This window comes from Dermacentor albipictus, chromosome 8 (assembly GCF_038994185.2).
Source record: "Dermacentor albipictus isolate Rhodes 1998 colony chromosome 8, USDA_Dalb.pri_finalv2, whole genome shotgun sequence".
Classification (NCBI taxonomy): domain Eukaryota; kingdom Metazoa; phylum Arthropoda; class Arachnida; order Ixodida; family Ixodidae; genus Dermacentor; species Dermacentor albipictus.
This window is the reverse complement of record NC_091828.1, coordinates 118,937,563-119,080,336: the sequence shown is the minus strand read 5'-3', so window position 1 is coordinate 119,080,336 and position 142,774 is coordinate 118,937,563. Positions and strand designations below refer to the sequence as shown.

Genomic DNA, 142,774 nt, shown 5'->3' with positions numbered 1-142,774 from the left:
GTCTTACCTGCTGAACGACTTAGTTTGGTTTCGACGCAGGGTCGAGGCTTGCGTTCGCGTGAGGCTTGCGTTTGGAGACGGGTAGATTCGCCTTTTTTGCTTGTAGTATAGTTTGTTATCTCGTGGTATGTCGTCGGTGTCTCCTCCATGGGATCCGAGTCTGAGGGGCACACCTCCCAGTTGATTAGACCTCGGGCTACCCACTGCGCCTCCTCGTTCCCTTGATTCCCCGAATGGTCAGGGACCCACACGAGTTCAACAGTATTTTCACTTGTAAAATCCCGTAGGACTCGCGCTGCACAGACGCCTACGCTGCCTCTCGAAAAGTTGGCGATTGCCGTTTTGGAGTCACTTATGATAGTTTGCTCAGAGTTATTCATGATGGCCAAAGCAATGACAGTCTCTGTCGCTTCCATGGTGGGCGCTGTTTTTATGGTCACGGCGTTGAGGATACTTCCCTCTCCAGTCACGAGGCTCACTACGTAAGTTTGGTGATTTTGCTTTGCTGCATCGACATAGACGGTGTGCTGGTTGCTTTGGTACCTTTCTTGAAGGGCCTTGGCTCTGGCAGACCACCTCTTGTCGTGTCTCCCAGGGAGCATGTTCTTGGGCAACGGTTTTATAATCAAACGGCGTTTGACCGCACCGAGTAATGTTGTTCTTCCTGCTGAATTCATAACGGGATTGGCTTGCCATAATTACCAACGGGCAATGGAACCCAATATGTCAAAACTGCAGAAATCAAACATTGGCTACCCAAAATCACATTCTTTGGGGGTGCGAGGGCTTACCCCTTCCCAGGTCGCTCCTGCCAGGTCCCTCACAACAGACGTGGGAGGAGCTACTAAGAATGCCAGATCAGAGACTACAAAAAGCCCTCGTTGCCTGGGCCGAAAGGGTCGCTCCTCGTGAGGAGCCATCCAAGGACTCGGGCCTGCCAGATCATAACTGAGCAGAATCTCAATAAAATTGTTACCACCACTTACCTGCAGAAGCTAGCGTACGTGGCGCTCAGCCGATGCACCGACATCAACCGGTTGTACTTGACCAACGTGAAAGGGTGATTGCCGATTCTACCACGAACAGGAGAATGTGGACCGGTAGCTGGCACATGAATTCACTAGACTTCGCAAACACCCTCTGAAGAATTTGACAAAGTCTTGCCTAAAAGGTGTTACATTCGATCCTGGAGAAGTTACGTTGGCATTTCTAAACGTCCGTTCTCTAAACAAGTCGTCTCCCGACATGATTTATGATGAGGTTCTCCAGAAAGTTCATGTCATCTGCCTCACGGAAACGTGGAATACCAACATGTCGCAAGTGAATGAATTCACTGTACTAGTGGCAACGTTTGCAACTGAGACCAGCTGGAAGATTAGAAATGCTCAAATGCTCAAAAAAAGCACGAGCACACACATTGGGAGAAGCCTGAAAAAATGAAAATAAGGTGAAACAATGATGAAAGAAAAGACTTACAATATAGACTGCTTGCGAATTTTGTCTGGCGTGGTGTAACATTTCCTGTAACACAGCTTCCTTGCAGCTTCGCCGTTCGACCAACCTCGTACTGGAAGGGGCATTGATTTTTGTTTTATGCGCTGTTCCTTTGGAAGAAGCGCCATCGACGGCAAGCTTACCGCTGTCGATGACACCTGACAATGAAAGTCTCATTGTTTGCGAGCGACGTATTGCTCCACGTTTATTTTTGCTTCACAGGTTAGCGAACGTCCTAGCAAACTTCGTGGAAGCTCGTGACACGAGTACTGAGTCGAAATAATTTTTTTTAGCGACGAACGCACGCCTCTATTTTTCATTTAGCCTAGATTTAACGTCGCTATAGGGCAAGAGCATTTGGGCTGCGCGTAGACACTCTACTGGCGCGCGCTCTTTTACATCCGAGGCATGAGCAAGCTCTGACTTTGCTTCTGCTGAGAAGAACCTGCGGGAACTGCCATTTCATCTAATTTATAGCTGCGATAGTAATTACACGAGTGCTCGAGGTGCATTTGCGACGTCGCCACCTTCGCAGTCACAGTAGTGCTGCCCCACTGGTGACGCGCGTGGCTTGTGTGCGTAGAGAGGACACAGAATAGTGGAGTGCGTTTATCTACAAAAGCGGCGAAGCTAAGTGGGCGCTCAATCGCATAGTTGGCGGAGCAAGGGAAGCGTTCTGCTTTCCGCTGCAGGCATGGGCATTGTGCAGACGCAGTATATAAGAACATTGGCTTTCCCACTGAGCTGCTATGTGCATGCTCTGGTCTGAGAAGAGCAGCTGTATAGGGTCGAGATCACGGATTAAGAATCGAGATCTGCCCGACACGTTTAGTGCTCGGTGCTTAAAAAAAATATTGGCAGTGGCTTAGCTCGGCTATGCCGGGATATACGTAGCGAAAGCTAAGGCATAGCATGGTTACCCTTGGTTATTCTTGATTGCAAGTCCAGGTTAGTCTCGTTGTCTAGCTATGTTGCGGCGTTTAGCCAATCATTCGGTGCGCTGTTCGTCTTTTTCCTGGGCATTTTGTTTCCCTTTATCTCGTTGCGATGTCTACTGCAGGCCTCCTCCTGCTTATCAAAATTGTCGCCGTCCATACTGCCGCCTCAACTGTGGTTGCGGCGCACACCAGCTCTCCTTTTCAATCCTCCGACATGTTATCAGGCATGCGACGCAGCTGGCGAAGCGAGCGGAGGCGAACGCAACGACGAGGAACGTGGTGTGACGCCATGTGCCTCCTCGGAGCATGGCCCCGGCGAAATCGCAGCTTCGCGGTCAGTAAAACTTTCACTTCAAAAGAATCAATGCGCACTTGTTCTGGAGCCCTGTCGCAGCACTGCATGCAGAGCGTTAGCCCTGAAGTTTACAGCACGTTGAGACAATCACTTGTTGAGCCGACACACTTGGCTTCAATCGCATTGCGCGATGCTCGCTCCTGACTTTTTCCTTCCTCCATGTAGTGGACCCTCCCCTAGAGCCCAGCGGCCGATTTCATCGCAGCGCTCAAACCGGCAGGTGTGAATAATTTGAAGCACTCTACCGGTTTCGGTATTGAGCGCGCAGTTTGAATGCTGGCTAGTACGCATTACGCCGGCTGCACCAATCGGTGCGGCATTTGTTTTATTGCGAGATCAATTACATGGAAACTCCAGGCGCATTTCTGCTGTCACCGTCGCCACCGTCGCCACCGTCGTGATGTTCAGTATAATGTCCAAGGGCAACAACATCGTCGACGTGCGCAATATGCTGCATGTGCAGGTGAATGTGTGCGAGGGTGGGCCGACGATGGCTGCTCAATCTCGCGCGCGATAGAGCAGGCCAGGGGGGGGGGGGAGGGGGAAGCGCGCCGTGTTCCGTCGCGCACGAGGCACTGCGGGTGGGGTGGGGGCTTCTACTTCGGCGGCCGCTACGTATGGCGTGGTCGTGCGGGCTCAATCTTGAAAGCGATCTGCGGCGGGGACGGAGTCCCCTGTGTGCCGTGTTTTCGCCAGCTCGTTTGCGTTGAAGCGAGAGGCGGCACGAAACAACCGCTTCGTGTTGTTCGTTCCTTCAAGTCTCGTGTTTCGTTTGCGGTAACTTCCCAAAATCACGAAGCACCATTCGCTCGCTGCTGCTGCCGTGTTTCCTCAATACAGCTCCATTTCGATGGGGTTGAAAGGCAAACGTTAAAGCACTTGAGCCCGTCAACCTTAATGTCCAATATGGCGTACCTCATAATGAGACTGCGCTTCTGGCTTGAAAAGCACCAGAATCCTACCTTCATTAAGGGAAAGCGATCGATGAGTGGTCTCTCAAGCACCGACCAAGCTCGATGTTGAGCTTAGGCAATCAGACGAGAACCTCGTGTATTGTTCGGCGAGTTATCACTCTTCACCGCTTCGCGTCTTTATTATCGCGTCTCTGCTTTCGCGGGTGAACGTGCTCGCGATATCAGATAACGCACAATTCTTGAACATCGCAGTATACTTTCCAGCAATATGAGCCCGCCGCGCACCAATGTCCTAGTTCCGCTTAGAGTAACAATTGCGGCACGCTTTCAAATTCACCTAATCGCCACGAGGACATCTGGGAAATTCAATGACTCATGTACATACAGTATGTTCCACGTCACTTGTGCCAAAATTAAAGGAATATGCTAGTGCCACGTAACTGGACAGAACTAAGGTTATGTTGTTTGCTGTCGCTTGAAGCAAGTCATATTACTCTTTGTATTTTGCCTAATTAGTTATTGTGAATTCATTAAACTCTTATATTATAATCCCAGCCAATTTCTCAATGAGAATATTGTAGGCGATGCTGCAATACTTACGATCCATTTTCAAATTACTCTACATTTTCTGCATAACTTTCCCCCTAGCGTTGAAGAAAGCCTGTAAAACACAAAAATGTGCCCCTGGACTAGTCGTGCGGCACTTTTCATCTGCTTCTGTGGGTTTCTTTCAGCACTGAAAAAAAAAACACTTTAAGTATCAAATTACAGCAACAGGAACATGGATCGGGAATTTTCCACCATGGGCTACAATTTTCGTATTGACAATTTGGCTTTGATTACGACATTTGAGAAGTAAATAATTAATAATAACGAATTACGTTATTAGGCGGAATGTACAAAACATAGTCTCACGTGCTGCGAGCGACGGCAAACGAACGTTTTCTGTGTTTTGTCCAGCTACGTGGCACTCGCTACATTTTTAAATTTTAGGCGCAACTTACGAAGGGCACACTGCATAAAGGCCGCTGCATACGCAAGTGGCCGTCACTAAATTCGAAGAATGCTGACCGTCCTTGTTTCTAGCGCCCCCGGTGAGCTCTGTGTTAGTTCAGAGGGCGTAAGTTCGCTCAACAAACTGTTTGCAGTTCTTGGCTGGGCGCCTTCGCGGCTTCGCCACCGTGTTCAACACGACATATGATGAATCTACTATCCCTAAAACCAGATCGAAGCAAAGCATCGAAACGTCACTGAGTTAGACAGGACCAGCAATTTCCCCACTTTCTACTGCAGTGCCTTGTGTTACGCTTCCACTTTACGATTTCCGATTTGTTTTCCCCAATAAGAATTTGTTGGGCTTCCCTAAAATATATTGGAGTGCCGCACCGAATGGGCGGGTCCATGTAGGGCACTGCTCGTGTTAGGTTTTGAAGGATGCTTTAGTTCTACAAATAGAAATCACCATTCGTGCTGCATATACAGAAGAAAATAGAGCGGTGATTGCGCAGTAAATCTTGCTTCGCCGATTCATTCTCCTAAGGTCTTCGCTTGTGGCACTACCAAACGCCACAATGATGAAGTGTGCTGGTAAGCTTTGGCCAAGCAGGGTGGTTGCGAAAGTCTGCCACACTGCATGTTGTACAAATGTCCTATGAAAGTGAAGGTGCTGGTGAGGCGGACAGTGCTGGGTGGCAATGGCTGTAGAATGTGACACCGTGCTATGAAGTTAGGAACAAGGCGTGCCTAACCAACAAGCGTTGAAGATTAGGAAAGCATTGGGGAAATTACGTTTGTTTAAAATGGAAGGGTCGAAATGGTAAGGTAAATGGAAATGAAAGTGAATAAGAAAATAAAAAAGATCTTGTCGCCGCTGTGAGCCATACCCAGACCTTCTGCAATGTGGGGGCGATGATTTAGTAAATGAGCTATGGAGACGGCTGTACCCCCATACACTTACTTGGGTATCTGTGCATGCGGACAATATACGAGTCCCTGGAACAGTGTTGTAGCTCCCATGACGGAGGGAGGATGTTCTACATTCGTTGCCATGAGAGCTACCCACTAGCTCAAAGGAAAACTTTTGCTTTTCTTGGCTGCATTGTTTTGTTCGGTTTATGTGGCAGCGTCAAAGTAAAAAACTAGCCCTTCAGTTTTCTGTCTTGTTTGCCCCCTACCCATTGCGGTTACTTAGTGGCTACGGTGTTGGGCTGCTAAGCACGAGGCCATGGGATCGATTCCCGGCCGCGGCGGCCGCATTTGGATGGCAGCGATATGCAAAAACACCCGTGTACTTAAATTTAGGTGCACGTTAAAGAACTCCAGGTAGTAGAAATTTCCGGAGTCCCCCACTATGGTGTGCCTCATAATCAGATCGTGGTTTTGGCACGTAAAACCGTTAATTTATTTATTTACTTAAATTTGTTTGGCCCATTAGGTTTACCTTAGTACATGAAAGAGGCTTGCTTCGACGAGAGAAATTGACGCGAAAAGCAATTGATACTTTAGAAGTAGTCTATAGATAGCAACAATTCAGCTCTGCGTGCCTACGTCGCAGATATGTCACAGTGGTTAAAATTAACTGAATGCACCTTCCCTATTGCTACTCTTGCATTATTTCCAACCGTGATGTCATAGATTTTGACGACGTCTGCTCGAGGCTTGTTAACTTTCTTATCGGTACAGATGTGCTTCGTTGTATTGTTCGTTCACTGACCTTCTATTTTCTTTTAGCACTTTAGAGGGACATTAAAGGGAAAAATTGATTTGAGCTGTGCTAGTAATTTACCGTACAATACTAAAATAGCTTTCCTTGCCAGGACAAGACACAGGGTAAGTTATAAAATATGCATCACGCATGTGCATTCCAAGGCTCTCTTGTAGTTCCAGTAATAGCTGGGCGTGGCGCCACACATTTTGACACTATGTGGTCAGGCCCAGTTGAGTCTTTGTGGGTAGAAGTGAATTACATTGCATTCTAAAATAGCCAAAAGCTGAGAGTATGAAGTTTCAAGAACTTTTGCTGAACCATAACTGCCCAAATGCGAAAAATTACCTTGTAATCCATGACGTCACATTGACGTACTCGTGTTGGAGTTTTTACACAAAACTGAACAATGAAGCTCTTACCCTAGTGTTCTCCTATAACACCAGCATATTACAGTGAAATAAACAAAACTAGAGTTCTTCGAAAATATTTAGTCAATAGAAACTAATCGAGTGTTTTGTTTCTTTTGAGCGCCGCTTTAACATTTGTCCCTTCCCATTTAACTTCGAATCCGCAGTACGTATTTATTATTTAAATACGACAAAATTCTGGCATTTTCTCGACAAAGAAACACCGTTCTTACAAAACGACTTCATTTATGCCGTTAGAATGTAGTGTCAGAAGTCTCAACAACAATGTACAAACCTGCAATAATGATGAAGCTTACCAGGTATAGGCATCAGGAGAACTTCACTTTGGCCTAGTTGGTAATTACTGCATATCATATTGACCGCGAATAAGACGGGGACAGAGGGAGAGAACAGCATACCGCCCGTGCTGTTTATGTGTTCTCTCCCTCTGTCCCCGTCTTATTTGCGGTCAATATGATATGCAGGTATAGACAGATAAGGAAATACTTAATAATAACTTCATTCTTATTTGACGTGTAGCCACGATTGGAAGCGGGACAAGCAGAAATGCGGCGCCGCATCCTCGCGTTGGAATCGGTTTAAAATAGCAGGCGGGATATGCATTCTTGTAATATCCGCTGATGTGAACGCTGATAAAAATTTTAATGACTTGTAAACAGTGCGACGTATGTATTCCTGCTGTGTCAATCAACCCTCCCATCCAGCTGCTAGGCATCTGTGGAAAGAGATTAACTGCCTCACATGCATGTATGATCCCAGTGCTCAGCGAGGAAAGCAGGAAGCTACCTCTACATCGTGATCGTGCAACATGGCTATGAAGGCTCTTCTGTTTGGTGTAGGGATGCTCGCTGTTCTACAAATCTGCTTTGCCGGTGAGATACCCCTCCACTTCTTTGCTCGTTTAAAAAGATATTTTCCATCATCTTTCAAAATTTCAGTTCTTTATTCTTTGACTCTAATGGGGTGCTTCGTGAGGAGCAGTGGGTTATTTGTGTTGGTAACGTTCTCTATGTTTCCATGACCTGTTCATGCTCGCGTTGGTCTTATAACCATATAAACACTTTCTCTCTTATTTCGTTCGCTTTTCCCTGTGACCTTCGAACTTGCTTCTATACTGCTTTCTTATACTCTCATAAAGCTTCTCTGTGAGTGTTCTGTTATTTCATTACGTATAGTGTAATTTTTCTTAGCCAAGAATGTGGTAGAGCCGGCCCTTTCGGTGTGCAATGTTCTCATTATCCTTAGCTAATAAAGAAGAATATGTTCGGTCCTAATTAAAGCCTTGCTCTTTCCTTGTCGTCTTACTTTACTATCGCCTACAGTATACTTATTGTTGGTGTACTTATCATTACATTATGCAGTCAAGTATTTCTGTGCATCTGCAACTTGCCCAGTTAATCCTTTCAGAGTTCAGAAAGCCAGCAAGCTGTGAATATTTGCCTTTTAATGGACTGAATGACTTCATTGTTTCTACAATTTTCGGTGCATGCAGCGTACTCAAGTGTTTTGAAATGCACCTCCGGCTAATTTTAGCTTTTCATTCACTTTCGTCTTTAAAGTTTCTTTTTGTGGGAAGCCTTGAATAGGCCACAGAATAGGGCGAACAAATTCAAGCAGAATTTTTCGTGCTAATGGTTATCTTGAAACCGATATCTGGATGACACTTCGTCAGGACTGGAAGAAAATTCGAGTTACGGAAAGGAAATCAGAACAGTGACCAAAGTAGTGTGATCATAGATGTTTCTCGTCTCGACTTTAACATGAAATCCTCGTTCATTAGGCTTTTTGCGAACAAAGCTTTCGTCTGGATGCCGAAACGTCTAGCCCGTTTGACTGCATCACTTTGGTCGGCGTTCTTAGAATCAGGATAAGTTTACTAAGCCCATTCGTGCATTCACTTGAATATGGCTTCTGGGGATAGAAATAAAAGCTGCATTTGCAGCATCTTGGCAAGACCCACGTGCCCGAGGTTTAGACTGATATAGTTCATGTTTTTCTTTCCATTATGTGTAATTACTATGATGCCGGCTAACTCGCTTAACCAATCTAGGTTTTCAGTGTTATACAAGAGTATAATTCAATGTGCCTTTATCTTTCGCAAGACAAATGTCCCAAGGACGAGTACCCGATGACCTGTCAGAACAGCATCTGTCTCGAGAAAACGTGCGGATACCCAGGGAGTGGACAAAAAATGTTGACGACGGACTTCGTCGACCGGTGCTTCTGCGGAGGTAACCTCTACCGAAGGGAGAGCGACGACAAGTGTGTGCCCAAGAAGGACTGCTGAACAAGTAGCGACACTGTTGTGGATTGCCGAGTTCTTGTTGTCAGTACACGGAATGATGCACAGTGCTAATAAAGAAGAAAAATGCACACATGAAAGCGCGTTATACTCGTTCAAGGTCATTATTACCTACCGCGTCTGTTGTAATTGAATACAAATGTTTTGAAGGGACATGATACGGATTCTCAGTTTCTCATTGCAACGGGAAGTATAGAGGTAATCGGTTATACTTACGAGAAAAATGGGCAAGCGACGCACATTATAGTTCGAAATTTCGATTTTCAGCCATTTTTGTTGCGAAATTGAGAGCGCTATTAAGTTAGTTAGTTGGAGAGCGCTATTGAGGTTTCAAGGACGACACGCACAAATACCAGGAAAAGTTGCTTATTTTCCGTCCAGAAGCCCAAAATATACCAAGAGTAAGCACGCTGAAAATAATCGAAATATTTCGCAAAAGCTTTTTGAGTAATAGGCCGCAGGTCTGAATGTGTAAGCAACAGTTAGTTGCCTTCATGGACCGGTGACGGAATACAGTGAGAGCAGTGTCGAAACCGCGAGGTTTACTAACCGTTGGAGAACCATTATGTAGAAAAAAATACCTCGGTTTTCCCTAAGGAGGAAGCGGAGGAAAAACATTTAATGAGAAAAAAAAAGACAAGCAAGTGGGTGAGTGAGCGAATAAACTTTTATTGGGTCCAGCAGAACGCTATAAAACGCGCAGCTGGGCTAATTCCACGACAGGACTACAAGTCTGAGCCTGCCAATCCGATCGCGGGCGTGCCAGACGGCCAGGTCTCTTAGCGCTTGTGCGGGGAAGCGCCTTCAGTGAGGGGCTGCTGCACCTCTTGCTGTCTCCCGGGCCCGCAGCTCCAGTTGCTGCTACCCGCCGTGGTTGCTCAGTGGCTATGGTGTTGGGCTGCTGAGCACAAGGTCGCGGGATCGAATCTCGGCCACGGCGGCCGCATTTCGATAGGGGCGAAATGCGAAAACTCCCGTGTACTTAGATTTAGGTGCACGTTAAAGAACCCTAGGTGGTCAAAATTTCCGGAGTCCTTCACTACGGCGTGCTTCATAATCAGAAAGTGGTTTTGGCACGTTAAACCCCATAATTTTTTTTCAGTTGCTGCTGGTCACGAAGGTCCGAGCTAGTCCGCACGGCCTTCCACTGCTCGGGCTGCCATGTTACCATGCCATCCAGGCGTTTCGGCGCCCTGCAATTAGAGAGAGCTTCTGTTTGACACCATGATCGTGCCCTTGGTGGTGCAGATCTTTAGAGAGGGCACTCATGGTTGGAGATGTTTTGAAGCTGAGCCGTTGAGAAGCGAGGCATCCAAGTGAGTTCCCTTGTTTAAGAACTGAAGTGACCTCACAATTAGCAGGGGTTAGATAAGTGATAGTGTTGTTAGGCATGCTATCTGCGGTACGCAAATTTCTAGCGTCGTGATTTTAAAGCACTGCGCACTCCTTTACTACTTTATATCACTAGCAATCATTACGCGCTAAGACTGATAGAAAGGAATAATTGAATGCTCTACCCTGCAAAACAACATACTCAATATGTAATTACCGTTTCATTTCACCCGCTGTACTAACGCCGTTAGATGTCTTTGATAGAAGCTGTTGCGTCAAATGTAATCTGATGTGTCTATGCATGACAATTGTATACATTACTGGATGCAACGATCGAAACGCTCGAAATAGTAGTCGGCACACTGCATCGCTTTTGTGAGACATTGTGCGTAACAGTACATATGCACATAACCGATAACTGTTCTACTGCATGACGTTCTCAATTTGAAAACTTGTTTTTTCTAAAGGCCTCATTGTTCAATTGAACTCAACTGTTAAGATACACTATTAAGGGGATCCTATTAGGCTCGACAAGCTCGTGTGCTTGTTCATTTGACATCTGAAGTAGCAGAAGCTTGATGTGGGTGAGTTGGTTATGCATACTTGATGAAATGAGCGCTACGAAGACGCGGACGAAAGAACAACATGTACGACAAACAAGGCGCTACTTCCAACTAAATGTTTTTTTAAGAAACAGAACTTTAAATAGATGCAACCAAGAATGGCCCATCGTGACATCACGACCTCCCTATCTCTTCAGAAAAGCTATCTCTTTTTCATTAAGCGTCACTGAAGGGCAACTAATGCACGTGCCCTCGGCCTTAGCAATGTAAAAAGCTTCCAATATCTCCCGTTCTAGTCTATCTCAAGACCATGCCAGAAACCTGGTGTCGCGAAGATTTAAAGTTCTGTTTCTTCAAAAAACATTTAGTTGGAAGTAGCGCCTTGTTTTTCGTACATGTTGTTCTTTCGTCCGCGTCTTCGTAGCGCTCATTTCATCAAGTTCACTTGACAACACGCTACCCATCCCGGTAGCCCAGTGGCGATGGCGATGCGCTGCTGAGCTCGAGGTCGCGGGTTCGATGTCAACGCATTTTGATGGGGGCGAAATGCAAAACCGGCCGAATACTTAGATTTAGGCGCAGGTTAAAAAACTCTAAATGGCCGTAATTATAATCCAGAATATTCCAGGAATGACAAGAATGTCATCCAGAATATCTTTAAAGTGCGTTGCCGTGATGCTTGGTATAAATTCCAATGGCAATAACACCGTCGCAGCGCGCAGTATGCTGCATGCGCGGGTGAATGCTTGCGGGGGTGAGCCGGCGGTGGCGGCTCGACCTCGCGCGGGCAGGGGAGGAAACCGGCGAGGAAGCGCGCCTATTTCCGTCGCGCATGAGGCACCGGGGCGAGGGGAGGGAGGGGAACGCGTTCTATTTCCGCGGCTGCTACGTATGGAGCGGGAGCGCGGGCCTGGATTAGAGTTACACGTACGTAAAGGTTTCACGTACGCAAACGTGAAAAGCCTACGTACCTTACGTGCACGCCATCTGAAACGCTTTTAGCTACACGTACGCGACGCACGCCAAAAGGGACCCCGTAGCTCAAATCGAAAAATGTGAACACGGCGGTAGCCAATTCAATCCTGTCGCCGTGTTTGGATGCGAGCCGTCTGCGCATGCGCGGCCCGCTATCGCTTGTTCGTGATCTTGCGGAACTCCCGCGCGAAGCTGTCTACGTGCGCAAGAAACGCACGTAAAGAACTGAATCTCGCGTACGTCCGTGAGACGCGCGTGCGCCTGCTACGTTCTACGCATGCGCACTGCTCACACGTAGAAGCTCTACGTACGCAAAGCCTCTCCGTATGTGTAACTAAAACTGCCTATTGAAAGCGATCTGCGATGGGGGCAGAGTCCCCTGCGCGCTGTGTTTACGCCGCCTCATTCGCGCTAAAACGAGAGGCAGCACGTAGGTCAATTCGCTCGCTGCTGCTTCCGTGCTTCCTCACTCCAGCCGCATTTCGATGGGATTGAAAGGCAAACGTTAAAGAACGTGAGCCGGTCAACGTTAATGGCCACTTCGGAGTACCTCATCATGAGATTGTGCTTCTGACACGAAAAGCTGCGGAATCCTGCCTTGTTTAAACAAAAGCGATCGATGAGTGGTCTCTCAAGCACCGACCAAGCACGATGCTCTTATGCTTAGCCAGTCAGAAGAGAGCGCGTGCCATGTTTCCGCGAGTAATCAGTACCTTCCGCTTCGCGTCTTTGTTATCGCATTGCTGCTTTCGCGGGTGAACGCAATCGCGATATCTGATAATGGGCAATGGTTCAACGTCGCAGTACTTTCTGGCAAGATAGGCCCGACGTGGATGCGTATGTAGCCGCGCCTGGCCGCGCTTCCAGTGACAATTGTACGTTTTAGAATTCCCCTAGTGGCCCCGAACTCATCCGGAGCATTCAGTGACTCGTATAATAGCACCGAAGTGCAAGTGGGCGTTATTAAATTAGAAGTAAGCCGATCGCACTTGTTGCTATTGCCACCGCTGAGCTGTATCTTAAAGATAGGGCGTATGTTTGGTTAATCAACTGTTTATAGTTGATTGCGATAGCCGCGGGCCATCGCAGCTCCGCGACAGTATTCAACATTACATATGGATGACAGTTTTAGTCTCGCGAATATCAGATGGAAGCAAAACATCGAAACGAAGCCAGAAGTAGCCAGTAGTTTTCGTACCGTCTACTGTTGTGTCTTGTGGCGGGCTTCCACCCTACAGTTCCGAGTTACCTTGACCGGTCACATGTATAAACGATTAAACCTATATTCTTTTTACGTTCCACAACATCGATCGGGTTATTAGGCACGCCGTAGTGACCCACCAGCTTTGATCCACCTGCGATACTGTGACGCGGACCTAAACGTAAGTGCAGAAGCGTTTTTTTTCTTCACTTCCTTTCACTCATGTGAAAGAGGCCGGTAATCGACCTCTATTGTCAGGCACACGTGCTAACAGTAGGCAGCATAGGTGTCACCGAGACCATGCGACTTGAGCTGTTCACTAAAGCGAATGACGCGGGTGGCTGGATTCGTGGCCCATTAGACGACGTTTGATGTTAGCGCAGCGTCACACACATACTAGAAAAGGGTAGAGTATGCGAAAGGTATAGGTGCCAGGCATGGGGGCGTTGGCAGCTGGTCTTACGAGGACGGCTAGGCGAGAACGGTGGCGCTGGGACCGACGACTACTAACGATTGACGGTGCCACGAGAAGGACAAGCAGAACGACGACGATGATGGTACGACGACGGCACAATGGCAACGCCAACAGCCTTCTATCGTCGCACTTCAGGGGACGAGTCTTGGTTGGTCCCTTTCGGGTGACTACGGCCAACGATGAAACAGAAGTTTCGTTCGTCTTCATAACACAGCAGCAGCCGCAGCAGCACGTTTTTCGGCGTTAGCACGTCGTCTGCTTTCTTTGTTATCCTGTGCCTTGTTCCACCAACTAGCCAGCGTTGCAGCATTAACGCAAATGGGTCGATTGAGAAAGTCGAGCTGACCCTGCCCGATGTGGCGTTGTTTATACGCATGACGCCAAGGCGGTCGGGCGACTCAATCTCCTTGCAGGAGGGCTTGACTAAGCGAACCTTACGTACAATCAACAGCAAAAGATGGTGGGATGCGCGAGCGCGTGGCAAAGCGACCCTCCTCCCCTTCTAGCCGTGACCCCTGGTGCCGAGACCGACGCCTGTACGCATGCGCGTCCCCCGGGACTACAAGCGTGTATGCTTCCACGCTTCCTCCTTGCGCGCCGGCAATGTCCGAATGTTGCCGAGACGTAGCCCTCTTTCACCGGGTGAGCAGTCCCTGCTCACCCCGGTGCTAGTCTGTAACTGTCTGTATAACACTGCCTCCTTCCACGTAAGCCCCGGGTGAGGTGGCGGCATAGTCTGTCTGTTCAGTCTGTACCACTTCACTATTTCGTTGAAGGTGGTCGTCTTGTCCTTGGAACTGCACCGCGACCAACACTCCGAGTCGACCGTGTTGCAGCTGCGCGGTTGGTTAGTCCTCGCACGGCTGAGTTGGTCGTCTCGTTGTGGTTCACGTTCCCGCGTTCCGACACGTCCCTGTCCATGTGGGCCGAAAACCACTAGATCACCACAGCACTTTTGCGTCCGATGTCTTCGGCCTTGCGCAGTATGCGCGCGGCCTCCCTACATACGCTACTCTTGGCGTAGTTCTTCACTGCCGTTCTAGAGTTACACAACACTGTAGTGCATCCGGGGTCGGAGACAGCCAAGGCGATGGCTATCTCTTCCGCTCGGTGCGCTTCTCGAGTCCGGACGCTCGCCGCGGTCTTCGTTGCACCCGTCGATGCCCCGACAACCACCGCCGAGTATACATCGCTGTTCCCTCGATACTCCGGCGCGTCCAAGTAGACGGTGCCTTCTTCTCTGGCGTGGAGGTCCACGAGGGCCCTGGCCCTCGCCAACCTGCGCTCCTTGTTGTGCTCGGGGTTCACGTTCCTCGGGATCGGGCATACCCTGAGGTTCCTGTTGATGCCATTCGGTATAGGTACAGTCGCCCAAATCTTTAACTGGTGTGCGGGAGCGGCGACTTTTCCGGGCGTCAGCGCCGTATGACGCGGCGAGGCTGGAAACAGCCTAGTAGACGATGGGCCCAGCTGAGCGCGCTTTGTCCGCATGTGCTTAGCCTCAGACTGTTTCCAGCCTCGCCCCGTCAAACGGCGCTGACGCACGGAAAAGTCGCCGCTCCCGCACACCAGTTAAAGATTTGGGCGACTGTACGTCTTTCTGCTGCTTGCCTTCCCTCGGCTCGAGGCCAAGGCCCCGCAGTATTTGTCTTTCGGTTCTCGTTTCAGAGAGACGCTCGAGTTGCGCCGTTCTCTGTGCTTCGGCTATTTCGTCCATCGTGTTGTGGACTCCCAGGGCCATGAATTTTTCGGTGCTCGTGCTTCCGAGGAGACCGAGTGCCACCAGAGTTCTGCCCGTCGAAGCCGCCACGGCGCATATCGCAAGAGGGCTACCTTTTGAATTCATTCAATTCAATTCAGTTTATTTGGGCATACATAGGTGGTACAGGATGTCCACGAGGCGCGGCAAAAGGAGGCAACAACGCCTCCTGACAGGGCCTTCACCTCGCGGCTACATTCGGATATCACCAGCGCGCAAAGCGGAAGCGTGGAAACATGAACGCTTGCAGTCTCGGAGGGACGCGCATGCGTGCAGGTGTCGGTCGCGACACCAGGGGTCTCCGCTAGAAGGGGAGGAGGGTCGCTTTGCCACGCGCGCGCGCATCCCGCAATATTTTGCTGTTGACTGCACGCGATTTCGATCCCGCAGGCTGACTCTAGCCGACTTTACCGGGTTCATGCAAGCGCAGCTATATATTTCCGCCAAGGAGGCGCACTGAAATGGACTAAATAGATTACCCTTGACAACATAATACGAGCTGTGGGGGTTAGTGGACCTTGAGTGGTAGAGAGAGAGATTACCCTTAACAACATAATACGAGCTGTGTGTGTTAGTGGACCTTGAGTGGTAGAGCGAGAGAGAGAGAGAGAAAACAAAGGAAAGGCAGAGAGGTTAACCAAATCCACTCAGACAGGGCAGGGCCCGTATATTCCGCTTTATGACGTCGCGCTGCTAAGGCAGACTGCCATAGAATATAGTGGGAAGGCTACCCAGTGAGCTGCGGTGATTTTGACGTCCGTGCTTTCGTGCCGGCGTGCTTGGTAATGGAAATTTCGGCCGTAGTAGCATTACGTCATAAAGCAGAGGGCGCAGGTCTTTTGATATCTAGATAGCGTTGGTTTAACCCGGTTGCAGCTGGTTTGTTACTCTGCACTGACAGAGGGGGAACCGCGCGGAAAAGGAACAAGGGTAAGGAACCTGTTCATAATGTACCGGTGCTGCTTAGACGAAATTTTAGTGTAATGTCATCCCAGCGTAAGGTATATTGTGCCTCATTAACAAATTAAACATTTCGTGTGCTCCAGGACCTCACAATATTCCTGCAAAGTTCCTTAAAACTGCTAAGGACGTGTCCAGTCGCATTTTGCAGATAATGTTTGCGCAGTCTCTTTCAGAAGGGTCAATTCCGCATGACTGGAAGGCTGTGAAATTAACCCCTGCTTTAAAAAAAATGATAACCGTTCTGACCCGTGAAATTATCGGCCTATTTCACTGACATGCGTTGCATGCAAACTAAGGGTACACATCATATATTCCCCCATCGCCAGTCATCTCGATTATAATTATTTCTTTTTCTGCAAGCAGCACGGCTTTCGCCCCAGGTCACCATGTGAAACCCAAACGCAATCATTCAAATTCACTACCGACCTTAACTTGAACTTGGATTATTTTTGTTTTCAGACTGATGTCATTCACATCGATTTTTAAAGGCATTCAATCACGTAGCTCATCGTCGTCTCATGGCTAAACTCAGTTGTCTTAATCTTCACCCGCTTAACTTATCATGGATAAAAAGCTTCTTTAATAGCACAATCTCAGTTCAGTAATCGGCGGTAAGCTTTCAACAGCAACACAAGTAATATCCGGTGTCCCTCTGGGATCAGTTCTTGGTCCTCTTTTTTTTTCATAAGCGACTTACCATCTGGAATAACGTCATCTATTTGCCTCTTTGCGGCCAATTGCGTTGTCTACTGTCGAATCTCTAACAGCAGTGATCAATCATTACTACAACGTCACTTACAATGGTGCACAAGCTGGTACTACAATGGTGCACAAGCTGGTTAATGGAGCCTAATGGTCAAAGTGCAAAAGTATGATTGTTTCACCCAAAAGAACTAATCTGAGCTTTCAGTATTCACTTAATTCTACAGCTTTATCACGTGCTAGCTCTTGCGGATCCCTAGGCGTGCTCATTAACATTGACATGGCTGGAGCATATCTCGAATATTGTAACTTTTACCTCAAGGACACTGGATACTTAAATAGATCACTACGTCTGTCCCCTCCAGAAATTAGGAAAATAGAACACGAAACCTTCGTTAGAAGCAAACTCGAATAAGCTTCTCCCATTTGAAGCCCCTACCAAGATTATTTAATTCTCTCGAGTCGGTCCAAAATCATGCTGCCCGAGTCATTTCATCAAACTACAATATACACGCCAGCGTAACACACATTAAATCGTCTCTTGAACCACCGCCTTTAGCAGTTAGACGCAGAATCTTACGGCTCAGTCTATTCCATAAATTATATTCCAACTTTTCTCACCTGCATGGAACAACGTTACTGCCACCCGCTCGAATTTCTTACCGCCTGTTCAAAACCAAGTGTTCTACAACTTCACGGTTCGACTCTTGCATTTCATAAACCATTCGTTCCAGCTGCCATTGAAGACTGGAATTGCCTTCCCGAAGCAATTGTTCTCGAGAAAGATCCAGAAAATTCAGGCAGTCTTTAACTAAGCTTTTTGTGAAATAAATTAATAATAATAATAATATTTGGGGTTTTACGTGCCAAAACCACTTTCTGATTATGAGGCACGCCGTAGTGGAGGACTCCGGAAATTTTGACCACCTGGGGTTCTTTAACGTGCACCTAAATCTAAGCACACGGGTGTTTTCGCATTTCGCCCCCATCGAAATGCGGCCGCCGTGGCCGGGATTCGATCCCGCGACCTCGTGCTCAGCAGCCCAACACCATAGCCACTGAGCAACCACGGCGGGTGGTGAAATAAATTGAACAACGCATTTTCTTGTTTTCTTGCCCCTTTCCGATGATTTTGGCGTCGTTGTATACTAGAAAATATTGTTTTAACTTATGCTCTGTGCACTACTTGGCCTTGTGTTTCGATGTTCGATTAAGGGTCAACCTCTTCTGTTCGATTGTTGTCTTATGCCCAATTATTTGCTCTTTCTCATCCCTGTGTTTCACCCTGTTTTTGCGTTTCCCTCTACATCCATTACCGTACTACATTATTGGCTAACGTAATAACAGAAGTCTTGTTTTCTCTTGTGCGCTCTGTACTTGTAACTTAGTTGGTTCTTTGAGGAAAAAAGCATTCGCTCCATTAAATGTAATTTCAACTTTGACCCTCCCACTTCGCCCCAATGTAATGACTCGTAGAGGGTGCTTAAGGGCAAATAAATGATGATGATGATGATGATGAAGAATAGTGATGCTAGGAGGAGGGCGCACACAATAGCGCTTACCTAGGAAACAACAGCAGAAGACAGAAAAGCACTCGAAGACGCGTACAAGAACTCAGTCACACAATGAATGTGGGATTTATGAAAGAAATTTGGAATACCGAATCATCATCATCATCATCATCATCATCATCATCACCAGCCTGGTTGTGCCCACTGCAGGGCAAAGGCCTCTCCCATACTTCCCCAGCAACCCCGGTCATGTGCTAATTGTGGCCATGTCGTCCCTGCAAACTTCTTAATCTCATCCGCCCACCTAACTTTCTGCCGCCCCCTGCTACGCTTCCCTTCCCTTGGAATCCAGACCGTAGTAACCCTTAATGACCATCGGTTATCTTCCCTCCTCATTACATGTCCTGCCCATGCCCATTTCTTTTTCTTTACTTCAACTAAGATGTCATTAACTTGTCATACCGAATCAGCGCTCATCTATTCCCTCGGGACTCGTGGCTCATACAAAATAGCCCTTCAAAGGTATTAAAGGCTGTGCCTATATCCACAGTGGGAGGTCAGCCAAGAATTACTCGGCTCGCACTAAATAAGGAAAATATTAATACATAAAACCTGTCTAACGGGGAAAGAACGTGTAATTGTCCGGTATTCATAGTGTGCCGGTCATATTGCAAGTAGCAAAAAGTGCTGAAACCATCGACGACGATTGTAGATGCCATCGAATAAAACAAACGAGTGAACGAACGAATGAACGAACGCTTTACTTGCCAAGTTCGACCGTCAACCGTCACAGATCTCTGGCCAACCACGAGAACAGCCGAATGAGCCCAAGAGAGCTATTTGTTTCAACACCTTTTCTTAGGAATGTAGGCGATGCGAATAGATTTACACTAAAATCCATCATCGCATTAAAGACATTTCGGTAATACCAGCGTAATGTGGAAGCTGAAAAAAAAAAGAAAGGTAGGCGAAGCATGTTTGGCTTTCTTCGTGCCATATATGAACTGAATTTTATGTTATTCTAGATAAATTATTTCCAAGGTTTGCATAAATATGAACGCATAATCAGAGGCTAGATTTGGGTCCAATTAAGAAGGTACAATAGGTATAGGTAGCGGTACCGAAAAGGCAACGAAAAATAAATTTGGCGACTATATATATACGTTGTGGCCATTTATAAGCCATTCTTTGTCATCTGTACGTGATCATCATCATATGAGGGGGGGGGGGTTTCGCTGCATCTTCGACTCGGAGTAAACGTCTGATAACTGCTGCGTCCCAATATATATATATATATATATATATATATATATATATATATATATATATATATATATATATATATATATATATATATAGTAGCGCGCATTGTCCAAGATGCTATCCCGCTGATTATCCCGCTATTATTTGCAGTGGTACAAAGACAAGGTAAGGTAAAAATCACGCGTTTTAATTGCACGAAACACGTGTTATGAAATAGCCACTCGAATGAGCGAGAACAAGATAGGCGGTGTTCAGTGGCCCTCAGTCGTGGCCTCCGTGGGAGGTTTCTCGGGCGCCTCCGCCTTGGAAGAGGCTTCAGGCGCCTCGGGAGGCTTAGCGGGCTCGGTCGCTGCCGCAGCAGCCTGCGGCGGGCTTTGGCTTGGGTTGGATTGCGGTGACTCGGCCATCGACGAGTGCTCCCTGGAGAAGATGTCCAGGGGCGGCGGCACCTGCGGAGAAAGAGAAGGGGGTGAACAGTGAGCGTATCTTTAGGAAGCCGTGGCTGCCACTCCGGACATTGTTGAATTCAGCCATATTTATTTATTTATTTATTTAAACATACCGCGGTCCAACATTTTGGTCCAAGCAGGAGGGGCAAAAGAAACATCAAGTAAACCGTAACAGCAAGAACAAGAAAACATGCATTCGTTGCTTCAAACACTCATCAGTACGCTAAAAGGAAAAGCCTGTCTGTGAAACAAAAACAATAAGAGAACAATACGTTTGAACACTAAACACCAAACAGGTAATTTTCCAGTGTCGTAGGAAAATTCTCAGCTGCAAAAATTTCCTGAGGCAGTGAGCTCCAGCCTTGCCCAATATTGTCAAATGTAAAACCCGGTTGGTTCTGATTGGCCCAAAAGACTGCTACGGCCTCTCCGATTGGAATAAATGGCCGCATAACAGAGTTTGGTTAACATGGCCGAGTTTGACGAATGTCAGGAATAGCACACGGTGCCAGAATTGTTGCCCTGTGAAAGCAGTCTGTAATCGATAGGGTGTTCAGTATGTTTCTGAAGTATATGTAAGACATGTAGTATATATCAATAAATTTCTTGTGGTCGACTGGTGATTTATAAGCTGTTTGCAGACCGAAGTCAGCAAAGGTTGCGAAGTCCCCGGTCAATGGATTCCATAAGCCAGTACATGCGTATGCCTATAAACGATCTCTTAAACGTTTAGACGAATGACTAGACTAGCTATGCTGCCCTGTCTAAAGAGTCTTTCGTGAGTGTTATGTGCAAGCGATGCACTGAAACATTGTTCAGTAAAGCCGACGCTTAGGCTACTCGCGAATATTCATCATTAATTGGCAACAGACGACGCTAGAGCAAGAACAGATAAAAAAAGGACGGGAACAACCCCCCCCCCCCCCCCCAACCTCCCCTTCAAGCGCTGCACTCCTTTCTCATAGAGAACTAATTTGCTCACGGCCAAGTCAGCACATTAGAATTCCAGTCAATCAAATAACAATCCAATTAAGCAACAAATGAAAAGAGATCAATGAATCAATCACCCATCATGAAAATCAATTATTCTTTGAATTTTCTTGTAGGGAAGCGACATTTTCCCTCGCCAAGAGAGATACCATAAGGCTCAGCCAGTCAATGATCAATGAATAGATGAATCAATTCATCTACCGGTCTGTTGTTTTTCCTCATAAAACACGGACTTTTGTCGTAGCCGAAATAGCACATCTTGAGCATAGTCAATAATTCGATGAACGAAGTCAATCAATCAATCAATCAATCAATCAATCAATCAATCAATCAATCAATCAATCAATCAATCAATCAATCAATCAATCAATCAATCAATCAATCAATCAATCAATCAATCAATCAATCAATCGGTGGAGCAATCAACCAGTCGGACCATCGATCGATCAATCAATCAATCAATCAATCAATCAATCAATCAATCAATCAATCAATCAATCAATCAATCAATCAATCAATCAATCAATCAATCGCAATTGATCAATCACCTTGGGCGTTTCGCGCACGTAGCGCGTCGAGCGGTTCGAGCGTTGCGAGCTCTTGGAGCTGCTCGACGGCCGCCGGATCAAGAGCGCGGCGACCGCGGGAACCGACGCGCTCTTGTCCTCCACCGCTTCGCCGCTGGCCGACGCTTGCGAAGGCGGCACCGAGCCACGCCTCGACGACGGCTTCGAGCCGGTCTTCGAGGCGGCGCCGCTCCTCCCTCCCTTGCCGTCCTCTTTCTCAGCCTTGCCGGTCTCCGGCGACTTTTTCGACTCGGAGTGGCGGCGCTTCTTGGACTTGCCCGTGAGAACGCTCGTCTGCCTGCGTGCAAACGAGCCACTTCTGTTCTAACTTCGTTGAGAGGAAGAAGTTACTTAAAGAAGGGAATTGCGCTAAAAAAGACACGGACGAGTCTATACACGGACGAGACCCTATGTTCATACGGTCTCCAACAACCTAAAGAATGTAGCCAATCGCTACGGTGTGCCGGTGGTATTTTCTACCCCGCGCAAGTTGGCCGCTTTGTGCCCCCGGATTGTCTCCGGCGAGGAATGCGTGCGAGACTGCACGAAACGTCACGCCACCCAGTTTGTCAGGTGTTCGGTCGGGGCTGTGTATTAAATTCCCCTGACATGTTGAAAAGTTTACATTGGCCAGACGGGCCGTTGTATAAATGAACGACTAAGGGAACATAAGCTTTCTATGGTTAACGAAAAAGGGTCAAATTTGCCCTTACATTGCGGCGCATGCCCTTTGGCTACGCCTGATAAAGCATGCCAGCCTTTGCTGGCTAGAACCAAAATCTTAAGGCGCAGTCGTAACCAGGTAGCACGTGAACTCGCAGAGGCTTTCTACATTGATAAGTCAGGTGATAAATGCGTAAGCGATTCTAGTATCAATTTGTATAAGAAAGAGAAAACGTTCTTGGCATGTGCGCTTAGGCAATGATTGAATGAAAATTTAGGTATATATATGTATGTGCTTTATGAATAACATCAGTCGCGAGTTTGCGCCCGTCCATGTCCTTACTCGTCCGTGTCTTTTTTAGCGCAATTCCCTTCTTTAAGTGTGTACGACCGACTCGCCCAACAACGTGCTCTCCTGAAGAGGAAGAAGTTCTTGGCAGAAATGGCACGAGACAAGACACGTAAGAGTCGACGACGACACCGGTCTCGTGGCCCACCTTTATGCGTCATCGTGTTGTGTACCATTACCAAGATGAACCAGAACTGCTATATTCACGAAAAATTCTGCTTTTCTTTTGCGGCATTGTATGAAAGATTGCCAAGCGTTCGAATTGTCGTGGTGGCGCAGACTTGATGGGACAGATATTTACTACATACCCGCGGAAAAATTTTCCGTGGCAGCGAAGGGAAAGCTACGGAGGCCAAGGGCAAAGTTTGCAGCGCTACGAAATATAGTCCCTAATTCGCACCAGCGTCTAACCTGGGCAATATGAAGCTAACACCTTACTTGCTACACCAGTTACAGGCGTAACCCTCTCTCCCTCCCACCCTAAGCTAGATATTCAATTTATATATGACTGTCGGTTTCTTCTCCGGCTTTCTGGCAAAAGTGAAACTCTCGCGCGTGGCAACCTACCCCGCTACGCGAATGCGAATCAAAACTGTTTCCTACAAAAAATTTACTACAGCGAATACTAGCTCTCGCCATCGTTCCGGTGCCAAACAAATGACGGTTTGTGCATGGATTCATATCATCTTCGCGCTTGTCGCTTTAAACGTTCTTTTTACGTTAAGTATTGGGCTTTATCATTGTGAATTTCCAAGCGCTCGTAGTTTTACAAATACACAAAGTCAACTGGCTCCCTCCGGCCGCATGCGTAGTCATTGCTCGCTGTGGCACGTATAGAGCAATATTTTGTTTTGAAAATGAGTAACTTGCAACGCCCCAAGGTTGTCTGAAGACGAAAAGACTGATTTTAGGCAAAGACATGTAGTGCAAATTATTCCCTTAGTGAATGAAACATAACAGTTGTTGCTTCCGCAGAGACTAGAGCCGTAGTTAGCAATTCTAGGGACATTCGAGGCACCGCTGGCGTGGCAGCTCCGTCCCGGTATTGGCGATGCTGCAAGCACAGCTCGGCCAAAGCACACGTATGCTTGAGAATGCAGACGTACAACTTGCAAAGGCCAAACTACAGCCACGCCTGCCGGTGGGCGGGAACCTCGCGCCGGCGCATCTGCGCATGCGCAGAAGTTTCGGGACAGATGATACGCGTCCTAGCGCGGCGCCAGCACCCACGCGTGTGGCTATACACCTACGGCGAGGCACAATCAACACACAGTTAGGCAGATTTATGTCATGCGAAAACGTGCTTGTTTTCTTTACGTTTTGCGCTGATATAACGACTCTTGAAATAAAACAGCCTTGTTTATGAATATTTCAGCATTTCAAAGCACTGTCAATAACCAAGTGCAAAGTAACTCAACTTCCTCAATTACGTAACTATGATTATCCCAGTCATGTTCCCACTGATACACGATACATCTGGTGTTGGTAAACTTATTGATAAACTCGACTACAATTCTTCACCTGGCTTCGACTCAATTAACACTTTAAGTTCTTAAAAAAAACACTTCTGCTAACAGTTTCATTATACTAAACAAAATTGTTCAATAGTCACTCCACACAGATTCTTTACCTCTTCAGTGGAAGGCTAGGAAGATGGTTCGGCTCCTCAAATCTGGTAACAACAACTTCTCAACTATTACCCCATCTCACTTACCAGTACTTGCTGCAAACTGCTGGAACACATTGTATTCAAGAACCTCGTTGATTTTCTTCAAGATAACATGTTTTTTTTCACCTACACAATATAGCTTTAAGAAATCATACTCATGTGAGACTCAACTCGTATCTTTCACTGATCAATTGCATTGAATTCTTGAACCTTCATCATGCACTGACTGAATTTTGTTAAACTTCTCAAAAGCATTCACTAAAGTCTGTGACAAACTGTCATCCACAAGCAAACCCATTTAAATATTGCGTGATGCTAATCTTTTAAGATGGATCGAATGTTTTATTTTTAATCGATCACAATGCGTTACTACTTACGGCTACAATTCTCCGATGTGCTCTGTTGCCTGCGGAGTGCCCTAAGGATCGGTTCTCGGCCCTTTGTTGTTCTTAATATATATTAACGACCTTCCTTTGCAAGTAACTTCTAACATTCATCTCTTTGCTGATGACTGCGTTATCTTTAGATGTAATACTACAGACTGTAATACTAACCGTATTCAATCCGACCTAGCTATAATATCTGCCTGGTGCAGTATATGGCTAATAGAATTAAATGTTAACAAGTGTAAAGCTATGCATGTATCTAGGACACCTAACTCCTCTCAGGTAAACTATTTAAATAACCTTCCTTTAGAATAGCTAAACGCGTACAAGTAATTGGGAATTCATGTCACATTTAACCTTATTTGGGCAACATACATTAATAATATAGTGAACAATGCTAACCACGCTCTTCGTTAATTAAAGCGAAACTTTTTTTATGGCTCCATAGTCTTTGAATTCGTTGCTTTAAGAAACATTATACGCCCGAAATTAGAATATGCCACATCAGCCTGGGACTCTGATAAAATAAGGTTGATTAACACATTTAATAACACAGCATTAGTTCAGAATAACACTGCTCATTTTTTCCTTCAGATTAAAACAGTACTGCCAGCTAACAGCCAGGAAAACTAGGCTTTCTCTTCCATCTCTTGCAGCTCGAGGTAAAATTTCCCGTTTATCGTTATTTTCCGATATTTTTCACCAAACAACGCTGCATGAAGCATTCATTCATACTCCACACTAGGCTTCCCATGCATCGATCATTCTTACAAGGTTCACGTCCCTTCTTGCAGCACAAATGGATTTTCCCATTCATTCGTTCCTCGGACGTCCCTAGAGTGGAACCACCTTCCCGCAAACATTGTATCCCTCCGCGATAGTTCCTTGCTTCGTGATGCCTTAGACAACATTACTTTCTAGAATGCGGTTTCATGTGCTTGTGTATCTTGTACTTTTTGTAATAGCTTCTTTTTTCTCCTACTCGTTGTATTCATACCGAATTATTCGTCAAATTGTGCGTTTTATGTTCTATTTTCTTCTCATGTAATACTGCTGATATTACCTGTTACCCACTACCCTCTGTAAAGCCTTCACAGGCCTTCGGTGCATAATAAATGAAATGAAATTAAAACGATGCCTGTTAAAACGAGTAGGACGAGACAGGTGAGCGTGCGCTCATCTGTCTCATCCTACTCTTGTACTTTCTTGTACGTTCGAACCGCCATTCCTCGTGAGACGCGGCTAACGCAAGGGGCACTGGAACGAGTGTTCGCGCGCCGGCAAGCATGCGTGTAGTTTGACCACAATGGCTTCCAAGGCGCTGCTTCCGCTGCACAGCAAAAGTTGATCCGCAAGCTGTGTCGTGCCAACATTTCGCTCCGACGTAGTCAACACCGTCTGAAGAGGTTCAAGGCAGCACCCGACCTTGCTATTGCTTTCAATGCTTGGCAGTTCACGTGAAATCGCCCCATTTGTTTTGTAGGAATCTACGAAACAATAAACGGCTAGCGAACAGTACCGGACTACATGGCGCAGTCGGGCATGCAGAGAATCCTCCCCTGCAGAGTCACCTTCGCTGACACAGAAACCGTCGTGAAGACTGGGTTGCGGGCTAGTTGACTGATAATTTTGAACGTTTTGCAGCGAGAAGAAGCGGCAGACGAACCAAGACGGTGGCGCACACGGCTGCTGAACTTTCAACTGAGGTTGCCCATGCGTCTTCTGCCTGACTGTTTATTTTGCTATGTCCGATATATACTGGGTGTTTTTTGGGACTATATAGAATCTTTAAAAAATCGCGCGTGGCAGATGCGCAATGCTAGTCTCTGAGCTGGATTAAACAAGGAGGCCGAAATTACTTGCACCAGATATTCAAATGCATAAAACTTTTTAAGTAATTAGATTACGGCACATACGGCAATTTATGAATTTTAGCCCGCGCGTTCGCAAGGCGTATCCACTTTTGAAACGAATTTTTGGCATGAAACACGTTGCGAGATAATCATTCCCCAAAGTGTGCGATGAGATGCGCTGGTAGCCCAGTTACATTTGAGCTTCAGGGCATAAACGGTGTTTTGTTTAAAAAGTAAGCGGGACAACATTGCATTTGTACAGATAGTTTCAGGATGTATATATTGAAAGCGGTGCCATTCTCAAGATTAGTTGCAAAGGACTATGCCTTGGAAACGCAATGGCTACAGTTAGGAAATTTTAATGTGTGCCTTAAATAAGTGCTGAAAACTTTTATTAGGGATTTTTCTTAATTTATTTATGCATTTACACTTATTGGGCAAGTAATGCCTGCCTTTTGTAGCAATCCTGTTCAAGGATAATTATTGTACTTTCTGCCAAAGACAGCTTCCTATAATTCTGTGTATTTTTCCAAAAAGAATCTAGTATATCGTGTACTTGGAAAAAAAAATTGGAGGGTGCTTAAGCTTTGCCTTTGAGTGTGGAACGCGATAACATTCAGAGATCCCTGGCTGCTGCTCACGCTTTCCGGCAACTGCAGCTTATGTAACCCTAAGGTTTACCGGGATACGTACCCGCCATGGTTGCTCAGTGGCCATGGTGTTGGGCTGCTGAGCACGAGACCGCGGGATCGAATCCCGGCCACGGTGGCCGCCTTTCGATGGAGGCGAAATGCGAGAACACCCGTATACTTAGATTTAGGTGCCTGTTAAAGAACCCCAAGTGGTCAAAATTTCCGGTGTCCTCCACTATGGCGAGCCTCATAATCAGAAAGTGGTTTTGGCACGTAAAACACCATAATTTAATTTACCGGGAAGTGCTTGCGGCGAAAGCTATGTACGAAGGCGTGCTTTCTGGTAGAAACGCGGTCTCTTGCTTGGGCCGATCCTGGAGGTTGTACACAGGCGTGCCAGAAACACAACATTGTTTACTGGTTTTTGTTAGTTTCGCACTTTCAACATTTAAGTCTGAAAAGATTTACATAAAAGCATGCGCTGTCGATGTTTTCTTTTACGACATTTGTTTGTGAGCTGCCACGGTCAAAATTTTGAGGAATAACTTTGATAAGAATGAGCGAAACGAGAACGAAGTAAAAGCTGCAGCCATCATTTCGACAAATGGACTCGTCTTCTTCAAGGCCACGTGTGCTGTCCTCGGCACAGTAAATGCAGTTGCGGTTCTATCTAAAGGAGACACGGTAAAGTCGCGTGGATGAGACAACGATGGAGTGTGTGTTAGCGACGAGGGTGTAGAATTGGAAAGAAAGGTGTGCTACTCAACATCGGTGGAGGAATGTAAGACAAGATAAGAGAAACTTTAGTGATAGAATGGTGTGGTAATATAACCCGTATATATCGTGTGTTCTATAGCAAGGCTTGACATATACCTATACCTAAATATATACGTAAATTTTCTCTAATAGACAACGCCTCCGACGCGACACCGGATTTTCTGCGACACGGCGCCCTTAACACTATCGCATTAAAACCTAGTTGAAAGTTCAGCGCGAGGGTGTGCCGCCTTCTGGTCTTGCGCGTGATTGTTTGGCGCTGCAAGAAGTTCAAAATAGAACAGATAGTAGTCTGAGATTATATAGTGCCGTGCAGAGATACGGCATCGTGTGCTACAACGCGATATGTGCAGGGCCATACTAGAAATTACCTGGAATCGCCGGGTGAAGATGCACAGGGCGCGGCCGACTGCTCCTTGGATTCGGGTTTGGCTTCGGGGCTTCGTTCCGACCCGCCTGGTGGTGAGGACAGGTTGGTTTCCGGGGCAGCCTTCGAGAAACACAAATTCATTGGAACGAGAACGGTTAGAATCGCGTTGAATGGAATTTTAACATTGTTCGCGATTTCTCTCGTGCCGCTCTTGAAGCGCTCGGCACACAGGGCACGGGAATTCGACGTCAGCTTTTGTCCACTTGTGGGCCTTCTAACTGTGCAGGCTCCTTTGCACGAAAGCGGGTTTAGAATGAACAATGCTTTTCTGAGGTATATATACACTGTCAAAACCAGATGCGCCGAAATTCGACGGGTCAAAACTGCATACAGTATGCTGTGATTGTTGATCTGACACCCACGCCTTTGTCTTGAAAAGGCTGATTGTAAGTCAATGGCGTGACAATTTCTAACCTAAACGTTTTGTTGTCAAGAGTGATTTAACAATACCTGCGAAGACGTGTCGTATATCAGGACATTAAGCCTTAACATTACGAAAAGAAAGGCAAACTCAACAAAGTGCACAAGCAGTAACAAGGACAAACCGTAAAGTTCAGCAACTGTGGACTACGTGGTATTCTTCAAACTATGCATATGCGATGACGATGGTGGCAGTTGTTCGGGGAGTACCTTGAAGAAAGAAATATGCCAGTGTTTATTTGAGAGCAGAGTACTATAGAAACATATTGAAATATTTTCAGCAAAGATTCGTGCATATCTGGGTGGCAAGAAACGTTTTCGATGTACGCGATTGCCACAACAGACAACTAGTCGCGACTGCTGATTCACAAGTGGCACTCATGTCAGTTTCTTTGGGAGTTCAAGATGTTACCGAATCTTATGCCGTGTTACGTTAGTCGCGCGCATCAAATTAACGCATCATTGTTGCATTTAATTGCACATGGTAGCATTAAATAAGGCAGTATATGTGCTTGAGTAAAGTGTATAGACATGTTGTTGTAGAAATTGCAAGACCGGGTCAGCTTGGCTTTACACCGATTCCTTTAGAGTGCGGCATGCAATACGCGATGCAGATCTTCAAGACAAAGCATTTGTTCTAATTTTGGCCAGCCCAGAATAAAATATTATTTTATAGCTATAAGAAGACATCTTCGAGCCCATATAATGAATGACATTGGGAAAACGTCTCTGCGACTTGATACTTCCTCACTTGGAGAAGAAAAAAAGCTAAGAACAGCACATATCAATTTGTATTAGTCCTTCTCCTGCGAAAAAATTATGAAAAACAGCAATGTACCTGGCATTAAACACTTTAGTAATCCTGGCTACGTTTTCCTGTGCGCAGGGGATTTTCTTTACGAGTGTCCAAGCATTATGCTCAGTCGCCATATTTTTTGACAGCTAAGGTAGGCTACGTCACATTGTACTTCAATGCTGTTCTCATGAAGCGGGCTCTTTTGCCGGCTTTGTCATAACTGCAACCCAACTTAACATAGCTGATATGCGCTGAGCTGTCTGTTTAGCCATCTGCGGCAAGTATTGGAACACCTACAATGCGTTCGCGGGAACATTGGGGGTTGAAGTGATCAGCAGTGAGCGAACTAGCGAAACTACAGCTTGCAGCCAATGGCTTGACAAGGGGACTTGCATTCGCTAAGCCATGAGGTACTGAAGTCCTCTTGTGGCAATTGTACCTGCAGGCTGTGGCTTCCTTGTTCGCCAACTGTTTATCAAGGCACAGAAGTGTTCTACGCCTGGCATGTTTATTGGGAACTAAAATGATCGAAAGGGCAGTGACACTCGGATGCAATAAAGCTAAAGGTTTTCGCTTAACAGTGCACTGAAATTGCATCGCCTGATTGGTTTAATTTTCCGTATTGAACGTAAGCGTTGCTTTAGCTGAAAAGGCTCTGCTGAAACGTTTTTACAACGAATGCCTATCTATTTCACGATTACTCATGTTTTGAGGAGTATGGCTGCGTGTATTAAACAATCATACTCAAACGAAAAAAAAGAAGAAGAAAGCTCGCGTTTACCAGCATTGCAACGCTAGCTTGAATACGCCGAAATGGACATTTTACCACAAAGCTAATCCCATAGCTTGCAAAGACCTGCACATATTGGTAAACCTGGCGGCGAAATCACCTCTGAGATCGGCGGCGCGGCGTGCTGCTTCAGATTGGAAATCTCGGACACCCATTATGCGTATTGAGTCGTACTGCTCTCACTGGGTGCCATTGCAACGTTGCACGCTAGTTAGCCGAGTAGGAAGGTTCATCCCACAGCCTGCCGTAGTCGCAGTCACATTAGAGAACTCGCAACAAGCCAAAGCGTGATGGAGCAAAGGCAAGAAGATCGGGCAGCTTTTGAAATACTTATTTGACTTATCGACTGACGTTTTCGGGTTTTCAACCTTGTACTACAGCCTAAGAGCAGAGACAGCGTTGGCAGTTTGTTCGCGGATGTGCACCTGCTCGCCATGCATTTAGGTACCTTTCGTGATTTCGTGTATCCGCACTCTAAAAACAATAGCATTTAGGAAAGTGCACATTTTGACAACTACATGAATATGTGCAAGCGGTGCGATTCAGCGTAAAAAACAACAAAGGCTACGTAGCTTGAAGGCTCGTATTGGCATTATTTAGAGGAAATTATTATTTATTGCAAAGTTTGTAGAGAACACATAAAATTGGCGTTGTTTCACCAAAACAGCGAAGAAGTGACATCAATAGCAAAGTGTTTGCTGACAAAATATCATATATTGCACTATCGCACTTCAACAAAAAGTCGATTGAAGTCTATAAAGCTCAATGAATTCAAGAAAACTTCAATAACGACTTTTCTGAGAGTTGGGATATACAAGAAGCGAGTCTCGTAATTTTATGAGCCGTATAGATTACAGAAAACATTTGTTCGCTTGCTAACTAAATAAGCGTGGTGTCACGCGTTCTAAACAACACGTGAACAGAGTTCACTAGAGGACTGCGAACACTTGCGCTCATAACGCTGGAGAGATGAAAGGTGCCGGCAGCGGGGAGGGCATGCGTGCATTTCGCAACGCGGACGTTACGTATTGCGGTTCGCTTCCCATCCTCAGCTATGTCGCGCCTTCGTAAGACCTCGACCTGCAACACTGGGCGCGTGGCTACGCAGCCCGCACGAAGCCACCAGCCTTCTCGGCCCGCTCTCGCATGTTCCCACTACGCCCCGGTACCCCACGTTACCGCCTCCAGGCCACGTGATCTGAAAGGCACGGCCGGCAAGGCGCGCAAGCGCCGTCGCACCCGGGACAACATGGCAGCGCTGACTGCAATGGCACTAATGTAGCTCGTGTGTCAGCATAAAAGCTCTGAACAAAAGCGTGAGAAGGGAGCGTTATTAAAAACTATAGTGTTTTAGTGGGCATGCACAGCGAATGCACCGGAATGCGCAGCACGCGAACTTTATTATAAAATTAAATATTTAAAAGCCGTTACTTTCAATTTCTTTGTCACAAGAGAACTATATATGCGGCACTGTATTTGTCATTAAGGGCTTTACAACCACGTTCGCGCAGCACTCTGACTTACAGTCGTGGTCGGCGCTTGGGAGTCGGCCAGCCGCGGCCCTTCCCCGACGCTCGGCCCCTGGTTGCCCTTGGTGGTGTCGTGCGCGTCCGCCCCGGGCACCTGCAGCACGCTTTCCTTGTGGCTGGCGCCCGTGCCCGACACCGAGTCGGCCATGCTGCCCGGCTTGGCGCACGGCTCGACCGTCATGGTCTCCTGGTCGCGCATCTGTCGGTCGCGACGCAACCGGCGCAGCAGCACCCACACGAGCACGGCGACCAGCGCGACGCAGATGGTGAACAGCGCGAAGGAGAGGAAGTTGTGGAACGTGCCGTCGTCCCAAGACGTCATGGTGGCAACCAGGCGCGGTGCGCGTTTCAAACGACCGTCTCGCGGAAGGCCCACGATGCGCAGATGACCCGGCTAATGGTAGTCTTCAACGCTCCGTGGAAGGGCAGGCTTCGCAGTGCCACGCGCACGGCTCGGGCACTTCTTCTTTCGTAGCCCTAATGATACGCACCCGCGCCCCTCTATGCGGCGCCCTTCGAATGCGGCTGATAACGACGACGACGATTCTTATACTGCGGCACATACCAGCAACGGGCGATTTAACAACGACCGAACTTTACTTTTAAAATGAAATTTAATGTATTAGGCAGAAGGCCATTTCGCGATGACTGTCCACGGTGATGCGATTAGCACTGAAGCTATATAGGGACACAATGTATTGGCCCCGTCGAAGCGCCTCACGTAGAGGCGTCTACTGCAGCGGGACTCCTCCTTCCGGCTTCCCTGCGAACACTCTAGCGCCATCTAGCAGCAGCGCCGCAAAGCCTGCGCGGGGACTCCGAAATGCATGGCGCCTCGGCGTGTGCGCTGAGAAACGCGTCGTGCGGCAGCTGGGCTCCTCCCTCACGGCTTTTGGGAACGCTGCGCAACCTAGTGGCGCTGCCGAAAAATCCACGCGTGGCCTCCGCAAACGATATTCGCAGCGCGTCGGTGCATACGAATGCTGACAATTGCTCCCTTTTTGCCCATAAACGCAGCCGCAAATCGTAAGCGACCGAAGTTGGCGAGATGCGCCAACTTAGGTCAAAATGAAAATTAGGCTAAAATAAAAATTTATTTCAATCAAAATCAAATGTTATTTTTATTCGTTAGTTACTGAAATGTTAGCTGTATTCGTGCAACAATATTACCTATAACCGGCAATTTAAAGGTGGTATGAGATTGGTGACTGTTCAGTATCCGCTGTATTAAGACTGGGAGAGGCACGAGCCTAAAGAGGTTGAAGAGCGGGCTGATGTCCGAGAAAATTGAAGTTTCACGTGGATGAGCCACCGGATCAAGACGGGAGGGAATTGCTACAGTACTACCTATAAAGAAACCTGACGCCACCATCCATGGAAGTTTCGCAGCGGACGCTGTGACTTGAATACATCTTGAATAATGGTTTGATTCTGTATATTAGAAGTAAACGAACATAACGAACATGTGAGTCTCACGAATAATTGTTGCACGTACACTAGTCGTTTCTCCAAATTTATTTGCTAACTAGTGACGCTCCTAACATTTTTATGTACTGACTCAAAACTGTGTTGAAACTAATTATGCTTCAATAACAAACCCTTTGAATGCCTTGCAATGGCAATGCCCTACAAACTGTTGCATTATACGGAATAGGTAACTGTGACAGGCTGAACAATTTTCCCAGACGGGTCTTCGGGTTGCTTTGGTTTTCCGGATAAGGCTCCACCGAAAGCCTCCACTTCCCGGCATTCCTATGTACACAGCAGCTTCGCAGCACCATCTACTGAATGTTTCGCAAATAACAAAATAGACTGATGCTTCAGAGTGACTCATACAGTTGTCTGGTCGGTATCGAGAAGACCCTATGGCATAAGATGTACAGTTGATGCATCACATCATTCTCTGCTCAATCTAACGCAGATTATAGTAGGTGGCATATAAAATTTATCCGTCGGAGCATTGTCTGTTGAATATAGAGCACAGGGTAGCTGATGACACAGGAGATTGATGGGTCATAGTGCTGTCGGCTCCATCTCAAGCGGGGCCTAGCAGACGGCATATAAAACTGATGCGTCAGTGTTTGCTCAATCTCGAGCATACTACAGCAGATGACGTATAAAATTGATGCGTCCGAGCATTGTCTGCTCAATCTCAAGCGAAGTCGAGCAGATGGCACATAAACTGATGCGCTTGAGCGTCGTTTGCTCACTGCCCAGCTTAACCACGCAACAGGTTGCTTTGAAGGAACATCGAAGGTCTTCCGGATTCATCCCGCAACGCAAAGCCTTGGTGAAAAGCTAATACGAGACTTCAAATATTTCAGATTTTACACTTACAAATGCTTTGATTTTGCTGAGATCTCACAGCAAGATCATATTTTGTGGCACGGATCGTTCAATGTAAGAGATTCGCATTGTTATTTGCATGGTTCGGCAGGGAAAAAAATAAAACTGCCTTCGTTTCCTTGTAGTCTTCTGCGGTGTCCACGCCGCACCTACCAGTGATTTATGAAAACCAGTGTCGAGTGGACAAACTTTCGAGTTGACGTCGAACTTTAGACTTGAGTGTCGAGTGGATGAATGGGGTGAGTCGGAAGAGCAACCCCGCAGGTTCGGCTTAGGTGCCGCTAGGTTGTGAAGCAGACCACATGCGATCATAAAACAAATCAGTAGAGTTCACCGATTTCTCCGCCTCTGAATTTATTTATTGCTACCATAGCACGCGGTCACAGCTTGTATCGCCGCTCTCTCAAGAACAGCCTCTGATATGGAATCGGCGCAGTGTCGTCTTCGTCTACTACAGTATTGCCTCCAGTGATCTCTGAGATACATGCGTAGACACCATGTCTTTCACAGTCGGATTGCGTCATAAAACATTGCATAAATTACCGAGCATAAATGCTGCTAGGTAGCTCAAAACATAAGCACCAGATTTTCCAAAGAACCACTGAGAGCTTCGTAGTGTTTCAGCATCTCTAGCACGCACTTTACTGCCCGAAAGGCTATACAGGCCGTGTAATATAAACGCGTCATGGGGTGGGTAACCTAGATTTCTAAACGGCAAAAAAAAGCGATACGTTCGTGCTGGTATAACTATCTCTTGACCATTCTTGAGAGAATGGCCCAGACAAACAGGGCATACCTACACGAAACAGTGATCAGTTGTTTCAGCTACAAGGACGAAGCGGTGATTTGTAAACTGGGGCCGAAAATAGCACATTTAGCCAACCATCGTTTCGGAAAAAGCAGCTGTGGAATGTAACCTAAAAAAAAATGTTCTCACCCCATCAATGCGAATTGATCTCGAGAACCACAACTATACCATATATCCTTATTGGACCATTGCCTTGCCTGAAATTTGAATGCATGTGTCTAAGTTACCTTCACTTCTTGTAGTGCTTAGTTTTTTCTGCTAGATTGTGTTTTTATTACCAAGTTGGTTTTGAGGAAAATAAAGAAAGGCTATGAGGTACCTCAGTGATTGACGCACCCATCGGCCTTCAATCAAGTTAGCAGACCCACAAAAGTAATTTTGTGCAGTTTCTCACGTGAGCCTTGGCCCGTGGGTGCATGCATTTGTTAATAGACGATGATGACCAAAAAAACAACAATGACCGCTACATCCCGTCTGCTAGTCTTCATTTTTGCTTATTTCCGCCCCGTTTTGCACACGCAAGGAAACATATTTGACAGGTAACGTCTAGGCAACTTAGAGTGAATTTTCAAAGTGATGAAATGTGTTTCTATGGGAGTGTCCTCTCTTAGAAACTGCCACAGAGATGCTTGCTCAGCCATCGAATCATTTATGTTTGCTTGGAGGCAACTTTGTTGTTATATTTCCGGCATTTTATTTTATTTTTCATTCCTCGTATTTCCACCCAATATTTATGTCGTTTTAAAGTCAGTATTGAGTGCCTCTTTCTATTTCCATCCGGATCTGGACCGATCCACCACAAAGGGTAGGAGCAATCACAAGAGACAAAACTGTTGAACAAAGAAGCATCGCCGCTAGGGTAGAAGCTCGTTGCCGAGGGACGGCATTGGGGCCGACGGTGCTTAATATCTTGTTTTACGTCGCCCGTTTGTTATGGCGAAGCTGATGATAGAGAAGTGGTCTGGTGACTGCGACGGGTATAAAATAAACCATGGAGGGACCCGGTAAGCGCATTAGCTAGCAGTATTGCTCTCTCGCACTACATTTATATGTGGTGATGCGAGATGAGATTATGCAAAAGCAGATAAAGCTGCCGAAAAAAGTTGCAGCATTTTCGCGCAATTGCACAGTACCGTTCATACAGTGGGCTTCAGTTTCAGGCCGATCGGACACAGGCCGTCGTCGAAACAAAGAATCTTTGTACGTCGGTTGCAAGAGCACCTGCAACAATGCGCAAGGAACGGTGTCTCGCCAGTGTTTAAAAATGACAACGTAATAATAACGAAAAAAGAAAACACATACCTAGAATTCAGCAGGCTGCTGCTTAAGGACAGGCTTCGAAACTCGTTTTCTCATAGTATATTGAAAGTCCGGCCCGCATTGTGATAGCCTAAATAATACTGCATATTATCAGCGTAGCTTTAAAGGCACCTGATGTATGGTTCGAGTTGACCCTGGATTTTATTTCCTCGCGAAATAGGTGTGGTAGGACGTTTTTCTTTTCATTTTATTTGCGTAGCAACGAATGCACATGTTGAGAAACTAGGAACAATGGAAAAAATCATAGCAATAATTTTAAGCGAAATGCCTCGAATAACAAGAAATTGTGGTGCGTATCCTGCTACGAATGGCAAAGTATTTTGAAATTGAAATTTATTGTATATATAAGTAGATTTAGGCATGAAATATCTACAGAAGGAGGTCTCATGGCCAAAGACTATGAAGGTGAGACCTCCTGTTAATACTTAAAATTGGAAACTAAGACTTGCTATTGCAGAAAACGGGAAATTGGCGCACGCAGGATTAAAGTAAGATTATTAATATGTAATAATACGTAATAAAAGAGGGTGAAAAAAGTCGTACAGATACAAGCAAAGGTACAAGAGTACAGTCGGCTTTGCCAACCTGCATAATGCGGGTTTTACAGAAAGATAACCTAAACTTCCTCGCAGCTCAAGCGTATAGATGTAGTACACATGTTTATTGTTGTGTTGATGGTACATACTAGTACAAATGACGAAAATAAATTTTAAACTATGTGTCCATACTTCAAGGAAATTCAGTTTTATTCAAGGAACCCTGGATGATGGATATCTTGAAGATCAGTGTAGAGTGAAAATGAATACGAAGAAAGCACTCTTTTGTCATAAATGCACAGCGAACGTAAAACTATATGCCAATCTCTGTTAAATAAGTGTCTGATGTTTGCTCACAAGATACTGCCTGCAATTGAAGTGATTATGGCTGCTAATGCTTTGTTAAAGAAACATCCAAGATTTTACGCTTTTACTTGCAAATTGTTTACAATGCTGGGGAATTTACTAAAAATAATATTGCTGCGTTCGTTCCTGGGCCTGTTGCAATTACCATCTTCATGTTTCACTAACAGTCAGATTGAAATTCTGTGAATTCGTACATTTTCGCCGATACTATTCCTGCCTGCATCTGACAGTCTTATGCACAAATACGGCCAATCTCGATTTCGTTTGCACTATGCTGTGTGACTATAGAAGAAGGTTCCTTTTCAAATGTGCGCTGAGAGCGAGTACAGATCACAGAAGACCTTCGGCTCCTCTGGACCCAGTTCTCCCAACTGTAACATCTAACTGCGACAGACAGACTAAAAGAAGTCTCGAATAAATCGACATTTATTTACATAATTGAAACTGAAGCATGTATTTTTTTGTAGTGTATATGCAAACAGCTCACTCCTCAGTTTCACACCACAGTGGCAGCAGAAAAGGTGCTGCTTTATTCAGAAATATAGATATTTGAACATGTTGGCGGGAACGTCAGAGGCTGGAAAACGAAGTTTTTTCTTTCAATTGTTGTTGAACACTGACGCCTTATTGCCGTCCACTTTAAAGGGAATGCTCTTATGCATGCTCTCACTGTGCGGGCGCTCTAGCTTCAAGGGGAGACTGAAGCGTTGCCAATGCACTGCACAGATGAGTAGAAAAAGAAATGTTTGCGCTACCATTCAGCCATTCATCTGTTGCTGAGTTGGGTGATTGTGCAATGACCCGAGCGAAAAATTTCAGGAAACCAAGGTTCTGTTTCGGTGTAGGAACCAAATAACTCGCGAACAAGTCCAAGCATACAATATTATAAAGACTCTGCCTTGTGAGTAAGACAAACACCTGTCACCTTGCACAACCCACAAGTTTAATTCATGAGTGGCATGATTCGATCTTGCATCCTCTATGTGCCCTTGTGTGTGTGTGTGTATACATTGTCGTCGATGTAATAAAATATTAGGCGGGGAGAGAGCCCCAGAATTCTCCGAGTCTTTGTCCTTCGTTCTTTTCACCTCGACAGAATTCGAAGATGGGCAAAATTCACCCGCGCACAACAGTGAAGGGTTCCATTTAACGCTGGACAGCAAAGTACAAAGTTTGCTTTAATTCACAGCATCAGACATTTTAGCGCGTCTCCAGGAGGTCGCGCGGTAGCTTTAAATACGAAAGTACGGGTTCTGCTCAACAAACCGCTGCGCGTGGAACGGATTCTGGTAGTACGGGTTCGCGCGGTAGGGGTCAAAGGTGGTCGGATGCTCCTGGCCGGAAAACTGGTGCGTCCATCTTGGATAGGTCAAGCCGTCGTGAAACTCCGCGTAGTCTGGGACGCCAAAAGAGTGAGCGAAAGGCCTACGATAGTCGTGTTCCCTAAAGCTATTCAGACGTGCGTGATAGTCTCCGTAGTCGATTCCGTATCGGCTCATGCGGGACTGACCGCCGTAGCGTGGGAACCCGTAGTCGCCGCCGAAGTGGGCACCGTCCAGAACGCTGTCCGTGGTTGTAGGCGCGCCTGATTGGACGTGGTCCATTCCTGCAGAAATTTGTGAAAACGAACACGTGGTGAGCAATTATTGGAAAAAAAAATGTCAAGGAAGTTGGAAATGCACCATTTTTTAAAATACTATTAGGCGCTTTTTAAGGAAAGGAGTTCAGAGTGGTAACAGGGCGGGGGGAGCGCTGGTCTTCGAATGATTTCACTTGAAAGGAAAGTTATAAAAGGTGTGTCTACACGGTTATGTTGATCAGACACTTATTGTCAATTATAAGTAAAGTGTACTTGTTGGAAAAGTCTCTGTTACGTTCTTAAGAAAAAAATAGGCAGTTTCGCTCATATAGGGAGATGCATTGAAAGCGATGGAAGCTTAAGCGTCTCGCTTAAGCTTCTCAGAGGGTGTTTCAACAATTCATCAGCTTACATGCTAGCGCGAGGCAGCACGTAAAGCGACTGCTGCTGTGCAGCAGAAACAGCACCCCGGCTGCTTCCTGTCATCTCAGAATGCTGGCACGATAAGGACACTGCTGCCACTAACGTTGTGCACGTCGCCGGCACCTCGATGGTGCACAGGGCGGGACTGAAAGAAAAATCGTCGGCGTTTGTAACTTCAAGTCTACGGTCCGTTCCGCTCAGACCAGCGTACGGTAAGAGGTGGTGTGCACTGTGGTGCACTTTCCCTGATGCACCGCGGTGTGGTTCCCACGCAGCTGCGCATCAGGAACGATAGTTCGTTTGTGCGCACAACGCTCGTGGCAAGCGGCGGAAGACGGAGCGCTCTCCTGGCTATCCTGGTGGAACTCTGACTGTCCTGGTGTAACGAATACGGAGGGACAACGCTGTCCTGGTGTAGCAGCCGAACGCACTGCTCTTCCTTTAAAAAAGAAAAACATTTATTACGTCAAGCTTGGGTTTTGTGCAAGCTTTTGAGTAACTATTGCTTATTTTCGCAAGAAACTAAAATATCGTTGTTCCAAAACCGCATTTGAAGCACGTTGCTATGTTTACGTAATGTCTGACAAGAAAAAATTGAGTACGGCAACCACTGTCTGCCTGTAGGCCTTATTCTGTGTTCACGCTGGCCGTGCATCAACCTACTTGGGTCGCAAGGAACAAGAGGACAATTGTCCAGCAATGAGGAATGAATTAAGAGTACCTGACAACAAGTGACAGGCGGGGGGGGGGTCTGTTCGTTTTACGTAGAAGATGGTTTTTGTAGTTTTAGAATAGGATTTTTGTTGCCTTCAATATAAAAGACAGCTGAAATGATTAGTTACAGTCGGAGCGGTGTTTAGAAGCGTTTGACACTGTAAGAGGTCATGTTTAGCCATGAGCATTATTGCAGAAAAGCTGCGTTCAGCTTCCCGACCGTCTTGTCTGAGGGTGACATCTGTTGCGGAGCATTCCTTCCCGCAGAGCTTCAGGTCAGTGCAGCCTCATTTGAACCATCAAACGTTCGCTTGTATTGTCACTGCTTTCATTTGTCTCAGTCAGTTGTGAAAGGAGCCTCAGAGCAAAAATTAGCAGCCCAGCAGCAGCCCATAAAGCAGACGCAAACTGATATCATACAGTGACGGCGCACATGCACTGTTGACATCGGCATATAGTCACAAATATGTACTTTTATCAGAGTATAGCTTGAGCAAAACTAGAGGCTAAATTTATATTTTACTGGTGACATTATACTTATTTGATTTAGTAGGCAATATAGATTGTAGGCTGCTTAAACATTCCTGATATATCCCGAGTCTAATTCCATATATAGATAGGCGGTGGACCATTCTAGTGACAGAATGGGGGCTAAGGGGAGGGAAGCGCAGTCGAGGACGACATAAAACTCGGTGGAGTGATATAATCAAGAAGCTTTCATGGCGCAAGCTTGAATCAGCTGGCGCAAGAGAGGAGTAATTGGAGATCTCAGTGAGAGACCTTCGTCCTGCAGTGGACATACAGATAGGCTCATGATAATGTTAACGATAATAGTGGCAAAACCACTGCAGTGCAGCCATTGATGACCCATGGTAGCGTAAGAAACACTGGAACATAAAGGATACGTAATACGCACACATGACCGGAAGAATACCAGTAGGACGTTCCAAACAATAGAAAACAACGAGGAAAATTTAGACATTTTGAATATTCGACAAACAATGTTAATACACAATTTTATTAAAATATAGCATGAGATAATTAGAGGCTAAATTTACATGTTGTGGGTGACATTATACTTATTTGAATTAGTAGGCAGTAGAGATTGCAGACTGCTGAAACATTCCTGACATATCCAGAGTCAAGTTCCATACGTGTAAGTCTTGCAGGAATTTATTATTTATTTGCAGGAATGGTGCTAGATTTGCGCAGAATTGACGGGTTATGCATGCGACGACTCTTTTCCACAGTATTCGTCTGTTGGCCTAGCCGTCACTGAGGGTCCCAATCGAGTCTAAACCTGACACGCCTCATGCTCGTCCGGCTTTGAGGCGTAATCAGGTGACGTGATTGATGGGCGTCTGCTGAGGGATCGGCAGTGAAGCCCTCCGGCAGTTTAGTCTCAGTTCTCTGGCCGAAACTGGCCGAAATTCAGTACGCTGAAGCTTAACAGCGCCCGATTTCTACATGTCTGCAACATCTTATGGAGTGATAGGATGACGTGCTTCAAGTCTTGCATGAGCGCAATACTCATGTGCGGTTAAAGATTAATTGGTATCAGTGTCATAATTACTCATCTAACTGCTATCTCAAGTCACTTAAAGAAATATATTGGCCTTTGTGGTAAGAGCGAATTTGGCTAAAGTAGTTAATTGTGGCATCCTTCCTAACTTTAATGAACGAGAAGAAAGGGGGCTAACCGAGGGGCCCGATTTTTATTAATCATATCATAACAACCCAACAAACAGACACCAAGGACAACATAGGGAAAATTATACTTACTAACTGAATTAAAGAAATGATAAATTAATGACGATTGAAGTGGGTGGAAAAATAACCGCAGGTGGGGAACGATCCCACGTCTTCTCATTACGCGTGCGATGCTCTAATTTCTTTAATTCAATTAGTAAGTACAAGTGATTTCCCCTATGTTGTCATTGGTGTATTTGTTTGTTGGCTCCTTATGATATGGTTCCTAAATTTAAGGAATTTGGAGCACTTTTCCTGAAACTTCCCCACATGCATTTTGCCTGATGTCTTAATTAAATAAAATTTTACAGAGATTCGACTGCTGTTGTAAAGTTGGCAGCTTATTTGTTTTTGTACACGATATATTAATGACGTGGTACCTATAATTGGTAACGCGAAGTTCAAGATGCACCGATGGCACCAGCACTTTTTTTCTGGAAATAACATACATATCCTTATATATATCTGTGATGGCACAGTACAAAAATTAGCAGTATGGTCATTATCTAATAGTATGAAAATGAATAAAAGCAAAACAAATGCGATAACTTTTAGATCAATGAACAAAGACATCTCTCCACACGTAGACATTGTCTTAAATGGCGGAAGCGCTGAAGTTGTTGATCATTTGAAATGTGTAGGCGTGGTGTTTTCCGCAAATATGTACTGGAATAGCCATGTAAGTCTTCCAATCGAAATGATTGCTCGCACCACAGATCACCTCAAACGTCTTCACTCCACATAGGAGAGAGCTGCCATTACCGGAAATTAAAACACCCTCATCCCAACAAACACATATTCAAAGGGCCGCATCAAAAACATTTCTCGGGTCGACTTTCTTACCGTCATCTTGATAGAGGCTCTCCTGATCGTCGCCCGTGTTTTTCTGGGGCAAAAAACTCCAGAGACGGTTGAGTAACGCAGACCGCAGCCAATCGCGGAAGGTGTGCGTGGCCCACGGGTTGACGGAAGGAAGCGAGCTGTGGGAGTTCCACGCGGCTTGCGCCAGTCCTGTGGCCAGCAGCAGCAACAAAAAGTGTGACGCTCCCATGACCGCCCGCCGTTAATGCAAACGTCGACTACTTAAAGGATTAGGAGCTTGTCGAACCCGTACCCTATATAAACGTACCCGGAGCTTACGCGAGTAGCGAGAATTCTCAGCGTCTCGATAATGTGTATCACGTATTACCCTACCTACCTCTCTCTGTAGTCGAGCAGCTGCTCCGATTGTCGAGGTGGTCGCGCTAGCATACACAATAGTTCAAATTGTCTGCGCCGTAAAGGACGATGATAACTCATTCTTCAAGGTCAGGTTCTTCTATCACACCGCTTACCGCTCGCTTCAGTTGCGTTGAAAGCCCTTAGCTTGCGGACAGCGGAAGGGATGAGTTGGTGAAGGACATTGTTAAGCTCGAAACATGCGCAAGGAAAAGTGGGTTTTGTGATGGACAATGAGTGCCGGGTTTTCGACGAGCCCGTTACGTTCCACGAGAAGTGACATGGCTATGATTCATGCGCGTTGGGTGGAACTATGGACTTCACGACGTAGGAGGAAGAAAAGCGCCTATCCTGCAGGCCGTTGAGCTTGCTTCAGGGTATACATCCCGGTTACGTTAGAGAATTTCCGCCGCACTAAGCAAGTTGAATCATTATGTACAAACCATAAGATGAGTAGGAGCCTCTGAAGCGATAGTCCCATCTGCCGACGCTTTGGCCGGCTTTTGTGACGTCATTTTCATTGGGTTTAATCAAAGCAACTTTGTTTTCCATTCTGTGTAAGGGCGCCAACGTACTTGCTCGCGCGGAAGTAATCAAGTTCCCATGTGGGTGGGTTAATCAACTTGTAGCTGAATCGAGAGTTCACGTGTACTGCACGATGTTGCTGTGCGCACTGGCACTTGACATTTCCTTTTTATTGGTTGTGCTCATGGTATATTGTCTTGCGTAGTTTACATACATGCTTTATTGCGATAGCAATTTTATGGCCACTCCAGGCGCATTTAGGCCGACGGTGTCGCCGGGATGTTCCATATGAGTAAAAGCGTACGTGTGAGGGAGAGCAGGCGAACGCGGTTCTTTCTCGAGTGCGCGAGCGAGGAAAGCGCCCAGGATGCGTGCCCTCTCCTGTCGCGTGCGAGGCGGGGTGGTTAGGCCAGGGAGGAGGGGCGTTCTTCTCCGGCGTCTGCTACGCTGCCTTGATGTCCTCCCCGCCCGCCCCTCCATACAGAGTGGAGACAACCGCGGCGTCTACTACCACGTTGACCACGCGAATTGCGAACGGAGTAGGGACGCGTCGCCGGCGCTCGTGTGTCTTGAAAGGGATCTGCGACGTGGCCAAAATGTGCGGCCGGGCGGGCCTCATCTTCAATGTGACCTGCGATGTTTGCAGAGTGCGCGTAGTGCCGGTAGCTTTGTATGCGCTGTGGTATCGACGCTCAGTTCGCGTTGAAGCGACAGATACATCAAGGTCAATTCGCTTGCTGCTGCCGCGATTCCTCACTCCAGAATTTTGACAGCGAGTTTCCGCGCTCATTGAGCGAGATGTGTTCCTGTTTACCTGTGCGCGCGGGACACCGTGCTGGTTAATTTAGTTAAACTACGTTGACGGGCTAGTCGGTTTGAATCGACGATATAATGTGTAGGCGCGACTGAACAAGGACGTAGAAAGAAGCACACACGCAAGGAAAGCGCTGTCATTGTGTGTCTATTTCTTTATGCGCACTCGTTGAGTCGCGCTTACACATTTTATCATTGTTAATTTTGTTAGTAAGCGAATGTTTACAAGTTTATACTGCCGATAAAACTAGTATCATTACTTCGTACAGCTATCTTCTAATTTGCTATCGCAATGAGTGCTTCGCGTTTCAGGCAGAACTGTGAATTTTTTTGCTAATAAATTTAATTGGGACAAGTGCTCATAGCATCTTTTTCAAGAATTTTCCGCTTGTGAGTGCAGTGAAAGAATGGAGCGGGTGGCATTTCAAAGGCACCAACATTTTCTCGTATTGAACTCGAAGAAATGAAAAGCGGGGCTCACATTTTTCTCCTTTGCAATTCAACGGATCCTGTAGCGGCGTTTTGACCGACGTCCCGCAGGTTTCGTTTTTACCTTGAAGTGTTACCAAAAGCTGGTAAAGCTGTTATTACACATTTGGCACCTTCGAATCCATCCGGGATCTACGGATGCAGCTACAATTCTGGCATGTTGAACGCAGGTGCACTGCCGGTGTACTTATTTCTTTTCGGGCCCACTCTCCGACTGCAGTAATCCGCCTCGCAAGCTTGAGCGGAAGCTTGAGGAACTGTCCTGAACCGACCACAGAGGCGGCTTCCTAAGCACCGGTATGAGTGCGACATATCGCGCAGAAAATTCGTACGTAGCAACGCAACGGGTGGTTATGCGACAACTGTGCAATTTAGTAATACTCATGCCCCCTACATCTTAGCTGTTGTTCCACTTACACAACCAAAGTCAAAAGGCGATCCCATGAGAAGTACGCATAACCATTTGAACAAACTAACATCACCACTGTCAAGTTCACACCGGAAGCGCTCGCTCTGAACACAAAGCTGTTCAAGTGCGCAAAAGGATTTTGAGCGACGTGAATGCATTAATACAACTTGAAAAGATTGCACCAGTGAGTTGTTGGAACATCTGGCGGTACAATCGCAGCAAAGATTCAATCGACGAGCAGCAGCGGAAACTTGAAAGCGAAGAACAAGGACCATTTGCGAAGACAGATGGGGCGCCGTAAAGGTGTGCACTATATGAAATAGCGACGTTGTTTAGTCCGAAGTAATATTACGTGTCGCCCTTTACGCATACTCCACGTGTTTCTTTCAGCTGGTCTTGTGAGATTTCCTCATCTTCTTGCATCTGTTCACACATGCAGCCGACTTATTAGCGACAGACTGCAAGAAGGGACACGAAAATAATTAAACACAGAACGTTCTTGAAGATAACAACTGGAAGTTAAATGAACGTTCAGAGAATTGCACGTGTCACAGACAACCGTTTATCATAAAAGAGTAAGAACACGCTCGAATATCGGGCGTTACATCACTAGTGCATCGTCGCGATACGCAGCGATTAAGTTGCATATCGGGTATTTCAATGGTGAATTGGTGGAGCGATAATGGACTTTTCGGGAGGGCGACACGCTCCCGGAAATAGACAGGCAATCAATGAAACATAAGGCGTTGTCGACATTGACGAAGTTTATGTGAATGCCCGTAGTATTCCCCATGGCGTAACAAAAATGGTATCTGGTGACCAAATTACCAAATAAACAGACTTGCCTGGTTTCAAGTATTCTATATTTGTGCATCATCAGGTGCTGTGGCGTTAAGGTATTTAAGTTACCTGGAAAGTTTGCACTGCGGCACTGATGCTGTGCTTTAATGCCGACTATGGCGTTGCGAGCGGGGGGGGGGGGGAATTTGGCCTTTTATGAAGGCGACCCCTGTCTCGACACTCTGTAACTTAATATTTTCCAAATAATTCGAATATCCTGAATGCCGAGACTACGCTTAAACCCCTGACAGTTGCCCAGAAATAACCGACAAAGCATACTTCTTTTTCATTTGATGAAGTGACAGAGAATTGACGCAGCGATGGCCGGTTTCAAAACTTTCGTGTTGTTTTGAGGCACACCGTGCGTGTAGCCAGGCGCTTCGAGCTATTATAATTATTAATTAGATGGCATAATTGTGTACTGTCAGTGGCAAATGTATGAGGACGCTACATGAAGGCGTACGCATGGATAAAATAGTCACAGGTCCGAGATTTGTCATGTTTCCAATCGCTGTTAGGCGTTGTGTTTTTTTTTCCCTGCCTGAAGCGTTGTTTTTCAGATGCAAACTACCTAGCTCGCTCATTTCTTGTTTTCCCTGTGTGATACACTGTAGACTCCTGTGTGCAATGTTTTCGTAGATACACTGCACTAAAGTAGGATTGATTATTTAGTATAACTCTGTACCTACAGTTTGCCGACTGACTTTTTGTAGCTCAACTCAGTAGAGTCATGCGGTCTGAGCCTATCTTCTCAATCGTTCCGCATTATTCTTACAAAGACATGCCATAAGGTTGCCTTGCAGAGAGCTAGAACAGCAGGCTGATTATGAGATGCCATTGTTTGCGAAAGCATGACGTCGGATGCGTCTGTGCAATCGAAGCATTACCGTGACCTTGATATGCACAAGAAGAGTTTCACACTAAAGATAGCTTGGAAGCGAGAAAGAGAGAGAGAGATGAAATTTTTTTTGAGGGAAAGCAGAGTGGTCGACTTGAGGTCCTAGCACAAATAGGCAAATTACCGTCCGCCCAATTGCAGAAAGAAATAACCGCAAAAACCCATACGAGTGTCTTTGAAAGAGAGCTTCGGGCTGGAAGATCACCTGCCGGAGATTGAAACCGGCATTAATGCCTTTCCGGAACGATTGGTCAGCTAACCAGGAGGATTGTAATGCGAAAGCGAATTAATCGATAGCTCGAAGTACAGGCACATCGAATATGTCTGATCAGTTCTGCGAAAACCCACAGAACATATATTGCATTTTGTGAATCATCCCTCGCCTTGCAGGCTTCCATTGAACTGATTAGGCAGGCAATAGACCTCTAGCCTGCTGCTCTACTCTTACGGGAAGGGGAAGAAGAGAAAAAGAGGGGTCTGAGTTGCAATGACGAGGACAGACAGTAGGATGCGATCATATGCACACCAAGCTTGCAATGCAAAAGATGGTTAATGTGTTAGTGAAGAGAAACACATAACCGCGAAATGTCACAAGACGGGCCCGCTCTTGTTGGTTTGTGCTGATGTTACGGCGTTTCATAATAGCAGCTACCGAGTAGCTAAGCTTCCAGCAATAGCAAAAGCTTTCAATGACCTTGGCGTGGGGTCGTTTTTTTTTTGCGTCTAAAGTGCTTGTCAACATTCCCAAAGACAGACGTATCAGTGCGCTTGTTTTTTTTTATGCGTAGCGGTTGTCTGTTGCGAGCGATGGATGCGCAGTCTCCCAGAAGACGAATGAGACATTGTGTGTCTCGTATGCTGAATGCATGGAAATAAGATTGAACAGGCCCCATCAGGTAGACGGTGGTGGGTCAGCCCTTCATCACGAGTTATCGCTCACCACCTGTGACACGGCGTCTCTTTTGCCGCAGGTGGTTTATTGCTAGGAGCTTGCGAGGTTCCATGTTATAAATGACATTGGAGTGTGATAGCTCGTGTTGCACTGCTCGAGCGAACTGTGCGACGACTTTAAAATGTATTCAGAGAATGTATGCACAGACAGTTTGGTCACGACTGCCATGCCCGTAATAATGAATGCAGCTGTCTAAGTAGATAGTTAAATAATACTACCACCACTGCAAAGATGATATGATGGTGATTGCAGACACTCTGACCGCTGTTGTTGATTCGCCAATAATCGGGAGGCCACGAGGAAGTATATTTAAATGATGCCTGTGAAACTTTTAGAGAATGAGAGCAAAATTAATCTCAGAGCAGTCAGGGTAGAACAAGCAGCATGGAAGAGAGACAGAGAGAACAAATATATTTTATTCATATTTTTCAACCTATTGGCACGTCGAGACAACATTATTGCAGTAAATTCATTAAATATGGGAATACCAAGCAGCAAGGCGCAGGTAGAAAACATATATGGGTGTCCTTTAGCAAACCTGTTAAATAAAGAGAGATATGTATCAGCCAAAGCCGATGCGAAAGAAGACAAGGTTGACATACATGGTGAGTGTAAAAAAAGAAAGTGATAAGTTTTTTTTCATCGAATATGTAACATTTCAAAAGAATAGGTAGTCGTTTCAGCATGCAATTCTTAGCCAATCCCCCAGTGTGGGTATGAGCCATAATATGAGGTCATCATCATCATCATCACCATGCCAACACTGACAAACTGCCACTGCCGGGTGGTTGCCAACACAATTGAGTGCAGCTTTTTTTCTCTTGAAATCGTTTTTGCGGCAGCTGGAGTGGCATCACGTGACGCGTTTCATGCTTCGTGCCCTACGAGGAAAGCGTGAAAAAAATAAAGACAACTGTGCTGAACCCAGCGTGATCAAACGACTCAGTGGGATGTTCTAGCACGTATTTTAGTGGCGTTCCCAACAAGAGACAAGCCTTTATGAAGAAATTACAAACTTGTTTTAATAATCTCCAATGAATCAGGTAACTAATACACACAAATTATCCTGGTGGCGGAACAGACCTCATGACCGAACACCATTGGCTCTGTAACCACATATGTTGTTGGTTTAAGAGAGCCTTGCCTAGCTTTAGCTGGGAGACTTATACATACATACATACATACATACATACATACATACATACATACATACATACATACATACATACATACATACATACATACATACATACATACATACATACATACATACATACATACATACATACATACATACATACATACATACATACATACATACATACATACATACATACATACATACATACATACATACATACATACATACATACATACATACATACATACATACATACATACATACATACATACATACATACATACATACATACAAGCTGTTTCTTTTAAAACAAACTCTTTATAAAATGACCCTGTTGCTTTTGCTAATGTGATACGTGGCTAGGTGGACATTTCGAACAAGCAAAATTTTAACTATAACTTCAGTGGCTACCTAAAATAGGCGAAGTGACTTTTGAATCGCAATTTTGGGGCACGATGTGACTGCGAAATTAGAGTCGATGAGTAGCAAACTCATGTGTGCTGAGCACGACTTCTAAGACTAGCACCACTTTCAAGGTATATACCATTTGCCACCATAAAATGTGCTGCGAAATACATTGGCGTAGCAGGTAAATCTTCCAAAAGCGAGCGTCTAACAGTAGAAGACGATTTTAACTGGAACACTTCTGCAGTTTACAGCAGGTTTTGGGGGGTCGATATATTAAAGCTGGTGCTAGTCTGAGGATTTCTGATACGCAGACATGACGTTGCTACTCATTAGCTTCGATTTCGCAATTAGACCAAGAGATCTAGAGATAGTGACACAGAAAAAAAGTCGCAGTTTCGCCCGAAAAGGCAGAGAATCGATTGGGGTAGTAAATTATTAGACAGCTATACGATGCAAGGACGGCAGGTTCATCGGCCGTATAACCTTTAAACACCCGATTGCTAACTAATTAACAAGCACGGTGCCACGCGCGCACAGGTAAACATGAACGAACCACGCTGTCAACGGGAACTCACTGTTAAAATTCTGTAGCGAAGAAGTGCAGCAGCGGCAGCGAGCGAATTGATCTTCATGCTGCCTCTGGCTTCCACGCGACCTAAGCGGCGAGAACACAGTGCAGACGAAGCTATCAGCACTCGGCACACTTTGTCCCCATCGTAAATAGCTTTTAAGGTAAGGCCCGCTCGGCCGGGACCGGCCACGCCATATTCAGCCGCCGACGGAGAGCCAATGTCCAGAACCAGCTCAACAAGGCGTTCTCCATGCCAAACTGCCTTTGCAGGGATTCGAGGTTCTCGACGTAACAGCAGATTTGGACGTCCCAAACCGGTGAGTGCGATATGTGGTTGCGAGTGGCCTAGCACAGTCTCGACGGCGATGTTGCGAAAGTGATTTTGCAACCTGTCGTTCTTTCTATCAGCGGCAGCTGCTTGGAAAGTTGTGCCTGCTGCCTATGGAGCAAAAGAAAGAGTGATGGAAGTGCCATTTGTGGGTCATTGCGCAACCGCGCACAATTGGTTGGCCGACGCGAATGAGTTCTTGGGAGAGAAGTTCGACATTCATGAAGCTGTGAAGAGAATAAAAATTGTCTGTAAGCTAGCGGATCGATTCTCGATTCGCAATTGCGTCTAACCAAACGAGAAAGGAAAAGTAAAAAGAAAAAAGGCATTCTCGGCCGTTGAGCGGTGCTAAACAAGCTACTTTGCAAATAAAGTGATGCCAAGCTCGAGCGAACGCCGTCCTGTCCCACAAACTCAAGATGCCTAATAGAGAATTTACGGGCTAAAAATAAAAGAAACAAAAAGTCGCATTTTCGCTCGAAACGAAGCATCGATTGCGACAGCAAATTAGTAGACAGCTATACAAAATAAGGACATTAGTTACATCAGCCGTATAAACTTGCAAAGATTCGCTTACTAATTAAATTAACAAGGATGGCGTCACGCGCGCACAGGTGAGCACGAGCACATCTCGCTCGATGACCATGGAAACTCGCTGTCAAAACGTTGGAGTGAAGAAGTGCGGTAGCAGCAACGAGCGAATTGACCTTCATGCTGGCTCTCACTGCAACAGGAACAACACGTCGAAGCGCAGCGCATACGAAGCTACCGACACCCCGCCTACTTTGCCCACATCGCAAATCACTTGCAAGGCGGCCGCGTGGGCGTGCCGATAGCAGTAGCCGCTGAAGTGTAACGCCCCCACTCGCTTGCCTCCACTCCATGCCTCGCGCGCGACAGAAGACGGCACGCTTCCGCCCCGCTTTCCTACAACGCGCGAGGGAGAGAGAGAGATAGACAGACAGAGAGAGAGAGAGAGAGAGAGAGAGAGAGAGAGAGAGAGAGAGAGCCGTGATCATCGGCTGACCCTCACAAGCTTTCACTCACACACACCACATACGGGGCGAGGCGGCGATGTTATTGTGTTTGGAATTTATACGGAACATCACCGCTACGGCGATGAAATCGCTGAAGGTGACAGCAGAAATGCACTTGGAGTGTCCAATTACTACCGCAATGCAGATTAAGGAGGAGAACAATACTTTTCATAAAGTTTAAACGAACACGAAGGAATACCACTCTGGGGCTGTGGCAACGTGTTTTGTGCCTGAAATGTTTTCGGTTCTGTTACTATATGGTCCAAACGTGCAAAAGCACAATGCGTACGCTCATGTCTGATTGCAAGCAAATACCCAGCGAAGGGTGTCGATTCAGCTATTAGCCCATATTCCTATGTTTCCTGGAAGAACAACCGTGAATTTAATTGAATTGTGGACCTTAAAACATGCCAATGCACGAAATTTCAATTGTGTGTTAAACTAGTGGGAGCTTGTCTTACTTATTTCGTATCTCTGTGACAGTCTGACGCAAAAGACGAAGTGCAGCAGGCGTCACTAAGACGTCGTCAAAGGAAGCGAAACATGTTCTTCAAGAAGCTTTCGAAGTGCCATAAGTACATTGACTAGAGTGTGTTCCGCGTGTTACGAATCTTTATGCAGTTAAGGCGTTCGTCCAATCGAACTATTGCCAGCTATGGATGCTACCACAAGGCAGGTTCTGTGGTCGTCGGTGGTGTGTCTTTTGCCAGAGCACCGACGGTTCATGCAGCAGATGGCAGCACTCGCACATATAGGCAGTTAAAAAATTAAAAAGCACTACTCCTGAACGTTTGCTGGAGAACAGACGGGGAAATCAAGCCTAAACAAATCACATGGAAACGTGAACTTCGCGAGAAGACGGTTGTATTTCAAAAGTCTCATATCTATAACGTTCTCGTGGAAATGCTTTGTTGAAAGCCACTCGCTGGTGACGCGTATAACTTGGAGCGATGTCACGGCGATCACGCCGGCAAGCGGACCTTCAGAGGTCTTGCTTTGGCTTGACCTTGGACTTCGTCCCAGGTGCCGTTGCCTCAGGCTTGTCCAGTGCCGAGTGTCCCACTGAAAAGGTGTCTAACTCGGCTGGAACCTGGAATGAGAGCAGCGAAAGCACTTTTAGATGACTTGAAGACAGCAATAAAGAGCTGCGATACCATAGACTCTGAATACATTCATTACGAAGTGAATTACGTTTTAGACTACCACAAATGCCCGGGAGTTGACCTGAAGCTGGTCAATCACTCTTCTTTGCTTCGTGTTGTCGACAAATTCGACTTCGCCCTGCCATCTGCTAGCCGCCTGGTTAGCTCAGATGGTAGAGCGGCTGCCCCTGAAAGGCGGTGGTCCCTGGTTCGAGTCCCGGACCAGGACGAATTTTTCTTCAAGTCTGAGGCTTTTCTTTCGAGGAACCCGTATGGGTTTCCTTTGTAGCAATTGCTACGAACGGGTGGATGTCCGATTTTCCCTTTATTCAACAGAAGGTAACCTACGTGCAACAAATGTTGTCCTACTTGCTATTTCGCGCTTTTCCTGAAGTTATGCAGCTACCAACTAGCCCACCAGTCTGTTATCAAGAACGGCACGTCGTTGGTTGTCTCGTGCTATAAAGAGCGTCGAAAACGAACAGTAAACATTCTGTTGCTAGTCCAGCGAATGCCGTCATCCCTTTTTGTCCTTGTCAGTGCTTTCTGCTGGAAACCCTTTATACCGTATATTCTCAATGCCCGTCACGCCAGCTGCCGCCACTGACGGCGTGACTTTTCCGCATCACTATAGCGCCCTCGGCGAGGAATGCGATGATAACTGTAAACTCCGCAGGACCTTGGATGTTTTCATCGAGTGGCCGTGGTAAATGCTAATGCACAAAAAGTAAAAAAAAAAATCGGAATGAGAAAGCGAGGACGAACCTGGGCTTTGTCGGGGCTGTCGTGCTTCGGCAGAGAAGTGCGGTGGGACATCCCGCGCGCGTCCGGGTCCTGGCCGTCATTGGACTCGTCTTGCGGCGGGAGAACCCCAGACGAAGACCCTCGGGCGATGGCTGCGTCGGACGCTGCCGCAGCTGCCGGCGGCGCGACGCTACCGCCGTGGGTCGTCACTGCGGTTCCTGCGGCTGCGCCATCTGACGGCAACGACGACACTTCAGCGGGTTGGCTGCCTTCGTGTTGGGCGCTCTGTTGCCTGGGCGCTCCGCTGGCAGCCGCGTCCGAGGTCGAATGGTCGACCGAGAGGATGTCGAGCTCTGTTGGTAGCTGCGCATGTGTTGTGATGGCAGCTCGCCACTTGCACGGGTTCGCTCTTTAACGTTGTATGTGAAATAGTGTTCTACCGTGCAGTTTGCAAATGAGCATGAAACGAAGGTTAGCCTCTCTTCTTGGATGCCTCACAATGGCGGCTTAAAGTGACCTCTGGTCCTTATTCTATTTTTGTGCTTTGTTTGTTAGGCAAACGCGCACAAGGGTAGTGACCCCGTATATTCGGCTATAAACCAATATGCGAAAGAAATTGAAAAGATAATTTTGAACACATAACGTCAAATATCCTGAGCTCCACATTTATTTTTACTGAATAACAATAAACAGGTCCCATTCCTGTCTTGAAATGCCTGACAGCTCGTTTGCTCCCTCTTTATTATGTTGTGACACTGTCATAACTATAAAAACAGTTTAGTCCTGCTTATAGTCCTTTTGTATGCCTTAACCTTCGCGTTAACCTACCTCACATTACCTGTATCGGAAGCCGAATTAGTAACTATTGGGTTTTACGTGCCAAAACCACTTTCTGATTATGAGGCACGCCGTAGTGGAGGACTCCGGAAATTTCGACCACCTGGGGTTCTTTAACGTGCACATAAATCTAAGCACACGGGTGTTTTCGCATTTCGCCCCCATCGAAATGCGGCCGCCATGGCCGGGATTCGATCCCGCGACCTCGTGCTCAGCAGCCTAACACCATAGCCACTGAGCAACCACGGCGGGTGAAGCCGAATTAGTAAGGCAACTATACTGTACCTCTATAAGTGTAAATCGCGACACGGTACGAAAGAAAAGAAAAGTGTTCACCTTTGTCGCACGTACAGACCAGTGACTCGTGGCACTGACAGAATCGGTCACGGCCCGCCTCCTCACTCCTCCCGCTCCCCTGTCGCCCCCCCTCCCCATTTCGTCCCCTAGAGAGTCGGCAACCTTAATTTGACCCCAGATTCACAGACAGTCGAACGCTCGAATTAGTCTTAAGAGAAAATTTCAGGCAATCCTGATGCTGAACATAGTCACTTTTACACTGCTGCGTGCACAAAAGACGAACGACACATGCAAGCTAACAACCAACTGTCGTGCCTTGCTTGTGTCCTATATTTTTTTTTGTTCGCTGCAGTTTAATAGGGAATTATCATCTGCTCCTCCAGACTTGCAGGTCTTTTGCTGAACATATTACAAGGGAAGGCGGCCGATCAATCGCAAGGGACACTCACCAACGAATACCTTGGTGAATTCGGCCCCGGTTCGTGGAATCAAGAATTGTAGCATTTGTTTAGTTCTGTCCAATACTTGCGAAGCATTTTCCCAACACTTTCAGAAATTTTGGCGCTTACTTAACGCAATAAATGGACAAGTCGGAAATGTCCTAACACTACAACTTTATTACATTTCCGACCTTTCCTTAGAATAAGGCAATTAAAAGAAGTTAGTTCTAGAATTCATGAATTCTAGAATTCTAGAATTCATTCTAGTTCTAGAATTCATTCATGGGCTTGTCTGCATTCTAGAATGCAGACAAGCCCGTGAACGCCCTGAATTGTTACTGGGATATCTCTTCTACAAACCGGGACCGCATTCACAAAGCTTTTCGTTCCTAAAAGCTGCTTGACATGCACCGGCTGGCTTAGCTAATGATAACACCAGGGCTTGGTGTCATCTGCTGTTATGAAAAACTCTAGCGCAAGAACGTTTTGGGAATACTGGCCCAGATTTTTTTCTGGTTTCCATGAGGTGTACCTGTCATGGCATGGCGACGCAAAGAGGGGTGACATGGGAGCAGAACAGCTATAAGTCTCGGTGCTGAATCCCGCCTAGTCAGTGCCTTGCAATACCGCTACTGGTTGTATGACCCAACCTAGCTTCTTAGCAGATGACCGAGCGAGTCGGCGCCAGCGCCAAACGACATGATGTCCTTGTACCCTGTCTGTCCAAACCAAACTAATTTTCACAACTATTTTAATGAATTATTTAGGTCATCCTGAGCATGGTCAGTAATATTGTTAACGAATCGGAGTCGAGGAACGTTTTTAGTGTCAAAATAAAGAAAAATTTAGAATGTCATCTCAGTGCTCCTATAACGCTACCATTCATAGATAGCTTGGACGTGGCTTCACTGGCGCAGATTTTCACCATGCTCTGGTCCTCCAACATGGCGGCTAAAATGACGTCAGTGTATCACATTCACTATGGTGGGTAACCTACTTCAACGTCACAAAGACGCGGTCCGCTAGAGCGCTGTTGGCGCCTGTGCAAAAAGCGCAGCAGGACCAGCTGAACCATCGGGCCAGATGCCAGAGGACGCATGAACTCGTCACCGTATGCACTGTTCATTCAACGTCGCGGATAATCGCGAGGAAATTGTGAGGACAGAGCATACCGGGTTCGTGTCGCCCTGGTGACGCGGTAGCGGGAAGGCGCACTGAGTGTTGCCAGGTGCTCGTGGGGCGGAAGCCTCGCGGAGCTCCCGGATGGCCGGATCGTTCGCGTCGTCGGGAGGCCCGGCCCCGTGCGATGGATTCGCAACTGAGCACGAAGTCCGGTCACTTTCGGGCAGCGCCGTTTGTGCTGGTGGTCCCGTGATTGCCGCACTCGTTGCGCGCGTTGCTGGCGCCGCCATTGGGACCATGCCAGTAGGCTTGCGCTTTGACTTCCGCTTCCCGGCGCCTGCGCCAGAGCATAGTTTGTTCGCTATACTACGCGCATCGCGTGGGAACTTATGCCAGAAGTTGTCATATCCTCCTAGGATCATCATTATTGCGATGGCAATTATATTGACACGTGTACTTATCTTTATCGGGCGACCACGTTTGGCCGCCTAACAAATGTTATCGTGCAGCGCAGGACGCGCCTGCATGTAAAAGAAGTTTCTGGAATGTTATCGATGGTTTCGTCCACTGTCTTTCACCGCAACTTGTGTAATCTGATTGCATGTATGTGCGACGCGAATAGTGTAGAAGTTTGTGGAAGACACGTGGGTCCCATCGGTTAATCTGGAACATTCGACGGCTGATCTATAAAAGCCGACGCGCTTGACCCGCTGATCAGATTTTCGACGATCGCCGAGCGTGTTCGCCGCTATCGTTGTGCTATAAGTGTAGCCTGTTTTGTGGGCACAGGTTCACCCAATAAAAGTTAGTTTTGTCGTTCACAGTACTGCTACTGTGTTATTCAACGTCACGACCACGTGACAATATGGACAGTGCTTACAGGGAAATTGCTATTATATGGACACGACGCCGTCGCCGTCGCCGTGATGTTCTGCACAAAGTACTAGGGCGGCGGCATCGTGGCCGCGTATGGTAGGCTTTATGTGCGAATGTGAGCCGACGATGGCGACTCGATTTCGCGCGCGCAAGGAAGGAAACTGGGGCGGAAGCGCGCCTGCTTCCGTTGGACGCAGGGCACCGGGGGGGGGACGGAGGTGGGGAGGGGATGAGCTGCCGCGGTGGCTTAGCGGCTTTGGTGTTGCGCTGCTAAGCACGAGTTTGCGGGATCAAATCCGGGCCGCGGCGGCCGCATTTCGATGGGGACGAAATGCAAAAACGCCTGTGTCCGGTGCATTGGATGGGTGTTATGAGCGTCCCCTTTGGAACGAGGCGGTGGGTTGCGCCACCAAGCTCTTGTTATTATGCTGCCTAATGTCCATCATCATCATTAGCCTGGTTACGCCCACTGCAGGGCAAAGGCCTCTCCCGTACTTCTCCAACAACCCCGGTCATGTACTAATTGTGGCCATGTCGTCCCTGCAAACTTAATCTCATCCGCCCACCTAAATTTCTGCCGCCCCCTGCTACGCTTTCCTTCCCCTGGAATCCAGTCCGTAAACCTTAATGACCATCGGTTGTCTTCCCTCCTCATTACATGTCCGGCCCATGCCCATTTCTTTTTCTTGATTTCAACTAAGATGTCATTAACTCGCGTTTGTTCTCTCACCCAATCTGCTCTTTTCTTATCCCTTAACGTTACACCTATCATTCTTCTTTCCATAGCTCGTTGCGTCGCCCTCAATTTGAGTAGAACCCTTTTCGTAAGCCTCCAGGTTTCTGCCCCGTAGGTGAGTACTGGTAAGAGCCTAATGTCCTACCTAAGTTCAACAATAAAAAAACACTATGAACACCCACAACCAAATTTTCTGATCCTTTATTGCGAGCTGTGTTTTTGTACGTCTCCGTTTTTTGTCGTTTCCCTACTTTTCTTCCACCAATCCTCCGATCACCTCTTACTGATCCCTATTGCTGACATGTTCACTTTTCCCCTGCTCTCGCTGAACGCAAGGGCTTCAAGGAGGCCAGTGGTGCCTGAATCGACCGCTGGGTAGACCTCTTCACATTCTAATAAAACATGCTCCGTAGTTTCCCTAGCTTTACCAGTATTAGACGCATGTTAAAGATCCCCTTGTGGTGAAAATTAATCCGGAGTCCCTCACTACGGCGTGCCTCACAACCAAATTGTGGTTTTGGCACGTACAAACCCAGAATTCAATTCGAGGTGGGGGGGGGGGGGATCGTTCAACTCCGGCGGCTGCAGCGTGTGGCGCGACCCGAGGTTTGCGGGCCCTATTACGAAAGCGATCTGCGATGGGACAGAGCACGCGCCGAGTGCTTATAGCTTCATTTTGCGCAGTGTTTTCTTTGTTTAGTTCGCGTTGAAGTGAGAGGCAGCACGAAAGTTAATTCGCTCACGTCTGCTGCCGCGCTCCCTCGCTCCAGCGCTTTGACAGCGAGCTTCCGCGGTGATCCAGTGAGATGTGTTCATGTGTGCCTATGCGCGTGTGACACCGAGCTTGTTAATTTAGTTAATAGGCCAATATTAACAAGTTTATGCGGCCGATAAAACTACTATCCTTACTTCCTAATGTACAGTGTTTCCATGAAACTCCCTTTAAATTCAAATTGTAACTTAAGGAAATTATTAGTCCTTGACATTCGGGTTCTGCGATATGTCACGCGTAGAAACTAAAATTTTTTTCTTTCAGCATAAGTGGCCTTCAGTGCTGGCGCAGTCGCGACAAACTAACGATATACATTTTCCTGGTTCTAGCAAACGCCTCCTTTATCTCATGAGTTGTTTCCTCAGACGTACGTTTCTTGCCGGAGTCGGACCATCGGTTAAAGCTTCCCGTGGCTAAGAACTTATTAAGCCACGCCTTAACTGTTTTTAGGTCGGCTGATTTTCGTTCACACGCTCATTCGAAGTTTCCTTGGTGCGATCGGTCAACTTTTAAGGCATAATGTGTTTCCACGACTGCTTTTCAACCCAACAGCTGGATAGGAATCTGTGCATTACAAGGTATTGAGCAATACAAGCCTGTGCTAGTTCAACAACTTACTGCTGTCGGTGGCGTTGGGTTGTGCCGCGGCAGACTTCTTTGTCTTGCGCTTGCCTTGCCTCGTCAGCTGCGGTGACTCGGCGGTTTCCCGCATCTGGTTCCTTCCAGCGGTGCCACTGCGCTTGGTGCTTCCCTGCACTTGCTTGCCCTCCACTTGAGGCTTCCCGGACTGGTGGGCCGCCTCGGTAGGAGAGGCCTTCAAGGCGTCCTCTGGTGACGAAGGCTTTGACGGCACAGAACAACGGAATTGAACAATGAGGAGCGCCCATCGCGAACACTTGTTGCAGAGTAGCAGCTTCAGCTGGGCGCCGATACACAAACTTATCGTTGTCTTATGAATAAATGTTGACCAGCAGAAGAGTTAGAGCAAGAAAGAAAGAAGACGTAATGGCTAGGTGTTCAGCATAAAGCGCAATGAGGGTACGTGCCTCATGTGTGTGTGCATCTTCCAGGATGGTACGCACACGCACGCACGCACACTATCAATACAATCAGTTGGGAAATGAAAAGAAAACAAAAATTAATGTAAAACGTACAAATAGCGTATATCGTGTATAACATGGCCAGCTTCTTCTGGAGCTCAAATAGTGTGAGAGCACTGCCTCAGCCTTCATCGATTTCACCATTAGATCACCTTTTGCCGGAATGCGTCGAAGAGTGACGTATTCTATGCTTACTTTTATATTTCATTGGTTGGGAGAGATACTGCATGCTGCTTACTGTTCACGTGATTTCCTGGATATTTACACTCGCGACGCTTCAGAAAGAAAATTGTTAGCGAGTCAGTGCTTGTTGCGTCAACTTTGATGCTCGTGTTGTATCACCGTTTGGTCTGTTTTATTACATTCCTACGCCTGCCAGCGAAATTTTTTTTTGTACGAGCATAGAGCACCAATGGTCATGGCACTCGTGGCAGTTTGAAGGCTGACCGATGGTCCCCGACAACCTACGTAGAACGAAGGCTTTCAATGTGCGCGCTGAACGAATTTTTTTTCGCACTTGTTCGAGTGCCATATTAGGAGCCATGCAATGCTTACGTAGGAAGGTTTAGATTTTGTTGCAAAAGCAGACGCCAAACGATGTCGTGAAACAAGCCAAGCGTACAAGGTGGCGATTGACATTTGCTCTGATTGACATTACGACCACCGGCCGCATTGACGACAGGGATAGCGTGCTTAAGCAATCGCACTAAAATTGATCAACTGAACTTTGATGTGCACAATTGCTTTAGCTTCTCCGTGCAAATAAATATACGCAGCGTTTCACAAAAAAAATGGCTGTGGCTTAGGTAAGGTTAAGCCCAGGATGCGAAGCATACTAGCCTTTATTTTAGTTGTTGAACCACTGTTTAGCCTGGTGAACTGCTGTTGCTTGGCTATATTTGGTTCGGCTAGACGAAGAAATAACTCATGCATTACTTCTTCGCCTTCAAGAGTGGAACGCGACAGCGTTCCCGTCGACCCGCCAAGGGGTGTAAGACAATGGGCTACAGGGCAGCGACTACGCGCCCCGCATTGGACGCGGTGAGCGTCGAGCAAAGCAGCGTTCGGCGCGGCAACGAAATGTGCGCCTGAGCAAGAGACGCACGCCTTAGAAACAGCGCGTTTCTAAGGCAACACCGCATTCACTAGAGGCGCTTTTGTACCGCTTTGAAGCGTTGTACTCGTGGCTCAGTGGTAGCGTCTCCGTCCCACACTCCGGAGACCCTGGTTCGATTCCCACCCAGCCCGTCTTGCAAGAGTTGAGCCAAAGCCACTACTCCTCTGTCGTGACGTCACGGTGTCACGTGATTTCATGGTCACCGCCGCGCCTGAGGAGCTGGGTTGAGCCCTCGTAATATGCTTCGCATAAAATGCCTACATGACACGTGCCCTTGCTTTGCTTCGCAATTGAGTTGAGGATGAACGTTGGAGGCGGTTCAGAAATTTGGAGCAACTGAAGCGTGCTACAGCAGCGCTACCTTGATTTTTCGTACGCTTGAAGGAAATCATTCGTTACATTGTGTACACTGCTATCTGATGAAGGGAAGTTATGATGCGATGACTCAGTAGAAGCTGGAACAACTGGACTGAAATGAGGAGGCAATGAAAATTAGGCACCACCTGACAAGCTGCGACGGTCATATGAAATTTTATTTAAAGAGCGCCAATCTTTTATGGTCGGCCAAGAACAAACACCCGCCCACTAGTACAAGACACGATTAGAAAATCTCATGGAAAAAGGCTATGTATTTTTCTGGCATTGCAGGGAAAGGCGTACTACCTCGCATTACTTGCCCACTTGTATTGACAGCCATGCGCACATATAATTCGTGCATGAGAACTTTTATTTTTGTGTTGCGCTAGGGCACTACGTTTGTTTGTCCTGGGCAAACTATAGAAAGATGGCGTTCATATAATGAAAATTCAGACGGAATATGTCAGCATTTGTAGTGCGGAGTTTATTTATCTGTGTGTCCTCGCTTCAGTCGAGCTGATACAGCCCACATTGAAGATGTACTTACCAGTCTTCGCCAAGATGTTATTACTAGAGATCGATGGCTATGTAAGAGCTACGCTACTGTAGCACAACTCTGACGCTGGCGAATTAAAATTAAATTACGGGGTTTTACGTGCTAAAACTACGATCTGATTACAAGGCACGACGTAGTGGGGGACTCCGGAAATTTGGTCCACCTGGGCTTCTTTAACGTGCACCCAAATTCAAGTACGCGGGTGTTTTCACGTTTGGCCCCCATCGAAATGGGGCCGCCGTGGCCCGGATTCGATCCAGCGACCTCGTGCTTAGGAGCCCAGCGTCGTGGCCACTAAGCAGCCACGGCGGGCGACGCCGGCGAATCGGGCATGTCTTCGTTAAGCTTCGCAGTTTAGCAAAAGCTCGACCACGAAATTACGTATAGACCGTCTTGTCGGTTAAGGGAAAGAGGAACGCATCCTCGAGCCAGCACGCCGCTCTCGCTCCCGCACTGGTACGTGCCCTCCGCCATTTCTCTCAGCGACAGCTTGGCACCGTAGCGGTGTCATTGTGAACGAGCGTGATTCTGACGTGTTCCGTCCGCGATAGCTGCAGTGTCACATGACTCAAGGTAAACGGGCTACCACTGTGCTCTAATCGGCTGCAAAAAATATCTTGAGCAAGCGAACATGAAGTTCAGCTTCTGCGGAGGCGACTCCGTGAACTCCGCCGCCGCAGTTGAAGAGAAACGCCGGCTTTGTAGTGCCAGCATAGACAGAAAGGACTTGAAGCCACCAGCTTCGTCGCGTTTGTGTTCAGAAGAATGTCGTCCCCGGTGAGCGCATGGCGACAAACTCGGCGCCCGTAATCAAACTGGGATGTGAACGAAATGTGCGTATTCGAGTCGCTGAACTAGCGACAAGTAGAGACGAAGTCAACAATGTCTTCATGCGCGCAGATTGAAGTTATTCAGGTAGGTTCGAAGGTCATCACGCTCGGCAACGAACGTTTCGGTAGAAGTTGACTGGGGAGAAATTATGCAAACAGTACGTGCTGACGAAGAAAATGACGGTTGGTTCGTTTACGTTGTATAACTAACGTCACGCCTACCGTGTGCCGGCCGCCCCTAGTTGACATAAATTCTGCCGTGATTCCGAATCTCTGAGGCAAGCGGTCCGGCCGACGCCGCACTTCGCACGCTGTATAACTTCAGAAAATAAAGTTGCTGTGGCAGAGAGTAGTTCGTTTTCCCCCACTCTCGAGTCGGCGGGGTGCCCTTGCACAGGAACCATTCCAGACCGAAAAGTGGGCATATTATTTCAACGCGTTGCGTGCGGCCGGTTGATAGTCACTGAGCATGTGCTGGTGGGCTAGTTGGTTAAGCATGATTACAAAGACGGCGCCGAATAAAACACCACACGTAGAAGGGAGACACGAGACAAGCACGTAGGCGCACTACCTTGACATCCTTGACAGCAGCTATATATTAATATGTCAAGAAATAAAACACTCAGTTGTTAGCGCGCCTACGTGCTTGTCTCGTGTCTCCTTTCTTCGTGAGGTGTTTGATTCGGCGCCGTCTTTGTAATCAGGGTTGATAGGGGTATATCCGCGGTCACTGTTGCGAGGTCATTTTATAGAGTACTCCATTTTACCGGCCCTTGCGGTCGAGTAACCTTACAGTCCACTGCTCTTTAAAGCTTGACGCACGGTTGCTGGGTAAACAATGCTGAGAAAGTAGTACTGCGAGAATTTTACAGCACGAAAACTAGCAAAACGTGTTGGCCTTCGAGCATCGCTAGTTATATTCATTGGAGTGTGCGGCACGCCGCGTGGCACACGGAACCTCCTGTGACTGGTGTCACCTGAGTGGGAGCCTAATACAGAGTTCGAGGCTACACACACAATAATAACTCATTGCACGTATGTTGCATGTCGACAATGACTCGACTTGCCTCGTATTTCAATCATGGGCAGCACTATGGCAGCGCCTTTAGGTCCATTGCTTTTCGATATTGCGGCTATATTGAAGCTCAACGCTCAGTCTACGACACGCTAAGAAGTCCCTCAACCGCAAAAGCTTACGACCTTTCAGAAAAACACGAACACAGGCGCCCAAATCTTTAACTGGCGTGCGCGAGCGGGGACTTTTCCGGGCATCAGCGCCGTATGACGGGGCGAGGCTGGAAACAGCCTAGCAGACGATTGGCCCAGCTGAGCGGGCTTTGTCCGCATGCGCTTAGCTTCAGACTGTTTCCAGCCTCGCCCCGTCACACGGCGCTGACACACCGAAAGGTCGCCGCTCGCGCATGCCAGTTAAAGATTTGGGCGCCTGTACCACTCGTCGTCAACAGCACATTCGCTGTGCAACTTCCAGCATGATCTCACATACCAGCATGGCACTTGACGATAGACGGCGCTGTGGTCGCCAAATGGCGTTGCCCTCAATGAAACCGTGGAGGAAGGAAAAAAAGGAGAGACCATTACGCCACGCAACCAGCCTTGGCAAGCGAACGTGCGGAGAAGCCCTTTAGTGAAGCAGAGGGCTGGTGAAACCAGCCCTTTGCTCAGTGGTGGCCCAGCATGTGACCTCTAGTTGCGATCACGAAGCAAGAATCGAGATTTGCTGTGAGGTAAGGTTCCCAGTAGCTCCGCCAGTACTTTTTATTCGGTGCACGCTTGTTCGGCTCCCCTGCCGTGGCTCTGCCTCTAGAGCGAGAAGACTAAAACCAACCGTGCGTTTTGACGTGCGACCAGGTGCTGGACTGAAAGGTTTGGCTTCAATCGCGTTGCCCGATGTTCCCTCCTAGCTTTTTCCTTCGTCTATGCATACAACGGTCTATAGAAGCCGTCATTCCACGGCATGATAACATCCGGCTCCTCACCGATAGTGCTTCTTCGCCGGACGACACGGTGACGGGAGACGACACGGTGACGGGAGACGACACGGTGACGGGAGACGTCACCGGGGGCTCCTTGGGCGACGTGGGCAAGGGTTCTGCGCCATGTGCAGTAGCGTCGCCCTGGTTTCACCGACACCGGAAAACAAAGAGGCGTTATCGATAAATACGCCGTGTCTCGGCCTCTTAGGTCGCTGTCACTGAGGGTGGCATGATAGTCAGTTCTTCACCAATAAAGCCTTCTCAGTGGTCCTGCCAAACCTGTGAACATATTTTATGATTCTTGCAGCTTATATGTAGCATGAATGACAATATAACGTTGTTTTCTATCAATGCTCACAGCACCCTATCTCTCTGCTTTCGTCCGCTGTCACACTAGCCAACGTGCCAATGAACTCTGTCTACAAAAAATGCATTTCAACGGTCATGTCAGATCGAAGGATCAGAAATTGTATTATCGCCGCCTGGGAGTAGGAGGAGCGCCAACAGTACGGTGTCGGAGGACCGAGTTCGTCTACTTGTGGCTCAGTGTGACAGACCCCTTAGACTGAACCACTCTAGGCTCAAGTTATAGCTCTCGGTAGTCGTGACTAAAGAAGCAATGAACCCGGGGGCGTAGCTTTCCAGTGGCACCTATGTGATACCATATAGAAATCGTCTTAGAATTATGTAGGGAACGTCTCCGGCAAAAATGAACGTTGCATCGATGTCATGCGCGTACCCTTTAATACATTGGTGTGGATGACATCAGTGATCTCATACGTATTTCTGCTTTTCTTCAGCGTTTATTATGAATTATAATATAACCGCGTCTTTCGTTGCAACAAGTCATGAACTAATAAAGTATCCTATGGCTCGTGATGACATAGAGTGTACACTTTGTTCGGTGGTCTTGCCACAGCTATAATACTAACGTGACCGCGTTCCTTTTCTTTGGCTTTGAGATGACGCCCCTTGTCAATGGCACCCTAGTAAATCATAACGTTTGTGTCATTATATGACCGCGCCGAAGAGCAGCTTTACCTATCACTCGCCACGGTAGCATTCAGAGTATGGCCTCATGCTATCAGTGCTATGTCACAACGATGTACAGCACGAAGGCCTCCACGAAGGCACCTCTGCCAGCTCAAGCAGTTTTACAGGGGGGCTCATATTAGGGAATGGCACTGAACGACGTCAACGCCACACCAGCGTGCTGGCTACTCAAAGTCATCCCGGTAAACCGAAGTGACGCCATTGAAGTGAATTTTTTTGTAAACACCTGAATGCGTGCCTGTACACGAAGCGTGCAATACAGGTAGCATTCCTGTCTTACATACCAGCTTCCATTCCTTCATAGTTTGACGGGCTGGGTTTGCGCGACCAAGAAGCCAAGACTATTCAATATGAAAGTAATCCCGCCATGTGCTGTGTACGGCTACCTGTTAATATTATCAAAAGCTATTTAAAGAATATATTCTTCTCTTTAAGTTTACCACCGATGTGTATTATATAGAGAAAGTGTTCAATGAATAAGCACTTTCCTCGACCGAATGTGATGTTTCAATGCGAACCTTGCTTTACCGTACAGCCGCAGATGGGAGCTGCATCAGGCTACAGTTATGTGATGTTTTTTCTACCCCTGAAACGTTGTCACTTGTTTGGAGTAATAAACCTCTACATGAGGTGGGGGGATCAAATTACTCTGCGTGGCAAGCACGCGTTTTGTGGAAGCTGGAGCTGACGATGATGTTATTGCTGCAGTTGTCCGGCTCTTATTGTCATATGATGTCCCTTTTGGGCACGGCAGTAGAGAAATTCAAAAGACATTAGTGAACAGATGTGGCACGTTTCGGTTATCATCGTGCGATAGAGTTACACACATGGATTTGCATGACGTTGTGGACTGACCTTCGCGTCACTCTTAGCCTCTCCGAGTCCGTGCGAATAAACACGAAGAGCCACCGCATATGTTTGCATCGGGTGGTCCCACGCGGATTTCCCGATTCGCACTTTGTACTAACTAAGCGACGTCCGGAACCACTGCGTAAATGATCCGAATAAAGTGCATGCACTGCTGTGGGCTCCAGATGATTTCGACTAAACAGATTTTTGGGATCAAACGACTTTGCCAAAAGAAGGGTTTAGTGTGTAGTCGAGCAAAGAAGTCTACTAGAAGAGATATAAGGGATAAGGTGACTGTGGTACGACGAGAGCTTACAGTATATGTGAACGGACAAGTCACTACAATAAAGACGTCGCTTAAAGGTTCTCCTAAAGACCGTTAGTTTGAGCCTTAATAAGAAAGTACCCTTCTCCAACACCAAAAAGTCATTTTTACCGTGAGAGGAGCTTTCTTAACACACAAAAGACACGAAAGGAACAGACAGGCCGGGACTTCATCTTGAAGTTCCCGCACCAGTCCACCGTGACGTCATTGATTTAATCACGTCCGTTTGCGCATATCTAACTTTTTACCTGTAATGACGGGCTACATTGTATTCGAAAGAAATCAAAGAACTTAGCAAATTTCAGTGAGATCTACTGTGCAACAGCAGCCCCTATACTTTTGATGTCTGTGGGTTAGTGCGTCATTGCGGAATTCAAAGTTCCAGCTAGACAAATATAAGGACACATAACCTTCATTTTCTGTTCTACATCTGACTCTTTTACCGCGAAATCTACGGAAAAGATATGGGGTTTTAAAAAAGGCGAATAATCAAGCCAAATTAATTCATTGTTTCTCTTCATAGTGTTTCGGCAACTCGTCCATCGAGCGAGATAAGTCTTCACAAAGGCGCGCGATCAGCTACGACTCACCGGCGTTGGTTCTTTGTCCGAGAGCGGGGTGATGGGACACATCGGGAGGTCGTCCGCGGGTTGCGCCGCTTCGAGGGGTCCTACCTTGGCGGCAGCCTCGCGGCCTTGCACCGGGCTCATGGGTGACGCGTTCTCACACGAAAGAGGGGACCGGCCCGTGTCGGCCTTGCGACACGACGCCCCATCGATACCGTGGTCGCGGTCGTACTTGCGCATCAGCAGCCAGATGAGCAGGCCCGTCAGCACTGCTCCGACGGCAACCAGGACCATGGCCAGCGTGTCACCGAACACGGTCATCGTGCTGGAGGATAGCGGCAGAGCAATGGCGAAAAGAATGCGCATTGAGTGCTCAAGGGTGGACGTGAATCTCCACGTGATTGAACGACTGAAATTAAATTATGGGCTTTTACGTGCCAAGACCATTTTGTGATTGTGAGGCACGCCGTAGTGGAGGACTCCGGAAATTTCGACCACCTGGGGTTCTTCAACCTACACCCAAATCAAAGTACCACGGGTGTTTTCGCATTTCGCCCCTATCGAAATGCGGTTGCCATGGCCGGGATTCGATCTCACGACCTCATGCTCAGCAACCCAGCACCATAGCCACTGAGCAACCACGGCGGGTATTGAATGACTATCCAGTTGTCGAAGATATGCAAGAACTTGTATAGGGTAGGTGCTCTGAAACTATATGCTGGGACAGTCCAATAAGTATTGTGTGTTTTAAGTACATTATATGCAGCAGTAATATGAAATCAAGACTGCTTCCGCGAGAATCATGCGCAAAGCGGGTTGAATAGCTAGATTGCATATTAAACCATTTTAGCCGGAAGAACAGAAGAGGCCAATCAAATTTATTGAAATTATTTTCGGAAGAAGAGTACAAATGGGATCATATGAAGAAGGCCCTGTCATAAAATGGAGCTCACTTCAACTGAGTTCAGTCAGGAAACGCTAAGCCTTGCCGTGATAAGACGTCAGGCCTCTACAAAAGTCAACTTTGTCAGTATAAAAGTGCGACACAGTGATTTGACACTTGCACAGTGCGCAACATACTTAACACCACGCCTGTCAATTCTCATGTTCTTTCGCAGGTGAAAGGGCGTCAGCGAACGTCGTTGATTTTTGAAATAATTGCAGGTTTACTACGAAAATGCATGGCGACGTAAAAAGCATGAATAAGGTGCCCTAGCCTCGTTCTGTGGATGTGCACCGGCCAGGTCGATCTGCAGGTGCGGCGCCATTCCCTGCCTTTTCATATATTGATCCCAAATCATTATAGTTTAAATATCATATAGCTTGCGCTACTATCGCTCTATTTGCACTGTTAACTGACTTGGATTTCGCGTATTGATCCACAATTATTATTTGACAGGCGGCTGGCGACGTCGATGGCGACAGCCAACAGAACCGCTTCTAGCATGCGGAAAAGGCGGACAACTGACACCATAAAACCATCTGTACTCGCAGGGGGTGTGATTGGGCGGCCACAAAAAAAAAGAAAGAACAATGGCACGCCATAAGAATTGGAAGCTTACCGGCAGCTCGAGTGTGAGAATGCTGCGTCCGGCCGCTCGAAGGGTCTTTCTTCTTCTAGCTCGTGATGTTTATGATGAAGATGATGATAATCACAAGCGCGGACGCGTACAAAAGAAGCGGGTGGTTGAGGTAAAAGAGAAATGAAGGGGGAAACGATACCAAAGATAGAACTTCGAAGTAGCATCAATAGTTAATACAGCACTTCATGCAAAAAAAAAGAAAGGAAAATCAGGCCTTACAGCATCGGCAAGATGCGTGCCAAATATTACGTCTTAAGCAAGTCTGCATCACACATAAGAAGTTGTAGTGGAAGAAGAATAAGGGCGCGCTAGTTGAGCAATAAACGCGTAGACGGGGAACCGAGGGGCCGTCATTTTCTCTTCTTCCCGTTCATTGCTTAGTCAGGGCCTCGACTCCGGCAAGTTTGATGCCGTCAAGTTGCATACGAGGGTTCATTGGTCAGCTGCATGCTCTGAAAAAAGTTCACCTGCTACCTGACGCCATGAGTCGAAACGATGTTCCACATTCGCCGTCATGGCCCCGAGTGGCACTGGCTAACACTCTCAGGTTTCTACCTCGTACATGGCAATACCGAAGAATGTGGACTTGGGGAAAGGCATATCCACAGCACAATTCGTAATGCAAGGCACGCCTAATGTGGAGGTCGTGGGCTCTGGTCCCGCCAGCAAGAAGTTCTTCTTTCCGTCCATTTTCCTTTCCTTTTGACTTGTATCATTTCTACACTTCGAATAAGAACTAGAAGTAATTTCTCCTGTGCTTTCCTTGGCTTCATTATGTGCCGGCTTTATATGGAGGGAGTTTATCAGTTCACTTACGACATGTAAATAAATCAAACTCTGTGACATTATGAGCCCAAACCACAGTATAATGATGAGGCACGCCGCGTAGTGGGACACTCCGGAATTAATTTCGGCCACCCGGGGTTCTTTAGCATGAACTCAACGCACGGTACGGGGGCATTCGTGTGATTTTCCTGCACCCCCCCCCCCGTTTTCCCTCTTCAACTAAAGCATGAGGAAATGCACAAGTTGACAACAGTGTGAAAACGCATTGATCGCGATGGAAGACAAAAAAGGAAAATCACGTTATACATGCACGTTATACTGCTAGCTTTGCGGAACTGAAAGAAGAGCTTGCCGGTTGGTGGAATAAACGCCTTTTTATTTTCGGACACACTACAAACAAGCCGTTGCTCCTGGTAAGCAAACACAAGGAAAACGGTAAATCACGTATTACCGTTGTCTATTTTTGCAGTTTTTCGATCAGTGTCGCGACTTTCTCACGCAGTCAAACTGCACAGTCAAGCAAAGAACCATAGAAATTAGAATCTGAAGACGCATGTAGCTTTGGCAATGGTGTAGAATGTAATCAGCCCATTCTCAGAATGGTGTAGAATGTATTCAGCCCAATCAGCCCATTCTTTGATTTATTAACCAGTAACCCATTACCCACGACATATCAACAAAATCAAAATGAGGGTATAAATAAAGCCTCCTGCGCCACAGACAACCCATAAGGCGTCGGTGGAATTCACAGGAAAGTACCAAATGTCTGTGAGGCTTGGACGCAGCGTATGGATTTGGCAGACGGGAGTGAGTTCTCCATCGCCATTGCGTCCTTCTTAGTGCTGCGCTCGTGTTACCGTGTAGGCATGAGCATATTACCGACAAACTCAACGTCTTCTCTAAACAAAGCTTGTTTCAACAGAGAACGTCCTCAAGATTTCCCTGTTGACTTGTTCATGGATAGATTACCACACGTCGCCGTATTCGAAAAAAAAAGTTGCGGTAGCCTATTAGCTGATGGTTGCTTCGATCACCGCATATAGATTAGGAAGTAGTGAGTTCTACCTAGGGCTTTTTGAGCACCGATTCGCTGGTGGCTTGTAGGGTCGCCGTGATGAGAATATGTGGTGCCTGCGGTCGAAGAGCAGAGAGAACTGTCAGTTTGGTGCTCAGATAGTATTTCAATATAAAAATTGCGGCTAATACTAAGATACACTAATGATTTGTATTAGGGGAGCTTCGCCCACGCCTGATGAAATTTAAATACAAGGTCTAATTAGATAATTCAGTACATCGCAAGGCAGGTCAGGTTGGTGAGCCAAGTTGCTATATCATCGTTGCCTGCCAGTGATGTACCTGCAGAACCAAAATATAGTGAATAGTAAACATTATCACGAGGATGTTAGATACAATTATAAAACGAGGACTGATACGACGATGCGGCTTTTATGGTTATCTACATTGTTAGCTGCGGCCAAGGTCCCGAGGACAAGTCGCGGTCCCCCTGGTGCAACAAGGCAAGATAGGGTGCAAGTTAACGATAAAAAGTAGGAGCGTGCGAATAGTGCTTTTGATACCGAATCAAATACGAATATAATAGTGCCAGAAGCGAATGAAATCGAATATCGAAAGCTTTTCGTATAAACTTCGAATAAGGAAAAGCCGCTATCTTAGTTGACGTAAAACGTCGTTCATAACGCAGTATTCATAAACGCCGCAGTAAGGAAACCCGGCAGCAGCAGCGAGCGAGCGAGTTGACCTTTGTGCTGCCGCTCGCATCAATGCGAACTAAGTCGCGAAAGCAGGGCCGTGCGGACTCTGTACTCGTTGCAGATGGCTTCCAAGGTAGAGCGGCCCGGCCTGGCACGTGCGACCGTCCGGGCCGCCCGGAGAATAGTGTGATTTAGTTGAGCGTCTTTACGGTACGCTCCGCTCCGAGCTGCCCCGGGCCGATTTACGCTCAAACCGCCCATGGCCGCACGCCGCACCGCAAGCGAGCGGTTCGCCAGTAATGGCCGACGTGACGTCACGAGAGGCGGTCGTGAACTTTCGCCTCCGTGCGGCGGCCGCATGAACATGGCGCTGGTTCGAAGCGAAGCGGAGCGCGAGGCCTAGACCGCTAGGCTGCCGCGGCAGTTTGTTTTTTTGTGTGGTTTATTGTGATCACTGCAAGAGCTATTCAGCACCTGCAAAGCTATTTGTCTAACACAACAAGCAGCTGTACTCTTCCTGACCTCTTCAGTCCGTGCGATCGCCAGAGGAAACAGACGGATGTGTGTTGTGTTTACGCGAGGATCGGAAGGAATGAAGCCGCCGATTTCGTGTGTTTTAGGCCGTTTTTTGCACGTGCATTACAAACGTGAAGGCCATCGCTCACACCTGCATTCTAAGCATGACACTAGTTCGGTACGCGGCAAAATGAAAAGATTGCGATCGCCCTCCTCAGCATATGGTGTTCGTAGGTGTGTGTGCGCGCTTCATCGATACGAAGATTGCAAGTTTGTGCAGTACTGGCTTGTGTTTCAGAAGCGATGGCACGATGTGTAGCGATGAGCTTCATTATCGCCTCATCGCAGTCATTCGTAATGTGCTGTTTGTGTCTACCTTCGTTTGAGCTGTTTTGCGGGCTGCGATGCGCATTGGTGACCGCGAACACGTACAGAACGTTCGAGCGCTAGGGTTCTTACTTTTACGAAGCGTAAGTGTACTGTGATATGTACGTGCAATGTGTCGCAGTGGTGCTAGGTGTATAAGTGTTCGTATTATGCAATATGCATATGTTCTCAAGTGAACAGTGCATAAGCTTTGCGGGCGAGTTTTGGTTCCGGCCCTTTCTGCCTCGTTCACGTATCTTGTGTGTTTTTCAGAAGTTATTTCTGTGCTACGAAGGTGTTTGTAATCGGTGAGGGCAATATAAGGAACAGCTTAAAAGTTACATGAGTACATGCGCGCTGTCGTGAAATGTGGACGCGCGTGTGCACTGTTCTCATGAACGCAAATTTCGGGCACTCTTCATTTTTGTCATGTGGACATTAGTGTAAACAGCGGAAATCCTGAGGCGTATTTCTAGATTAAGCAAAGTATACATTCTTATACTGAGAGATGTGAGCGCCTTGCATGTGCAAGAAATTCAGCTGCTTGTTTCTTGTTAGTGTCTGAGTACACACTGTTAGTGCCAACACCAGTGACACAGCATGATAAGCATATAATGTGTGAAAACTAGATACTTCATTTTGATTCTTGACAATTTGCATTTTTTGATAGCAAGCCATATGCATGTAACAAAGCATGAAGATTACAACACTACTGGTATGGTCAATATATAATTCGAGGATTGTAGCAGAAGAACTTAAAGAATGCGGACACAGAAGGAACGACTATAGTCGGATACAACTTTAGAAAAAATTGGAGGCCCCGCCCAGATGACCAAAGCGCGATGTCCGATTGCCTCCGTGACTAAAATAATTCCACTAAAAAAATTGTGCTCCTGAAACGCGCAGTTTTAGGTATAAATAAAGACTTCTGTATTTTGATAACTGGTTTAGTAGAGCTCTCATGTGCTACAGCACATGCCGGATCGCGACCGAAAAATAACCCCTTGCCATCCACAACGCTGCCCGTCGTCTGCTCTTTAGCTTCATTGCAAGTGACAAAAGTAGAAAGAGCAGCTTTGGCTTTTGCGCTTCTTTACATGTACACGGCACATTTACTACTCTTGTTCCGAGCTTGAAATGAATCAGTTGCTATTGAACAAGTACTTATATAAAGCAATGCATTTATCGCAACCATTACAAACTCAAGATGCTCCGTGTCAGCGAAAGCACAGTGTTCAAGGCGAGGAGGGAGGTCAAAGCTTCGCATATTTCGGGTGGCAAACTGTTGATGCCCTCGCGAAAGCACCCACAAAATGCGGAGAAAAGAAGACGCAGCACAAAGTATGACACGTTGTGTGCACCGAGGTCGTGTGCACAATTTATTTCGCCGCAACGAGATACCGACGGTCGAGAAGATCACTAACGAGTTCGCGAAGCGTATATGGTGTTATGTTTTTGCCCTGGGATTTGTCTGACGGAAGGCCAGTGCTATGGTGTGCAACATTCATCCCCGCATGGTTCCTGCTTCGGGTACACGACTACGTGCACGGCTCGGGTTTCCCGCAACTGCACGGCGTCCGCGACGGAAGCGGCCACCGGATCACGGACTGCTATTCGGCCCCTCCCCGTGCCGGCAGCAATGCAACCCCCTCCCGCCTTTGTTCGGCAGCGCCCGCACCACGAACAACTCCCACTGTGTTTGGGACGGTTTCCAAAGGAGGGCTGTGTTTCGACCCTGTGCCTTACAGTTGGTTCCCTTTGTCCTATGCGGGCCATAAAACTTCCCTGGCGCACCATTCTGATTGACCGCCAGATCGGCCTGACGCCACAGCGCGGTTTGAGAAAGTGCCGGCCACCGAGAGCGGCGTTAGGACCACGGAGGCTACCCAGACCCTCTCTCTCTCTTGACCTTGTTTCGTCCTTAGGGACTGTCTGGGGAATCTGTGGACTGAGGGGTGTTATTTAAGCAGCTTGCAGCTGCTCTGTTGGTCTCTCTCCTGATAACGACGACAACGTGTAAACATTGTATAAAGAATTCTTCACCGAGAAAGCTCTCCTCATCTCTGACTCTGCGTGAAGTGGGGTCCAGACCTCCTGCCAGCCTCACACACCTCGACACACGCAACAATGGATCTCCCATCACTGAAGCGGTGTACTGTGCGTCGCCTGCTTGTCGAGATCTAATTCAAGCACGAGAAGAGGAGCCGCAATTCGCTGCTGATCGACCGGGATGACATTGCTGAATGGCGGAATCTCTACCTTCGTGACGTGGAGCGCTATGGGCAGAAGGCCGAAAGATCTTTTTCCTGGATGAGACGTGGGTGACGGCGGTACACACTGGGTCGATCGTGTGGACAGACATCGTGGTGCAGAAGCGCGGACACCTATACGCTCGAGCAAATGGCCCGTCGACGGGTCTACAAGAACCTTCTGGAAAAGCCCTGTGCCTGATTGTGACGCACATTGGCAGCGAGGATGGCTTCGTCGACGGCAGCTTAGATATATTCCGAGGCCATAAAAACAAGCGACTACCACGAAGAAATGGACAGCAATCACTTCGAGGGATGGTTTAATGACGTTTTGCAGAAGTTGCCTGCTGGTAGCGTCATTGTTTTGGGCAATGCACCTTACCATTCCCGGCGAGAAGAGAAATAGCCGACAACAGCTTGGAAGAAAGAAAAAATACAGGAGTGACTCAAAAGCAAGAACAACACCCACAGCGAAAGGGTGGTTAAAAAGCAGCTGCTTGAGTTGGTAGCATCTGTAAAGCCACGCTTCCTGAGCTACATCGTAGACAATGCAGCTGAAAGAGCCGGCTGCATTGTACTCAGGCTCCCACTGTACCACTGCGAATTAAATCCTATCGAGCTCGTGTGGGCAAAGGTAAAAAATGGCACAGCTGCGGACAACAGAGACGTCAAGCTATACACGGTCTAATACGTCTTGAGGGAAAAAATTAAGCACATAATGGTGGAAGACTGGAGGAAGAAACTTCACCATGTCATGGACCTGGAGGCAAATGCAGGCTTGATACGTCTGGAAGTGACCACATCCAACCCATCATCATCCAACTGGGTGAAGATGGCAGTGAAGAAAGCGACTCCGACTGCGAGCTGTCCGGCATTGAGCCACTGGATGAAGCATAACAGCTTCTTATTAACGAAAGAACAGCCCTTATTAAGGCTACCAAAATATTGTCGGTGGGTTCGCAGCAGCTAAGCATTCTCCCGTGACCTCTCAAATAAATAAGCAGTTCATTTGATGAAATATTCCTTTTAATGGAAGCCCAATTCTGAAAAAGCAACGGCCTGCCCAGATCGTGCTCAATATAAGTATTGGCACGGAAACGTGCTGAAATGCTGGAAAATCAGAATGCGAATACACTTGTTAACCCTGAATAACTGTGCGGACCAAAATGCTCATTCGGGCAGCCACTGTCCAGCTTCACACGAAAAAGCAGTAGTCAACGTGAAAGTGACAGCCACACCAATGCGCACACCAAAGTACATTTGCTTTGCGTGCAGTTTCGCTGGCCCTACTCTTATTTCCAGCCTGTTGAGATGAATAATGCCAATGTCAGAAGGCCCAAAATACTCTATTGGGCAGCCACCTACGAGCATTATGGGCCCTGTGATGAGATAACAGTCGTCAGGGCATGCTTGAAAGGCACCTTTAGCATCTGCACTTCAAAGCGCAGCCATGTCGTAGCCATTGTAGGTGAAACAGTAGCAATCAACGCGAAATTGTCTGCCACTTTTAGCCGTTTGCATGCAAAAGCACACTCATGTGGTCGCATTCTTTATCTTGGTTATATGGCTCAGACAAGTAATGTGGACAAGAGAACAATTATCAAACATCATTAGCTTAGTTAGGCCCCTAATACTCATTATGGTAACTATTAATATTAGTAGTCGAGGGCACGCTTGAAAGGCACCATTAGCAGTTTGCACGTCAAAGCACAGTCAAGCTGTCGCCACTGTTGGTGCAACGGCAGCAATCAACGCGAAAATGACAGCCACTGTTGGCAGCTTGCATGCAAACACACGTTAATGTGGTGGCATTCCTTATTTTGGTTATCTGGCCCAGGCAAGTAATGCGAATAAGAGAACAATTATCAAACATCATTAGCTTAGTTAGGCCCAAAATACTCAGTCGTGTAGCTATTAATAGCAGTAGTTGAGGGCACGCTTGAAAGGCACCATTTGCAGTCTGCACATCAAATCACAGTCATGCCGCAGCCATTGTTGTATTTGTTTATCTGACCGGGCATGTAACACCAATGTTAGCACAATTATTCACCCTAAATACCTCTGCTAGCATTGTTTGTACTAAAAAATGCTGAGTGAAGTTGAATGTGTTTTATTGAGGTAATTATTTAATTCACAAGCTATCGGCACAGCGATGGACAGCCACGTTCAGACAATGACATATATGAAGTAATAAATGGTGAAAGTTGCAAAAGCTCTCAGTGCACTGCTTTGCCGGGCTCCATTCACTGGAAGATGTCTTTGCAACGATGAAAGCATCAGACAGGAAATGATACCCCACTGCACAATGTTATTCATGTCGAATATTTTTACCATCATATGTGATGGGCAGCGAAACCGTCTGTTTACTAAGACTGAATGCATGAAAAATGCAACAGCATAGCAAGGTGTTGTTTTGCAATATGCAGCCTTTCATGTGCACTTCTGGCGAGCTGCCACATGCACTGATGCATAAACATGAACAGAAGTAAGAGGCAAAGTTACTGTGCAACCCACATGACGCTTTTAAGAAAATGTATCTCTAAACCTTTCTGTTTTCATAGGCGATCAAAATTTGTTTTGAGCAAGTTGGTTAATCACATTGCAGCAACAACACAAGAAGCAAGGACAGAAAACACAGCGAGTAGGCAGATTGAGAAGACGAGGTAGACCAGTGAGACAGGTTTTAATGAGATGGAAGAGGCCAGCCCTACAGTGTGCAGGAGTTAGTGCTTTGAATGAGATTGGTTAATGAAAATGTGTAAAGACTTTGCGAAAAAAAAACTAGCAAAAACAAATGCTAATATAAAATAAAAGGACAGAAATAAGATTAAGCGCAAACACGCATGGTAGCAGGCACCTATTCACGCACAAACGCGAAAGCTAAGAAAAACTCAAATTTAAAGAAATGTGGGAAATTTTAAAAAATTGACAAACGCAAGAAAACATGCACACATTTACGAACAGACGCGGGTAGAGGTATTATAGGAGTGGGTTCACAAGCTGCTGTGCCTACCTTCTCGTACCTTTTTTTTTACCGCTCTCTTAACACTGTCTTGGGAATTTTTAATCGCAACATATCACGAGAATCGAAAAGCAGCGCGAAGCTATTTTGTGGGAAACCATATCGAGCGCTGGCAACGCAACTTGTGCGTGACTGTGCCACAGCATGCATTCTACAGCTTGCGTGCACGGTGAGCACTGGTGGAAAGCAATCAATCGACGGTGCTACACAATGCTCGAACACCACCGTTAGACGCTCGGCTATCTCACTGCTGACAATGATCGTTCATGCTAAGTTGATGGCGAGAAATCTTTGCGTTGGAGGCTTCTTTTGCAAATATTTTCTGTTGAGACGCTCGTAAGTTTGTTTCATGCGTGCACATTTTTCTCATTTCTCCTGAGAATGGTTTTGCTCCATCGCTTCACCCCGTCCGACGAGAAACACAGACACTACATGAACACGCACGCTGCTGATAGTAGGCACCAGACTTTGGCAAACTTTTCTCGTCGTAACTCATAATTTCATGAAGTACAAGTCCTTAAAAGGAACGACGATAGGTTAACTCAGGAGATTCTTGAGGCATTCGAGATAAGTAAAACAGGAGCGTAATGTGTAAGCACACTGTCATTGGCCTTGACAAGAAAGGAAGTCACCTTTTTGAGACAGCCTCAGATGTATAAGAGAAGAGATATGGCGATGAAATCAATAATAGTGGGAATTTCAATCAAGAAATCAGTTGACAGTGCAGCTGCGTACTCGTCTAGTCGTTCCTTCTGTGTCCATGTTCCTTAAGTTCTACTGCTACAATCCTCGAAGAATAACCAAGTAGCCCAGTTAAACACCCTTTTGTCAATATACGATATTCTGTTGGCAGCTGGAACATCTAGTGTGTATGTAAGTGTTGAAACCATTATTTTAAGCTGTTGATATTGCATAAGGATGTGTGAATATTTGCAACTTTGTAATTATGCATCAAATAGTGTCCTGTTCGATTCGGTGGTCACTTTTTGTAACAGTGAATATTTTTTTCATACGTATCGGGCATTTCAAAATGCCAACTGCACCCACATAAACACTAAATTGCAGAAAAGTACGGTAAATTTTCACCATGACAGGCGTGCTATAGCCATAAAACATGAGAACTTGCGTAGAGGAGCAGGCTAGGTCACTCAGGCAGCCACACTTTACAGGCTCTACAGTGATCATTTGCATCCTCTGAAGAGCCCTGTGCATGCGAATAAAGTACTTGTTTGCTCGTAGGCTCAGTTTGTGTTTTTCAAATACAATACTTAGTAAGGTACTATACTATTACAGAAACTTGCTAGCTTCAAAAATACAGGGATATAAACATCAGTTTATGTTAATTGTGATAATGGCTATTCATTTTTAGAAAAGTATTCGATCCAATTTGCTTCTTGCACTGTACTATTCGGTCCTGAAAATCCTTATTTGCTCACCTCTAATATTGCATTATTTTTGTGTTGTCTTTCACATGTGCACTGCAAACAAGACTCTCATAGATGTGCACTCAGAGCATATTACATATAATTAAAGAAAATTTCCCAGTGGGCTAGTTGGTTCGACATAACGCTATTGCGCAAAGTGACGAAGGGACAGGGCTTAAGAGAGAAAAACAATGCACGACACCCGAGTGCAAACTAACAACTGTTTTATTTTTCGGAAAATGAGACCTTCATATAGCCTAGTCGCATGTTCAGGGATGTTCTTCCCAGTCTAACCACGCCATCTATTATCATTCATTAAGCTAATCTCTTTGCTGAGTGATATAGATGGCACATGGGGTCATCTTGATGTTGTAGGCTTCCATGACTTCTTTTTCTTTGGTTACTACATTTCAGCAAGATCCCCATCCTGTGGGAGATACGGCATGAAGCGCAATGTATGGCCAGGTCTCTGGGTGCTTGTGTCAGACTGCAGTTGTATAGATGGTTGCGCAGTCAATCATTTACGCACCTGCCTGTTTGGTGCATGTAATCAGCCCCACTTGTCAAAGATATCTTGTAGACAATGTCTATCGTGCATTCGGTCAATCCTTTAACGTGGTTTATAGTGCATGCATTCAGGGTATTCCTTTCGCTGGTCATTCCATTTACTTTTGAGCACATTTCCTTTAGCTTTTGTCGTGCTGTGAGGACCACTCGTTCGCTCGGTTAAACTGAGCGAACGACTTCAGCAAAAGATGAGAGCAAAGGCAGCATGCAGTGGGAGATTAAAAAATCTGCAAGTGAGAAGAGGCATGAGGAGGAAAGTGGATAAGAAGGTGCAGCATAACCATGAGGCAGATAAAGGAGGAGTGTATGGCAAAAGTGTGCGAATAAAAGCGAAGTGCAGTGACGGTAGCTACGAGATGGTGTCAGAGTAGCACGCAATGTCTGGGAGGGTTGTTGGCGATGGCTTCTGTGAACCACGCCCACGCATCACCCATGCGCTGGCTCACGCGATCTCCAGATTGGCAAGGCAGTGGCGCCACACTTCGCTCCGTTTGCAACATGCCACACGAGACCGATTGTCATTGCCAGTGAAATGACAACACATGTAGAGCTGCACTAAAATTTCGTATTAGGGAGTATCGTAATTGTCTGTGATTTTTTTCTGTCAATTGCGTATGCTCTGCAGTAATAAACATTGCAGAAACATCGCCGGTCGCTTATGCTCTTATGCCTCTCAATATAGGTATTGTATCAAAGCAGATTCCTTGCTTTGTACACGTTTGTTTCCAGAGCTGTCTCTGCACATTTTACACTTTATAAAGAGGGGATACTAGGAAACAGCTTATAAGTTATATCATTGCTCCACGCATTGCAATTATTCATTTTGTGCTAGGTGTCGTGCTGTAATGTAAGCTACGCAAATGTTCCTTATGCAATCTTTTGCACATGTGGCGACACAGCAAAACACCTTCTCTGCCACTGCCCAACTGTTGCATATCTGTACACGTGTACATGTGTGATAGTGTTTCCCTTTCTGTCATGCGGGCCATATTGCGATCACACCACCCTTGCTCACTATGTGTATATAATCGTTGGCCGCCATAACCAGAAGCTTTGTTTACATGCATGCGACAGCAGAGCTTTGCTTCACCTGTACACTTTCCCTCCATTTACCTCGCAGCCACCTTAATAAACAGCAAGTATGAACGCTCTCATAAATGTTCACTTGCGGCACAGCATCTGCTCGGCATCTACTTGCTGGAATGAAAGCAGTTTAGGAAATAATCTAAAGCTCTATTTTACTGACTGCAGCATTTATCATGGGTGTGAAGAGGGTGTTGCGACAGAAAGCCTGTGGTGCAAATTCAAGGAAATGTACTAGGATGCTGATCAAAAGTTTTATAGGTGTATAGTGCAAAACCACATTTACATACAGGAATGACATGACACTGGTCATAACTTAAAGCAACGGTTCATGGGGCCCACATATATGGGCACATAAACGTGATTCTCAATGCAAGTTTGACTTGATGTGATAGTCACTTTTCAGATAGAAGTAACATGATGACATACTGGTAATCAATGCCTGTTATTTCTTTGTTCCCACAATGATCAGTTGTATAATACTTGTTCTCAGATACAATAACGCATCTCTGAATCATAGATATCACATCCCATCTGCCCTATGCAACTTTGCCTCATGAAATAGGAAACTCGTTGATATAATCAGTTACGGATTATGCCAAAGTGTTATGCTGTTTCTTGCAGCTTTGTCTTTCATGAGTATTTGTGTAATGTGAAAAATAGTAGCCTGATGTTCTAAATGTTACGTATGCTATATGACAATACTATTCTTTTTCCCTGATCAGAGGAGGCTTTTGTGTCAATATATAAATTGGAAGCTTTTTAACAACGAATATGTGACAAGTACTTGCATGTGAACAAGCGTATGCAGCCTTCCAAAGACAAGCACGGTAACGAATGTACCTTTTAGCCGTATTGGCACAAAACTTTCCCATAGGCTTTTTTTTGCCTAAAGCCAACCACCCATCTCGATCTAGCAGATTTATCTTTTATGAGACAAGTCTGTGCTGTTTTCCTTGCAACAAGTTCTTTTACATGTGTCTGCAAAACATTGGCCCTTCATTATGTTTGTTTTTTCTACAACTTTCATGTTTTTTTGGAAACAATTTATTTTGCATTTTTGGAAGCTCTTCATACAGCAGCCATTATTTCTTGGAAAGCTTCTTTGCAACGAGGCTCTAAAGTTGTTGATACACCATTCAAGTATTTTTTTTATATAACATTAGTAGCCTTGCATTTAAAACTTATCCTTTGTCCCCAATAGTTAGCTCTAGTTCGCACTTGTTGGTTAAGATGTAGTAACTAAATATATGGAAATAAATATTGCTACTACAAGTACTCACGTCGTCGTGTCACTATTCAATATTAGACATTTACTATTTTTGTTCAATTTCTGTTTGAAAAAAATTAACATTCGCCCACCTCACAATGCTCGAAGATGCGCCCAAGCCATATTTGTGATGTAAAAAGGAGGTGAGGCGTGCAGACAGGACACAAGAGTAGAGAAGTGGACTTCTCTACTCTTGTTTCCTGTCTGCACGCCTCACTTCTTTTTTGCATAATGAATCCTTACCGACTAGCTCAGCTTTGTCGTTCTAAGCCATATTTGTGCTTTCTGAAGTCTTACTTTGCTTTAATAATAGTGGCAAAAAGCAGCTTTTCAGAGAGAACTTGATTTTGTTGTTCTGTGTTTTCTGTTCTTCTGCCATAAGTATAGTGAACTGATAACTATATCGCATACACACAGCCTCTCAATGGAACAGACATTTATTTGATACACATGAATTTGCACCCTGTTCATCTAGATTTCCAAATTATGCCGATTGTGGCCAGCCTCTAGTACGTACAGAAGCATGTCTATGATGTGGTCTGAGGGTACATGTGCAGTGCTACTGTGAAGCTAGTTATAGTTTTCACAGCAATGCACCAAGTAAGGTTGTTGCTTAATTGTTATAAAGAAAGACAGCATCAGCTAGGCTGTAAGGGCGACAAAAATGATTTGTGCAATTCACCAAACATAGAAACAGATATTAATACGACTATAATGCCATGTGCTAGTTAGTATATCAAGTGAATAAGAGAGTGATGTAAGGGCTGTTTGGTTAATCTGGTTTATTTGTCGGGTTAAAACACAGGCTGTGAAGGTAACTTCAACATGTCGAGGTTGTCAACATGTCTAATTATTTACGAAATTGGTGAGGTGGCAGTGAGACTCCCTGGGAAAGCAATACCTCAGTTGTACTAATGGTATGGCTTGATTATATAATTTCATCATTGCTTGTTTAGAAATATGACGGTGGGTTAGAACCTATGAAATGGCACAACAGCAAGGCTGAACATCCATCCTAACTTCTCAGAGGCTTAAAGAATGATAAACAGTTATGCTTTAGAGCATATTTTGGTAACAAATATATGCCATCTTCATTTCAGTGGAATGGAAAGAGGTGATTGAGCACAGCCATGCTATTGTAGCATGCATGAAGGAATACAGGAGAGCCTGGGGGCTAGTATATGTTAATAGAGTGAACAAGTAGCTGTGACTGGCAAGATTATTTTACTCCACAGAGGATGCTGCAGTAAGGTTCATGCAACTGTAAGCAATACGAGAATGAGTGAAAGATTACTTGTAATATATAGATTTGTATGGCAGATGAGAATGTGCACCCAATTTGCCACTACGCATTTTTTCTATTTTATGTTCAGCACAGAGTGAGTCACTATGGCTTCTTAACTGGAGATTTCTGCGTTCCATTTCACAGTGTTTATGGGGCTGCCTGCATTCATTTGACTACTTATGAAGTGATTGGATAATAGAACATGCCCACATTACAGATTTACATAGAACATAATATGAATTCATCATAAAGCTCCACCCAAAAAACTGTCTGTCGGTTATGAAAGCAAAACATGGCAACAAACATTCCCTTACTTTCTTGTGCTGCTGCACACATGCTGCTAATTAACTAATGTCTACAATGCAGACATTCTGTTCTTTCATTAGTTGTAGGTGCAAGTTGCTCTGACACAATCAACATGCATTCATTGCCTACAAGCTACTGCATATTATTATTGGTGTTACAGCAGGCATGGCAAATGTTCTCCCCTACTTGTGTCTTGTGCACCATATGAGCCAGCATTTCATTTCATTGTCATGTACCTGTTTAAGCTGTTACTGATTCAGAAAGGCAAATATAAAATGACTTACTACGTCAACCATTTCGCATGCAAGATCACTGCACTCATTGCAAAGCTTATTAGAGAGGTTTAGATCAGGGGGATGCAATCGTTGAGGCTCGAAGTACTAGGGGGCCTCAATGCTTGCGTCCCCTTAATCTAGATCTCTATATTCGCTTGATAATCTTGCTTTGCTTTGAGGTGAAGTACACATACTGTGCACCTGTTTGTTAGCCTACGCACTTCTCTTTCTTTTTAATGTGGCTGTGCATTAGCTAGCTAGGTTGTCACTACATGAATGAGATTAGGGCCATGCCCAACGCTATCAAATAACATTACTTTGCTATAGCTCACCGACCGTGCAAGCTTCTTTTTTATCTAGGGAAAAAAATAAAAAGAGAATGCATGCAAAAATGATGTTGACAGCAGCAAACGGTCTCAAGGCAATCATCCTTGATTGTCGCCATTGCTGAGAGAGCAAGCATGCTTGTATTCACTTTGACCACAGGCTGTACATTGTTTAAATGCTGATAGAGGTATGGATAAATAGTGAATGGGCAGCAGGTTGGCCACTCAGGCCTTTATGCATGGGCATTGCTGCCTTGTGTGCCCCGTAAACCTCTGTCATCTCTTAAGGCATGAATGACATAACACTACTTCTATTGGCAGGGACATTTTTAGCACCAACAAGAAATGTAAACATTAGGTGAATTCACGCCTATATGGGGTGTCTTTTCAGCAATATTAATTAATATTTGTTTTCATGCAAGCATTCTTCTGTTGAAAACATATCTGACAAGCATCTCTGGCTGAAGAAGCAAACTGTGATATGTACATATCACTTTTATGTATGTCATAATTGTAATCAATTGCTCAAGACGTACTGATGGCTAGTTGTTTAGTCATGACTTAACATGGCAGTGCAATTTGAAATAATGACGTAACATAGAATGAACAAATGCTAGCTCCGTGCGCTCCTGTACGTTCATTCGGTGTTACATCATTGTTCAGAAGTGCGATGCCATATTACATCATGTAAGCAATTGTAGGCTCACTATTAACTTGACAGCTACTAAAGAGACCTCAGCAGCAAAGTGAAACTAAATCAACAAGCCACTGTTGATGATTCACATGTGTGCTCGGTGACGAAGTGGCTTGTCAATCAACACAGCTGTATTCCATGATAATAGAACCATCTGTATAGGAGTATGTTAATAGATAATGCTGCGGCGCTTCAGCGTGCTACGCTGTTGCTGTGACAGATCCCTTGCTCATTGGCTTAGATACACCTGTGTGTTCGTGTATGCGCGTTCTTCCAAGCTGTTGCGTACAGGGTCTGGCCCCATCCGTGAAAGGAATGCACATTGGTTGGTGGCAGAAAACAGACCGAGTTTATTTTCTACAAGAGATGCAGATGAGAGCCGCATGTGTTTGACGGGGCAAACTCTCGGTCCCTGTCTAGTGGCCGAGACGCTGGGGGTGATGGAGAATCCTTGGAACTCGACTCGGGGCGGGGTCGCTTCCTGTTTCGTCTGCACTGGTGCCTTGTCCAGCCGAGGAGTGGTGGTGCATCGCTTGTACACATTTTCCTCCCTTCTCAGATGGAGTCGCCGTGGTGATCCTGAGGGTGTCGTTCCCACTGCAGGCATGGCTCTGCAGTTGTGTTTGGCACGGTCTCAGGGGCAGTGCCAATCTCTGGTTTGGTCACCGATGATTGCGAAGGCTTCAGCATTCCTGAGAGAGTGGCCTCTGATGATGTGGAGTTATCTGCTTTTATCCCAAGCATAAATGGGAGCGGGACACTGCTTGCGGTTAGTGTACAGCCCTTATCCTGTGTCACCAAATCTTCTGTTGGGTATCTCAAAACACCGGGCTTGATGTGGTCGCATTGTCGTCGCACTAACCTGTTGGGGCCTTTAATGAGCCACGATCTGTGGCCTAGCTTTTCCAAAACCGTTCCCTCTGTCCAGATCGGATTCCCTCCAAAGTTTCGAAAGAAAACTGCTTGTCCGACAGCGAGTACTCTCGACTTTGTATCCCTGTTGCAGTTGGTATGGATTTTGTTCGCTTTTGCTTGCTTTTGCTTTTGCCCAAACCCAAGTGCAGCTGGCATTTCACCCTTTGATGTGCAGATGGTGGTGTGTTGCTCTAGAAAAAGTGGGCCAGCCTACACACGAATGTTCCGTCCTTGTTTTTGGCTAATGCTCATTTTGTTTCGAAAGCCATCCTTTCTGCTTGGCCATTTGTTGTAGGATGGTACGGTGTGCTTGTTACATGGGTCACCCCATTCTTCTTTAGGAAGCTCTCAACTTCTACTGAAACGAACGATGGCCCGTTATCAGTCACAAGCTTTTTTGGGAGCCCAAAAGCTGCAGAAAGGTTCCAGAGTTCCTCAATCAATGTGGCAGACTGTGTAATTATGCATGGAGCACACTTCCAACAATTTACTGTATGTGTCCACAACAATTAGCCAGCATTCTGCCTTCTATGGGACCAACGAAGTCTGCATGAGCTGTGTCCCAAGGCGTTCTGGTGCGTTCCTATTTGGGCACTGGTGCACTGGCTGGTGCCCTTTGGTGTTGACAACAAGTTGCACAGTTTCTAGTGAGCCGTTCGATATCTGCGTCAAATGCATGCCTAACAAAAGTACCTTCGTGCACATGCCTTCATGACCACAATTATATGGCGGTTTGCAGGTGCGAGTTGAAGAAGGTAGTTTCTCGCCTTTGTTTTGGAGTTACCATCCAGGAGCCTCTAACAAGGCACCCTTCCTGCGCTGAAAGCTCAGTCTCCAGTTTCCGGCACGATGAAAACTGCTCTTTTGGCAGTTTATGAACTTCACCGTTTGAAACAGCCTCCAGCACTTGGGACAGGACTCATTCGAGTCATTCGTGCTTGTTGATGCGGTGAAAGCTCGAAGCTGAGCATGGTAGCCAACATGAGCACGTCTCTTGGGGGATAAGGTTCAACTTGTGCCGGTAGTGGAAGTCAGCTTAGAGTGTCCGCATTTTGGTGCAGTAGGCCAGGCCTGTACAGCAACTTGTAATCGTACTTTGCTAGTTTAAGGCACCATCGCGTAATCCTTGGTGAAAAGACCCGGGGTGCTTGCTTTGTTTCACTCACGATTCCAATCAATGCCTGGCGATCTGTTATGGTCACATGCCGGCCAGCTATGTACTTATGAAAATGACTGATGCTGTAGATTACTGCTGCACTTTCTTTGTTGAGCTGGAAGTAGCTCTTTTTGGCACTTCCCAGTGTTCATGAACTGAATGCAATGGGCGCCTCTCGGCAAATAGCATCTTCCCGAGCGAGGACGGCATCAAAGCCGTACGGCGATGTGTCCACAGACAAAAGAAGGGGCTTCGTCCCGTCGTAGTGAGTGAGTACTGTAGATGCACGAATCATCTCCTTAAGTGCCTCGAAATTGACTTGATGCTTGCTCTTCCATTTCCAGGGCGTGTTTTTCTCTAGGAGCCTATACAATTCCACCACGATCATTGCTCTGTTCTCCAAAATGCAGTCGTCAAATGCATTCGTCGTAATTTCTAGTGCTGGCTCTCCAACGTGGTTGATCCCCTTCACCTGAATTTGAAGTGCCAAAAACCAATCTCTTCCTAGGAGGTTGCACCCAGTGCCCTTCATAACCAACAATGGCAGCAGATAGTCCTTTCATCTCAACATCACATGAACTTGTGCGGAGCCCAGGATGTGTAATTGTTTACCTGACCATGAGCACAAATCGAGCGGCTCGCATAAAAGCCACGGAGTGTTTTTCTTCCACCTTCTGTAGTCCGTGTCCTCGCTTATCAGGGAGCATGCCGTACCTGTGTCCACCTCAAACTGGACTGGCTTTCCCTCCACTATCAAGTCCACGAGGAACTTGGGGCAGTGTGTACTATCTGTGTGCAGCTTGCAGCAGGATTTGCTGACAGGTGGTGGTTTGACACTGTGTGCCCGTAGCTGCTAGTTGTCGGAGCGTGGTTCCGTGTTTTTCTTTTTCTTTGAGATGCAGGCATGCTCGACATGACCTTCCTTGGAGCAGAAACGGCACTCGGCTGTCTTGAATTTGCATGTTTCAGGGTCGTGCAAGCCGTACGTCGCATCGATAACAATGTCGCGCTGATGTATGCTTGCCTCCTGGCTTGATTTGCGACGTCCTGTTAATTTCCCCCGAGTTTGCCACTCCTTTGATATCTCGCTGATGCCTTGACGCACTTTCCGCTGACAAGGTAAGTCCACAGTGCATTGAAATGTCAGGCTTTTTCTGCGAACAGTGTCTGCGAAAGATGTTCGTCCCACACGCCGCGGACGAACCTGTCCCGCAGCATCACATCTTGGGGCGGCATAGTTGGGTTCGCCGCTGAAGCGGTCGTTTGGGTGTCAGGTGACGTCGTCGATACTGTAGCCGAAGGCAGCGCTCCGAAGTTGCAGTCGGCTGTCAAGGTTCCAAGGGCCGCAGCGTAGCTGCTGATCGACTCGTCTGGCCGTTGGTCGGGTCTTTGAAACACGTACCGGCTCTAACGCGCGGATGTCCTGGTGTCGAAGTGCCGCCTAAGAAGTGTCACTAAATCATTTAAGTTGACTTCTGCCGGATATCTTCGGCGCTATCAGCGCGCACACGGTGTTCGAAAGTGTTGGCTCCACAAAGCGTGAGGAGAAGTGCCCGCTTCTTCGCTGACGTCGCTCGCCACGAAATAAAAGTCGAGGCGCTGGACCCACGATTCCCATGATTTGCCCGAGAAAGGCTCGACAGCGCCGTGCATTCGTCCTGTAGCCATGGCCTTAGCTTCGAAAACTTATAGATCCGCTTCGCAACTCCTGCCTCATCGCCAGTGTTACGTACGGGGTCTGGCCCCATCCGTGAAAGGAGTGCGCATCGGTTGGTGGCAGAAAACAGACTGCGTTTATTTTCTTCAAAAGACGCAGGCGAGAGCTGCATGTGTTCGAGAGGGCAAACTCTCGGTCCCTGTCCAGTAGCCGAGACGCTGAGGGCGACGGAGGATTCTCAGAACTCCACTCGGGATGGGGTCGCTTCCCGTTTCTCCGCGCTGGTGCTTCGTCCAGCCGAGGAGCGATGATGCGTCGCTTGTCCACAACACAAGCTCTCGCTAGCACAGCTATAAAAAGTGCGCCAGCGCGCCGTACACAACCGAGCACATAGTGACGTATGTTGTCGCAACATTATGCGGTAGCAGTAAACAAATAACAAAAAGGCGGCACAGGTAAGACGACTGCACAGTGTTCCAAAGGTGGGTCACCACGTCAATGCCACACATGCAGCAATGAATGTGACAGTGCAGGAGTCACGTTCTCACCATGATGCGGAAACTTCAACTTACATCGACAAAAATATGCTAGTGTCGTCTGCTGTTGGCGATAGTTGCCGACTTTGAACAGTGTTGCTCTGCGCACTGCCGAATGTTTGCCAGCTTTCAACAGACGTCGCGTCCCCAAACCGAAGTGCGGATGCAGGCGCATTCGAACCGCTCGAGCTAAATAATATAAAAATAACTAATACTACAGCAAACGCAATAACAATATCTTGGCACGATGCGAAATATTGCTGAAAGCCAGCACTCGAGGCTGCCAACTCGCTGATGCATGTTGCCAGTTGCTGGTTACCTATTTCGACAACCAGAGGGCGCATGCGAACCGCAACGCACACATGTGGTTTCAGCGTAAATGCAATTTTGTGACCGATCGCGACGACCGCCCGTTTTTCACGATCCGCATGCATGCGGTGCGGCGTGCGGCGATGGGCGGTTTGAGCGTAAATCGGCCCCACAGCGGAGCGGCGGGCGATTTTCACGTTTTAGTTATACGTTTAGCGTAGCGGAGCGAACCTTTCGTAGTAGCAGCGCCCCCTGGCCAAGTTCAGGGTAATGAAAGAAAATAAAAACACCTTATGACCACTCTTATACAGTAAAACGTATATATGTATATCTATAACTATTTCTCCATGAAGTATCTAGACGGGCGCTTGTAATGCGTGACCGGTCCATTTTATCCAATGGAAAATAAAGCGCCGTCTTGGGGAACGCCACGTGTTAGCCAACAGGCTTGCTTTTTGCATCCAATCCAATCCGTCCTGACGCCAACGCTAGCCAAAGCTCTGCGCGGCACGCTCCGCTCAAGAAGCTTCTAAGCGGACCGTGTTCCTCGCTCCGCTAGCCCGCTTACGGCTAAGCGGACGGCGCATGCGCATTCGCGCTTACGCTCCGCTTAACTGCTTAGCTGAGCGTAAACACGCCCAATTAAAAGTCTCTAATAGCACCTCCCAACCCCCTCGCTACTCTCTCTCCGAAGCTTCACGCGCGACGGAAGGCGGCGCACTTCGTCCCCGCTTTCCTCCGTTTCGTGCGCGAGATTGAGCCCCGATCGCCGGCTCACCCTCGCACGCCTTCCCTCGCACATACAGCACACGGTGGGTGGGGTCAGTTTTATCGCCTTTGAACTTTATACGGAACCTCGTGGCGACAGCGACGGCAGAAATGAGCCTAGAGTGCCCATATAATTGCTGTCACAATAACAAAGCATTACGTTAGTAATGTGCTCCGACTACCAGGAATCCTTTGATTCACAACGTCTTTGCGAGCCTTGAAACGTCAACGGGCTTAACTGCGCATTCTCGGTTTGAATGTATCGAAGTTTAAGTTCTTTTGTTCGTTTTAATTTAGGAGGGCTATGCCAAATTTTTATCTTGATATTATTAATGCGATATTTTAGAGCTTCAGGGCTTGGCGCGAGCGTGATGTATAAGACATAAATGGTTTGTGCACCGCTATGCGATATTGTTCTCAACTTTAGAAGAAGGACAAAAGCAGGCGCTTGGGATGTTCTTTCCAGGCACGTGCGTTCTTCTTTGCACGCCAGGTGCGTAGCGCTGGTGAGAAACACTGATCGTCGTATGATGCAGAAAAAATGACGTTACCGTGCCCGTCAGGGCCTGCATACGCACAACGTTGACGGCGGCGAAGATGCTGTTGGAGAAGGGAACGTTGTTGAAGCACAATGTTAGGGGTGGTAGGGTTGTAAGGGAATACATATACTTAGGGCAGGTAGTCACTGCGGATCCGGATCATGAGACGGAAATAATCAGAAGAATAAGAATGGGCTGGGGTGCGTTTGGCCGGCATTCTCAGATCATGAACAGCAGGTTGCCATTATCCCTCAAGAGAAAATTGTATAATAGCTGTGTCTTACCAGTACTCACCTACGGGGCGGAAACTTGGAGGCTTACGAAAAGGGTAATACTAAAATTGAGGACAACGCAACGCGCTATGGAAAGAAGAATGATAGGTGTAACGTTAAGGGATAAGAAAAGAGCAGATTGGGTGAGGGAACAAACGCGAGTTAATGACATCTTAGTTGAAATCAAGAAAAAGAAATGGGCATGGGCAGGACATGTAATGAGGAGGGAAGATAACCGATGGTCATTAAGGGTTACGGACTGGATTCCAAGGGAAGGGAAGCGTAGCAGGGGGCGCCAGAAGGTTAGGTGGGCGGATGAGATTAAGAAGTTTGCAGGGACGGCATGGCCACAATTAGTACATAACCGGGGTTGTTGGAGAAATATGGGAGAGGCCTTTGCCCTGCAGTGGGCGTAACCAGGATGATGATGATGATGATGATGATGATGATGATGATGAATGTTAGGGTCATTCTAACTTGAAAGCTGGCGCTTGGATTCCGTGCCGCTCGAAAAACAGCCTCCACAGGATTCAGCTTCTTCTTCTGCTGGTTAAGCCGCATTGAACAGGCTAACGAGGGGGATTCTAACATATCTTACAAGTTCGAAACCTCACAGAGGGAAGAAAGAAATGGAACACTTTATTTCAGAAAGGGTGCCTCGTCGCTGACTGGAAAATCGGCAGATGGTTTAAGGAGCTGTCAGAGACCCTGTGCCAAGGCCCTTCTCCCGTGAGTCACAGAGTAGAGCGGAATGCAGTGAACATGTTCATTAGCAAATTATTTCAATGTGTTGCCAAAACGATAATACCTATTAAACGAACCCATGCCACAGACGGGTCCAACCTGCGCAATATCCCACATATATTAGGCAACCACCAACTTGTCATCGTAACTTTCATCATCATCAGCCTATTTTATGTCCACTGAAGGACGAAGGAATCGTCCTGCGAACTCCTCCTCCTCCTCCTCCTCCTCCTCCTCCTCCTCCTCCTCCTCCTCCTCCTCCTCCTCATCCTCCTCCTCCTCCTCCTCCTCCTCATCATCATCATCATCATCATCATCATCATCATCATCATCCCCACCACCACCACCACCACCAATTACCTCTGTCCTGCGCCAACCGATTCCAAGTTGCACCTGCGAATTTCTTGATTTCATCGCCCCACCTAGTCTTCTGCCGTCCTAGACTGTGGTTGTATAGGGTGCTTTTTTAAAGTTTTGAATTCCCTATATTTCTTGCCAGTCATTGAGATTTCAGCCAAAAACATGCTGAAATAACGTACCTTTTCATTGTCCTTACTTCTTTTTCGACGTTTGCATTCAAAATAATGTTTCCTTTGTGGAGCAGAGAACAGGATTTTCGGTTATTGTTCACCTGTTTGAATTAAGGAAAATCCTATATCTAGCACTATTCTTAGTGCCCGACTCCAACAGAGCCAGGCATCAGTTAATTAAATGCACCAACTTGCCGGACGCTTTGAATACTGAGTTTAGTGCAGAGGGGACGTTCCCGGCCCGCACGAGGAACACTAAACGCCCTTATGTTCCGGTTAATATGAGGTGTATTGTTGCCCACTAGATCACTGGTGCGGTACTACGTACCTTTCCCAAGGCAACAGAAAGTAGGCTCTGGCACACAAGCTCTCCTTTGAAAAGATGTATTTGTTGAAATTGAAGCCAAGAGTGGCGATGTGTGTTATAATATCGATGTTTCGTGAGTTATATAACCGACAGGCTTAGGCTGTGCACCAGATTGTGCACAATGCAAGCAAAAAATAAAATTTACATTCCATTCCATTCCACTGCACGGCATATAGAGACATGTGCCTGTGGAGTGGATCAACAGCAACGCTCTTTCACATCATGTGGGCGTGTGCAGAACAGGGAGAAGAATACGAAACGAATGGCACGGGGAACGAATGGGAGGCCCGACCCTGGAAGATCAGCAACGGCTGATTAGGCGAGCTGAGCGGATGGCTTGTGCCAGTGGGGCCTCGGAATAGGGCCACCATACTGCCGGACAAACTTCGTTTTTCACTCCCGTATTGCCTGCCGGGAACTGGGGCAGGAGCCCGTCCGGTTTCGGTATATAATAGTCTTTCTGCTACTACACTACATTGCATATCATATTTTGAATAATAAACCGTCACGCAGAGTGAAAATATTTGTTACTATTACTTATGCTACCTCGGAGGTGGGCAACATGTTCGAATAGAAAAATTACAAGAAAATCAGCCGTATTAAATCGAAAGTTATTGATCGACAAAGCCATCACTGTATTCGTGCCAAGATCGCCACTTCACCCTGTTCTCGCGAATGTTACTAAAATAGATGACTCGAAATAATGTCTCATGGCGAGTGCGCATCCAAGAAAAAAAAATAGAATAGGTTATCGCGCGCATTCTACTGCTTAGCAGGTGGTCTTTAGCATATGCAACCATTCTTCTCCGTCTAAGAAGGACAATGACACTGCTTTTCGGCTTGCTGCGTCTGTCGACCGCATGTGCAAATGGAGCATTTATTGCTAAGTAGAAACATTTCGAACCCCATATCAAGGCAACTAAAAAGTTCAATTGCTGGCTCATACGCCGCCTATGCCGTTAAGGTACAAGATAAAACATTAAACGCAATTCCCAGCACAACTTCAAGGTATACTGGCCTATAAATTAGATTTGTCCATGAGCCTTCGTAGGCTTCCGACGAGAGGAACTCATAAAATTCCGTATAGTTGTAGAGGACGAGCTTGACGCTGCATGGAACCAACCCATTAAGTTTCTCGCGATGCGATGGCGACTACGGCTTACTTACTGCTCTCTGTATGCAGGACGAACAGAGTTGTCTGAAGGCATGCGGATAGCTATTGCGCATGGGCATGAATATACCAGGTGGTGGGCCCGGGAGGTTGCTCAGGTAGCAGGCAATCCCCACTCCTCTCGAACGCGTGAGAAATAATCCCGATTGCGTTTTCTTTATTTTAAACCAAATGATGTTTGTTTCCCTGCTGCACGTAAGTATACTGAACAGTGCAACCAGAAAAACAAAACAAAACAAAGGAACACCATGCCAAGAATAAGCAAATATACTTGAAGGAAAAGACGAGTAGTTATCCTTTTTAACTCCGAGGAGCATGTACGTCAAGCTATTTTTTCACGCACTGGGCACAATAAGAATCGTTGAATCGTTTTGTCCACAGCCATACACGGGGAATGAGGCAGGCATGCAGTTTATTGTTGCATCAAAAACAGGTGCAGGAATCAAGTTGCTGAATATAGCGCAAAAACAAACTAGTCGTGTTGTAGACTACGCAGGCCATCCAACCTGCACAATGACAAGCACTTTTACTGAGCACGTTACAGTGACCGTAATCAAGCGCATAACTACAATTTTCACATTTCAAGTACGTTTTATTGTATTTGGGTAAAGTAACCCGGTGGTGTTCGTGGAACGGCTGCGGAAGCAGCGATTCCAGTGGAATCGCAAATTGAACGACAGCTCAGTCTGCCTGTCTCGTGCAATAGCAAAGCATACGGTCGAGATCGCCGCAAATAGCAAATTCCGATAGTAGCGACGATCAACTCGGCTTCCATCGGCTACAGTGAAGACGTGAAGGCTACGTAAAATCGCGTTGCGAAAGCGTCGAAGGAAAAAAAAAAACGCTTTCGACGCCTCATGCTTGCTCCTCAGGTGTCCCGGAAAATGCACCGATCGAAATGCGAGCACAACGCTGCAGGGGCGGACGAAATGAGGCCGTGCTGGTCACTTCGGCGACGGCTGCTCGGAAAAAATCGCCTCATTTTTTGTCTTCGGCTTTGGATCGTCACTGGGGCCGATCGGCGAGCATACCCCCGAGAAGATGTCAAGCTCAGTTGGCACCTAGCAAAGCAAAAAGCAAAAAAAAAAATGTTATTGGGCCACAAGACATCGCAGATAATTGCCAAAGCTAGCGACGGCTTTCATGCGTGGCCCCGCTGCCTGCCTCCATGCTATCTCATGATCCACGGCGAACTTAGGTTATGGCTGAACCAACCAAACGACTAACTGCGCACAATGCTATATATCTGGTTACGTTAAGATGAGGGTGGGCTGATCATATATGTATGTATATATTGACACGTGTACTTATCTTCATCGGGCAACCACGTTTCGCCGCTAAACAACTCTAATCGCAGAGCGAGGGATGCGCCTGCATGTATCCGACGTTTCTGGAAAGTTATCGACGCTTCTATCCGCGTGTCTGTTGTCGCCGAACCTTGTGTTATCAGATTTCATCGCGTGACACGAATGGTGTAGAACTTTGTGGAAGACACCCGGGTCCCATCAGTTAATCTGGAACATTCGACGACTGATCTATAAAAGCCGACGCGCTTGACCCGCTGATCAGTTTTCCGACGATCGCCGACCATGTTCGCCGCTATCGTTGTGCTATAAGTGTAGCCTGTTTTTTGTGGGCACAGGGTCACCCAATAAAAGGTAGTTTTGTATTCCACCGTATTGCTTCTTTCTTCACCGTCACTACCACGTGACAATATACATACATATATATATATATATATATATATATATATATATATATATATATATATATATACTTGACGGGAACCATATACACACATTGTCCACGTGATCGGGATGACGTCATGCAGCGCACGTGCGTCAGGAGCGCGCTTTGCTTTCATCGCTCCTCGCCTCATCTCGATGCCATCATCGCGAGCAGAGTGGGGGGACCCTCCGTTCCATTCCCAGTCTTTTCCGGAGAGAGTGGAAATCCCCCGTTATGTTTCACTCTCCTCTTTTAACTCCTCGGAATGGTGTGAGAGTTGGACCATTCCCACTCCCGCAGTGGCTAAACTGAACAATTCTATTCCTCCAATTCTGAAAAATCGAGACTCTTGGTCTACAAATGTTGAGTACTTGTGCGTTGCGTGCCATTGAACTAAAAGCGTGTTTTGGAAGTCTTGAATACTTACTTTGCAAATACCGTTACGCGCAATTCCTTTTTTTTGGCACACGGAACACGTTAGTGTCCTATTATTTCTGTAGCGCGGTATTCCCTGTAATCTCTCTCGGGTGAACCGTCTTAAAGCGAACCTTTCTTTTCGAACCGTCCCGGACTTTTCTGACCGTAGCTGTTAACTGTTGTCATGCCGAAAAGGCCAAATAAAAAAAAAAGCAGAAAAGTGAATTCTGACGAAGTCAGCACAGAAGAGAACTTCGCTAAGACAGCATAACCTAAGGCGATCCTGGCTGCTTTGGCGGCCAAACAAGGTGTAACATTTCGAAAGGTGGGTGGGAAGTGCAGTTGCGTGCAAAGAATCGCAATCAGTTTTTTATTTGCATAAAGTAATCCACGTTGCGTGTTTTTTCTTAGCTTCGCACACACAACGTGTTAAAAATACATTTGACATCCTTGATTTTGTTTTTGCTGTTGGCGTGAAGTCGCCTCCAGTCGCACATGCACGCTCATTAGCATATTCGAGGATAGCGTGTGCAAACGGCGTAGGAACCCATCGAGAATGTTCCGGTATACTCTCGCAATATTAATTCAGCGATAATTAGGGACATATTTGTCCTGTCCGAAGCCTTGAGGTTTATGGACAGTGCATGAATAGTAAGTGGATCTGCGGTGTTAACTCGCAAGAGAATACTTAGAGAAATAATGGTGGCGCAAAAGAATAGAAAAAAATGCCCAGTGTAGCGTACTTACTACTTTAAATAATATGCAGCTTTATGAATACCAGCACTTAAAGGTTTCTGTACGACAGAAGGCTTAAAAAAAGATGAGCTTGGAGGTATGTGTCGCCATTTCGCATCAAAAATGCATGGTCATTGCCCAACCACGTTCCTAAATGTGCTCCGATTATTCTACTGCAAGCTGTCATACGAAGCCTTCGACTAGCTTCGATCAATGCTGGCCGGAGTCGGTACATGTGCTATAGGTGCTTTGAGCTCGCCCTTTGCGTGGGAGCCGGTGGTACTGCTTTCTACAATGCATAATTCCGCCACGTTGTCAACTTCCGCCATCTTGGCGGTTTGATTCAATCAGATAGGGTGCCGCCGACCTGCAATCCAACAGTTGCCGACAAACGTGGCGCAGTCGACAGGAATCGGTACATGCGCTGTAGGTGCTCTGAGTTCGCACTTTGCGTGGGAGCCGGTGGTACTGTTCTCCACAATGCTTAATTCCGCCCCGTTGTCAACTTCCGCCATCTTGGCGGTTTGAGCCAATCAGAGAGTGCCGCCGACCTGTGATCCAACAGTGACCGCCAAATGTGGCGCAGTCGACAGACGTCACCTAGCGCCAGAAAAGACCCCTCGGTGTCGTTTGGACGCCACCTGTCTAGGAGGAGCAGGATGAAGAGGAAGGAAGGAAAGGTAGGGAGGCCAACCTGACGCACGTCCGGTTTGTTACCCTACAACCACCTATCTAACTTCTTTAAGGTCCATGTGTGCCTCTTTCTTTGGCATTGCGTACCTTGGCCACCCGCGGTGCGGGCCGCAGGGTGTGCTGAGGCACGCAGGATGCGCGGCGCACGCAGATGTCCCGGCGCAGCTGCACGAGGGTCGATTCGTCCAAGTCGCGGGCCTGCGAAGCGGGCGCCACGCCGGCGCCCGTCCCGGGCGGCGATTCGGGTCCCGGCGGGGACGACGTGCACTCGGACGTGGACCCCGAGAACACGCCGTCGGCGGGCACGTTCGGGGCCTGCCGCGAAGGCGACGACTTGCGCTTGTGCTTGCGCTTGTGCCCGGAGTGCGACTGCTTCTCTCTCGCCGCAGCTGCCCGGGCTATGCTCGCGGCCGAGTGTTCTTCCGAAAAGATGTCGAGTTCGGTCGGCACCTGGGCCGACAAAGCGTTTGCTCTCTCTCTCTCTTTGTATTTTTATTTCAAGAAACCCCTAAAGGCCCTCACAACGAGGATATTACATAGGGGGGGTGACAAAAATTCTACAAACATCTAGAGAAGCGTATTCAAGGAATAGGCAACAAGAATAAAAAAAAACAGAACAACAACACTCAATGAGACATAATGAAAAAAACGCAACATAGTAAACAGAACACACACACAAAAAATGTATATATATTAAAAATCAAACATATTGCGGTAACGGAACAAAACTAGAAGAAAAGCTACTCATCACATTCATTTTTTCTCTCTCTAAGAATATTATTATGCAGAAGACACAGGCACAAGTGTTCCATAGCCTGGCAAGGGAACAAGAATTCATGATCGCCAGCTAGACTCTAGAGTATGTGCAGGTGTACGCTTCTCTAGGTTATTTACTCTCAGGGGACCCTGTTTAGGAGAAGAAAATTTGCAGATTAAAAATGGGTTGGATTGCATACAGCAGGCTTTACCGAATCCTGGTTGGGAGCTTATCATGATCGTTAAAAGAAAGTGCGCATTGCATCTACCAGTGCTTAACATATGGGGTCGAAACTCGGAGGTAAAGAAGGTAGAAAACAAGTTAAGGGTCACGCAAAGCGCGATGGAATGAAAAATGTTAGGCGTAACGCTAAGAGACAGCATGCGAGGGGTGTGGATGAGTGTAAACGAGGGTAGCTGATGTTCTAGTCGACATGAAGGTGAAAAATTCACCAGCGGTTACGATACTCCCTAATGCAAAGTTTGTGCGAAGGTTTATGCGTGTTTTCATTTTGCGCGATATATTGGCTAGCGCGGCCAATCTTCCTCGTACGGCACCTTGCAAACGGAGCGAAGTCTGGCGCGACGGCCTCGATAATTGGCTAATACGCCAAGGTACCGTCCTTCTGTGGTCTCTCGTCCGAAACGTTTGGGATGCATCTATCTCTCTCGTCAATCCGATTTTCGAATCCATAAATATATAGGTACTTCGCCCCGCTTCCCGTTCGACACAATTCTTTTTCTTTTCCTGAAACTCAAATTGAGAGCGCAGTGCCTTGGACAAATAGGACCTGCATGACACCGGAAACAACCGGCGTCTCAGTTTGATTCAGGAAGCCCTTATATTCTCCTCGAACTCAAGAAACACCCATCGTCTAGAACTGCTACTTTCGCGAACAATGAAAACACAACACATTGCTTACTGAAACAACACGATCACCTGAGCAGAGAACCATGTATACATGCACGCTGATAAAGTATCAGGCTTCTGGCGGACTCCGCTTTTCAGTACCCAGACGTATAAATGTAGGCATAACATTGTGTAGCCATTCGTTATGTGCACACTGTGTCCTAGGCTGCGACGCAGTCTCGGGGGGAATTCGCACCGCACTTCAAAGGCGTGTATCATCGCCAAGGAGAATTTGGCGGTTTGGCGCAAAATGGCGATTCTCTGCAAAATCGGTGACCATGAAATATTCGACTTGCCGTGCCACAGAATGTAGTCTGCAGTATGACGAACCATTTAGGACTTATTTAGTCAAATAAGAAGCGCCAATCAATCTTTCTTGCGTTCTCCACATGCAGCGCTGCTAGCCACTTATACTTTGCCCCCGAAGAACGCCACACGCAACTCGAAGCACCATAGATGCGCCTGATCAACATTTCGCTGCAGAGTGATAGCCTAAGAAAACGCGCACAGGATCGATGGCAAACATCATTGGAGGCCAAGATAAAGCGTTAAGTGTGTAAGATTTCCCAAAACTGCTTATGAGGCTTCAAACAGGAGCGGTGATCCCGGCCACGGCGGCCGCATTTCGATGGGGACGAAATGCGAAATCACCCGTGTACTTAGATTTAGGTGCACGTTAAAGAACCCCAGGTGGTCGAAATTTCCGGAGTCCTCCACCACGGCGTGCCTCATAATCAGAAAGTGCTTTTGACACGTAAAACACCATATTTTTTTTTTTAACAGGAACGGGTATGTATGTGGTTTCTGGTTCCATTCAGAATAAGGAAAATATGGCGTTCTCGGGCGAGGTACAAGGATCAGAGGAGGATATGCAATGCTCGGCATGTCAACTCTCGTGACGTTTAAGTCGAAACGGGACGTAGTTTCAACGCCTTTGCGGCATCACCTGGGCGACGATTTCCACCCGACATGCTGAAGTCGTACTCTTATTTGCGGATGGAGCGCGTGATATATGCTTTTATTGTCAACAACCACGCGGAACGTATTAACACATTTCGGTCGGAATCGTAGTGCGGTTACCGTGCAACGTATGTGAAACGAACATGCCGAGGCGAGGCGTTACGACGGCGAAGGTATACGTTGAAAAAAAAAAAAAACGCTCCGCTCGTGGTTGTGGCCAAACTAATAGCTCAGTCACTCACCCACTCGCCGTGGTTGCTCAGTGACTATGGTGTTGGGCTGCTGAGCACGGAGGTCGCGGGATCGAATCCCGGCCGCGGCGACCGCATTTCGATGGGGGCGAAATGCGAAAACACCCGCGTGCGGTCAGGTGCACGTTAAAAAGCCTCAGGTGGTCGAAATTTTCTGGTGTCCTCCATTACGGCGTGCCTCCTAATCAGAAAGTGGTTTTGGCACGGTAAACCCCATAATTTAACTTTTTTTTAAAGTCACTCACCTTGGCCGATTCAGCCGCAGTACGCGATCGGGCTGAGTGCGCAGACACGTGCGAGGCGCGACGCGTCATCACTTCCTTGCGCAGCTTCTGGAGGGTCGAATCGTCGAGGTCGTGGGTGTGCGAGGCCGCGCCGGGGTCCACGATCGCCACAGTCGGGCCCTTGGCGCCCTGGTGGGATGCTTGCGCTTCCGCCTGGCTCGGCTGCTGCTGTTGCGAACGGCGGGGGAAGTGCGTGAGCCTTCAATCCCGACTGAGTGCCCTTGAGGGGACAGCGCTTCATGCCACATCGTCGTCGTCGTCGTCATCATCATCATCATCATCATCATCATCATCATCATCATCATCATCATCATCATCATCATCATCATCATCATCATCATCATCATCATCATCATCGGCGTCGTCATCATCATCATCATAAATCATAATCATAATCATAATCATTAGCATCATCATCATCATCACTATCATCATCATCATCAGCCTGGTTACGCCCACTGCAGGGCAAAGGCCTGTCCCATACTTCTCCAACAACCCCGGTCAGAATCCCTGGCTCCGGACAGGCTGCCATCGGAATATGAACCTGGCATGCCATGTCGCCTACTTGTAGATCTGATGCTAGTGTATTACGTACGATTGGTCTCGGTAACTTAGTGGCTATGGCTTTTCTGTTGTTGGGATCGAGATCGCGGGCTCAATACCGGTGACGGCGACGGCATTTCGATTGGCTCTCAATAATATTTTATAAATGTATGCGCTTAGATTGAGATGCTGCTTAACGATACCCAGGAGGTTAAAATTTTTTTCGGAGCTCATGTCTCCGCCGCCTAAAGGCCCTAGAGTTGCTTCGGGGCGTTGAGCCCCATTAGCCAATATTGAACTATTGATCTATTATATGTTCGTCCTTCCATAGCAGCGCTTGACTCAACAGGTAAATCGTCTTAAATATGTAGATCGAGCATCGGAGTAAAGGATTTATACTTCAAGTCACTGAGAAGGTAAAGCGGCGCCGCAGTGTTCAGTGCATGGAAATCATGTGGAGTGAAGTGTTTGTGTTGGTATGTCTGAGTAAGACTCGCTAAAAAAATTATGTTCAAAATCAAAGCTTCCGGTTTAATATGCCAAGGCAACATACGGCATCCTCGAATATGCCATATGGCATGGCTTCTCGGTCGTGATTTTCACGGCGAAGCTGTTAGCCTCTCGGTGGTCGGCATTTTTCGTGTCCGTCCGCGGGCGGAAATTATAACCATCAGCAATGGCTCATACCCACGTAAACAAGCAAAAGATGCAAGGGCTCATACTCCCGTAAGGCAAAGACTACAAGCGCTCGGCAAAGTGAAGCGAACAGTGCACACATTAATTGAAATCAACCATACAAGTCAGGACAGCATACGTTTCAAGAACAACCAACCTCAATACAAGCATCCGAACCATCAATGAAGAATCGCACGCCCATCTCAACAGTTATAGTGGTGGTTTTTCAGGAGCTTCGCTGGACAACCGCTTTCGCGGGGTAGGGATGGCGAGTCAACTTTTATTTCTGACGAATTTCGCACTGGCAAGTTCGGGGTGCGGCCTATACATATACACGGAGCTTACTTGAGATTATAGTATAATAGAAAACTGACAGCGAAATCTACTAGATTCGTTATTTGAAATGCCGCATAAACACGCACCCTTCATACACAAGCTTGTCGACCTAACGCCTATAAACTATACTGACTGCAGATATGGGAGCCTTGATGTAGTAAACTATTGAACCTATCCTATAAATTCAACTACGGTTGATATACACATACGTCCCCCGTTAATACCGATATCACGCAGCTTAATGGACTGCCAAATTGTATAAATACAACTTGGCCCTGGAAATATTGCATCAGCACCAAACAACACCTATTCAAACCAAATATCAAGTGAAACCTGGTCCGTACTGCCTACGAAAGAATTTAATACCCAGGCCACGTTCTCGTACAAAATATGGCGATCAAAAACTAAGCTTTATGATACCAGACCTTCTCAACGAATATCCGGAAATTGCTGAAGCGCTCGTTACAGCTACCTCAGTGCACATTTTCAGAAAAATGCTCAAAAATTTTTTCCTTAACACAGACTAAAAATCCTGCCGGTCTGATCCCAGTTGGTTTCCTCTTACTCTGTGTCTTGGCTTTTTATTGTTAAAGTCCGATATATTTTCTGTACTAGGACGATAGTTGCGACACACCTGTACAATGTATCTAATTATATGTGTATTTATGTTATTGATGTGTATGTGTATTTATGTTATTATGTTACTGATTTATGTTATTGATAAGGAACACTTATTGATGTTTAAGTTCTACCGTGTTCCAAATTGAGCCTATTGTAGTGAATACTTTTGTTATTATTGTTCTTGTGTGACTGCTGCTGCCAAGGGTGGCGAGGCCCAGTCAGGCACGTTCAGTGCCTTTTATCGCGTCCCCCAAGGCATTTCTGTAAGGAATGTCTTGAATAAATGAATAAAGAAAGAAAGAAAGAAAGATGAGAATATGTAGTCTTCATTCAGATCATCGTGTACTGGTGATTCCCTTACGGTTCTGAATTGCGTGCGAAATTTTAGTACTATCATTTGCGACGCTACTGCTCCAAACATGAAAAATTTGTTTTCACTTGCTACGTTGCAGATAACCGTTTTCACTATGGCCTGGTACCTAAGCAGTGTGTCTTGTGAGCCAGTGATCACTTTGTAATCCGCGTGCTGAATACTCAATCTCCGTCAGAGTTATATTCTGTTGAATTACTACACGAAATTCTTAACATATGTGCTGACGCTACGGTCTGCAGCTATATTATTCAACGGCAAACTCAACCTTCGAGTCACTAAATTTGATTGACGGACGAGTATGTCGGCACACGCGCTCCGCCAGTTTAAATCGTCGTGTGAGGTCAGTAATTCGAGATGTGCTATGGAAAACCAATGTGTTGCCAGGGTGCCTGACGTTTAGGGAAGCGTTATTACGTCAAGTTATTTAAAAAGGTAGCCAAACGTTCTACGTCACGGCACGCTTGTGTTTTTACAGCGCCGTTCAGTGAATTTTCATAACGGTGGCGTCCGGATTTTATGTGGATAACATTAAGGGAAATTTAATGACAGGTTGTCCAAGCAGCCGCTGTGAAACACAGTACTAGCTTCCATTATGCGCAATGTCTCATTTGTGACTGGGAATTGTCGATGCTTCTACGACAGCTGATGCCTTCCCCTTCGTACCCGTCTGTCATTTACTATTCCTTAGGGTGCAGCACACTCCCTGCGCGAGCCTCTGGATCAAGACAGAAAATATAGTGGCTGGCTTCACATAACTTGCTAGATCGCTCGTACAACGTGTGATCCCGTGCATGTGACTTTCGCTATGCATCGCGGAAGGTTTGATTAGTGGAATATTTGAGCAGCCGATAAGTGGCTCTTTTAGTCTATCGCATATATATAAATATATATATATATATATCTACCCAACTCCTTCTGAAAGGGTAATCCATCAGTGCGAATTTTATGTTTGCTCTAAGCGCCACAAGATGGGCATGAAAACTCACGACTCAGTGACAGCCTGAAAATTCTGTAGCAGCTCTGGTTCCTTGTGTTTCTTCCAAGTTGCTCTTTATCGTAGTTACTTTCTCCGCATCCCCTTTCCAGGCCCATTATTCGCGTTATGCTCTTTTTACCCACATTAGACCGCGGGCTAGTTCCACTACACGGAAGGCAGACAGACAGTTGCAGTGACAGTGGCCACATCACTTCTACCATCCTACTAGTACTACGTATATTGATCTTATATTGTATGAGGAAATAGTGAATGCATCAATGAATGAATGAACAAATCAGTCAATCGATAAACGCGTACTGCACCTTTCCTTTGCGCATCCGGTCCACACAACATATTACCGAGAGCTGGCTATACTGAACGTTGTTAGCTTTGATGTCATGATAATAATGGCAGGTTTCGACAACCGAAGTTGCGCATATTTTTCGAGATTTACATCACTGTATTTGCCGCTGCTTCTTTGTGTTGCCACCGATCATAAACGTGTGGCTAAAGTCTGCTTGCTGTGCGGCTGAGGTAGGGGTGGCCTGAAGAACACGGTATTCGTCTTTTACCTAAAGTGCGCAATAACTGCGGTAAGTTCACTACCACATTTGCGGGAATAAAACTGTGGAATTCGATTCCACATCCCATTAAATCATCGCCCACAGAGCATATATTCAAGAACCAAGTCAAGAAATATTTTATGCAGCAACTCTCTTCATCCTAACAACTGACTTTTGTGATTGTAATAATATTTCACTTGGCTATTTTACTATTTTATATCACTCCTATTTTTATTGTGTTGTAAATTCGCATTACTTGTTCACTACAGAAGTTTTCTTCGCAATTTTTGTCTTACTAAACAGCTTTATATTCTTGTTTTTTTCGCACGGTCCCTTATTTTTATGAAATTGTTTGTAAAGTCACCGTAACCAATGCTTGATCTGTATCTCGTTTTTTTTTTTAAATTTTGTTCATGTATGGGAGTCCCCCTGACATTTTATAACTTTGGGACTCCCTGTGTAGTGCTAATTCTGTATACAATTCTTTGTAAAACTCACATCGCTGATGAATAAACATGAACTTGAACTTATCCCTTCCCTCCACCGCACTGCGTTAGCAATGGCTAAAAACACGGCCAAGGTCAAGCCCTCTTAATTTGCGTCGTCACGTTTGCGACTCCTTACCGGTAATGGTGGTGACGTAGTATCGCTGGTAGGCTCTTGTGTGGCACCTTCAGATGGCGACGTCGGCGAAACTACCGCCGCGTCCGTGGTCGCGTTCGCAGCATCCGGCTGCGTCCCGGATGGTTTGGATCGCTTAGGCTGCTTGCTCTTGCGCTTCGAGAAATCTGCGCCAGGCACGCAGCAGGCACAAGGTTGTCACTGTCTCTGCTAACCGCGCATGTGTCTTATTATGGCTTTAGCATTAGGGTAGTCAAAGGGGAAAAAAGTGTGTGTGTGAAGTAAGGGATGCCGGTCGCGGGGCAGGGTTAGAGAAGGGATGGGAGAGCTTAGAAGGGCGTGTGTGTGTATGTGTGCATGAACACACACACACACACACACACACACACACACAAACATACATACATACATACATATGTATGTATCTATATATATATATATATATATATATATATATATATATATATATATATATATATATATATATATATATATATATATATATATATATATATATGGCGGTAGTCTACTCCGGGTCACCGTCAGTTGCACTTCGCTTGTCGAACTGGCTGGAATGTGTGTTCAGTGAGCACCTGAACAAGAACTTTGCAATGTGGCGAACGGGGTTTAAATAATCATGCATCCGGGACTTCAAAGTGTTGCGATGTGACGCTAATGCGTTTCTCTCAGATTTACCGCTTAATCACCACTGTATTTATTTGCACTGAGGAAATAGATTCGCCTGGCGCATTTAACTGAACTATTTCGGAACCGACTGCGGCGGCAGGTCGTTTTGCGCATTCGGGTGCGTGTTCGCTAGCATTGTGAGAGCCTGAAATCAGTGCAGTGATGATTATATGGACTTATGCTTCCGTGTCGAATATTACAGTCCTTCAATAGATTTTACCACGCAGTATTAATTTTGTGCAGCGCCACGTAAGCTGTGGGTCACAACAGCCACCCAGAAACGAACAGATGAGTAGCGTTCCAGTGAAGCATCACCGAAGGATTAGTACCTTACATTGGGCGGGAATTTCTCGTAACTGAAACACGCAGCCGGGAATCGTTACTGATAAGCTGGGCACGAACTCTAACATTCGCTGTACTGCACAGAAATGTTGATATGGATTATGCCTTTTTGTTGGAGGAATACTTCTTGCAGGTGTTGGCCTGGGAGTGCGAACGTTTTCTGGCCTTTGTGCGACAAGCACTATGTATATAAAGAAAAAAAATACTTTTCCCTTTAAGGCATCGATAATGCTCGTGGAAAGGCGACGGCAGCCTGCATGTAATTTTTATCATGGAATATTGCCTTGCAAGCTGGCATTTAAATCATCTCTTAAAAAGAAATTGGAAAAAAGAATGTAAAAAGAATTACAACAGATGTTGCAATGGGTCGTAGCATCGAACACGATTTTCTCTCCAGTTTGCCCATTGACTTCAATTACGCATATGGTGTGTATGAGCGCCTGTCTTTTCTCACACTCTAATATCTGTCAAACGCTGCCACTTTGGCCCAACGTTGTCGATCCTTGGCTAACACCTATCTTCTTCAATTTATGTGTCATCGAGAAGAATAGGGTAACAGTAATGTCTAGGAGGTGTTCAGTAACGTTTCGCAGCGTTTATAATGTAGAACCAAGGATCTATTACACAAGATAGGCTTGAAATCAATCAATCAATCAATCAATCAATCAATCAATCAATCAATCAATCAATCAATCAATCAATCAATCAATCAATCAATCAATCAATCAATCAATCGACCGATCGATCAATTAACTAATTAATTAATTAATTAATTAATTAATTAAGTAATTAATTAATTAATTAATTAATTAATTAATTAATTAATTAATTAATTAATCAACCAATTTTGATAAATACTGTGGTACTCTCAAAGACCGAATTAGTCAAGCTGCTCAAGGTAGCAGGAAAGCCAAAATGAAAAACAATCCCAGATGCACAATTTTCTGTAACTTTTTGATTTGAAAGAAGCCTACCGGAGTCTACACTCGTGGGTGAACGCTGGTCGGACTTCTTGGACTTCTTCTTGCGATGCTCGCCTTTGGGCTGCTGCTCCTTGTTTTGCTCCGAAGATCCAGCGCCAGCAGGTGAGCCCTCACGCTTTTTGCCACTAAGACCTTGTCCCTTCGCCTCGACTCCTTCCTTGTCTGCCACTTGCTTGTCCGCGGGCTTGTCCGCTGGCTTGTGCTTTTTCTTGTCCTGCCCCATTGGCTTCTCCATTGACTTCTCTGCTGACGCCGGTTTTTCGCCCGGAGAAACCTGGGAGTACGAAACCATCAATACTCTCTACCTACATGTTGTAGTTGAATGCGTGTGTCCTTGGTAGACCCAATGCAAACCACGATCTATGGCCACAATCGCAGCACATGGTCCATAATGACTATAACCAGTGAATAAGGTGCGCAATAGAAGACATGACGGCAAGTTTACCTAACCACAAACAGGCTACATGACGTGCTAGCGAAGTGAAGCTAACTGGAAGGAAAAGTGCGAAGGATCGCACACGTTAGGCTTCTAAGTTAGCAGTGCGACATCTTACTATACCGCACGTCAGCACCTAGCCAAGGAATGCGCTGTTCCCATTCTGTCAGTGTCATAGATTTTAGCCCTAACGGATCCCTATGCTTGCAAATTTGCACTACCACTCATCATAGATGAGACCCCCAACCGCAAAAGTTATGAGCACGGGACCTGATAAAACATAAAGGCAAGCTGAAGTGTGTGCACTCTCCTTCAAATGGAATGGTGCAGTCGATACTTGTAAACAGAATTATCGCACTGCTCATATAAATTCCAGGAATTGGGGCCAGGTAGGGAGGAAAGTAAGCACTTTAATGAAAGTTGTGCTCCGAAAAAGTTTTACCGTCGACTGTGCGATCAACCGCAAATGCCCACCAACCGTGAAATCTAAATATCTCAGAAGCGTCGGAACGTACTACTTTGCTATTCGAATTCACAGCCTGTAAATGAATGCGAACAACGTAGTGTTGTGCAGTTTCACTGTACATACGGTCCCAAAGTGCTCGGGAATACGTCGTTTCCTCAGATTCCCAGGTCCCTAAAATTTTGCGGTTGACTGTGCGTCATACTACATTAGCGTGAAGGCTCCGCATCCCTTTCAAGATAGTCTACGGGCCCGAACGTTGTACGAGTCTGTAATACGCATCTATTAGATGGCGCTGTGTACTCACCGCGGGGGTTTCCTTCGGTCTCGGGTCCAGTTCCTCGGATGCTCGCTTGGTGATTTCCACGCCGCTGACGCTGGGGAATTCGTTCGGTTGTTTGCACGGGCCCAACAAAGTTACCGTCGTCTCTCGACTCATAGTGGCCGGCGTGGCTATCCTCGACGGCTCGCCTTCCTTGGGGTACTGGCGGTTGTACTTGCGCATCAGCAGCCAAAGGAGGAGCGCGATGAGCACGGAGCCGACGGCCACCAGCGCCATGGCTAGCGCGTCGCCGAACACCCCCGTCATGGCGCAGCCGCGGTCGAGCTCTAGGAGGCGCGATGCTCGAACGCTGAGGGAGGGCTCGCACCGCGAGACGAGGGATCCAGGGTCTTCCGATTGTCCGGACCTCTAGCTCGATCGCGGTCTCTCCACGACACTCTTCGATACTGGTCTCGCTGGAATTCGGACCGAGTGTAGGAGCGAAGCGTCGAGAGAAAGTTCCTTCGACGCTGCTGGACCCTGAGGAATCGAACGCAGCGACCGAGCTCGCGCGATGCGCTCGCGCCAAAGTCACGCGGCCCTAGCTCGTCTTCTTTTCTTTCTTCAGCTCCGGTAAAAACACGTGGTGTTTTTTCGACTATGATTAAATTTTCGAAGTAGTAAGTTTGAACCGAAATCGAAATCATATTCATATTAAACGGGCAGACACCTGTTTTGGAAAACAATAGTAGGGGCTGTACTCACATGTTTTGTAGAGATATTCACAGGATAAATGATGACGACGACAACTTTTAGGGCCGTGGCACGTGCAAACTCAGGGGTATTGAAGAAGAAGACGTTCTTCCCATTATTGGCAGTTTTTTGTTGTTCAGTGTGCTTCTTATACTGAAGAACAGCAATAAATAAAGACCCTGCAGCCTGACATATGCTTTTGCTATTGCTGATATTCGTCACGGAGGCACACTTACACTAATACAGAGATATTTACAAACATCCGGCACTGATTTGGGAACATGCATTTTTTGCATGCGTGCTGCATACAGAGATCATTCACAACAATTTAGACATGCATCCGACAAAGTGTAAATGCAGCGCAAAACAGTACACGCACTTACATTTTGCAAGTATAGTTTGCATTGTGTTATAGTTTGTGAACGATGCAGCGCAGAAACATAAATATTGCATAATAATAACATTGTGACCTTTGTGGTGGACAAACCTAAACATTAGATAAGATTAGACCTTAGACAAAATGAAAGTAAATAAAGATTGTAGGCATCACCGTTAGCTGGAAAACATTAAATTAACCACTTTACTAAAACTTTGCTTCACATAGATTTGAACATATGTTCATTGGTTCCGCTCATTTTTAAGCCCTCTTTTGCACGTGTTTTATGAATTTAAAGCCTCTGCTAAGAAAGTTCGGCGTTTCTTGCCGGCATGCGCATTTGGTTGTGCCCGAAACATGAGTGGCGCCTGTTACGTCCCAGCATCACAGACGGGTGGTCCACTTGTGCAAGTCGAAGGTCAGAGTAACGTAATAATAAACAGACAATTTTTTTATCTGTTTTGGTAAACACGAGGAAGCCCCACGATTATGGCTCCTTCGGTCGTTTCGGGATGCAGTGCAAAACTTCGGTCGTGCCGATCTCGCTATCCTGAACACAGTAATTACGGCCAGGAGACGCGTTTCTTGAACGCACTCCATGTAGCACTTGCACTTTGAAAGTGCAAGTGCAACTGCTGCATGGTGTGCTACATGGAGTGCTACATGGAGCACTTGCACTTTGCAAAGTCTTTTTTAGCAAGTGCAAGTCCTTTATGTAGCACTTGCACTTGCAATGTGCAAGTGCAAGTGCTACATGGAGTGCTACATGGAATGCTACATGGAGCACTTGCACTTTGCAAGTGCAACTGCTACATAAAGCACTTGCACTTGCGAAAAAAAATAGTCGCAGCACCAGAGATGGGAACGACCTGCAGAGCTAGTAGATAGGAGGCACAGGGCTTTAGTTCCGATGTTCCGATAGGCGGCTGTGAAGTATATGCGAAACTGGAATGCAGGCGTTGGTTATCGATAAAAAAATGAAATTATGCGGACGTTTCATATAGACACAATTAGAAAACAAAATAGGACGTCGACTTGAGGTTTGTGCTGAAGATTCGGTTCGAGCGAACTGCGATGGCGGAGAAAAGAGCGGCTGATGGAATTCAACTTATCCATAGAGGCGCCAATTTTATCTTCCAAAACATTAGTTTGAACACATTTGTCGCACCCTAAGTATCAGTAAGAAGTAAGCTGTAGGAAGAATAAGTGAGTTTATTGACATTCTCAAAGGACACAAATGTGGATTTCATAGCAGAACTTTCGCGAATACTCTATTTAAGAAAACGCAATCGACAATATTACATGATGTGTACAGTACTTGCTAACGCCAATGCAATTGAAAACTGACCACTGCTGAAAAGGATGGAAGAAGTCAGTTTGTCACATGGAGCGATCTCTAAAGTTAGGATGGTTTTTGCAGCACACGTCTTACCTGGAGTGCTTTGAGATGCAAGCAACGCGCTCTAAACGCGATATTTCGCTGAAAAGTTTGATTTCGGATTTGATCTTAGCGTGTGCAATTACAAGCAACTCAAGTCGTTACACTTCATTATCTACAACATAACTCTCTCTGTTGACGTGTTACTATTGACTCCTATGCATAACGTTCACAAAAATCTTCCAGACGAGATGAATATAAAGCAGACGAATCAACGGAATTGCAAAACAGGGGCACCATGTCGAATCAAAATGCGACGACATGCGTTAAGGAAATGTAGTCAGTACCATTCCCACCGGCGTCAACACGTTCGTATTTTCTTATTGTGTGCTTTAGGAAAAGAAAGTTGACGGTCCTCTTTTTTTCCGACGTACATGTGAAGGCTCGCTCATGCATTGAAAGCCATGTTCACGTTGACTTTATTTCAATACAGTCGAATCCAAACGCAAGAAACTCGGACAACGATAATTCTTTATAGGACACATGGACACTTAGTGACCGAAACGTTAAAGTAACTGCTTCGTAACGAAATCGATATTGGATATACCGAAAGCATGGCGTCCGTTTCCAGCCCAATTCACGCAAGAAAGCAAACTGCAGCAGGCCCGCACAATCCTGCGCATTGGTAATGTCATTATTAGTGATGTCGAGAAATACCTCAACGCGCAGGCAAAAAGTTACTGCCTACGACACGCAGTTTTGTTCGAAATAAATCGATTCCTGCTTTTCTCCATGGGAGATGACCAATTAGTATGTAACGGAGACATCACAAAAGTTCGTCTAAGTTTGGTATAGGTGAGTTTGGATATATTCATTTTCCTGACATACCGACTTTATAGAGCGTCAGCATATTGTAACTGTGTTTGACTATACGCTTAAAAGGTACTGCTTAGAAATGAGGAAAGTCATTGAACGTGATGAGAAGTCATCATGTTGTTCGGAAAACAAACGATAATTTCCAAACACTGGCATGCGGGAACTGCCGGCTACAATGCAAGGAGCGTCTCACATTGAAAAGCAAGAGTAAGTAAAAAAAAATGGCAACATCTTTAGGGTATTGTGAGAAGGTCAAACGCTCTAATGACGTTCTCTTCTAATGGCATTGAAGTGCTTTGGTGCACAGATGCGTTTTTTGCTCCAGTGGCATCCATAATTTCAGGTATATTACTGCAAAGTGATGTCTACCCAGGAGGGCTTTGTGACACTATCTTAATCCCGTGGGATACTATGAAGCGAGCGAATTGGTTTGATTAGTCCCTTGTCACCATGTGTATGATATAGCCATGTTTGTTTTTCTAAAACCCTGGAGAGTGCTTCTATATTTGTGTTGTATTTTTGTATAGTGGTTAAAAAAACACGGGTCCTTCATCTGTAAGACCCTCGTAAAAAACGTTGTAAGGTGTTCGTAAGGTAAACCAAGACAAATCTTTAAGTTTTGAAGAAAAAATACAAATGCTTAGGTGTTTGTTTGTCAACATTTATTGCTCTTTCGCACTCAGAGGAGTAAGTCAGATTGTATTAAGTGAATGAACTTCAGCATTGAAGTCTTCCAACCACCAGCAACTCTCGATGATTGTGCATATCTGAAGCAAGCACTGACTGCACTCGGAGTGAGCGGGTAGAGGGATTCATGTTTTGAGATATAGAGATTTTACAATTATGACTGACTCGGTCAAACAGCCTTATTTTCGAAAGATAATTGATCGAAAATAAATTTTCGAAACGCGCAAGGCAGGGGAGAGTGATATGGAACCTTTCAAGCCGTAAAGAAAGTACATATGTTGCCAGTTTGAGCAGTTCAGCCATCGCTCAGAAGATTGGCATTCGAGCTGCCGACTGAAATGTTTTGGAAGGAAGTCCAATTCTGATTCTAACTACGGGGCCTCGCATCTGTATATACATTTCCGGTAGTTGCGTCTTCGCTGATGACTTGAATAAAGTGATTCGGATTGTGAAAAAAATGCCAAGAGAGTTTGGTCAAATTTGAGGGTGTCAACAGGGATAATTCCCTATGTTGTCCATCCCATCGGAAACCCAACGTGCTTACTCTCTACAGCGGTAGCTTGTCGCCAGGAGGAACGAACACTGAAAGCAAATGGCGAAGCTGTCACGTGCCACAAAGCTGACTCAGGCCTGCCAGCAATTTCTTTATGTCTCAAAATCCGCAGAAAGATGAGAGATAGTAAAACCCGAGACACGCCCAAGACCTGAGGCACGTGTGTAAGATGGCTAGGGTTCCAAACGAAAGAAAATAAAAAGGACGTGGGGCAATGCGTTAGGGGCAGTCATCTATGCCGACAACATCGAACTAGTGTCCACGCGCTGCAGGAGGTGGCGGCTATTGTCGAAGATTGCCCGCGCCGCCCTGCTGTACTGAAGCTTGGGCCGGATCCTGCGCTGGGCCTGGCTGAGCCGCTTCTGCCAGCGCCTGGCCCTGCGCCGTGCTTTGCGCCATGCTTTGCGCCGCGTTGAGCTCCGTTGTAGGCGACGTTATTGGAGACGCCATGGACGAATGTTCTCTGGAGAAGATGTCGAGCGGCGGTGGGACCTGCGGCCGGAATGCATGTCGCCGCGTTGCGTTAGGAACAGCGACACAATACAGGCGTCCTCACGCTTACGTTCAATAACGCTTCGAGCGGGCCTAGTTGGCGCGTGACATCGTTCCGTTTACTGCGCAGTGCTGTTCACGCAAAGGGGCAGAACAAATAAAACGGACACGCGTGTAAGCACACGTCCGCGTCCGTTTTATTTATTTTGTCCTTTGTGTGGACAAGATAACGAAGTAAACACATGACGCTCACGTACAGGTCAGCGTGACTGCGTCGCGCTTATGCAAATGTAAGACTGCACACGTCACGTAGTTAAGAACAAGGTTGCACAATAAGCGTACTCTCAGGCGGCGCGGCAGCGTGGCATTGCATCCAGTATACAAATTACAGAAGCGATGTCTTATTTCGACCTGTATGAGATATCGTGTTACAACTACCCTCATCAGGACAATTGATTAGACTTATTCTGTCGACCAGAGTTCCTGAGGGCCACTATGCCCACCCATATAAACCTTGTCTTTTTGTCTGTATATTTCATGGCTTTAAGTTGTTCCGCAAACTTCTTAGCGTCAGTGGCATGCAGGGTTACCGCAAAGGCCTACGGCAGCGACAACATGGCTACCGAGATCTGATGACGCAGTGTCTAACCAACAAGCACGCAAAACTAATACTGCTGCAGTATTAATCATACAAAAAAGTATACAGTTTGCTCGAAGGGTGTTGTGTATAAGGTACCTCTGAAATGCGGTCGGTCTTATGTAGGGCAGACAGCTATATGTCTTAACGTTAGGTTACAAGAACACGGCAATAAAGCGCGCAAAGGGCGGGAAGGGTTTCCAGCTATTCACTGCGCACAATGCGGCTGTATCCCGCTTTTTGAAGAAACAACTATCTTAGCTAGGCATTCTAATGAATGCACCCGACTTATCATCGAAGCAGCAGCGATTGCCCATGACGACTCTGTTAGCAAGCCATCAATTGCATTAACAGACAAATAACAGTTTCTTCTGAGGTCGCACATGCGCTCCCGTTCATCTTAGGTCATGAATTTTGAATGCATACTCATGTCGGGTTGGTGCTTTGTAGGGGACGCTTTTGTCTTGGTGTCTCAGTATATATATATATGCTTGTTTCTCAAAATGAAAATCAGTTGGAAGTCAGCGCTTGTCTTCGTCGTCCTTTTTGGTCCCTCGTCTATGTATGCGCTGTAAGTGACGATTGATACCATGGAATGCCAACTAGCCCGTACCCAAACTTTGCTGTGGAAGATGGGGTCGGATGACTCAGTAAACAACGCGTTCAGAGTCACGTGGCTCACCTTGGGCTGACCGTGCACGTAGCGCGTTTCACGGCTGGAGCGGTCCTTGGAAGACTTCGAGGATGTCGAGGACTTGGACCCTTTCCGGATGAGAAGGGCGGGAACCGGTGGAGGGGAACCTGGTCCCGCCGCCGACTCGGAGCCCGACATGACCTGCAGAGTTGGTAACAGACGTAACTTGCATGTGCACAAAGCGCGCGTAGATCGTTCTCGCTCAATGAATGGCGAGGGTCTTGGCAGTGACGCCTTAAGTTGCGCCGGAATGTTCAGTGTCTCGTAAGTTCACGTACGGCGTGACGCCTACGGCTTAAATGGATGTTCTACATCTTCTGCCGTATCCCTAGTGGCGCTGGTTAACATTCCGAGGCAAATGTTTACTTCATATGCGCCTGTGAATGGGGATGTGCGGATTGCTGCCATCGTAGCTCAATTGGCAATGCGTCGCATGGCCAGCGCACAAAATGTGGGCTCGAATTTCACTGGAGGCAAATTGTCTTCTACTTTCGATTCCCCTTTGGAAAATAATTTTACATCGGAGCAGTAGCGCAAACTTGAGACAGAGACCGAGGAGGCAAGACTGTCTCAAGTTTGCGGTATTGCTCTTACGTTGTCTACCAACAACCCCAAGGCACTCTTGCATAATTTTACAATTTACTTCATAAATGCTTCCTAAGGCTTGATTGTCGGTTTCATATTGTTGTTACTGACTACAACTGAGCCCCTTGGCTCCATGATTTGCTTGCTCTTGGTGATTGAGGGGGTTATTTACCGGAAAGGCAGAACCACGGAATGTCCTGTATTGTATTTACACATGGTTTTCTCGTTCTGGCCTCTCTCTGGTTGTGGCAGTATGAAGAAACGTAGTTCAGGTGCTAAAAAAAGCAGGGCTTGTAGCATTACGTTACTGAATGCAGTATAAAACAGAAGAAAATATAGCATGACAAGAGACATACGATGTGCAACATGAAGTTGCGGTGACGTGTGGGCCAGCTGAATCGAATTTTTAACTTGTATTTTCGCTTTGGTGAAATTAGCAGTTTCAAGAAAGTACGGATAAAGTATGAACAGTTATCTACTATAAAAAGACCGTTTGCGTTCTAAGACAGCACTTACTCAAAAATGAGCTATGAAGGAACCGGAAAATAGAATGCCAGTGCAAACCAAAACTTAAAACGTAAACGCTATTTGCATTAACTACAACAGTAGTTGCCGCGATTCACCAGTGGTGGATCGTACTATGTCGAAAGAGAGAGAAAATGTGATGCCACACGCGATCCTCAGTTAAGAAAATACATTCTGGAACATTTGATCGTGCCTTCCCAGAGCCTGATGAAATGTGCATTTAATACATTATAAGAAAAAGCGAGCTGTTTTAGCTGACTTATGATCAAATTGATTCATCTGTTCGTGTATTATTGCTTTAGAATTTCCGGGGGCTATGCATCTAATCCATCCCTTTACGTATGTCTATGTATCTTTATATGTTGTCACCTAATCGTTTTACCCTCTACCTGCGTCACTGGGTAGTAAGTGGTCGTATGGGTAGCGCATCGGGGATGCTGTGCTGCGGTAACACGAGGTTTGAGGTCAACCATCGGACCGACTTGTGTCACTGATCATGCGGCAACGTGTGTACATCTGCCTCGCTTCTCATCGGACCTCTTACTCGCAGATATGGGCAGTGTTGACGCGAAAGCGGTCAGGTACCGCTGTTCGAAGAAACTTTTTTTGGCGCCGACTTGGAGCACCGGGTTGTGCCCCTCGGTCACTGCTGGTCTCCAATGAAGTTCTTTGATGCGAACTTGCGTTACTGAGCATTTGCAATTAAGTGTGTGCCGTTTTCCAATAAACGTCTTTGACGCGAACTTGGCTAACTCGATATGTGCCACTGGGAATGTGTCGGTCTACGATAAAGAAAAAAGGATCCCATCAATTTATCCGATGCTGAGCGGACTCCAACCCACGTCACAAGGGTTCCTCAAGGAGAGCATCCCGACGCCCTTAGAAGGCTGCGCCACAAGCGCACTTGGTACGTGCCGTTCTACAACGAACCTCTCGGCAACTTGGGGCACCGAGTGTGCGCCACTGGGTGTGAGGCAAGCGAGGCAACAATTCGCAGCACTCGTAGGCGCCGGCGCGCCCCGCTTCGTGTCTATTCTCGGAAGCGCCAATAGATGGCTCAGCATGTCCACAAATACGCGCGAGAGATGAGCCTGGTTGCCCCACGAAGCGTTCCCGAGCGTTCGCCATGCCCCGGCGCCACGCGCATTTCGCAGACCACGCGCAGGCTTCGCAGCGGCTACGCTAGATGGCGCAATGTGTTCTTATAGAAACGCGGAGTCGCCCGTGTAGTACGCGCCTCAAACAAAACTCGTTTCCCCGGTGGCAACCGGTTGTGTCACCACATTTGTCAGCGCCAATGAATGATCATCGACTGCCGTTGTAAAATGAGTTTTCGCGTAATTGCATTGAGGCGGTCCTATGGACTGCGGCGCATCACATCTGGAATAACCTATGCACTTACTGAAAAGTGTGACGCTACGAAACTACGGAGGCACTGCAGCTGTCTAATTCCGGGTAACCAGGCCAAAAAGGAGAAAGTTGAGAAGCTGTACCAGTTTCGAATTTTTCGGAAGGCAAGGTTAATTACACACGGCGAGATTTTCAATACTTGCTTGGCAATATTAGTGTTCAAAAGCAAAGCGTCGAATCACAAACGTGCTGAAGTGGTAATCTACTTTGTTGCATTAACTAGGTTCGTTTGTTTGCGAATATGCAAATGTCTCGCACGTTCTCGAACACAAATGTCAGGGACGTACCGCGGAGGCAGTGCCGGAAGGAGGAGCTGCTTGTCGCTTCCCGCTTGAGCTGGACGATCCAGCTGAACTGGTTGACCCGCGACGTTTCTTTTTCTTCAACTTAGACTTGTTGCTACGCTCGCTGGTCTCATCCATGGGCTCTACACGTGCGTCAGCCAATCTCGGATGCCTGAAGCACGATAACTGCAAACCCGACCATTTTTATGATGTAGCGAGAGGTACGGAAGAGCCGCTACGGCTGAAAAGCATAGGCGGGGCCACAGAATGATATAATGGCTTTGCAGAGCGAATGTAGAATGTAGACACAAGCAGGATGTTTTTGCGATAATGTACAGCTTTTTTATCGGAAGCCTGTGAGCGTAGGGAAGGTGGACGTAATTTTACTCTAATAACGTGAGCACGAGAAAAATGTTTGAAAAAGATTTTAACTTTTTTTTAAGTTGAGCGTAGTTGTACATGGGCAAGATTGGGCCATTTTTGAAAATAACCTTTAGGGTCTCACCTAATTTACAACATTCATTACTGAATTTCGACGAAGGTTTTTTTAGCAGCGAATGCACAATAAAATTGTGACTGCCGCCAAATTTCTCATTAAACAACTACCCTCAAGGCTCTAACAGAAAGTTGTTACGTAACAAACAACGCCTCCAAACGCTTATATGAACGTCTTTCTCGGCTCCCAGCCGCAATCTTGGCGATAGGTCATGGTCACGTCGAGGCGAGAGAAACATTACAGTCGAAGTTTTGATTTCTCATTTCTATGCAGCTGAGAGGCGCATTGTTTAGCGCTGTTTCAGAACATGTTACGGATCCGCCGTGAAAAAGCGTGGTCCTAACGACAAATGGTTCAGTACATTGACTTAGGCAACATAGCCCGATGAAGCCAAAATGAAAGGAGCCAAAAACGCTGTTACTGCGCTAGTCCTGCATCCTGGGAGTATCGCCATCCACACCTGTTCGTAAATGTTTTCGTAGTTCCTGCAAGAGTCGTCAAGCTGAGCTTCCGCGGTCGCATAGTTTTGTTCGTAAATGAAATGCCTCTAAACGTTTTTTTTATTTGCAGCATGAGTTCCCACATGGCAAATTCCTGGCACAGAAGTTTGATTTGAAATGCAACACACTGATTGTAATTTTAAGGTGTACGCTTTGTTCGTTCTAAGTAAAACATTTACGATGTTTTTTCTTTTTGGCCTCAATAGCTGGCGGTCGGCTGTCTTCACGACAGGCCCTATTGCAAAAGCTCCTGGGAAAACTCTTTCGAAGAGGCAAGAATTACAAAATAGAAATGCCTAAGAATCGGAGCTTCATTGTTATGTTTCATGCTTGGATTTATGGAGGTTTTCGGAAGCCACTAAACAGCACTGTGCTGGTTTTCGATTGCGGCGGGCATTAACGAGGAACTTGTTTGTTTATTTCGCCATACATACCCGACGGCACATTGACTGATTGCAGGTCCTGCCTCGAAGCTACGTCAGCGCAACTACAGATGCTGCATTGAGTTTCTTCTGATTAATTGACTCCTCACCCTGGTTCTTAACGAGCTGCCGAAGTGCCAGTGAACAGGAGTTTTTTTTACATTTAGTGCCATCTAATCAACACAACTACAGCGGCTGAAAACCCAACAAAAGATGTGCGAGGAAGAACAAATTCAATATGGTTTAATAGTTCTAGTGTTGCAAAAAAAAAAGATGAAAAAGGGGTTGGAGGAAAGCAACACAAAATAATCAAACACACGATATTTTTCTAAGAATTGAGATGCCAGCTTTCCAAATAATTTCGCTCGATACCATTGGATATCAGACCTAGGCAATGCTCCTGTCCATATTAACTATTGATTCATGCTATCCAAAAATGCTTGACATGAGAAAGTCTCTAATGCACGGTGCAACCACACTGACAGGGATCTGAAAAACCCATTGAAAGAATACCTGATGAACATTGTAATTTTTTCGGGCGTTGCAGTAATGTCAGATTTCTTTCTTTCTTTCTTTCTTTCGTTCTTTCTTTCTTTCTTTCTTTCTTTCTTTCTTTCTTTCTTTCTTTCTTTCTTTCTTTCTTTCTTTCTTTCTTTCTTTCTTTCTTTCTTTCTTTCTTTCTTTCTTTCTTTCTTTCTTTCTTTCTTTCTTTCTTTCTTTCTTTGTGAGACCACACAATTATGGAAATTGGACGCGGGGAGTATCACATTGAAATATTTCGTTTTATCTACAAGCGAACTGCTTCTTTGGCGTTCGCATTTGCACAAAGCATGCAATGATTCTCACATAGACTCTCCATAGAGCTTTTGTTAAAAAATACGCAAAGAGTAAGGAAGCTGCGAGTGCAAGGTTTCTGGCTCCTGAGAGAGACAAATTTTTAATGGGCTAGCCAGCCTCATAGATCCGTCAATATTGTTAGCGCAAAGAAACCCACGACACGAGAGAAGGCACACAGGACACAGCGCAGGATAAGCGATATGTCCTGCGTGCCTTCTCCCGTGTCATGCGTTTCTTCGAGCTAAAAATATTAACATGCGATACCAACTGGCCCACCAGTCTGCGTTGTTGAACTTCATAGATGCGCTTCCGATGAAAATTGGCCAACATACTTTATTTAGCGAATTCCCTGGGCGTGGTGTAGCATCTAGATCAATGAACAGAGGGCAAAAGCAATACGCCTTAGACTCACACCTTCTGCGCAGTGGGGCAGCAGATATGCATCTTTCCTATAGATAACGCGACGTGTAAGACGGCCCCTGACTTCCCATACAAAATTCAACTTCCACAGTTTTCCATTTTTTCATTGAGCCATGCGTCTTGAAGAAAGAAAGCTTACCTTGACTGGTGCAAGCACCGCAGGCCAATCTTCTTCTTTCTCTTCCGCATCGACGACAGCACGTGGTCTTGGAAATACGACGCTCCATTTATGCCCAGTGAAGCACACACGCACACACAAGTATAGTGAACAAGCAGTTTGAAAGTACAGCTATAGGAAAAGATACAAAGTGAACACCGCAGCGGCTGAGCGGCTGTGCTGTGCTGGGCTGCTACCGGAGCAGGAAGTAGAGGTATTATGTTACCACACTGCGAAAGAATGCACTACAGAAGGCCGTTAACTGGAGCAGCTATAAGCTTAGTTTACACATTCCGAGAAAGAAAATGTTGATGTTATGGTTCGGGTAATGGCTGGCTTCGATTCTGCAATGCAAAGTGCTACCCAATGTCAGCAATTATGAGAATATTTGCTAAACGTTTTGTAATAATGCTATTAGCGATTACTGCGCAAGTTCTCATGTGTGCCACTGTTGGGAAGCTTATTCAGTAAATTGCTGTTGATGTGCAATCCGCTATGTTTGATACCTAGTGCCAGTCCTTGCTGAATTACGTGGCATCTTGGAACTTTAGAACTTTTTCAATCACTACCTTTGATTGACCGGACCTTAGGATGTATATATATATATATATATATATATATATATATATATATATATATATATATATATATATATATATATATATATATATATATATATATATATATATAACGAGAAGAAAGGGGGTTAACCGAGGGGCCCGATTTTTATTAGTCATATCATAAGAAGCCAACAAACACTGACACCAAGGACAAAATAGGGGAAATTACTCGTGCTTAATAAATGAAATAAAGAAACGATAAAGTAATGGAAATTAAAGTGGATGAAACAACTTGCCGCAGGGAGGAACCGAACCCACAACCTTCGCATTTCGCGTGCGATGCGCGATGCTAGAATGAGCGATACCATCACTTTAACTAATTCAACTGCCCTCTTTCCTTTATGGCAAGCTTGTATCCGCGTGGTCTCAGAGACACGACATCGATTGATGCTCCGTTCTTTAATTAATCTTATCTAATGATGGATAACCAGAGCATGAAAAGATATCCTCCTCGTGGGGTACGTCGCTGCTGCCAGAATACCATTGGATGCGTACTCGTATATCTTGTTTATTTTAATTAGGGAAGACTTCTTTATTTGTACTACTGTCGCCTTCCCATCAGCACGTCTACAGTTGCTTATAATGGGAGTTAATTACGGAGACTACATCAGTACTACTGCTCCGGCTGCTACTGTCGTGGGTTTTTCCGCTGCTGCTCCTGCTTCCACTGTCGTCGTTGTAGTCGCAGCTGCTGCTGGCGCTTTCGTTGTTGTTGTCGTTCCTGCAGACGTTGTCGTCGTTGCTGTTGCTGCTGGCGCCAAACTTGTATCCTACTCTGGCGGTCATTGCCACCTCTCCGACCAGCACCGTAACCAGAGCCGTCATCATAGCTTCCGCCGACTTCGCCACCTCCGTAGCCTCGCCTGACTCCGCCACTATTGTAGCCACTGCTCACTCCTCTTCCACGCCCACTGCCTCGGCCGCCAGCATCACCCCAACCGACTGCTCGACCACCGTAGCCCATGCCGGCTCTACCACCAGCGTGGCCTTCATTGAACCCCTCATTACCGATGCTTCCACTGACTCTGCCTAAACCATAGCGCGCACCGCTTCCTCTACCAGCGTCACCTCCAGCGAGTACACCATTACCGATGCTTCCACTGACTCTGCCTAAACCATAGCGCGCAGCGCTTCCTCTACCAGCGTCACCTCTAGTGAGTACACCATTACCAATGCTTCCACTGACTCCACCTAAACGATAGCGCACACCCTTTCCTCTACCAGCGTCACCTCCAGTGAGTACACCATTACCGATGCTTCCACTGACTACGCCCAAACCATAGCGCGCACCGTTTCCTCTACCAGCATCACCTCCAGTGGGTACAGCATTACCGATGCTTCCACTGACTCCACCTAAACCATAGCGGGTACCGTTTCCTCTACCAGCGTCACCTCCAGTGAGTACACCATTACCGATGCTTCCACTGACTGCGCCCAAACCATAGCGCGCACCGTTTCCTCTACCAGCGTCACCTCTAGTGAGTACACCATTACCGATGCTTCCACTGACTCCACCTAAACGATAGCGCGCACCGTTTCCTCTACCAGCGTCACCTCTAGTGAGTACACCATTACCGATGCTTCCACTGACTCCACCTAAACGATAGCGCGCACCGTTTCCTCTACCAGCGTCACCTCCAGTGAGTACACCATTACCAATGCTTCCACTGACTCCACCTAAACGATAGCGCACACCCTTTCCTCTACCAGCGTCACCTCCAGTGAGTACACCATTACCGATGCTTCCACTGACTCCGCCCAAACCATAGCGCGCACCGTTTCCTCTACCAGCATCACCTCCAGTGGGTACAGCATTACCGATGCTTCCACTGACTCCACCTAAACCATAGCGGGTACCGTTTCCTCTACCAGCGTCACCTCCAGTGAGTACAGCATTACCGATGCTTCCACTGACTGCGCCCAAACCATAGCGCGCACCGTTTCCTCTACCAGCGTCACCTCTAGTGAGTACACCATTACCGATGCTTCCACTGACTCCACCTAAACGATAGCGCGCACCGTTTCCTCTACCAGCGTCACCTCTAGTGAGTACACCATTACCGATGCTTCCACTGACTCCGCCCAAACCATAGCGCGCACTGTTTCCTCTACCAGCGTCACCTCCAGTGAGTACACTATTACCGATGCTTCCACTGTCTCCGCCCAAACCATAGCGCGCACCGTTTCCTCTACCAGCGTCACCTCTAGTGAGTACACCATTACCGATGCTTCCACTGACTCCACCTAAACGATAGCGCGCACCGTTTCCTCTACCAGCGTCACCTCTAGTGAGTACACTATTACCGATGCTTCCACTGACTCCACCTAAACGATAGCTCGCACCGTTTCCTCTACCAGCGTCACCTCCAGTGAGTACACCATTACCGAGGCTTCCACTGACTCCGCCCAAACCATAGCGCGCACTGTTTCCTCTACCAGCGTCACCTCCAGTGAGTACGCTATTACCGATGCTTCCACTGTCTCCGCCCAAACCATAGCGCGCACCGTTTCCTCTACCAGCGTCACCTCTAGTGAGTACACCATTACCGATGCTTCCACTGACTCCACCTAAACGATAGCGCGCACCGTTTCCTCTACCAGCGTCACCTCTAGTGAGTACACTATTACCGATGCTTCCACTGACTCCACCTAAACGATAGCTCGCACCGTTTCCTCTACCAGCGTCACCTCCAGTGAGTACACCATTACCGAGGCTTCCACTGACTCCGCCCAAACCATAGCGCGCACTGTTTCCTCTACCAGCGTCACCTCCAGTGAGTACACTATTACCGATGCTTCCACTGTCTCCGCCCAAACCATAGCGCGCACCGTTTCCTCTACCAGCGTCACCTCTAGTGAGTACACCATTACCGATGCTTCCACTGACTCCACCTAAACGATAGCGCGCACCGTTTCCTCTACCAGCGTCACCTCTAGTGAGTACACTATTACCGATGCTTCCACTGACTCCACCTAAACGATAGCTCGCACCGTTTCCTCTACCAGCGTCACCTCCAGTGAGTACACCATTACCGAGGCTTCCACTGACTCCGTCTAAACCATAGCCCACACCAGCTCCACCACCAACATGGTATCCGCCGAAACCCCCACTATCATGGCTTCCACTGACTCCGCTGCCCCTGTAGCCTGCACTGACTCTGCCACCAGCGTGGCCTCCACCAGCAGTGTGGCCTCTACCGGTTCTGGCACCAGCGCGGCCTCCAACGAATCTTCCGCTACCAAGGCCTCCGCCTACTAAGGGACCGACGAAGCGTGTACCGGCTCCGCCCCCAGTGTGCACTCCAATGGCTCCACTGCTGTCGTAGCCTCCGCCGAGTCCCTCACTGCCATAGCCTCTGCGGAATCCCTCACTACTGAGGCCTCGGCCACCTGTGATACTGCCGAATCCACCACCCTCGAGGCGTCCGCTTGCTACAGCCCCACCGTAGCCGCCTCCGACACCGCCAAGACCATAGCCTCCATAGAAGAGGCCAGGGTACTGATTCCCGTAGGCCCCATTTCCATAACCACTACCATAGCCGTGGTTACCGTAAACGCCATTGCTGGAAGCCGCGCCACTGTTGATGTCACCACCGTAGGCGCCACTTCCTGGGAAGCTACTGCTCAAGTCAGCATAACTGCCACTGCTGTAGCCTTCAGGTCCAGGGAAGCTTCCTGAAAAATACATGGATTCTGAAGGTCATCGTTCCTTGCGGTAATATTTATTACTGTCTTGAGAAACCATGCTACAGTTCTTCACCGTTTGTCCCACTGTGAATTCAGAGTAATGGTTCGCTCAACGGTTCTCTAGTTTCCCTAGCAAGTGCAGCGAATATAACAGTTTTCGGTACCGATCGAGTGCAGCGTTTGTGTCGGTGGCATAAAAATGGAAAGTTCATGTTCGTGTGAAGCAGAGAAATAAATGGTTTCGGGATGCATTCCTTTTGTAGAAAATTTTGTTTTTGTGCATCTGAGCACAGAATGGCAAATTATGTTCTAGAATACAAATAACAGCTGCCTTCAGTAAGCCATCAGGACGGTCCCGTATTCGCTAAGCGACGTGGAAGAACAGCGTCTGTAATGGATGTGTCATAACAAGTGCGCCTAATTGAAGTTTAAGTTTACCTACACGAGTTTGCCCAAATCGACCATGTACATAGATCCACAATATAATGTGTGGGCTAGAAGGTGCTAAAATAGACTGCCATTTCTGCGATTGTTTCCTCATTTTCTTCTCAAATTCAAGGTGTTCTCGAGCTGAACAGCTCTAATCGCTAACGCAGATCTTGTTTATGCGACATGCACATCTTAAGCCTTACGTGGAACTGGCAATGCCGTCGTGGAACTTTACAGTTGTATAGCCAAATATTTATTATTGCGGCAAAGATATTTCAGTTTCCTTTGCCGCTTTCTTAACCAACCAATAAAACCTGAAAAAAAATGGTAGAAAGTATAAACTACAAAATATAGCACTAATATTTAACATTGGCAATAGGCGAAGTCTGACTGCTACACACTACTGTAGCATTTATTCGCAGTAAAATATTTGAATACCGGCTGCTCTGGTGTCATTCAACATCTCCAATACCTTCTTATGGATGAAAAAAAAACGTATAATGTTATAAAAAAATAAATAAAAAATAAAAAATAAATAAATAAATAAATAAACGAATAAATAAATAAATAAACGAATAAATAAATAAATACCTAAATAAATACTAATAAATGAGGCCTTCTCTGGGGACATGCTAACACTGAAACAATAAAAAACAAGAGATACCCACACATATGCATAACTTCCATGAAGCCATTTATTCTGAAGAAATGCCTATAAAAATAGCAAAATATTCTAAGCAGTAAGACGTCGGTCATCCGTTCCGAATTACAGGAGTTGCTTACGTCAGAGTTAAATTGAATGTATGCTACTTAACACACTCACACACACAAACACACACTCACACACACACTCACACACACAAACACACACACACACACACACACACACACACACACACACACACACGCACACGCACACGCGCACACGCACGCACGCACACGCGCGCACACACACGCACACGCGCGCACACACGCGCACACGTGCGCACACACACACACGCACACACACACACACAAACACACACACACACAAACACACACACACACACAGCACGCACACGCGCACGCACGCGCACGCACGCACACGCACACACGCGCACGCACACACGCACGCACGCACAACATAGACACAATGCCTAAAGCTAAGCGCCTTTTTACCACGCTTCGAAACCTGTCAAACCGGAAACAGCATGAATCATAGCCATATTCTCTGTATAGCAGATAACGACGGTTCCTAGGCCAATTTTAGGCAGAGTAAAAAAATTAAAAAATAAGAACGCCCTTTCGTGGTGTGCAGGTATCCGTAAATTCTTAATGACTATTACCCGCCCATTCTAGTTGATCCTGTTCGGCCGCTGTTCCCAGGATTGTCCTCTATAGGAAAGGACAGTCATGGGACAGTCCTTTACAGGAGAGGACAACGACTTCTTTGGCAGAATTCCTGTGTAGGATAGTCCTCGGGAACGGCGGTGGAAGTCAGAATTACGAATTTTCGGGTTAAAGAGATGGCTATAAAAGACTAGCACTTGCCTGCGTAATAGCCACTGTTACCGGAGCTGTCACTATTCTGTCGCCTCCGGCGGCCAGAAGCAACGCTCGCCAATGATACGGCGAGAACGCACACTACCCACAGGCGAGTCATAATTTCATACCCGCCTCGTGACAGTAGCATAGAGACATTTAAAAAAATTGTGTTCCTTTATATACAGATGTATGAGCACTCACTTCATTTCCCCTCATCTGTCTTGTGTAAGGTGGTGCCACGCAGCGACTTCAGATAAAAAGGTCCGCGTACTCTTTGTTTGAATGCACGTAGGCGTAGCTATTGAGCGAGCATACAATATAGTTTTTGTCATAGAAAGACACTGCTTGTCGACAAGGGCGTTCTTGAAAGTTCCTCACAATTCGGTAGTGACCTGTCGTGCATTATTCTCCCTCGCAGGCCTCACAAAGGCAGACAAGCAAGTGACAAATAGGTGCTCCGCCCTGTATCACATATCCATAATGCTATGGCTCACGCAATAGCCTCATTCGAGATAGATGGTTGAAATAGCGAGATAACAATGCTCGTTGGCTTCGTTGTTCGTACTGCCGCAAGATTCTGGAGCAGTGCTTCATTCTTTTATCGCTGTGGTACGCCTTGTTTACAGAGTTTTGTCCTTGACAGTGGCGACACGGAAAGAGACGCTCAGACTGAGGCAAGTGCCGGCCAAATCTGCCAGGCTAAGACCACTTATGTAGCAACGTCACTACCTCAAGCATCGAGAATCCGACCATCGTTTCTACCGCAGAAGCAGCTTCCCTCGAGCTATCTCGCAGGCTTACGTTTCAAGGAAACTACGTCATCGCACGACGCGGTGCAATGGAGGACAGCACACATATATGAAGCCGGTGTATCACTCTAGCCATCTGTACTGCCGAGGTGCCGGTGTCCGGCTCTGTTCACTACGAAATGACCCACCGAAACAACAAACGCTACTTAATATCCTCACCGAGTCCTGGATACAGCATCAAGCGCTGCATTCGTTTGATTAAACTGAATCGATGCCTCTGACTCTTTCCCCAGATTTAAAACGATCAGATTTCTTTGGCTCTTTCCATAATTTCGTACTCGGACTTTCTCCGATATGGGAACTTCTTGATGCCGCACAAAAGAACGCTTGTGTCATTAATCACCGATCGCCCACTAGCTCCTTGGACGTGTTGCGGAGCAACACCTCTATGGCGCCTGAAGGTTTAGAGGCTGAGGTCGGTATTATATCACCGTGTCGCGTTTGTCCACCGCCAGAGCTAACGGTGCCAGACCACTTTTGTCTCCGAAATCTGTTGCGAGTCTATTATCGAGCTGAACCGAAATGTACGTATCTCTGATAGATAAGGTACATTTTGTTTTCTTGTTTTCAAGTTGAAATTTTTATTTCTCAAGAGAGAAAAAAGGATCAGGTCAAAAAGCTTCACACAGAGCCACATATATATGCATATATAAACGGTAGGAAGCAAAGGCTATATGGCATTTCAGTGCCATATACTCGCAAATCTATTTGCGACTACTTTCAATGCTCCCAGGCCTTATTTTTCATTTATTAGGTCACATACCTAAATATCACGAAAGCGGGTTTAACAGTAAGGGAAATTTCGCACCTCACATTGTGCACTTACACGACGCAATGTATACAATACAAATAAGATAGAAAAAATAAAGGAACATCCAGTGAGCATACTGAAAATTGTGCAACCGGGATCTATTAGTGCAATCGGTAAACAAGAACACAAGAAACGTAAGCGTATAGGACCGTATCGATTTCTTGTGACAAACGTTCTGATTGCAATAAAAGCCTTGCTTCATGGAAGCACAAACCTTATGAAACTATTCATACAAAGGAAATGCAGCATTACAGCACAGAGGTTACCACTGCAAAAAAAAAAAAGAAAGAGTCGCAACTTTACTCAAAAGGCGAAGCATCTATCGTGATAGCAAATTAGCGGACATCTGTACGAAATAAGAAAAGTAGTTCTAATGGCCTTATAAGCCTGGAAACATTCGCTTACTAACTATATTAACAAACATGGTGCCAGCGCGCAGGCAAACATGAACACATGGTTGCCTGTTTGCCGAAGCCGTGGTTTCAGAGTCAAATCCCTCTAAATTTAGGCAGTTGCTATCAGACAATTTGAACTCAAAATAGTCACTTTTCCTAATGTTTACTCTCCCAGCAATCGGACTTGCTTGTGTCATCGCCTATTTTTCCGTTTCTTCCTTTTGCCACTTTTGTTTATCGTTTATCACATCTACGTGTACAGTTTTCTTTTGATTTATGCTGCTAAGTTTGGGGTATTTTCATTGTTCTGTTCATACCTGATGTTTTCTAGACGGTTTATTACCTATTTTTCTGTTAGCTTTGTTTTGCTTTTTTTTAGCCGATGTATGACACTTTCCCATCGCTGTATACCCCCCCCCCCCCTTTCTGTACCCTCCCTGAAGGGACACTTAAGGGAATAATAAATGGTGATGATGATGATGACATAACACACGATTACAGCGGACACTCGCCGTATAGAAAGGCTAGCATGAGGAAATGCGGCAGCAGCAGCGAGCGAAGTGACCTTCGCGCTGTCTGTCGCTTTAACGCAAACTGAGCGGCGAGAACACAGCACGCAAAGGTACGAGCCATCTGCTGATCGCTTTCGAGATAATAGAGACATTTAGCGTGTCCGGTATTCGGGCAAGCACGGGCGGTTTTCCGGTTTAGCGGGAGCGTCAAGGTGAGCGGCCAGATTGGTGGCGCCAGCTGGTGGCGCAAAGCTCAACCACACAAACACAGAGCTAATTACTATATTCTGCTTAGCTGCTGGCGTAAATTTTCGACAGTGGCGTAATCGTGTTCATAATTACGCCGCTGCCGAAAATTTGCACGAGTGGCGAAGCAGGATATGATGAGTTACTGCAGTTTTAGCTATGCGTTTGTCTTGTTGAGCTCTACAACACCAGGCGGCTTCACCGCTCACGTTTACGCCCCGGCCATCCGGTAATCCGCCCAAACCGCTCCCGTTTACCGGAATAGCGAACAAGCTAAAAGTATCTAATGCGCGCGCGACCGCGCGATAGTTGCTGCCGTAGTGGAACGCCGCCCCACCGCATTCCCGTGCTGCCTCCCCGCTTTCCTCCATTGGGCGCGAGGTTGAGCCACGACAGTCGGTTCCCCTTGGGCGCGGTCGCGAAATGCGCGGCTGCTGCCGGAAAACAACGCATACCCCCCTCCCTCGCTGCCATCCCCCCGGCCTCTCGGAGGACTACGCGCTTCCACTCGGCTTTCCGCACTTACGCGCGCCATATTTCATTTCGCAAATGGAATCCGGAAGATTCGCTTGCCGTCAGCTTCCCGTGTGCTGCACCCGAAGGCACAGCAACAGGGCATCACGAACACGGAACTGCGTTACAAAAACACAAACGAGGCGCAAAACGTGGTGTCCGCGCTGTAAGCGAAAGCAAAAAAAGAAAGCGTGCGAGAGCACGTGATAGTGTTCGGCCATTGGGCGGGCGCAGCATGGAGGAAAAGCGCCGGGAAGGAGTACGGCTGCAATCTTTATAACATGAAGTCACTTTCAGTTTTATTTAGGGGTGTTATGCGAATGCTGACAATTGTTCCTTGGCTTACAGCGCCCTCAGCTGCGCACACTCAATAGCCCGAGTTGGCGAGATTTTCATTTGAGAAGGCCAGCTGTCCAGTGCATTCCTGGCGCAGGTTTCTATTTCGTCGGGTTGTTGTCCTTGAATCCTTGTGACGTGGTTTAGACACCACTCAGCATCGGAGAAATTTGCGGGACCTTTTTCGTTATTGTAGACTGGCCCACTCCTAGTGGCACATACCCAGTTAGCCAAGTTGGCTTCAAAGACGGTCATTGAAGAGCACCCAATGCCTACTGACAGATACCCAGCAGCTCAAGCTGGCATCAAAGATAAGTTCATTGGAAAATAGCAAAGACTGAATGACACAGACCCAATTCTTGAAGTTGGCGTCAGGGTTCTTTCGAACGCAGACGCACGCACGCACGCACGCACGCACGCACGCACGCACGCACGCACGCACGCACGCACGCACGCACGCACGCACGCACGCACGCACACACACACTCCGGAATGTGATTGAAGTACCCTCAGGAAGTTATGGCAATAATAATACTAAGTGGTCCTTGATGTGTGGAACCTTGATGGAGCATTCGGCGGTGGTTGTCGCGTACTTTCTCCCGATAGAGAAAGTTCTCAATGGCGGCGTGCCTGTGGCGGGCCCTGGAATGCGATGGGATGCCCTGGGATGCCAAGACTCGCCATTGTAGAAAGTATATACCGACGGACATACCGAAAAGTGCGTAGAGCTTTCAATATATGCGAATGGCATTAAAATTAACCATTTGACCAGTTAGTCATGCTTCCATGCAGCAACGGACCCAAGCCCCCCAAGGTCACGCATAGGGAATAATATAGGTAGTATTGCTCTCATATTGTGGCTTCTTGCAAGTACCCTGTCAGTATCTTGTACCAAGTTGTCTTGAAGGGCCCGCAAACAGAAGTCATTTACTTTCGGAACCGTGCTCAGGCCATTCAAGTGCTTATAAGCCAATGCTAGAAATTAAAAGATTCGGCGCACAAACGCCTATGAATTGCATCCAGGTGGCTAATTCGAGTCTGCTGCGAGAAGCAATCAAGCTGCAGGACACATTATCCTAAGCATGAGGGAATTGTCGAGGCCTAATGCATTTAGCTCCCAGAAAACGGCAACGTATTGTTTTCCTAAAGTTAGCCCATTGTAAATTCAACAGAATTGCAGAAATGTCTGTTACACACAGAGAGAAAAGAAAAGTAGGACACTGCATAAATATTTGGGTAGCCGCTCGGTAGGTAATCATAGGAAATGCTGGCATGAAAAGCAAATAACCCCATGGTTTAAAACGCACCAGTAACGACATAAGAAATCTCTTCGCCGTGGATCTTTTTTTTATATCCTATTTTATGTCAAGTGTTCAGAATTCATGGATAGAATCACAACAGAAACATACAATTTTTGCCGTTGCGCTCGTATGAGTCAATATGATTAAACGTTTTTCATCATACTTACAATTCTTTGTTTACTCCAAGTCAGTTGTTCCAGACATTGCTCTGAATTTTGACCGCGGAATCGGAGGGCTTTGCATTATTTTCATGATTTTATTTGATTCGTTGCTTGTCATTTATGCTGCACGAGTGGCATATATTCGTCATTTCATAATCAAATGCACAAGCGCATGTAATGGAGGCAGAATTAAAGTGTTATTGTAATTTAAAAAGCACAGAGACTGTTTCTTTGGAGGGACAGGAGGAGTTGTTTATTCTCACACAAATATCTTCTCCCAAGGGAGTCTCTAATTTACTGCCGCAAATTAGAATGAGATTATCTTCTGCTGCGAACTTTCGCTTTGACTCCCACCGGAGCCACCGAGACTGCTTAGACCACCGAAGCCACCACCCAGGCCGCCGCTGCTGCTGGATCCGCCGAAACCTCCACTCAGACCACTACCGCTGCCAAATCCACCGAAGCTACCACTCATGCCGCTGCCGCCGAATCCACCATAGCTTCCACCCGTGCTGCTTCCACCGTATCCACCGAGGCCTCCACCCATGCCGCTGCCGCTGCCACTGCCGTATCCACCAAGGCCGCCACCCATGCTGCTGCTGCTGCCAAATCCGCCGAAGCCTCCACCCATGCTGCTACCACCGTATCCACCGAGGCCTCCACCCAGGCCGCTACTGCCGCCGTATCCACCGAAGCCTCCGCTCATGCTGCTGCCACCGAAGCCACCTCTTCCACCATAGCGCCTTCCGTATCTGCGTCCACGGCGTCGGCGACGTGATCCTCCACTGCCGAAGAGTCCACCGAAGCCACCGCTGCTGAGGCCACTACTACCGAAGCCGCTACTTCCTCCAAGGCTGCCAAAGAGGCTACCCAAGCCGCTACCTCCTGAAAGGCCGCCGAAGCCGCTGCTCAAGCCGCTACCGCTACTGCCACCACTGCTTCCACCATAGCCGCTATCGCTGTACCCGTCGCTACTACCGTAGCCTCCTCCGTAGCCACTGCCGGAGCCGCCACTGCCGAAACTGCTGCTTCCGCCGTAGCCGCCACTGCCGAAACCACTGCTTCCACCGTAGCCGCCACTTCCACGGCTGCCGCTGCTGAAGAGGCCGCTGCCAAGACCACCACCAAGGCCGCTACCTCCGGATCCTCCACTGAAGAGGCTACTTAGGCCTCCACTGCCACCGCTGCTGAACAAGCGGCCGCCGAGGCCGCTTCCACCGTAGCCGCCACCGAGGCCGCTACTTCCATATCCTCCACCGAAGAGGCTGCTTAGGCCGCCACTGCCACTGCTGCTGAACAAGCCGCTGCCGAGGCCGCTGCTACCGTAGCCGCCGCCGAGGCCGCTACTTCCATATCCTCCATTGAAGAGGCTACTTAGACCTCCACTGCCACCGCTGCTGAACAGGCCGCTGCCGAGGCCAGTGCCACCGTAGCCGCCGCCGAGGCCGCTACTTCCATATCCTCCATTGAAGAGGCTACTTAGACCTCCACTGCCACCGCTGCTGAACAGGCCGCTGCCGAGGCCGCTGCCACCGTAGCCGCCGCCGAGGCCGCTACTTCCATATCCTCCATTGAAGAGGCTACTTAGACCTCCACTGCCACCGCTGCTGAATAGGCCGCTGCCGAGGCCGCTGCCACCGTAGCCGCCGCCGAGGCCGCTACTTCCATATCCTCCATTGAAGAGGCTACTTAGACCTCCACTGCCACCGCTGCTGAACAGGCCGCTGCCGAGGCCGCTGCCACCGTATCCGCCGCCGAGGCCGCTACTTCCATATCCTCCATTGAAGAGGCTACTTAGACCTCCACTGCCACCGCTGCTGAACAGGCCGCTGCCGAGGCCGCTGCCACCGTAGCCGCCGCCGAGGCCCCTGCTTCCATATCCTCCACCGAAGAGGCTGCTTAAGCCGCCACTGCCACCGCTGCTGAACAGGCCGCCGCCGAGGCCGGTACTTCCATATCCTCCACCGAAGAGGCTGCTTAGGCCGCCGAGGCCACTGCCACCACCTAATAGATTCACAAAAAGGTTAATTGTTACATATCTCTAGTGACAAAGTGGTGCGGGATTTCTTTTATGTGAAGGAGGCTACTCGGCATTTTAGTGTTCTGATGTACCAAAACAGTGTGCACAATTCTGCTGACAAATACGTTGAGAATTGTATACACCACATTTCTGACAGGAGGTGCATACTGGACAGACAGCGCTACCTGTCTATGCACTGCTCTTTCAAAAGCTTTCACTCCTGTAAGCGAAGAGGTTGCAGCAGGTGGTAATTTGACAGATTTATTACAAGATAGGATAGTTTCTATGTAGTCAACGTAAACAGAATTTCAAACCTGCAAACACCGTTTACCTAATTGCAAGTGCTTTAACGCACAATATCGCCGAGCCAAACTCACACCTGCATAAATCAGACTGAACAGGTTACCTCTTACTCTTAGTGAAAAGTAGGGTAGTTAACTTCTGTGCTTTTTAAATTACTATGAGCAGATAAAAGTTGGCTCCCGCTTTCACCTTGTTCTCGTTTTCCACGTTGTTATGAGCAGATAAGCTTCTTAAGAGTCATGCTGGGCATCATACCTTCTCTAAAGAAATGTGGGGACCTTGTAGTTAACATTATTGTGTACAGACGAATGTAGCGATAATACTACCTTTGCTTAAGGTTTGTAATACTTGTGCGATGAGACACCTTTAAGAATTATAGTACATAAAAACACTTTAGAGGAATGTGTGTTTCTATAGAAGTAGTTGAAGATTATTAAGCCTATTCGTTGAAATCTGGTGCTCATGAAATTTGGTTCAAGGTCGACTAAATTCCCAGCTCCTTCTTTGGTTTTCTCTCGCAGTTGGCATTTATGTTCGAGCTGGTTTATGTCAGAAGTTATGCATTTCTGATCATATAGGAATAAAACAGTTGAAAAACGTCTTTTTATAGGTGGCGCATGAATAGAGAAACATTGCGACCCTATATACAGTTATCTGTTGGCGCACTCAATGTACCATAACACTGCAAGTAGCCTGTCGTTTGCGCAAGTCACACTTTCTCGTTGCACTTACATGCCGGCAGGGCTGCCTCAACTGACGTTGGCACCTTTTCATTGCGGGGGAATAGTCTTACAGGCGCTTTGGCATAAAGTTTGTCGCGTATACAGGACACATGCGTGATGTCCATCGCTTTTACGCCCACTTACTAGCTGTGACGATTACAAACACACGGAATGAGACGCTGCACTTGGCCGTGGCAAAAATACTCAGTGTTGATCAAACTTTGGCCTCGCGAGCACTCACACCTGTGGTAAGCGAGCTATCGAGAAAGGAGTGGTTCTGGCAGAGTCTGAGGATAAGGGAAAATACTGAATTGCACTTCAAGACCCCACTTTAGGATTTTGGCAAGAAATTTCCTTCAGCAAATTTTAGTAGTGTGCGCTTACCGTTAATTACCCCTCCTTTAACTGTAGTACAATTAAAGTAGATTGTAAAGACAGAGCGTTGGTTAGGAAAACCCAAATCAGTGCTGAACGTAGCGTTTGGGCCAACTACGCAGAATGCCACGAGGTTGGCTCAACACTGTCACCGTGGAACTTCCTATGGCTTGGCGGAGGTAGTGTGCGGTTACCGTTAATTACTACGCCTGTAATTGTAATACAAATAAAGAAAATTGTAAAGACAGAACATTGGTTAGCTAAACGCAAATCAGTGCTGAACGTAGTGTTTGGGCCGACTACACAGAATGCCGCGAGGTTGGCTCAACATTGTCGGCGTGGAACTTGCTGTGGCTTGGCGGAGATACGTAGATGACACAGAATTGGCCAACTGCACTCACCTAAGCCCTTGCGAATGATGAAGTAACGCGTCTGGTAGCCAGAGGCGAGGCAGGCGAGTGATACGGAAAGCACGCAGACCAGCAACAGCCGAGCCATGGTTGGTTCCTGTCCCGGAAAACGGCACGGACTCGGAGTCTCCGGGACACCGGCGCGTCTTATATACAATATTCCCGTTCCCCCTCTTTTGTCAAGGGGAAGGTCAGTTTATGCGCGCACGCGAGAAAAAATAGCCCTCGGAGATGCAGTTTTCCAGTACGAGTATTGTTTCGTGCGCAGAATATGCAGCTTTTTTTTTCTCTCGCATGAAATACGCTTCCATATGAAGGACGCACTCGAAAGCCTGTCTGCGTCTTGAGACAGCGGGAGACCTTGGTCCCTTCTGGCTGACAGCGCTGGCACTGGTTGACGAACAAGTGTTCACTTGGTTAGTGATTGATCTGCAGACATGCTTCATGGCTTTGTTCCTCTGCCCACGTACGTTCATGCGCAAAGCCTAAGCTCTTGCTCGTCAAAAGAGGCTCCTTTCATCCTCTAACGCAGGGATGCTAACGAAATGCGCTCCTCGAATAACAGTATTGGTGCCGCGAAATAAAGGCGCCACGGGTCCCGACTTCATGCAACCTGAGTGGCACCAGCGTAGAGCAGTAGACGGCAAAATGTGGGCACATTGGCTCTCCTGAGAAATTCAAAGCTGTGATGGTTGGCCGCGAGAAGAATATGTTAATGAAGGTTGTTCGATATAGTGACGGATCAGTTCTATCCTAGCCAGGCACGTACCCAGGATTTTTTTTCGGGGGGGCCCACCACCTCCATCATCATCATCATCACCATCATCATCATCATCATCATCATCATCATCATGTTTTATGTCCACTTCAGGACGAAGGCCTCTCCCTGCGATCTCCATTTACCCCTGTCCTGCGCCAACCGATTCCAACTAGCACCCGCGAATTTCCTAATTTCATCGCTCCACTTAGTGTTTTGTCGTCCTCGATTGCGTTTACCTTCTCTTGGTGCCCATTCCGTAACCCAAATGGTCCAACGATTATCTGACCAGCGCATTACATGACCTGCCCAGCTACATTTTTTCCTCTTGATGTCAATTAGAACATCGTCTATACCCGTTCGCTCTCTGATCCAAACCGCTCTCTTCCTCTCTCTTAACGTTATGCCTAGCAATCTTCGTTCGATCGCTCTTTGCGCGGTCCTTAACTCATTCTGAAGTCTCTGCCCCATATGTCAGCACTGGCAAAATGCACTGATTGCACACCTTACTTTTCAATAATAATGATAAGCTTCCAGTCAGGAGCTGGCAATGTCTGCCGTATGCGATCCAACCTATTTTTATTTTTCTGTGAATTTCCTTCTCATGATCAGGGTTCCCTGTGATTAATTGACCTAGGTAAACGTACTCCTTCACAGTCTCTAGTGGCCGACTGGCGATCCTGATATCTTGTTCCTTTGCCCGGCTATTTATCATTATCGTCATCGTCTGCATATTAATATTCAACCCCACTCTTACACTCTCTCTGTTAAGGTATCCAATCATTTGTTGTAACTCGTCTGCATTGTTGTTGAATAGAACAATGTCATCGGCAAAGCGAAGGTTGCTGAGATATTTGCCGTCGATCTTTACTCCTAAGCCTTCCCAGTTTAATAGCTTGAATTCTTCTAAGCACGCAGTGAATAGCTTTGGAGAAATTGTGTCTCCCTGTCTGACCCATTTCCCTGTAGGTGTCTCCCTGCTTTTCTTGTGTAGAATTAAGGCAGCTGTAGAACCTCTGTATATATTCTTACGCGAAGGACGAGCCAGTAAGACGAGAAACTATTTACAGATTATATTTACAACAACGGTTGCAGCGCTGACCGGTTAGATTCACAGCGCGAGCCCAGTTCGTTCTTCCTCCTCTTTTCTGGAGTGATTGCGCCCACGCACCTCGTTCAAACAAAAAAATACCACACACATGTAGCAATATTTTTCAGGCTTTTTACGTAAGCGTTCTGTAGTCCTTGATTACGTAGTGCCTCTATACTGCTGGTATCTCTACTGAATCAAATGCATTTTCGTAATCCATATAAACCACATAGAGAGGCTTATTGTACTCTGCAGATTTCGCGATAACCTGATTGATGACATGGATGTGATCCATTGTAAGGTATCTCTTCCTGAAGCCAGCCTGTTCCCTTGGTTGACAAAATCCAGTGTTGCCCTTATTCTATTGGAGATTATTTTGGTAAATATCTTATATAATACTGGGAGCAAGCTAATGGTCCTATAATTTTTCAATTCTTTAACGTCTCCTTCTTTTGTAGATTGGTATAATGTCTGTATTCTTCCAGTTTTCTGGGACCCTTGCAGTCGATATACAGTTCGTATAAAGAGCCGCCAGTTTTCCAGCATTATGTCTCCTCCATCTTTGATTAAATGGACTGTTATTCCACCTTCTCCTCCCGCTCTTCATCGTTTCATGTCTTGCAGGGCCCTTCTGACCTCATCGCTAGTTATAGGAGAGTTTCTGTATCCTGTTCATTACTGTTTCTAAGTGAGGTATCGGGACTCCTCTGGGTACTGTATACAGGTCAGGTTAGAATTTTTCCGCTGCTTTTACTGTAACTTCGAGATTGCTTATGATATTATCCCTCTTATGTTTTAGTGCATACATCATGGTTTGTCCTATGCCAGGTTTCTTTTTTACTGATTTCAGGCTGCGTTCATTTTTTTTACGGCTTCTTCAGTCTTTCTCATGTTATAGTTTCGAATATCAGTTATTTTCGCCTTGTTGATCAGTTTTGACATTTCCGCGAATTGCGTAACGCTGTGCTGCCGCCACTCCCATACAACCGCGTAGAGCGCAGGACTCTGCGATTCTAGACGTACTGCGCTCACAGAGAAAGGTTAGAAAAACACCCACATAAGCACAGCAGAGAAGTGGCTACGCGAGGCGGTTCGACCGTTAACTGTAGAAGCGTCATTCAAAGCAAGTAATTATTCTACACTTCCGGCAGCGTTTTCTCTACTTCCTTTTTAAATAAAAAGATGTTGATCCATAAATATTCTCATAAACAACGGTTAACATTTTTATTATTCGCTTTTGCTTGCAGTTTGGTTGTTGCGTTGGCTCTCTCCCTTAGTAGATCGCTTAATTTCTCAACTCCTTGCGATTTTTGTTTCCAGTTTCCAATTTTGCACGAAAGGTGCTATAAAATTAAGGAAAAACAGACGAGGTAACGGGCGACAGTCATCTTGCTTATGGGTTTAAGAGTTATTGCAGGGTTTCATGATGGACGTTCTTTCACATCATTTTATTTCCCATCTTATCTAACCCATATCACGTGTATATGGTTCCGGGCATCTGCCAGCGTCGCGGCGAGCCGTAACTCAAGGAAATAATGAAGCAAAGGGAAAAGTTAAACGCAATTGGCGTTTTATCCGGCCGCAACTCGTTCCATGAGTGTACAGACCAGCTGAGTAACAGCCGCATCCCTCTCCTGGTCCCAGGATCAGCCTAAACAAAGAAGGTTGAACTAACAAAAGCAATAGCTATGCACGTGACGGTTGAATAGATGGTGACAACTGAACGTATCTCGTGTTAATCGCGCGGGTGCGGAATGTATGAGAAAACTGTCCTTCACATTACAAGAGATGCCGATAACTACCGCCTTCTAAAAGGAGGGAAAAAGGCAGCATAAGGCTGACCGATGAACAGCTGCCAAGTCTCAGCATTAATCTGGCGGCGCTTTAGGAATGTGTGAGGAGTGGTGGCGTGGATGGGAAGGGGGGGGGGGGGCTATGCCACTTGATTTCGGGGGGGGCCCGGGCCCCCCCGGGCCCCCCCCTGGGTACGTGCCTGATCCTAGCACTAATAATCAGACTGAGAAAGACCCACCTTTACAAAATCTAATGAAGTTCTTTCTCTTTTTTTAAGAGCGAAGCTTTTCTTGCCTATACTCGCAGACAACTTTTTTTGGCTATGAAGCGAAAGCTACGGGGGCGGTGATTCTGCACATGACTGTATTCGTACGCAATGTAGTCCGGGCGCGCTCGGCACCGGTATCGGTTTCGCCCAACCTCTTTTGTGAAGGCAGATACAATTAACTCGGCGTGAATCAATGTTTGCTCACTCCCGATAGGCACCAAGTTCTGAACAGCGAGCATCGCAGCCTGCGTTCGAGCTCTGAGGCAGCCGTATGGCGTCGCTTAGGAATTTGACGCGCAACCGACGCTGGCGTCGACAGAACCGGCGCAGCAGTCAGCTCGCTCACTCATTTGTACATGTCGATGGTTACGATTTCCAGATGGGTTCGCTTCGTTTCCGCGCAGACTCTGGAAATACTTTTTTGTGGGCTTCAACAGGCCTTCGTTGCTAAAGTTGGTCAACAGCCTCTCAGGGGAGTCGAATGGCGGGACAGCAAGCGGTGAGCACTCACCAGAAGGCACGGGCGTCATTTTGCATTCGATGAATTTGCAAAACGTGCGATGGTCTCGGGTGTGCGAAAACGCGAAAGAGCAAACTAAAAATATAATAAAATACCAATAGCAGACTGGTGAATGTTACGTGTCGTTTCAAGTTAGGTGCTGTAGAAAACAAAGGAAAGTACTGCTTCCTATTTACCACGTAAGAAAACGAGAGCGAAACTGCGGGACTACTTCCAGCAGCGGTGAAAGAGGCGCGCTTAGTTTCCGTAGCACTCGCCTCATGGCCAAGAAAAGTTGTCCGCCAGTATAGTCTATGTCCACCCCGGTTTCACGTATATCATTCGCTCAGTATGTCAGAGGACATGTCCATTGATGTGCGTATTAGCAACGGCTTTTATTACCACTGCATGTTGAGCGGCAAAGCGCCGGCAGTGAGGCTACCTGTGCTTTGCGTAATCTAAGAATGCATCCCTAAATTAAACCATTAAATAAAATGCATCCTCTAAGGTATCTCTAACAGCTCATTTAATTTTATTACGTGCATGAAATTTAGCGTGCCCTATTCCTGATCCCCTGGGTAAGGGCCACTAGGTATGCATCACTATGACACTGGGGGTGTGTAAGTCTTAAATGTATGTGTATGTGTGCCCCATTACTCTCTGCCCCCTCCCCCGCTTACTCTCTCTCTCTATCATTTTTATCTTCAAAAACGTGAAACATCGTCTTCCTTCGCGTGACATATCAGTGTCACATTGCGCATCTGTGTGAACTGCTGTTTGAATTTCGGCATAGCTTGTGAACTGCATAGTGGATAAGCCTACAGATTAAATGACATGAAAGTTGGGATCCGTGCGGTACGTATAGACTCTGCGATGACATCATACGTTGAATTGAATTGAATAAAGGTGACGTTACACATCAAATTTAGCTACACGGGACTGAGTTAGGCCATTCACCAGTTTTTGGCTTGACACAGGTAGCTCTCATTTTGACTTACTTTTATTGCTTATTTTTATTTGAGGAATTCAATTAGTTCAGTAAAACCTGTCCTCCACGCGGAGCGCCTGCGTGGTTGTGGTTCGGAATGATTTTGCGCCGAGCGACGTCCGACGCCGACATCGGGTTTTTTGCGACATGGGGCCCTTCATCAAGTAGATACTGTCTTCTCCTGAAATCGTTAGGAAAGTTCTGGCGCTGCGATCACTCGGTTGTCATGGCGTTGATGGCTAGTACGTGAATTTGTCCGACCTTCATGCTTGTGGCTGCAGAAGTTTTTGTGGCTTTATTCACTACTTTCTACCGACTTTTATTGGCCTGCATTTCTAAGCAAATCCCACTCACCTACATGCAGAAGGCGATAAGATAAGATAAGAAGCCACGCATGTTCCTGATCATTGCGAATTGTAGCGCGAGTGAGTTAATTATTCTGATGACATTTAAAATGTTCGCCATTGTTGCGCCACCAGCTTCTTCACAGGAAATGGATTGTCCACTGAGCAAACAATGATAACACGAGGTGATATCAAAAACAAACAAGGAAACAAACAATTCTACAACAAGCCCTTTTGATAAAAGTGCTTAAACAACAAAAAAAGGAAAACAGCACACGCATCAATCTATACACCGACAGAATACTGCGACATAACAATAATACACGACGATACAGAAATTGTCTGCACATCGAGGCAATGTCCCTATCAGCGAAGAACCTTTTTGAAGCCTCCAAAGCTGATTGCTGCAATATTGCGTCATCCCATGGCGGAAGCGAATTTTCCACGCTGCGAGGACGTTAAGATTCAGATTCAGGTTCAGGTATATTGGTTCCGAAAATAGAAGTAGTTACAACGTCACAAATATGCAGACGAGGCTACCAAAGGGAAAGAACTCTACTGGGACCCTCGGTTAATAATAAACATATTGGTGGTCATAGCTATGAACAGCAAATGAGTGCTATTATCAAATAAAATCGACAGATCAAATACATTATCACACATTTAATTTAAAATCAGACATGGAAAATCACGTTATAAAAGGAAAGTGTGAGAAGGCATGGATGGAACACAAGAAATGACATGTGAGACACATACACAGATACGCAGCCATATCGTAGTACAGTTATCACAGGAATTCATGCTTTAGGTAACTTAAGATTTCAAGAGAAGTACAGGATTTTATAGTTGATGGTAATCCATTACAAGAGAAATTGGAGCGAGCACATATGTTTTTTTTTTGCCGTAATTGGTATGAACCACGGGTAACAAGAAATTGCTGTTAGCCGCAAATCTGGTTATATTTTTATTGTGCAAAAGATCTACCACAATGAACTGAAACGTAAGGATATATGAACCAACCTGTGGAATAAAACGAGTATGTTAAACTGGAAAATGTTATCAACAGGCAAGATACTGTACGCGCGAAGTAACACAGAGGCACTGGATTGCATGGAGCTGGAAGTGATAATGCGTATTGACTGATTTTGGATAAGTTGAATTGATGATAAGTGACAAGCATACGTGTTGCCTCATTAAACAATGCCGTAATTAATGTGACTATGAATTAAAGCATAATACAACGCTAGCAGAGCCTCACGAGAAAAAGAAACGGTGAGATTTGATTAATGCATGGATACCAAACACATTTTTCTGCTTGAGATGTTGGAAGTGACAGCGAAATGTAAGGTTAGTGTCAAGATGTTTGCCAAG

The 142,774-nt window shown here is 46.6% G+C and overlaps 7 protein-coding genes and 1 long non-coding RNA gene across 19 annotated transcripts in view; all 8 read right to left on the bottom strand.

Annotated features, from left to right (window-relative positions):
• LOC139048795 (uncharacterized) overlaps positions 1–5,715 on the bottom strand; it is a 13,773-nt gene extending 8,058 nt beyond the window's left edge. The window contains exon 1 of the long non-coding RNA XR_011507949.1: positions 5,659–5,715. This is a non-coding gene — a long non-coding RNA (uncharacterized lncRNA). The remainder of the gene's footprint in view (positions 1–5,658) is intronic.
• A 14,333-nt stretch (positions 5,716–20,048) lies between these two features.
• LOC139049072 (brain acid soluble protein 1-like) lies at positions 20,049–33,512 on the bottom strand. The gene is made up of 4 exons (XM_070524281.1): positions 32,177–33,512; positions 28,588–28,706; positions 21,870–22,185; positions 20,049–20,331 (listed from the first exon to the last, which is right to left on the bottom strand). The coding sequence occupies exons 1-4, from the start codon at positions 32,501–32,503 to the stop codon at positions 20,134–20,136; spliced, it is 960 nt and encodes a 319-aa protein (XP_070380382.1). The 5' UTR covers positions 32,504–33,512; the 3' UTR covers positions 20,049–20,133.
• Positions 33,513–37,965: 4,453 nt separating this feature from the next.
• Positions 37,966–43,229, bottom strand: LOC139049070 (uncharacterized). The gene is made up of 2 exons (XM_070524279.1): positions 42,866–43,229; positions 37,966–39,163 (listed from the first exon to the last, which is right to left on the bottom strand). The coding sequence occupies exons 1-2, from the start codon at positions 43,071–43,073 to the stop codon at positions 38,790–38,792; spliced, it is 582 nt and encodes a 193-aa protein (XP_070380380.1). The 5' UTR covers positions 43,074–43,229; the 3' UTR covers positions 37,966–38,789.
• Positions 43,230–52,498: 9,269 nt separating this feature from the next.
• On the bottom strand, positions 52,499–69,001 carry LOC139049071 (neurofilament heavy polypeptide-like). The gene is made up of 7 exons (XM_070524280.1): positions 68,927–69,001; positions 67,389–67,689; positions 64,575–64,712; positions 59,236–59,458; positions 56,284–56,570; positions 53,559–53,900; positions 52,499–52,741 (listed from the first exon to the last, which is right to left on the bottom strand). The coding sequence occupies exons 2-7, from the start codon at positions 67,683–67,685 to the stop codon at positions 52,634–52,636; spliced, it is 1,395 nt and encodes a 464-aa protein (XP_070380381.1). The 5' UTR covers positions 67,686–67,689; positions 68,927–69,001; the 3' UTR covers positions 52,499–52,633.
• Positions 69,002–94,358: 25,357 nt separating this feature from the next.
• LOC139049069 (uncharacterized protein DDB_G0286299-like) lies at positions 94,359–109,033 on the bottom strand. 3 transcript variants are annotated; one of them, XM_070524276.1, is made up of 6 exons: positions 108,453–109,033; positions 107,238–107,520; positions 105,238–105,401; positions 100,488–100,697; positions 97,453–97,815; positions 94,359–94,853 (listed from the first exon to the last, which is right to left on the bottom strand). In XM_070524276.1, exons 1-6 carry the CDS (start codon positions 108,732–108,734, stop codon positions 94,737–94,739), a joined length of 1,419 nt encoding a protein of 472 aa, XP_070380377.1. In that variant the 5' UTR covers positions 108,735–109,033; the 3' UTR covers positions 94,359–94,736. The 3 variants fall into 3 exon arrangements, with proteins under 3 accessions (XP_070380377.1, XP_070380378.1, XP_070380379.1); XM_070524277.1 differs by having other exon boundaries at positions 100,488–100,694; XM_070524278.1 differs by having other exon boundaries at positions 100,488–100,691.
• A 4,193-nt stretch (positions 109,034–113,226) lies between these two features.
• LOC139049068 (uncharacterized) lies at positions 113,227–124,682 on the bottom strand. Its single transcript, XM_070524275.1, has 5 exons — positions 124,659–124,682; positions 120,472–120,538; positions 117,661–117,843; positions 114,842–114,994; positions 113,227–113,522 (listed from the first exon to the last, which is right to left on the bottom strand). The coding sequence occupies exons 3-5, from the start codon at positions 117,793–117,795 to the stop codon at positions 113,313–113,315; spliced, it is 498 nt and encodes a 165-aa protein (XP_070380376.1). The 5' UTR covers positions 117,796–117,843; positions 120,472–120,538; positions 124,659–124,682; the 3' UTR covers positions 113,227–113,312.
• Positions 121,184–126,883, bottom strand: LOC139049067 (uncharacterized PE-PGRS family protein PE_PGRS54-like). 10 transcript variants are annotated; one of them, XM_070524269.1, is made up of 3 exons: positions 126,752–126,883; positions 122,583–124,780; positions 121,184–122,501 (listed from the first exon to the last, which is right to left on the bottom strand). In XM_070524269.1, the coding sequence occupies exons 1-3, from the start codon at positions 126,865–126,867 to the stop codon at positions 121,738–121,740; spliced, it is 3,078 nt and encodes a 1,025-aa protein (XP_070380370.1). In that variant the 5' UTR covers positions 126,868–126,883; the 3' UTR covers positions 121,184–121,737. The 10 variants fall into 10 exon arrangements, with proteins under 10 accessions (XP_070380370.1, XP_070380372.1, XP_070380371.1 ...); XM_070524271.1 differs by having other exon boundaries at positions 121,184–122,744; positions 122,826–124,780; XM_070524270.1 differs by having other exon boundaries at positions 121,184–122,987; positions 123,069–124,780.
• Positions 126,884–132,059: 5,176 nt separating this feature from the next.
• Positions 132,060–135,810, bottom strand: LOC139049308 (uncharacterized). Its single transcript, XM_070524686.1, has 3 exons — positions 135,655–135,810; positions 132,915–133,837; positions 132,060–132,881 (listed from the first exon to the last, which is right to left on the bottom strand). The coding sequence occupies exons 1-3, from the start codon at positions 135,749–135,751 to the stop codon at positions 132,141–132,143; spliced, it is 1,761 nt and encodes a 586-aa protein (XP_070380787.1). The 5' UTR covers positions 135,752–135,810; the 3' UTR covers positions 132,060–132,140.
• Between the last annotated feature and the right edge of the window lie 6,964 nt (positions 135,811–142,774).

Excerpts from the sequence above, each read along its gene's own strand:
- LOC139049308 (XM_070524686.1), bottom strand. The coding sequence starts at position 135,751 with ATGGCTCGGCTGTTGCTGGTCTGCGTGCTTTCCGTATCACTCGCCTGC. Across the intron at positions 133,838-135,654 it reads CATCATTCGCAAGGGCTTAG|GTGGTGGCAGTGGCCTCGGC; the intron begins GTGAGTGCAGTT and ends TGAATCTATTAG. Across the intron at positions 132,882-132,914 it reads TCAGCAGCGGCAGCCGTGGA|AGTGGCGGCTACGGCGGAAG; the intron begins AGTGGCGGCTAC and ends AGTGGTTTCGGC.
- LOC139049068 (XM_070524275.1), bottom strand. The coding sequence starts at position 117,795 with ATGGATGAGACCAGCGAGCGTAGCAACAAGTCTAAGTTGAAGAAAAAG. Across the intron at positions 114,995-117,660 it reads CTTCCGGCACTGCCTCCGCG|GTCATGTCGGGCTCCGAGTC; the intron begins GTACGTCCCTGA and ends CCAACTCTGCAG. Across the intron at positions 113,523-114,841 it reads ACGTGCACGGTCAGCCCAAG|GTCCCACCGCCGCTCGACAT; the intron begins GTGAGCCACGTG and ends TTCCGGCCGCAG.
- LOC139049070 (XM_070524279.1), bottom strand. The coding sequence starts at position 43,073 with ATGGGAGCGTCACACTTTTTGTTGCTGCTGCTGGCCACAGGACTGGCG. Across the intron at positions 39,164-42,865 it reads GAGCCTCTATCAAGATGACG|GAATGGACCACGTCCAATCA; the intron begins GTAAGAAAGTCG and ends AAATTTCTGCAG.
- LOC139049072 (XM_070524281.1), bottom strand. The coding sequence starts at position 32,503 with ATGACGTCTTGGGACGACGGCACGTTCCACAACTTCCTCTCCTTCGCG. Across the intron at positions 22,186-28,587 it reads TCTTCACCCGGCGATTCCAG|GCAGACGAGCGTTCTCACGG; the intron begins GTAATTTCTAGT and ends GTTTGCACGCAG. Across the intron at positions 20,332-21,869 it reads ACGTGCGCGAAACGCCCAAG|GTGCCGCCGCCCCTGGACAT; the intron begins GTGATTGATCAA and ends CTTTCTCCGCAG.
- LOC139049071 (XM_070524280.1), bottom strand. The coding sequence starts at position 67,685 with ATGACCGTGTTCGGTGACACGCTGGCCATGGTCCTGGTTGCCGTCGGA. Across the intron at positions 53,901-56,283 it reads ACCAGGGCGACACGAACCCG|CTACCAACAGAGCTCGACAT; the intron begins GTATGCTCTGTC and ends ACACATGCGCAG. Across the intron at positions 52,742-53,558 it reads ACAGCCCCGACAAAGCCCAG|GTTCCAGCCGAGTTAGACAC; the intron begins GTTCGTCCTCGC and ends CTCTCATTCCAG.
- LOC139049067 (XM_070524265.1), bottom strand. The coding sequence starts at position 126,867 with ATGACTCGCCTGTGGGTAGTGTGCGTTCTCGCCGTATCATTGGCGAGC. Across the intron at positions 124,781-126,751 it reads AGTGGCTATTACGCAGGCAA|CTTCCCTGGACCTGAAGGCT; the intron begins GTGCTAGTCTTT and ends TTTTTCAGGAAG.
- LOC139049069 (XM_070524276.1), bottom strand. The coding sequence starts at position 108,734 with ATGACGGGGGTGTTCGGCGACGCGCTAGCCATGGCGCTGGTGGCCGTC. Across the intron at positions 105,402-107,237 it reads ACCCACGAGTGTAGACTCCG|ATTTCTCGAAGCGCAAGAGC; the intron begins GTAGGCTTCTTT and ends TGCCTGGCGCAG. Across the intron at positions 100,698-105,237 it reads CTACGTCACCACCATTACCG|CAGCAGCAGCCGAGCCAGGC; the intron begins GTAAGGAGTCGC and ends CGCCGTTCGCAA.